General features: G+C 49.1%; 2 protein-coding genes across 2 annotated transcripts; both read left to right on the top strand.

Moving 5' to 3' along the window:
- The first annotated feature begins 6,813 nt into the window (after nucleotides 1-6,813).
- On the top strand, nucleotides 6,814-110,650 carry LOC119956271 (WW domain-binding protein 2-like). Its single transcript, XM_038783339.1, has 8 exons — nucleotides 6,814-6,965; nucleotides 15,796-15,904; nucleotides 17,861-17,996; nucleotides 31,575-31,667; nucleotides 51,056-51,325; nucleotides 67,726-67,824; nucleotides 98,459-98,535; nucleotides 110,116-110,650. Exons 1-8 carry the CDS (start codon nucleotides 6,907-6,909, stop codon nucleotides 110,161-110,163), a joined length of 891 nt encoding a protein of 296 aa, XP_038639267.1. The 5' UTR covers nucleotides 6,814-6,906; the 3' UTR covers nucleotides 110,164-110,650.
- Nucleotides 110,651-126,871: 16,221 nt separating this feature from the next.
- Nucleotides 126,872-127,553, top strand: timm8b (translocase of inner mitochondrial membrane 8 homolog B (yeast)). The gene has a single exon (XM_038783917.1). It carries the CDS (start codon nucleotides 127,068-127,070, stop codon nucleotides 127,332-127,334), a length of 267 nt encoding a protein of 88 aa, XP_038639845.1. The 5' UTR covers nucleotides 126,872-127,067; the 3' UTR covers nucleotides 127,335-127,553.
- The last annotated feature ends 16,626 nt before the right edge of the window (nucleotides 127,554-144,179 follow it).

The raw sequence follows: 144,179 nt of genomic DNA on the forward strand, positions 1-144,179 counted from the left end.
AACATCCCCACTTCTGACCTTATGATTAAAGGGAGGTCATTGATGAAGCAGCTGGAGATGGTTGGGGCCGAGGACACGACCCTGAGGAACTCCTGCAGTGATGTCCTGGAGCTGAGATGATTGACCTCCAACCACCACAACCATCTTCCTTTGTGCCGGGTATGACTCCAGCCAGCGGAGAGTTTTCCCCTGATTCCCATTGACTCCAATTTAGCTCGGGCTCCTTGATGCCACACTCGGTCAAGCGCTGCCTTAATGTCAAAGGGCAGTCACTCTCCCCTCACCTCTGGCATTCAGCTCTTTTCTCTCTGTTTGAGCACAGTAAGAAGTCTTACACCAGGTTAAAGTCCAACGGGTTTGTTTCAAACAGTAGCTTTTGGAGCACTGCTCCTTCCTCAGGTGAATCAGCAGTGCTCCGAAAGCTAGTGATTAAAACAAACCTGTTGGACTTTAACCTGGTGTTGTAAGACTTCTTACTGTCCTCACCCCAGTCCACCGCCAGCATCTCCACATCATGTCCATGTTTGAGCCAAGGCTGTAATGAGGTCAGGAGCCGAGTGACCCTGGCGGAACCCAATCTGAGTGTCAGTGAGCAGGTTATGGCGGAGTAATAATTGCTGACGATGGAGAGTAGACTGATAGGGCGGTAATTGGCTGGGTTGGATTTGTCCTGGGTTGGATTTGTCTTCTGTACAGGACACACCTGGGCAATTTTCCACATTGCCGGGTAGATGCCAGTGTTGTGGCTGCACTGGAACAGCTTGGTTAGGGCTGGGCAAGTTCTGGAGCACAAGTCTTCAGTACTATTGCCGGGATATTATCAGGGCCAATAGCCTTTGCAGTATCCAATGCCTTCAGCGGTTTCTTGATATCACATCGCATCAGCTGAAGACTGACATCTGTGATGCTGGGGACCTCCGGAGGAGACCGAGATGGATCATCCACTCGGCACTTCTGGCTGAAGATTGTTGAAAATGCCTCAGCCTTGTCTTTTGCACAGATGTGCTGGGCTCCATCATTGAGGATTTTATTGAAACATCTGAGATTCTGAAGGTGCTGAACAAGGGTAGGTGCTGAGAGGATATTTCTTCACCGAGGAGAATCGAAAACTCAATTTTATTTAAATTTAAGACAGAGATAGGACGAATATCTGGAGAAAAGCACTGGAAGACAGAGGTTTGAAGATCGGTAGATCAATGACCCAATTGATGGGCTGTTTAGTTTGAGCCGGGGTGGAAAGAGGATCAGAGTGAAGGAGTGAAGATTCTAGCTGAAGACTTGGAGAGACTGAGTACTTTCAAGTACCTGGGGTCAGTGGTGGCAGAAGATAGAAGTACAGAAATCAAAATGAAGCAATGGATTAGCCGTGGTTATAGCAATTGGAGGAAGTGCAATAGAGGGTGCAATCCATCGACCACGCTGCACCCGAAAGGCAGCTTCCCGCAGCACGGTGTGGCTGATAGAAGCTAGGATCCTGGGATCTACCCAGCTCGCAATGCATCGCGAGTCCTACCGCTATCTCACAAGACATGATGTAAATCCTGCCTCTTGTGGGCGGGATCACCTTTTAGCTATTTGTGCCTATTAGAACGAGATAACGAGCCTCACTCTGATGTGCAGGTTCCCGAGGTGTGGGCTCAATCTCCCTCACCTCGGAGGCCTCGGGAGAGTGCTGTTCAGCACTGGTCTGCACAAACCGGGTCCAGACGGAAAGGCACTCGTGGGGGTCTCCCAGGGGGTTGGAGGCTTTCAAGTGCATGTTCTTTGGGCAGGGTGGTACCCTGGCTTTGCTGCTGCCACCTGGCACTGCCCAGGTGACACTGGCAAGAGTACGGCCAGGTTGCCAAACTGGCATTTTACCTGCTGCCAATCTGGGTGGGGGGGTGCCCTGCGCTGGTGTTGTGGGGTCCAGGGGGATTGGTGATCCTTCCATAGTGCGTTGGGGCTTGGGGGTGCGTTGGGGTCATACTGGGGGCCTCGGAGACCTGTCGCTATTCTGAGGTGTTCCAGCGAGAGGATCCCCTCCTTCGGTGTAGAAAATGAGGCTCTGTGCAGCCTCGGCAGCTCGTTGCCCGCTAAGGCCCCTCATCAAACGGTGGCATTGTGCAGCCATGTGTTTCTTGGTGCTACGAGCGGCAAGAAACACGCGGCTAAATGCACCCGCTGTGGAACTTTGTTCCCATTTTGTTGAATCACGCACAGAATGTGATGTGAAAGAAAAGTATTGCTGAAATTGGAAGGGAGAATCTAAAAATCAGCTGTGAGACTGAACTTGTGCAAAAACTTGTGGCAGCATCAGGAAGCGAAACAACGAGAGGATAGTAATGACCCGGGGCTGGGATGGATGCGTGGAGCAATGAGAAAGGATGAAATCAGGAACCAGCACATCAGAGGATCAATGAAAATTGTGGGATCATCAAAGAAATCTACCCAGAAGACATGGTATCATCCCCTGCTGCAGAGAGGGAAAATGTGGTGAGGGGGGTGATGGAGTTGGAAACGCAAGGAAGGCGATGGAAGCCTCAGACCAGGTGGAAAGATTTGTGGCAAGAGACTTAAAGGCAGAGGGACAGTAAGACAATTGGAATTTATGCATGGAACCAGAGGAAATGGGCGAGGTTCTAAATGAGTACTTTGCGTCAGTATTCACTAAAGAGTAGGACTTAGTGGATGATGAGTCTGGGGAAGGATGTGTAGATAGTCTGGGTCACATTGAGATCAAGGAGGAGGAGGTGTTGGGCGGCGTCTTGAAAAACATTAAGGTAGATAAATCCCCAGGGCCAGATGGGATCTACCCCAGAATACTGAGGGAGGCAAGGGAGGATGTCGCTGGGGCCTTGACAGAAATCTTTGTATCCTCACTAGCCACAGGTGATGTCCCGGAGGACTGGAGAACAGCCAACGTTGTTCCTTTGTTTAAGAAGGGTCGCAAGGATAATCCAGGGAACTACAGGCCGGTGAGCCTTACGTCAGTGGTAAGGAAATTATTGTAGAGGATTCTTCGAGACAAGATTTACTCCCATTTGGAAGCAAGTAAACGAATTAGCAAGAGGCAGCATGGTTTTGTGATGGGGAGGTTGTGTCTCACTAACTTGATTCAGTTTTTCGATGAAGTGTTGAAGATGTTTGATGAGGTTAGGGCGGTGGACGTTGTCTATATGGACTTCAGTAAGGCCTTTGACAAGGTCCCTCATGGTAGACTTGTATCAAAGGTGAAATCGCACGGGATCAGAGGTGAGGTGGCAAGATGGAGACAGAACTGGCTAGGTCATAGAAGACAGTGGGTAGCAATGGAAGGGTGCTTGTCTGATTGGAGGGCTGTGACGATTTTGTTAAATTATAAATTTAGAGTACCCAATTCATTTTTTCGAATTAAGGGGCAATTTAGCGTGGCCAGCCTGCTGCACATCTTTGGGTTGTGGGGTCGAAACACACGCAAACACGGGGAGAATGTGCAAACTCCACATGGACAGTGACCCAGAGTCAGGATCAAACCTGGGACCTCGGTGCTGTAACGCAGTAGTGCTAACCACTTTGCCACCGTGCCGCCCCTGGAGGGCTGTGACTAATGGTGTTCCGCAGGGATCAGTGCTGGGACCTTTGCTATTTGTCATATATATAAACAATTTGGAGGAAAATATAACTGGTCTGATGAGTGAGTTTGCAGACGACACAAAGGTTGGTGAAATTGCGGATGGCGATGAGGACTGTCAGAGGATACAGCATGATATGATCAGTTGGAGTCTTGGGCGGAGAGATGACAGATAGAGTTCAATCAGGACCAATGTGAGGTAATGCATTTTGGAAGGTCTAATATAGGTGGGAAATGGCAGAACCCTTAAGACAGGCAGAGGGATCTGGATGTACAGGTCCACAGGTCACTGAAAGTGGTAACGTAGATGGTGAAGTTAGTTAAGAAGGCATACGGTGGGCAGCACGGTGGCACAGTGGTTAGCATTGCTGCCTATGGCGCTGAGGACCCGGGTTGGAATCCCGGCCCTGGGTCACTGTCCGTGTGGAGTTTGCACATTCTCCCCGTGTCTGCGTGAGTTTCACCCCCACAACCCAAAGATGTGCAGGATAGGTAGATTGGCTCCTCTAAATTGCCCCTTAATTCGAAAAAATGAATTGGGTACTCTAAATTTTTTTTTTAAAAGAAGGCAATGAAGGCATGCTTGCCTTCATTGACCGGGGCATTGAGTATAAAAATTGGCAAGTCATGTTGCAGCTGCATAGAACCTTAGTTAGGCCACACTTGGAGTATAGTGTTCAATTCTGGTCGCCACACTACCAGATTGGAGAGGGTACAGAAGAGGTTTACCAGGATGTTGTCTGGTATGGAGGGCATTAGCTATGAGGAGAGGTTGGATAAACTCGTTTTGTTCTCACTGGAACGACGGAGGTTGAGGGGTGACCTGATAGAAGTTTACAAAATTATGAGGGGCATAGACAGAGTGGATAGTCAGAGGCTTTTTCCCAGGGTAGAGGGGTCAATTACTAGGGGGCATAGGTTTAAGGTGCGAGGGGAAGGTGTTGCTCGTTCTGGGTGAGTGTGCTTTACACTCAATTGGCTGTTTTATTCCTTAGCTCTAGAGTCGCCAGGTATCTTTATGATACCGCCACGAGGTTCAAGTTCAAGTTCAGATCAATGACTCAATACACCAGTTAGTAAGTTCAAAACAAGACGCGTTTATTATTAGTTATTTACTACTCATGCATATAATACTAAGACTAAACTATTCCTACCACTACTAGGCCAATACTTATCTTCGATAAGGGAACTGCTGGATCAGGTCCTGGATCTGCCGGCTCTGTCCTGGATCCGCAGGCTTCCAGTTAGTGTGGACTAAAGGGGTCAGGAGTGTCTATTCTCGTAGTGGGCATTGTATGACACTTACTTGTCGGTGTAGCAATTGGCCAGGCCTCTCCTTCTCGCGTTCAAGTTCTTAGAGAGCTGCTGCAAAGGTGTTCTGCTGGGAGGGCCGGCTAAGAGAGAGAGCTGGACTTGGGATCTGTCCTTTATAGGTCACAGGGGCTTCGCGCCCATCTGGGCAGACATTATACCTGCTTGCAATCAATTGGACCTCATACCAATCGATTGGTTTGAATTCCCCAATACTGGGGCTGTTTCCCGATCGCTGGGCGGTTCTTGGGGCTCTTTGTAACTTATTGTTTCAGGCTCCCGTTGGCGCCGGGAAGTCTGACCTTCTATAGAATGTCCCAATTGTAGCTAATTGTTGTATCCATTGTTCCCGGGGATCGCTTCATTAATATGCAAACTTGTTAGTTTCAGTGCTGTCTGGTTTCTTTGCAGACAGAATACGCAGAGTGATTCTGCAGCCTGCTTGTCTTTCTGGCATTGTCCAATTTTCCCTGCATGCATTTCAATTCTCCATTTTATGTCGGGCAGTGGTCAACTTCGGTGGCTACAAAGGTTTAGAGGAGATGTGCGAGGGTAGTTTTTTCCAGAGGGTAGTGGGTGCCTGGAACTCACTGCTGGAGGAGGTGGTGGAAGCAGATACAATAGTGACGTTTAAGGGGCGTCTTGACAAATACATGAATGGGATGGGAATAGAGGGGTACGGAACTAGGAAGTGTGGAGGTTTTTATGTTAGACGGGCAGCATGGTTGGCGCAGGCTAGGAGGGCCGAAGGGCCTGTTCCTATGCTGTACTTTTCTTTGTTCTTTGAATGGGTGACTGACAAGGAGGAGATGTGGAAGGTTCACCAACCGGCAGTGAGGCTACGCCATGTGAAATGGGAGAAGCTAAAAGATGAGAAAGAATTTCTTCTTTAAAAAAACGGGTTAAAGGGATATGGAGAACAGGCAGGGATGTTGAATTGAGACCAGGAAGAGATTGGCCATGATCTGATTGAATGGCGGAGCAGGCTCAAAGGGCTGAATTGCCAACTTCTGTTCCTCATTCCTATATTCCCCAGAGGGTCAGTTGTCGGTACATTCTCTCCACAGTCAAGGCTGGGGTCATTCATCAGATTGATTTTTGATCTCCGAGGGTGTGAGAGTTTCTGGGCAGTAGGTGGGAAAGTGGAGTTAAGGCCACAATCAGATGGGGCAGGAGATGGTGGGTTGTTGGTTTGATGGGCGGTCCAATGGGCTGAATGGCGATTCGATGGGCTGAATGGGCGGTCCGATGGGCTGAATGGCGGCTCGATGGTTGAATGGTGGTCCAATGGGCTGAATGGCGATTCGATGGGCTGAATGGGCGGTCTGATGGGCTGAATGGCGGCTCGATGGTTGAATGGTGGTCCAATGGGCTGAATGGCGATTCGATGGGCTGAATGGGCGGTCCAATGGGCTGGATGGGCTGAATGGGCGGTCCAATGGGCTGAATGGGCGGTCCAATGGGCTGAATGGCGATTCGATGGACTGAATGGGCGGTCCGATGGGCTGAATGACAATGTCCACGTGACAGGCAGCTTGTTCCGACGCACGTGACAGCGAGAGTCATCGGTTACCAGGGAGACGCCCCGCCCCAACCGTTGGCCCCACCCCAACCGCTATCCTCCCCACCCCCACGCGCGCTCTCTAAACGCGGTGAGGTCAGCGTGTCGGCCCCGCCTCCCTTGCCACGCCCCGCGCGCTCTAAACGAGGTGAGGTCAGCGCATTGGCCCCGCCCTGCGCTCTAAACGCGGTGAGGTCAGCGCGCCGGCCCCGCCGCCGCATCCCTAGCCCCGCCCCAAACGCAGTTATGTCAGCGCGCCGGCCCCGCCTCTCTGGCCCCGCTCCGCGCGCTCTAAACGCGGTGAGGTCAGCGCGCCGCCTCCGCTTCCCTGGCCCCGTCCTAAACGCGGTGAGGTCAGCGCGCCGGCCCCGCCCCCGCCCCGCGCGCTCTAAACGCGGTGGTCAGCGCGCTGGCCCCGCCCCGCATCCCTGGAGACGGAAAGATGGCGCTGAACCTGAGCCATTCGCAGAACGGTGGCATCATCATCACGAACGGCGAGAGGTCAGGATCAACTCTCCCCCTCACACCCCGGTCTGCGGCGAGGACCGGGGCTCTGCGGCCTGCTGTTACCACACCCTGGGCGGCGCCTGTTAGAAATCTGCGTTTAACCGGAGAATGTTGTCGCCGCGGTGCGGGGGGGTGGGCCTGAGGCCGGGCGGGTTCAGGCCGCCGCCGCGTTGCCGGGGGGGTGGGTGGGTCAGTTTGCACTGTTTTCCCGGGAGGGGGAAGCTTCTGTTCTTGGCGTCGGGAGGCCGTCAATCAGCCAGCGAACCGCCCCTCTCTGCGGCTGATTGGCCGCTGGCAGACCGGTCCGCGGTGTGATTGGTGGAGGAGCCTGTCACTCAGACACATGCGCCGTCCCCGTTGGGGCTGGATGTAAACATCACGGGACTGTGACGTCAGAGCGGGCTTGTGACATCAGGGCAGGAGGGCGGTGATGTCACCGCGGGTTAGGCAACGTCACCGTGGGCCTGTGACGTCTTGGTGAGAGGGTGGTGACATCACTGTGGGCCTGTGGCTTCACAGCGATAGGGCAGTGATGTCACCAGTCCAGAAGACATAGAAGCAGAATTCAGCCATTCAGCCCATTGAGTCTGCTCTGCCATTTAATCATGGCTGATATTTTTCTCATCACCATTATCCTGCCTTCTCATAACTCCTGATCCCCTCATTGATCAAGAACCTATCCACTATTATTTATCCCGCATTCTGTTCAAATGCTGACATTTTCTGTCTTGGATGTCACATTTTAGAATTCTTTTTGCTGTTGTCCGTCGGTGGGGTTGTGGCTAGACCTCTCAGTTCTCTGCTTTCACTTAGTACTATTCTCATCCATACAGCTTCGGTTATTGTCTAGGTTTCTGAGGCTGGCAGCCATTTCCTTGTTCCAATCCTGAGTTTTCTTGTTGTCTGGCTATCAGCCCTTCTTCTAGTTTAGACATTGTATCTGCCGCCTTCTGTTACCATTTGGCCTAAAGAGACAAACTACCTACTTATTCCAGCGTGTCACCATCTACTTCAATCTTCACCTCCAGTTTCTTCTAATGTGTTCCTCCTGACCAACATTGTCTTGTCTTTTTTAGTGTCTGCACAAAATGCCAGAAATGTGGAAAAAAAGACAATGGTTTTTTTTAGCACTGTCTGGCTTGTGGCTTGGAGATAAACTGTCCTCCTGGATAGAGACTGACTGTAGTTGTAGTAAGTAGGTAGTGCTTGGTGAGCAATAATCCACTAATGTTTGTCTTATTGTTCATGAGCTGATGTTACATGTATTTTCTTAAGTTATAAATGACTGTTTTACTGGAAGGGGAGCGAGGCTGTGGGGCAACAAATGGAATGTGGTGTATTGGAGCTACCTTGTAAAACAAACAGTTTGTGGTTGCTACTGCAGCTGATGTTTTAGTGTTGTATTACTGAATAGTGTGCATATCCCAGTTTTCAGCTGAAACTAAATTAGGAAGGATAGGAAGTTGTTGAGGTAGAAACAGGAAGGTAGAAAGAAATGACGGCAGATGGAATTTAATATGAAGTGGATGGTCATCTATTTTGCACGTGGGGAAAGTCAATCAGAATACTTTCTCATAATTAGAAGCCAGGGCTCCAGGAGGAGTAAATAAATCACTTAAACCCAAGTTCAAAGCTGCAAAAAAGTAATTCATATAGGTTAATGGAATGTTGACCTTTATCTGAAGGGGATTTGAATAGGAAGTGATGCTTTGTTTAATGGAATTTTGTGGTCATGCCCATCTTGGGAGTACTGTGTTCAGTTTTGGGCAGCACACTTCTGGGAATATATTACTGTTCCAATTCACCAGAATGATAACGAGGGCCGAAAGATAAAATTTTCAGGATTGATTCTGTAAACCTGCCTTATGTTCATAAGGAATTTGGAGAAGTAGGCAATTCAGCCTTTCAAGCCTGCTTCACCATTCAATCAGATCATGGTTGATCTCTTCCTGGTCTCAAATCCACCTCCCCACCTGTCCCCCATATGCCTTTAACATGTTTGTAATCAGAAATATATCCATCTCTTTGAAACCACTTAATGACTCCGACCCAACTCACTTTCGGGCAGCGAGTTCCACAAATTCACCACCCTTTGTGCAAAGTAGTTCTTCCTCATCTTAAGTTCTAAATCTGCGGCCTCTCAACTGATATAGAACAGTACAGCACAGTAAAGGCCCATCGGCCCACGATGTTGTACCATTCATCCTAATCTAAGATCAACGTAACTTACACCCCTTCAATTTACTGCTGTCCATGTGCCTGTCCAAGAGTCACTTAAATGTCCCTAATGACTCTGACTCCACCACCTCTGCTGGCAGTGCATTCCACACACCCACCATTCTCTGTGTAAAGAACCTACCTCTGACATCTCTCCAATATCTTCCTCCAGTCACCTTAAAATTATGTCCCCTCATGACAGCCATTTCCGCCCTGGGGAAAAGTCCCTGGCTATCCACTCTATCCATACCTCTCATCACCTTGTACTCCTCTATCAAATCACCTCTCTGCCTTCTTCACTCCAGTGAGAAAAGCCCTAGCTCCCTCAACCTTTTTTCATAAGACATGCCCTCCAGTCCAGGCAGCATCCTGGTAGATCTCTGTACCCTCTCCAAAGCATCCACATCCTTCCTATAATGAGGAATATAATCTAATAATATAATATGTAATCCGTGACCCCTCATTCTAGATTTCTCCACAAGGGGGAATATTTGGTCTATGTTTTCTTTATCAATCCATTTTAGTATTTTATTTACCTCGATCAGATCCCCTCTCATCCTTCTAAACTCCAGTGAGTATAAGCCCCAACTGTTTAATCTCTCCTCATATGTCATCCCCAGAATCAATCTAGTGAACCTCCTTTGAACTGCCTCCATTGCCACCACATCCTTCCTCAAAAGAAGGAGACCAAAATTGGACACAGTACTCCAGATGTGCTCACCCTATATTATTGCAACAACACTTCTCTACTTCTATACTCCAACCCTTTTGCAATAAACGTTGCCGACTTCCTATGATTTATTTGATGTTTGAGGAGTGATCCAATTAAGGTCTTTTAAAATGATAAAGATGGGCGGATGGTGGCACAGTGGTTAGCACTGCTGCCTCAGGACACCAACTACCTGGGTTCAATCCCGGCCCCGGGTCACTGTCCATGTGGAGTTTACACGTTCTCCCCGTGCCTGCGTGGGTCTCACCCCCACAACCCAAAACAGGATAGGTGGATTGGCCACGCTAAATTGCCCCTTAATTAGAAAAAAAAATTGGGTACTCTAAACTTATTTATTAAAAAAATAAAATGATAAAGGAATTTGACAGGTTTGATGTAGTTAAATTGTTTCCTCTGAAGGAATTGGCACCAGGCTATTGAAGAGCGAAGCATTTTTCCCACACAAAGGAAAGTGGAAACCTGCAACGTACTACTTCAGAAAGCTGTGGGTGCTGGAGCTGCCAAGAGTCAGATCCAACAGATATTTGCTGGGGCAAAGATTGGGAATTGGAGCTGAGGTACAGAGACACCGAGATCAATAGGCTTGAGGGGCTGAATGATTTGTGTTCCCATGATGGAGGTAGTCGACCTCCGTGATTTGAGGACCTCTAACCATTCACCTGCTTCCCCAGGGATATTGCTGGAGTTTAATGAGCGAATATACTCTTAGTTTCCCCCTCTTTGCAACAAATCTACCTCACAACTTATTTTATAAATCGTGATAAATGGAGCTCAGTGGATAAGAGGATAGCTTTGGTCAGTTTTCTACTGTTATATGAGTAAAGTACACAATCTTTGTGGAAAGACCAGGTGGACCTTGGTGTATTATGATTGATTACAGCTATCAGAGCAGAATGTCAGTTGGAAGCCTCCTATGTTAAGTACACGTGACTTGCCCTGTAGTGAGTATCAGATTTATCAGAGCAATGCTAAGGAAAACAGACGTGCTGATCATGTTTATAAGAGGTGCACAGCAACATTTATTGTCCATCCCCAGTCACCCTAGAAAAAGTGGTGGTGAGTTGCCAGACTTGAACCATTAGAGTCCTTGAGTTGTTACGAAGGAAGTTCCCGTATTTTGACCCATTGAAGGATCAGTGATATATTTCCAAGTTAGGGTGGTGTGCGATTTGGAGGGGAACTGCTGCCTACGGCGCTGAGGACCTGGGTTTGAATTTTGTGTGCAGTTTGCACATTCTCGGCGTGTCTGCATGGGTCCCCACAACCCAAAGGTGTGCAGGGTTGGTGAATTGGACACGCTAAATTGCCCTTTAATTGGAAAAAAATAATTGTAGAATAATTTTTAAAAATCTTGCAGGTGGTGATATTCCCTTGCATTTGCTGGCTTGCCTTTTAAGTGGTAGAGGTTGTGGGTTTGGACGGTGCTGTTGAAGAAGAATTTGCGAGTTGCTGCATTGCATCTTATAGATGCCACTGCGTGATGTTGGTGGAAGGAGTAGATGTTTAAAGTGGTGGATGGGGTACCAATCAAGCAGGCTGCTTTATGCTGGATAGGGATCTGCACTTTTTCAGCCATTGGGGAGTATTCTATCACTCCAGGCTTGTGCCTTTTAGATGGTTGACGTTGGGCAGTCAGGAGTTTAATTGCTGACCTGTTCTTGTAGTCACAGCATTTCTACAGCTAATCAAGTTAAGTTTCCAGTCAATGGTAACCCTCAGCATCTTAACAGTGAAGGATTGAGCAATGGTAATGCCATTGAATATCATGGGGAGATGGTTAGACTCTTGTGTTGGAGATGGGTGGCACGGTAGCACAGTGGTTAGCACTGTTGCTTCACAGCACCATGGTCCCAAGTTCGATTCCCCTTTGAGTCACTGTCTGTGTGGACTCTGCACGTTCTCCCCGTGTCTGCGTGGGTTTCCTCCGGACGCTCCAGTTTCCTCCCACAAGTCCCGAATGACGTGCTGTTAGGTAATTTGGACATTCTGAATTTTCCCTCTGAATCCGAACAGGCACTGGAATGTGGCGACTAGGGGCTTTTCACAGTGCAATGCTTTTCATTGCAGTGTTAATGTAAGTGACAATAATAAAGATTATTATTATTGTATGGCACTTAAGCAGCAACTGACATTTGTGCCCCTTATCAGTCCAAACCTGAAAGCTGTCCAAGTCTTGCTGGATGTGGACAAGGACTGCTTCAGTATATGAAAAGATTTGAATAGTCATCAGAGAGTCATCATAGAATTTACAGTGCAGAGGAGGCCATTTGGCCCATCGAGTCTACACCGGCTCTTGGAAAGAGCACCCTACCCAAGGTCAACACCTCCCCCTATCCCAATAACCCCACCCAACACTAAGGGCAATTGTGGACACTAAGGGCAATTTATCATGGCCAATCCACCTAACCTGCACATCTTTGGACTGTGGGAGGAAACCCACGCACACACGGGGAGGATGTGCAGACTCCGCACAGACAGTGACCCAAGCCGGAATCGATCCTGGGACCCTGGAGCTGTGAAGCGATTGTGCTATCCACAATGCTACCGTGCTGAGCAACAAACGTCCCCACGTCTGACCTTGTGAAGGAGGGAAGTTTGATGAAGCAGCTGAAATGTTTGGACTTGGGACACTACCTTGATGGACTTTATCCCTCTGTGATCTGGACACTGACCTTACTAGAGATGCATACCCTGAGGATTTACATTGATCCCTGCTTACAGTAATCTGCTTACTGTTTCTAATGTGGTCTGGCGCAATGCTATTCAATCAGTGGATATTAAAGACCAGTGGCCTCCCGACAGGACAATTTATTACAATTAACTAGGATATTAGTTGCAAAAATACAACAAATCTATTTTAAGTATTCCATACAAACATTTCAAACAAAGTCTCTTTACTTTCAAAGATGAGGGTCAGGTTAATGACATGGCACGTTCAGATGAGTTAGTCATTTTGGAAAGCATTCTGTAATGATGTGCTGCGGGGAGGCATTGGCGCAGTGGCATTGTAACTGAACTAGTAATCCAGACACCCGGGGTAATGGTCTGGGGACCCGGACTCTAATCCCACCACGTCAGATGGTGAAATTTGAATTACCATGAAGCCGTTTTTTGTTGCTAAAACTCATTTGGTTCAATAATGCCGTTAAAGGAAGATGATCTGCTGTCGCGTGGCGTGACTCCAGATCTGAAGCAATGTGATTGACTCTTAAATGCCCCCAGAACTGTGGAATAAATGACAAATCAGTCCGTTCAAGAGCTATTAAGGGAGTATAGTGTTCACTTCTGGTCGCCAGACTTACCAGAAGGATGTGGCGGCTTTAGAGAGGGTGCAGAAGAGATTTACCAGGATGTTGCTTGGTATGGAGCTATGAGGAGAGTTTGAATCAACTTGGTTTGTTCTCACTGGAACGAAGGGCGACCTGATGGAAGTCTACAAAATTATGAGGGGCATAGACAGAGTGGATAGTCAGAGACTTTTCCCCCGGGTAGAGGGGTCAATTACTAGGGGGCCATAGGTTGAAGGTGCGAGGAGCAAGGTTTAGAGGAGATGTACGAGGTAAGTTTTTATTGCACAGAGGATAGTGGGTGCCTGGAACTCGCTGCCGGAGGAGGTGGTGGAAGCAGGCACGATAGTGACATTTAAGGGGCATCTTGACAAATACATGAATAGGATGGGAATAGAGGAATACGGACCCAGGAAGTGTAGAAGATTTTAGTTTAGATGGGCAGCACGGTGGGTGCAGGCTTGGAGGGCCGAAGGGCCTTTCCTGTGCTGTATTTTGTTCTTATTAGGGATGGGCAACAAATGCTAGCCCAAACAAAATTCAGGAGGGACAAGGCTGGAGGCAGCGGTTCCCGTTTCCCAATTGTGAAAGAACAGGTTCAAGTACCGGCCTTCCCGAACAGGCGCCGGAATGTGACGACTAGGGACTTTTCACAGTAACTTCATTGAAGCCTCCTTGTGACAATCATTATTATTATTATTATTATTATTATTATTATCATTATTAAATGGTGCCCATGGAACATAGGGATGGGTGTGTCCCCTCAAGCTTGTTCCTCCATTTTATCCATCTGCATATAACTCCTGTGTTTGGCCCACATTTAATACCTTTTGGTTAACAAGTTTTTAGGTGGCAATTTAACAGGAGACAAGCATTGCTTGTTATTGTCAGTGAGAGTTCCAAGGTTCTATCACTCTTTGTATGTAGAAAGGGCTTTCTAATTTCAGTGTCTGGCTATACCCCCTCCCTTCCCCCCAGGTGCTCCACTCTCCAATGGAAATAGTTTTATCTGTCCCCCCCTAGAATATTAACTTGAGGGCAGCACGGTAGCATTGTGGATAGCACAATTGCTTCACAGCTCCAGGGTCCCAAGTTCGATTCCCGGTTTGGGTCATTGTCTGTGCGGAGTCTGCACATTCTCCACGTGTGTGCATGGGTTTCCTCCGGGTGCTCCGGTTTCCTCCCACAGTCCAAAGATGTGAAGGTTAGGTGGATTGGCCATGCTAAATTGCCCCTTAGTGTCCAAAATTGCCCTTAGTGTTGGTTACTGGGTTACGGGGATAGGGTGGGGGGGTATACCTTGGGTAGTGTGCTCTTTCTAAGAGCTGGTGCACACTCGATGGGCCGAATGGCCTCCTTCTGCACTGTAAATTCTATGAAATCACCCCATAACTTATAAATTACCGGGAATTCAGCCTTGGTGTGAGATTGTGTAAGGTTATTATTATTTTAATCACTCCTTATAATTTAACCTTGGAACCCAGATATTATTCTGGGCGATCTACACAGCACTCTCTCCAAGGCCAAATAAATATTTCCTTTTTTAAAAAAAATCAATTTAGAGTACCCATTTCTCTTTTTTCCCCCAATTTAAGGGGCAATTTAGCGTGGCCAATCCAACTTGCCTTGGACATCTTTTTGGGTTGTGGAGGTGAGACCCATTGAGACACTTGGGAGAATGCGCAAACTCCTCATGGACAGTGACCCTGGGTCGGGATCAAACCCGGATCCTTGGCACTGTGGGGCATCAGTGCTCGCCACTACACCACCCTCAATATATCTTTCCTAAGGTGTGGAGCCAAAAACTGTTCACGATAAATCCAGGTGCACTGTGAACAGGGCTTTGCAGAGCTGAAGCACGATCTCTCTACCCGTACTGATTCCAGCCTCCTGCATATAATGGCCAGCAATCAATTTTGATTATTTTGTGTTCATCCCTGTATTTTAATGGAACCCCAAGTCTCTGGGCTTCCGCTGTTTCTAGCTTGCCATCATTGTGTCCTATTCTATACTTTTTAGGTCCCATCTCAGTGACCTTACATTTGCTGACATTAGATATCGATTTGCAAGTTAGCCATTCACTTAATCCAAATGCCTCAGTAAATTTATGCTTTAATCTACACGGTTTACAATCTCGCCTACCTTCGTCATTGGCAAAATTGGATGTGTTGTCTTCTGTCCCATTGTCTAAATCTTCATAAAGACGGTGAATAATAATAATCTTTATTAGTGTCACAAGTAGGCTTATTAACATTCTGGATTTTGGAATATCTGGTACTTTACAGTCACAGAGAGGAGTCCCTCTGGTATTTGCCACAAGGTGCACCTCCCAATGGGCTGTCACCAAAGGGACTATTGGTTGATACCATGTCGGGCTGGAGACAGGCGGCTAGATCAGTTTAGTTTGAGGGGTGAGGTCAGGCAGTAGACGGGTGGATAGATCGGTTAAGTTTGGGGAAGGTGGTGGGAGGTTGGACTGGAGACAGGCGGATAGATCAGTTTTGTTTGGGGGCGGGGGAATAAAGTAAATCTTTCATTTCCCTGTGATATTTATTGGATTCACTGTGTTCATCCTTATCTTGTTTTGCAGCTTTTTAAAGGAGTGCAAAGATGTGGAGCTCTCGTTCAGTGATATGACTGCTAAGTCTGATTTCTTTAAGGGGACCAAGAAGGGGACGTTATATTTGACCCCATACAGGGTAAGGACCTTTTCACAGCGATAGTAAATAGTCCCCATTGCAGTTCTCATCAATAAATTGGTTTTGCTACATAAAAACACATGTTGAACAGTCCTGATCTAGTTCGTGCAGCCTGCATCCGCACCAACTATCACTCCCTTCAGCAATAAGTTCATTTAAATCCAGCGTAAGGAAAACTTAAGATGAGATTCAGTCCAGTGATCAGTAATCTCTGCTGGGCAGCACATGCACACTCTCAAACACGCACGCTCACAAAAGCACATGCGTGCACTAAAACACGCACAAACACACGCGCACACACAAACACATGCATGGGTTTCCTCCGGGTGCTCCGGTTTCCTCCCACAGTCCAAAGATGTGCAGGTTAGGTGGATTGGCCATGCTAAATTGCCCTTGGTGTCCAAAAAAGGTTAGGAAGGGTTATGGGGATAAGGTGGAAGTAAGGGCTTAAGTGGGTCGGTGCAGAATTGATGGGTCGAATGGCCTCCTTTGTAACACACACGCAACTATCTTTGTAACACACACGCACGCACACATACAAACAAGCACAAACACATGCAACGTGCACACATGAGGGGGGGGCAGGGAGGAAACCGGATCCGAATCAGCTGAGATGCTTACCATCCATGCGCTTAAATGTGAACAAATTACATTTTTAGTCCTTTGTATGATTACTCGTATATGGGAAGGGGTGATTACACTTAAAATGTTGATGAATTTTTAGTTTGTTTTTGAAAATAATTAAATTGCATTTGATTATGAAACTCAAAAGATATATCCCCAGTACGCACTGTCTAAGCTAGAGGAACGGGCACTTGGGCAAAGTACTGGAGAGCTGCCAGCATCTTCAAGGGCAGCACAGTTGCTTCACCGCTCCAGGGTCCCAGGTTCGATTCCCGGCTTGGGTCACTGCCTGTGCGTAATCTGCATGTTCTCCCCTTGTCCCGTGTCTGCGTGGGTTTCCTCCGGGAGCTCCGGTTTTATCCCATAGTCCAAAGATATGCAGGTTAGGTGATTGGCCATGATAAATTGCCCCGTGGTGTCCAAAAAGGTTGAGTAGGGTTGCTGGGTTACATGGATAGGGTGGGGGCACGGGCTTAAGTGGGGTTCTCTTTCCAAGGGCTGGTGCAGACTGGATGGGCCGAATGGCCTCCTTCTGCACTGTAAATTCTATGATTTAAAAAAAAATTATGATATCTTAGATACTGTACCCAACTTGGACTTGGGTCTCCAGGAGAGGGGGAGAGAAACTTGGACGTGGAGTTTTTTTTTGAACATTTGAAGCTTAGGGGCTGGTTTAGCTCACTGGGCTAAATCACTGGCTTTTCAAGCAGACCAAGCAGGCCAGCAGCACAGTTCGATTCCCATACCAGCCTCCCCGGACAGGCGCCGGAATGTGGCGACTAGGGGCTTTTCACAGTAACTTAATTGAAGCCTACTCATGACAATAAGCGATTTTTATTTCGGTGTGTGTTCACTATTTGTGTAATGGAGACAATGTAAAGGTGTAGGGGGCTTGACATTGATGCTGGATGCTTACAGGTAACCAGTATATTACTGAAGCCCCCATTCTTGGAGCCTAAACCCAAGGAGCAAATGTTAATACATTATTCAACCACAGCCGAACCTGATCATGTGTCTTTGCAATGGGGAATCTGTGTGGATCCTGACAGAATGAACTCCATTTCTGTTTCCTATATTCGAGTAGATATGTCGGAACAGGAGTCGGCCATTCGGCCTGTTGAGCCTGCTCTGCTTTCATTGCTGTCATGGTTGATCACCTACCTCAATGTCACTTTCTCGCTATACCCATATCCCTCAGTGTCATCAGTCTCCGGAAATCTATCGATTTCTGTCTTCAACGTGCTCAGTGATCTTAGCATAAAGCTGCTGAAAAGCTTAAGAGCAAAGTCATGAGCTCCAGGTCTTTGCTAAATCCTTAGTTTTTTGTTTCAGATGATTTTTCTGTCAAAAGGGAAGGACCCTATGCAGTCATTCATGATGCCCTTCTACCTTGTGAAAGGGTGTTCTATCGAGCAGCCGGTTTTCTCTGCTAATTACATCAAGGGGACCATTCGGGCTGAACCTGGAGGTATGTAAGATGATTCTGAGAAGTTATAGTTCAGATTGTTGGTTTTTCTTTTTGGGAGGAAGGTGGAATTTCAGGACACCACATTGAAGGCAATAAATTAAATTAAAGTCCTAGTTGACTTAGTGTCACAGATGCATCATTACATAGAAGATAGAAGCAGGAGGAGGCCTTTTGGCCCTTCGAGCCTGCTCCGCCATTCATCACGATCATGGCTAATCATTCAACTCAATAGCTTAATCCTGCTTTCTCCCCATAGCTTTTAATCCCTTTCTCCCCACGTGCTATATCCAGCCGCCTCTTGAATATAGAACATAGAACAGTACAGCACAGAACAGGCCCTTCGGCCCTCGATGTTGTGCCGAGCAATGATCACCCTACTTAAACCCACGTAACCTGTATACCCGTAACCCAACAATCCCCCCATTAACCTTACACTACGGGCAATTTAGCATGGCCAATCCACCTAACCCGCACATCTTTGGACTGTGGGAGGAAACCGGAGCACCCGGAGGAAACCCACGCACACACAGGGAGGACGTGCAGACTCCACACAGACAGTGACCCAGCCGGGAATCGAACCTGGGACCCTGGAGCTGTGAAGCATTTATGCTAACTACCGTGCTGCCCAACTGTTTTCTTTTCAGTTGTACAGTCACAGATGTTTACAGCATGGGAAACAGGCCCTTCGGCCCAGCTTGTCCGTGCCGCCCAGTTTCCATCACTAAGCTAGTCCCATTTGCCCGCATTTACCACACAGCGCCGCACACCATGACTGACTAAATATATTCAATGTTTTAGCATCAACTACTTACTGTGGCGATGAATTCCACAGGCTCACCACTCTTTGTGTGAAGAAATGTTTCCTCCTCTCTGTCCGAAATGGTTTACCCTGAATCCATAAGACATAGGAGCAGAATTAGGCCACTCGGCCCATCGAGTCTGCTCCGCCATTCAATCATGGCTGATATTTTCTCATCCCCATTCTCCTGCCTTCTCCCCATAACCCCTGATCCCCTTATTAATCAAGAACCTATCTATCTTTGTCTTAAAGACACTCAGTGAATTGGCATCCACAGCCTTCTACGGCAAAGAGTTCTACACATTCACCACCCTCTGGCTGAAGAAATTCCTCCTCATCTCTGTTTTAAAGGATTGTCCCTTTGATCTGAGATGGTGTCCTCTGGTTCTAGTTTTCCTACAAATGGAAACATCCTCTCCACGGCCACTCTATCCAGGCCTCGCAGTATCTTGTACGTTTCAATAAGATCCCTCCTCATCCTTCTAAACTCCAACGAGTACAGACCCAGAGTCCTCAACCGTTCCTCATGCGACAAGTTCTTCATTCACGGGATCATTCTTGTGAATCTCCTCTGGACCCTTTCCAAGGCCAGCACATCCTTCCTTAGATATGGGGTCCAAAACTGCTCACAATACTCCAAATGGGGTCTGACCAGGGCCTTATACAGCCTCAGAAGTACATCCCTGGTCTTGTATTCTAGCCCTCTTGACATGAATGCTAACATTGCATTTGCCGCCTTAACTGCAGACTGAACCTGCACATTAACCTTCAGAGAATCATGAACAAGGACTCCCAAGTCCCTTTTTGCTTCTTCTTTCCGAAGCATTTCCCCACTTAGAAAATAGTCTATGCCTAGATTCCTCCTTCCAAAGTGCATAACCTCACACTTTTCCACATTGTATTTCATTTGCCACTTCATTGCCCACTCTCCTACCTTGTTCAAGTCCTTCTGCAGCCCCCTTGCTTCCTCAATACTACCCGTCCCTCTACAGATCTTTCTATCATCTGCAAACTTAGCACCAGTGCCTTCAGTACCTTCTTCCAGATCATTAATGTATATTGTAGGGGCAGCACGGTGGCACAGTGGTTAGCATTGCTGCCTACGGCGGTGAGGACCAGGGTTCGAATCCCGGCCATGGGTCACTGTCCGTGTGGAGTTTGCACATTCTCCCCGTGTCTGTGTGGGTTTCACCCCACAACCCAAAGATGTGCAGGGTAGGTAGATTGGCCACTCTAAGTTGCTCCTTAATTGGAAAAAATAATTGGGTACTCTAAATTTATTTTTTTCAAAATAAAATATTAATGTATATTGTAAAAAGTTGTGGTGCCAGTCCCTGAGGCACACCAGTAGTCACCGGCTGCCATCCTGAAAAAGACCCCTCTATCCCCACTCTTTGCCTTCTGCCAGTCAGCCAATCCTCTATCCATGCCAGGATCTTACCCTGAACACCATGAGCTCTTAACTTATTTAACAGTCTCCTATGCGGCACCTTGTCAAAGGCCTTCTGGAAATTTAAATAAATCACGTCTGCTGGTTCTCCTTTGTCTAACTTGCTTGTTACCTCCTCAAAGAACTCTAACAGATTTGTCAGGCACGACCTCCCTTTGACAAAGCCGTGCTGACTCAGTTCTATTTTTCCATGCACTTCCAGGTGCATCGCGATCTCATATTTAATAACAGACTCTCAAATCTTACCAATGACCAAAGTCAGGCTAAGCGGCCTCTAATTTCCTGTCTTCTGCCTCCCTCCCTTCTTAAACAGAGATGATACATTAGTCACTTTCCAGTCCTCTGGGACCCTTCCTGCATCCAGTGATTCCTGAAAGATCATCACTAATGCCTCCACAATTTCCTCAGCTATCTCTTTTAGGACCCTGGGGTGTAGTCCATCCGGTCCAGGTGACTTATCCATCTTCAGACCTTTCAGTTTACCCAGAACCTTCTCCTTAGTAATGGTCATTGCACTCACATCTGCCCCCTGGTTCTCCTGGAGCTCTGGCATCCCACTGGTGTCTTCCACCGTGAAGACTGATGCAAAGTAACTATTCAGTTCGTCTGCCATTTCTTTGTTTCCTATTATTACTTCTCCAGCCACATTTTCTAGTGGTCCAATGTCTATTTTTGCCTCTCTCTTACCTTTTATATATTGAAAAAATCTCTTCCTATCTTCCTTTATATTACTAGCTAGCTTGCACTCTTACTTCATCTTCTCCCCCCTTATTGCTTTTTTAGTTGTCCTCTGCTCTCTTTTAAAGGCTTCCCAATCCTCTGGTTTCCCACTAATCCTCGCCACTTTGTATGCTTTTTCTTTAGCCTTTATGCTGTCCTTGACATCCTCGTCAGCCATGGATGCCTTGTCCTCCCCTTAGCATGTTTCCTCCTCCTTGGGATGAAGTTCTGCTGTGCCTCCCTAATAACCCCCAAAAACTCCTACTATTGCTGTTCCGCTGTCTTCCCTGCTCGGCTCCTTCTCCAATCAACTCTGGCCAACTCCTCCCTCATGTCTTTGTAGTTACCCTTATTTGATTGTAATACCTTTACATCTGGTTGCAGCTTCTCCCTCTCAAACTGCAGGGTAAATTCTATCATATCGTGGTCACTGCTCCCTAAGGGTTCCTTCATCTCAAGTTCCCTAATCAAGTCTGTCTCATTACATATCACCAAATCCAGAATTGCCTGTTCCCTAGTCAGCTCTGTCACAAGCTGCTCCAAAAAACCATCTCTTAGACATTCCACAAATTCCATTTCCAGGGATCCACTAGCAACCTGATTTTCCCAGCCCACCTGCATATTGAAGTCCCCATGATTATTGTAATATTGCCTTTTCTATCTCCTGAATTAATTTTATGCCCCACATCCTGACTACTGCCAGGGGGCCTGTACATAACTCCCATCACGGTCTTTTTACCTTTGTGATTCCTCAACTCTACCCACAGAGATTCTATGCCTTCTGAACCTATATCGCTCCTTGCTATCGATTTAACTTCATTTCTTACTAACAATTCAACCCCTTTGCCCATCTGCCTGCCCTTTCGACAGGACATATATCCTTGGATATTTAGATACCAGCCCTGATCCCCTTGCAGCCATGTCCCTATGATGCCCACAACATCGTACCGGCCAATTTCAATGTGCGCAGCAAGCTCATTTGCCTTGATCCATGTACTGCGCGCAATTAGGTACAACACCCTCAATCCTGCATTGGCCACCTCCCTTTTCACACTCTCCTCAGTCACTGTACCCTGTACTGTGGCCCTTTTTGATTTTTGACTATGGCTTCTCTGCCTTACACTTTGCCCCTCGCTGCTTTTTTTTTCTGGCCCAATTTTACTACCTGCCGACTTCCAGCATTTGTTCGCATCCCCCTGCCACATTGGTTTAAACCCTCCACAACAGCTCTAGCAAACACCCTCCCGAGGACATCGGTTCCAGTCCTGCCCAGGTGCAGACTGTACAGTTTGTACTGGTCCCACCTCCCCTAGAACCGGTCCCAATGCTCCAGGAATTTGAATCCCTCCCTCTTGCACCATCTCTCGAGCCACGCATTCATCCTATCTATCCTGACATTCCTACTCTGACTAGCTCGTGGCACTGGTAGAAATCCTGAGATTACTACCTTTTGAGGTCCTGCTTTTTAGTTGAACTCCTAGCTCCCTGGCCGGGACACCCCCCCCCCCCCCCCCCCTTCCCCAGAACGCCCTGCAGCTGCTCTGAGACATCCTTGACCCTTGCACCAGGGAGAGGCAACAGACCATCCTGGAGTCTTTTTTTAAAAATAATTTTTATTAAGATTTTCACAAAATATAAACAACAAAACAATATTGACAAAACAACCATAGTAAAAACCCAAGAATAACACCCACCCCACTTCAAAAGCAACTGCAAACAAAAACAAAAAAAGAAAAACCCCCAAAAAAACAAAACAAAACCCAAACAACAAAAGGGAAAGAAATAACACCCGCCACACCCACAAACCCATGTACACAGTTCTCCCTCCCACCGAACCAAACCCCCCCCCCTGGGTTGCTGCTGCTGCCGGCCTATTTCCCTATCGTTCCGCCAGGAAGTCCAGGAAAGGCTGCCACCGCCTAAAGAACCCTTGTACTGATCCCCTCAGGGCAAATTTCACCTTCTCCAATTTAATGAATGCCGCCATATCATTGATCCAGGCCTCCATGCTTGGGGGGCCTCGCATTCTTCCATTGAAGCAAGATCCTCCGACGGGCTACTAGGGACGCAGACCCCAAAAATTGCGAGTCCCCAGCCTGGCTTGACCCTGGATCCCACCACTCTCGACACCGTCCTTGCTACCCCCGTCCAAAACTCCCCCTGCGTTGGGCACGCCCAAAACATATGGGCGTGATTCGCTGGGCTCCCCGAGCACTTAGCACACCTGTCTTCGCCCCCGAAAAACCTACTCATCCTCGTCCCAGTCATGTGGGCCCTATACAGCACCTTGAACTGTATAAGGCTAAGCCTCGCACAGGAAGAGGAGGAATTCACTTGTATAAGGTGTTAGTGCGGCCACACCTGGAGTATTGTGTTCAGTTTTGGTCTCCTTACTTGAGAAAGGACGTACTGGCGCTGGAGGGTGTGCAGAGGAGATTCACTAGGTTAATCCCAGAGCTGAAGGGGTTGGATTATGAGGAGAGGTTGAGTAGACTAGGACTGTACTCGTTGGAATTTAGAAGGATGAGGGGGGATCTTATAGAAACATTTAAAATTATGAAGGGAATAGATAGGATAGATGCGGGCAGGTTGTTTCCACTGGTGGGTGACAGCAGAACTAGGGGGCATAGCCTCAAAATAAGGGGAAGTAGATTTAGGACTGCGTTTAGGAGGAACTTCTTCACCCAAAGGGTTGTGAATCTATGGAATTCCTTGCCCAGTGAAGCAGTTGAGGCTCCTTCATTACATGTTTTTAAGGTAAAGATAGATAGTTTTTTGAAGAATAAAGGGATTAAGGGTTATGATGTTCGGGCCGGAAAGTGGAGCTGAGTCCACAAAAGATCAGCCATGATCTAATTGAATGGCGGAGCAGGCTCGAGGGGCCAGATGGCCTACTCCTGCTCCTAGTTCTTATGTTCTTATGTTCTCCAGGGCATCCGCCCACGTCCCCCCCTCAATCTCCTCACCCAGCTCATCTTCCCAATTCCCCTTCAGTTCCTCCACCGAGGCCTCGTCTACCTCCTGCATTACCCGGTATGTGTCCAAAATCCTCCCTCTTACAACCCACACCCCCGAGAGCACCCTGTCCTGTACCCCACGTGGGGGCAGCAAGGGGAACCCCTCCACCTGCCGCCTGGCAAACGCCCTAACCTGCATGTACCTAAACATGTTCCCCGGGGGGAGCCCAAACTTCCCCTCTAACTCCCCGAAGCTCGCGAACCGCCCCTCCACAAACAGGTCCCTCAACCTCCTAACCCCTACCCTGTGCCAGCCCAGAAATCCGCCATCAATGCTCCCTGGGACAAACCGATGGTTCCCCCGTATCGGGGCCTCCATCGAGCACCCCACTTCTCCCCTATGCCGTCTCCATTGCCTCCAAATTTTGAGGGTAGCCGCCACCACCGGGCTCGTGGTATACCTCGTTGGAGGGAGCGGCAACGGCGCCGTTACCAGCGCCTCCAGGCTTGTGCCCACACAGGACGCCACCTCTATCCTCTTCCATGCCTCCCCGTCCCTGTCCATTACCCACATATGCACCATCGCTGCGTTGGCAGCCCAATAGTACCCACCGAGGTTGGTCAACGCCAGCCCCCCCCCCCCCCATCCCTGCCCCGTTCCAGGAACATTCTTCTCACCCTCTGAGTCCCATGCGCCCATACAAATCCCGTAATATTCCTGTTGACCCTCCTTAAAAAAAAAGGCCTTCGGGATAAGGATGGGGAGGCACTGGAACAGGTACAAAAACCTCGGGAGCACCGTCATCTTAACGGACTGCACCCTCCCCGCCAGTGACAGCAGTAACATATCCCACCTTTTGAACTCCTCCTCCATCTGCTCCACCAACCTTGTGAGGTTGAGCTTGTGCAGGGCCCCCCAGCTCCCAGCCACCTGGACTCCTAGGTACCTGAAGCTCTTCCCTGCCTGCTTCAGTGGGAGCCTACCAATCCCCTCCTCCTGATCCCCCGGGTGCACCACGAACAACTCGCTCTGCCCAGGTTCAGCTAATACCCAGAGAAGCCCCTGAATTCACTAAGAATCCTCATCACCTTCGGCGTCCCCCCCACCGGGTCCGCCACATACAGCGACAGGTCGTCCGCATAAAGCGACACTCGATGCTCCTCTCCACCCTGCACCAGGCCCCTCCAGTTCCCTGACTCCCTCAACGCCATGGCCAGGGGCTCAATTGCCAATGCAAAGAGCAAGGAGGACAGGGGATACCCCGTCTCGCCCCCGGTACAGCCGAAAGCACTCCGACCTCCTCCTATTCGTGGCTACACTCGCCATCGGGGCCTCATAGAGCAACCTCACCCAATGGACAAACCCCTCCCCAAACCTCTCCAACACCTCCCACAGATACTCCCACTCAACCCTATCAAAGGCCTTCTCCGCATCTAATGCCACCACTATCTCCGCCTCCCCTTCCACAGCCGGCATCATAATAACGTTGAGGAGCCTTCGTACGTTTGTATTCAACTGCCTTCCCTTCACAAACCCCGTCTGGTCCTCATGAATGACCCCTGGCACACAATCCTCTATTCCTGTGGCTAGGATCTTTGCCAGCAGCTTGGCGTCTGCATTTAGCAGCGAGATCGGCCTATATGACCCACACTGCAGAGGGTCCTTGTCCCGCTTCAGGATCAAGGAAATCAGCGCCCGTGACATAGTTGGGGGCAAAGCCCCCCCCTCCCATGCCTCGTTAAAGGTCCGGACCAACAGGGGGCCCAACAGGTCCGCATACCTGTTATAAAATTCTGCCGGAAACCCATCCGGCCCCGACGCTTTCCCCGACTGCATGCTCCCTATCCCTTTAACCAACCCCTCCAGCTCGATCGGCGCCCCCAGTCCCTCCACCTGCCCCTCCTCCACCCTCGGTAATCGCAGCTTGTCCAAGAAGCGCACCATTCCACCCCCCTCCACCGGGGGTTCAGACCGGTACAGTTTCCCGTAGAAGTCCCTGAAGACCCCATTAACCTACCCCCCTCCGCACCACCTTCCTAGCTCTATCCGTCACTCCCCCAATCTCCCTGGCCGCGTCCCGCTTTCGGAGCTGGTGTGCCAGCATCCTGCTCGCCTTTTCCCCATATTCATACACCGCCCCCTGTGCTTTCCTCCACTGAGCCTTTCTGGTAGTCAATAGGTCGAACCTAGCCTGAAGGCTACGCCTCTCCCCCAGCAATCCCTCCTCCGGAGCCTCCGCATATCTCCTATCCACCCTCACCATCTCCCCTATCGGTCTCTCCCTCTCCCTCTGCTCCCCCCCTCTCCCTATGGGCTCGGATGGAAATCAACTCCCCTCTAATCACCGCCTTCAATGCCTCCCAGACCGTCCCCACTCTGACCTCCCCATTGTCGTTGGCCTCAAGGTACCTCTCAATACACCCCCGAACCCTCTCGGCCACCTCCTCATCTGCCAGCAGCCCCACCTCCAAGCGCCAGAGCGGACGTTGGTCCCTCTCCTCACCCAGCCCGAGGTCCACCCAGTGCGGGGCATGATCTGAAATGGCATTGGCAGAGTATTCAACATCCTCCACCCTCGAAACCAGCCCCCTGCTCAGGACAAAAAAATCAATCCTCGAATAGGCCTTATGCACGTGGGAGAAAAACGAGTACTCCCTGGCCCTTGGCCTCGCAAACCTCCAGCCCCCCATCTGATCCATAAATCCCCTCAACACCTTAGCCGCCGCTGGCCTCCTACCCGTCCGGGACTTGGATCAATCCAATGGGGGATCCAGCACCGTGTTGAAGTGCCCCCTCCCCCATGATCGGGCCCCCCACCCACAGGTCCAGAATGCGGCCCAACATACGCCGCATAAACCCCGCATCGTCCCAATTTGGGGCGTAAACATTCACCAACACCACCCGCTCCCCCTGCAGCTTACCACGCACCATCACATACCTCCCGCTACTGTCAGCCACCACATTTAATTCCTCAAACGGCACCCTCTTCCCCACCAGGATCGCCACCCCCCGACTCTTCTCATCCAGCCCTGAGTGAAATACTTGGCCCACCCATCCCTTCCTCAGCCGAACCTGGTCCACCACTCTCAGGTGTGTCTCTTGAAGCATGGCCACATCCGTCTTCAGCCCCTTCAAGTGCGCAAACACCCAGGCCCGTTTGACCGGCCCATTCAGCCCCCTCACATTCCAGGTTATCAGCCGGATCAGAGGGCTCCCTGCCCCCTCCCCTGCCGATTAGCCGTAACCCATCTACTGGCCAGCGTCCCCCGCCCTGCCAGTTCCCCATGGCGGCAACTCCCCCCAGCACCCCCTGCATCCTCCAGCTCCTTCCTGACTGTTTCAGCAGCAACCCGGTACCCCCCCTCAAGGCTAGGACCCCTCTTAGCCGCGCCCTTCCCTCCATAGCACTCCCGTGAGCCAGCTAACTTCTGCTGACCTCGGCGACTCCCGCCCTACCTCTGACTCCTCCCCGTGTGGGACTACCCCTCCTCCTTCATTCCCATGAGCAGGTCCTTCCCCCCCCCCCCCCGCTCTCGCGCGGAAAGAAAAAAAAACAGCCAGCAACGACCCACGCTTCTCAGCCCCGACTCCGCCCCCACCATCTCAGAGCGTGGGAAACCAGAGAAAAGCCCGCTTTCGCCCTGCCCAGCCCCGCCTCCTCTAGGGCAACTCCCATTGCCAGTCCCCCCCACCAGCACCCCGAACTCCCCATTTACCCCCCTGCCCGAACCCGTCCACCAGACCCATACAAAAAAGACATAACCACATCACCCCACCTACCCTAAGGCCAACCCACATCTTGCATTAAACAGAGCAAACACAAGTACATTATTATACAACATCCCCCATCGTAGACCCTCAGTTTGAGTCCAGTTTTTCGGCCTGCACAAAGGCCCACGCCTCCTCCGGGGACTCAAAATAATGGTGCCGGTCCTTGTTGGTGACCCACAGACGCGCCGGCTGCAACATGCCAAACTTCACGCTCCGTTTGTGGAGCACCGCCTTCGTCTGGTTGAACCCGGCCTTCCGCTTCGCCACCTCTGCACTCCAGTCCTGGAATATCCACACCTCCGTGTTCTCACACTTGCTGCTCCGCTCCTTCTTGGCCCACCGGAGCACGCACTCACGATCCACGAGCCGGTGAAACAGCACCAACACCGCCCGCGGCGGCTCGTTCGGCTGAGGCCTCCTAGCCCCAATTCTATGAGCCTCCTCCAACTCCAGGGGCCCCTGGAAGGACCCAGCTCCCATCAGCGAGTTCAGCATAACGACCACATAGGCCGCCAGGTCTAGCCCCTCCGTGAGGCCCAGGATCCGCAAATTCTTTCGCCTCGACCGGTTGTCCAGCTCCTCGAACCGCTCCTGCCACCTTTTATGGAGCGCCTCGTGCATCTCCACCTTCCCTGCGACGGCCTCATCCTCCCTTTCGTAGGCCTGCTTCTGCATCTCCCGGATCGCGGCCCCCTGGTCTGTCTGAGTCTCCATCAGCTCTCTGGTGGTAGCCTTCAGTGACTCCAGCAGCTCCACCTTAAGCTCCTGGAAGCAGTGCAGCAGAGTCTCCTGCTGCCCACTGCCTCCACTCCTCCGGGCCTCCGCCGGCCGCCATTTTGTTTTTCTTCCCCCGCTTTTCCACGGGTGCTTCCACCGTTTTTCTTCTTACCCCACTCCTGGTCTGGACCATAGGACCGTAGGGATCGACTCCAGTCCCCTTCCCACGTCGGGATTCAACGAAGTTCCGTTGGGGGCCCCAAAGTCCGTTATTCGCAGGAGCTGCCGAACATGCGGCTTAGCTCCGCATTGCCGCCACCGGAAGTCACCATCCTGGAGTCTTGATTGCGTCCGCAGAACCGCTGTCTATTCCCCTTATGATTGAGTCCCCTATCACTATAGCCCTGCCATTCTTCTTCCTGCCCTGCTGCGCAGCAGAGCCAGCCACGGTGCCATGAACCTGGCTACTGCAGCATGGGCAGCACGGTAGCATGGTGGTTAGCATAAATGCTTCACAGCTCCAGGGTCCCAAGTTCGATTCCCGGCTGGGTCACTGTCTGTGCGGAGTCTGCACGTTCTCCCCGTGTGTGCGTGGGTTTCCTCCGGGTGCTCCGGTTTCCTCCCACAGTCCAAAGATGTGCGGGTTAGGTGGATTGGCCATGCTAAATTGCCCGTAGTGTCCTAAAAAGTAAGGTTAAGGGGGGGGTTGTTGGGTTACGGGTATAGGGTGGATACGTGGGTTTGAGTAGGGTGATCATGGCTCGGCACAACATCGAGGGCCGAAGGGCCTGTTCTGTGCTGTACTGTTCTATGTTCTATGTTCCCCTGGTGAGCCATCTCCCTCAAAAGTTTCCAAAGCGGCGTATCTGTTTTGCAGGGAAATGACCGCATGGGACACCTGCACTGCCTTCCTACTCTTGCTCTGTCTTTTGGTCACCTATTTTATATCTTCCCTCAGTAACTTTCACCTGCAGGGTGACCAACGTGCTATCCACGATGTCCTCAGCATCGCGGATGCTCCAAAGTGAGTCCATCCTCAGCTTCAGAGCAGTCAAGCGGTCTAACAGGTGCAACTGGACACACTTCTTGCACGTGAAGGAGCCAGGGTCAGTGGACGTGTCCCTGAGCTCCCACATCGCACACGAGGAGCATGACACGGGTCTGGGATCTCCTGCCATGTCTTAAACCTTAGGTTAACTCGTACAACTACAATTCCAAAAAACGAAAGAAAAATAAATTAATAAATTCGACAAATTAGAATTAGAACAGTACAGCACAGAACAGGCCCTTCGGCTCTCGATGTTGTGCCGAGCAATGATCACCCTACTCAAGTCAACGTATCCACCCTATACCAGTAACCCAACAACCCCCATTAACCTTATTTTTTAGGACACTAAGGGCAATTTAGCCTGGCCAATCCACCTAACCCGCACATCTTTGGACTGTGGGAGGAAACCGATTTGGGCCTGGATGTGGTGCCCTTTTTGGAGGGTCGGTGCAGACCCGATGGGCTGAACGGCCTGTACCTGCACCGGGATATCTATCTATGATTCTATGACCAGAAGGATATGCAGAAAGGTGGGGTAGGGGGGCATGTTTGGGAGAAAACTAATATGGAATATAAACACCAGCATGGACAAGATGGGCCGAATGGCCTGTTTCGGTGCTCAGATTATATATTACCCTGTAATTCCCGTACCAGCCTCCCCGGACAGGCGCCGGAATGTGGCGACTAGGGGCTTTTCACAGTAACTTCATTGGAGCCTACTCGTGACGATAAGCGATTTTCATTTCATTTTTCAATTACCCATGCATCATGCACCTCGCTGAAGGATGAGAGTGGGTGACAGGTGGTGTACCAATGCATTGCTTGGTCTAAGCATGAGAAAGCGCTTGAGTAATTTGATGGTGGAGAAGCCCATGCGCCCAGTTAGAGGGACAGTGTTGTGGAGATGGAAATAAATCATCATGTTGGGTGGATAAGATGTTAAGATGAATGCTCAATTTGAGATCAAGCAAGAGGCCAAGGTTGCAGGCAATCTGATTCAGCTGAGTGTTTGGAAATACAATGAATTTAACAGCAAGGCATGAATTTGGCAGGCCAAGATGTTTGAATTTGAACATTTTCTCTGTTGTAAACTGCAGAGAGTTCTTCCATGATCCTGTGGGTCTGATATTTTTTTTTTTTTAAATTTAGATTACCCAATTATTTTTTCCAATTAAGGGGCAATTTAGCGTGGCCAATCCACCTACTCTGCACATTTTTGGGTTGTGGGGGCGAAACCCACGCAGACACGGGGAGAATGTGCAAACTCCACACGGACAGTGACCCAGAGTCGGGATCGAACCTGGGACCCTCAGCGCCGTGAGGCGGTTGTGCTAACCACTAGGCCACCGTGCTGCCCTCTGTGGGTCTGATATGAAGGCATGCAAAAAAACAACTTGCACTTGTACAACATATAAACAATTCCGAGGTGATTCGCAGGAGCATAGAAAATACAGTGCAGAAAGAGGCCATTCGGCCCATCGAGTATGCACCGACCCACTTAAGCCCTCACTTCCACCCTATCCCCGTAACCCAATAACCCCTCCAAACTTTTTGGTCACTAAGAGCAATTTATCATGGCCAATCCACCTAACCTGCACGTCTTTGGACTGTGAGAGGAAACCGGAGCACCCGGAGGAAACCCACGCAGGCACGGGGAGAACGTGCAGACAGTGACCTGGCAGGGAATCGAACCTGGGACCCTGGCGCTGTGAAGCCACAGTGCTATCCACTTGTGCTGCCCCTAGTAATGCCTCATTTTCATTTTGACATTTTAGAAAGTTCCTGTGTTATTCATTTAGCCTGGAACTCGCTGCCGGAGGAGGTGGTGGAAGCAGGGACGATGGTGACATTTAAGGGGCATCTTGACAAATACATGAATAGGATGGGAATAGAGGGATAAGGACCCATGAAGTGTAGAAGATTTTAGTTCAGGCGGGCAGCATGGTCGGCACGAGCTTGGAGGGCCGAAGGGCCTGTTCCGTGCTGTACTTTTCTTTGTTCTTTGTTCATTGAAGGCAGCAAAAAAACTGTTTTCAAAAGGTAGTGGTATGTGATGTTGACCTAAGATGAATAAAATCCTTGCCCTGGTTACAATTAAATGTCTTTGATTTCCAGGTGGTTGGGAAGGACAAGCCTCATTCAAATTGGTTTTCAACAGTGGTGGAGCCATTGAATTTGGGCAAGTGATGTTCAAAGTAGCTCAACAAGGTAAGTTGGAGATGGTTGAATCCTGCCCATCCTATTTTTGAAAAAGCCATTTTTAATCATGAGGGATGATGTTAACTTGGATGGAAGTTCCTTCTGCACACTTAGTATCAAACAACCCCAGGTCTTCAAATGGAAATGGTCCCACAAACTGGGTTCGGACCGGACAGGCAAATAGGACCTCTGCAAACTAAAACTGTATCTTTGGCGGTAAAAGTAACTAGGAATTTGATTTGATTTTTTAAAATTTAATTTGATTTATTGTCACATGTACTGGAGTACAGTGAAAAGTATTTTTCTGCGGCCGAGGGAACGTACACAGTACGTACAGAAGACAAAAAGAATAATCAACAGAGAATATTGACAAATTGTACATTGACAAACAGTGATTGATTACAGTACGGAACAAGGGGTCAAACAAAGTTAATTCATGAGCAAGAGCAGTATAGGGCGTCGTGAATAGTGCTCTTACAGGGAACAGATCAGTCCAAGGGGGAGTCGTTGAGGAGTCTTGTAGCTGTGGGGAAGAAGCTGTTCCTATGTCTGGATGTGCGGGTCTTCAGCCTTCTGTATCTTCTGCCTGATGGAAGAGTCTAGAAGAAGGCAGTGCCTGGGTGGGAGGGGTCTCTGATAATGCTGTCTGCCTTCCTGAGGCAGCGAGAGGCGTAGGCAATCAATGCGCGGGTGACTAGTCTGTGTGATGCGTTGGGCTGAGTTCAACGCACTCTGCAGTTTTGTGCGATCTTGGGCAGAGCAGTTGCCATACCAAGCTGTGATGCAGCCGGACAGGATGCTCTCTATGGCACATCTGTAGAAGTTTGTGAGAGTCGATGCAGACATGCCAAATCTATTTAGCTTCCGTAGGAAGCAGAGACGTTGTTGAGCTTTGTTAACTGTTACAACAACGTGAGTGGACCAGGACAGATTGTTGCTGATGGTGACCTCCCAGGAACTTAAAGCTATCTCCACTTTTTAACTCTTCAAAATTAATTTAATTTTAGATACGTTTCAATTTACAAAATTTAAATACAGTTTTAAGTTTAACCAATGACCATCTAAGGTTCTAAGTAGAAATTGCTTTATTTTGTCAAGATGTTCGCAAAATGTTAACGCGTGTTTGTTGACGGCTGCATTTTGTGGAAAAGGAGTATACTCATTAGGTCCAGCTTTCAGTATTGGCATTTAAAAAAAAAAAAATCTTTATAGTCACATTGCTTACATTATCACTGCAATGAAGTTACTGTGAAAATCCCCTAGTCGCCACATTCCGGCGTCTGCGGTTACACAGAGGGAGAATTTAGAATGTCCAATTCACCTAACAGCACTTCTTTCGGGACTTGTGGGAGGAAACCGGAGTACCCGGAGGAAACTCACGCAGACACAGGGAGAACGTTCAGACTCCACACAGACAGTGACCCAACGGGGAATCGAACCTGGGACCCTGGAGCTGTGAAGCAACAGTGCTATCCACTGTACTACCGAGAGATCAGTTCAGTCCATGTGGGTCATTCAGGAGTCTGGTAACAGCGGGGAAGAAGCTGTTTTTGAATCTGTTAGTGCGTGTTCTCAGACTTTTGTATCTCCTGCCTGATGAAACGGGTTGAAAGAGAGAATAACCCAGGTGGGAGAGGTCTTTGATTATGCTGCCTGCTTCCCCAAGGCAGCGGGAGGTGTAGACAGAGTCAATGGATGGGTGGCAGGATCAAGTGAAGGATTGGACTGTGTTAATGACTTTCTGTAGTTTCTTGCGGTCTTCGGCCGAGCAGTTGCCAAACCACATTCCTAAATGAATATTTCTCGTCTATTTGGGCAACACGGTAGCACAAGTGGATAGCACTGTGGCTTCACAGCGCCAGGGTCCCAGGTTTGATTGCCCTCTGGGTCACTGTGCGGAGTCTGCACGATCTCCCCGTGTCTGTGTGGGTTTCCTCCCACAGTCCAAAGACGTGCAGGTTAGGTGGATTGGCCATGATAAATTGCCCTTAGTGACCAAAAAGGTTAGGAATGGTTATTGGATTACGGGGATGGGGTGGAACTGAGGGCTTAATGTGGGTCGGTGCAGACTCGATGGGCCGAATGGCCTCCTTCAGCATTCTATATTCTATATATTTACTGTTGGGAAAGACATGGATGTTCGGGAAATTGGGGAAATAAAAAGTGATGCCTTGAGTGTACATATTACAGAGAAGGATATGAAGGAGGTATTAAAGCGCGTCAAGACCGATAAATCCCCGGGACCTTGTGAAATGTATCCCAGGATGTTGGGGGAGGCTAGGGAGGAAATTACTGGCCCCCTAGCTGAGATATTTGAATCATTGACAGCCACAGGAGAGGTGCCTGAAGATTGGAGGGTAGCAAATGTTGTGCCCTTGTTTAAGAAGGGCTGTGGAGATAAGCCTGGGAATTAAAGACTGGTTAGCCTGACTTCTGTAGCGGATAAATTGTTAGGAGGTATTCTGAGGGACAGGATCTACAAGCGTTTAGACAGGCAAGGGCTAATTAGGGAAAGTCAGCATGGCTTTGTAAGGGGAAAGTCATGTCTCATGAATCTGATTGAGTGTTTTGAAAGAGCAGCCAAGAAGGTAGATGAAGGCAGTGCGGTTGTCTGCATGATCTTTAGGAAGATCTTTGATAAGGTACTGCATGGTAGGTTGTTGCAAAAGGTTAAATCTCACGGAATCCTGGGTGAGGTAGCTAATTGGGGAGTTGAGGAGAGTTACAGAGCAAAGAGATCTAGGAATTCAGGTTCATAGCTCCTCGAAGGTGGAGTCGCAGGTGGACAGCGTGGTGAATAAGGTATTCAGCATGCTAGGTTTTATTGGTCAGAATATTGAATACAGGAGTTGGGACGTCTTGTTGAAGTTGTACAAGACCACACATGGAATACTGTGTTCAGTTCTGGTCACCTTATTATCGGAAGGTTATTGTTGAACTGGAAAGAGTGCAGAAGAGATTTCCGAGGATGCTACCAGGACTTGATGGTCTGAGTTATAAGGAGAAGCTGCTTAGGCTGAGACTATTTATCCTGGAGCGTAGGAGGCTTAGGGGTGATCTTGTAGAGGTCTACAAAATACTGAGAAGCATCAATAAGGTAGATAGTCGACATCTTTTCCCAAAGGTAGAGGAGTCTAGAGCTAGAGGGCAGAGGTTTAAGGTGGGAGGGGAGAGATACAAAAGAGACCAGAGGGGAAATTTCTTCACACAGAGGGTGGTGAGCATCTGGAACGAGCTGCCAGAGGCAGTGGTAGAGGCAGGTGTGATTTTGTCCTTTAAAAAGCAGTTAGACAGTTACATGGGCAGGGTGGGCATAGAGGGATGTGGGCAGGCAAGTGAGGCTAGCTTAGTGATAGAAACTGAGCGACATGGACAAGCTGGGCCAAAGAGACTGTTTCCATGCTGTAAACATCTATGACTCTATGACCAGCCTGTGATGCAGCCAGATAGGATGCTTTCTATGGTGCACCTGTAAAAGTCCATGTGGACCTGCAGAATTTCCTTAGTTTCCTGAGGAAGTATAGGTGTAGTATCGATGTGGATGGACCAGGACAGATTGTTGGTGATGTGCACACCTAGGAATTTGAAACTGTCAATCAGCTCCACTTCAACACCATTGATGCAGACTGGGGTGTGTACTACACTTTGCTTCCTGAAGTCAATGACCAGCTCCTTAGTTTTCCTGACATTGAGGGAGAGATTGTTGTCAGATGTTCAGAGATTGTTTCTTGTGACTGGAGAGTCCAGAACCAGGGGTCACAGTCTGAGGATGAGAGGTTGGCAATTTCGGATTGAGACTCTGTCCAAGTGGACTTTAGATTCTCAGTTATTGAGTATGTTCAAGAATGAGATGGTTTGGTATTGAGACACTCTGAGGGAATCAAGTGGTATGGGTTAGGCCAGAAAAGTGGAGTGGAGGTAGACGATCAGGCATAATCCTATTTGCTGGATGAGTGCAGCTGTAACAACATTGAAGAAGCTCCACACCATCCAGGCCCAAGCCTGCTTGATTAATGCCCCTTCCACAAACATTCACCTCTCTCCACCACTGACGCAGAGTGGCAGTCGTGTGTGCTGCAGGAACTCAGCAAGGCTCCTTGGGCAGCACCTTCCAAACTCACGCCCATCACCACAGAACAAGGCCAGCAGATACATGGGAACACTGCCACCTGACAGGTCCCGACCAAGTCACTCACCATCCTGACTTGGAAATATATCGTCGACCCTTCACTGTGGCTGGGTGGAAATCCTGGAACTCTGTCCCAGCAGCACTGTGGGTGTACCTACACCACGTGGACTTCAGCGGTTCAAGAAGGCAGCTCACCACCACCTTCTCCAGGGCAACTCAAGGAATTTGGACAGGCTGAGTGGAGTGAGCATATGCAATAAATGTGAGGTTATCCACTTCGGTCAGGTAGATTATTATTTGAATGGGTGTAAATTGAGAGAGGCAAATACTCAGAGAGACCTTCAAGCCCTCGTGCATCAGTCGCTGAAAGTAAGCACGCAGGTAGAGCAGGCAGTAAAGAAGGCCAATGGTTTGTTGGCCTTCATAGCGAGAGGATTTGAGTATAGAAATAGAGATGTTTTACTGCAATTGTTTTTTACAAATACTTTTATTAAAGGCATTTTTCATATACACTAGAAATACCAGAAATCCACATGAACAAAAAAAGGCCATCTACAAGGCAGAAGTCAGGAGTGTGATGGAATACTCTCCACTTGCCTGGATGAGTGCAGCTCCAATAACACTCAAGAAGCTCAACACCATCCAGGACAAAGCAGCCCCGCTTGATTTCTCCCCCTTCCACAAACATTCAAACCCCCCCACTGACGAACTATGGCAGCTGTGTGTACCATCTACAAGATGCACTGCAGTAACTCACCAAGGTTCCTTAGGCAGCACCTTCCAAACCCACGACCTCTACCATCTAGAAGGTCAAGAGGAGCAGATACCTGGGAACCCCACCACCTGGAGGTTCCCCTCCAAGTCACTCACCATCCCGATTTGAAAATATATTGGCCGTTCCTTCACTGTCACTGGGGCAAAATGCTGGAACTCCCTTCCAACAGTGGGTGTACCTACACCTGAAGGACTGCAGCGGTTCAAGAAGGCAGCTCACCACCACCTTCTGAAGCGCAACTAGTGATAGAACATAGATTTATAGCAGAAGGAGGCCATGTGGCTCATTGAGCCTGCACCAGCCATTGGAATGAGCACCCCACTTCTGCCCCATACTCATAACCCAGCAACCCCACCCAACCCCTTTGGATACAAAGGGCAATTTATCATGGCCAATCTACCTAACCTGCACGTCTTTGGACTGTGGGAGGAAACCGGAGCTCCCAGAGGAAACCCACGTAGACACTGGGAGAACGTGCAGACCCCGCACAGACAGTGACCCAAGCCAGGAATCGAACCTGGGAACCTGGAGCTGTGAAGCAACAATGCTAACCACTGTGCTACCGTACCGCATATTTATTAAATGCTGGCTTAACCGGCGACGCCGAGATGCCGGAAAAATAAAGTCCTGAAGCGCACTATCCCCACCTGCTGCCATCCCCGGAACCTCGCATCCAGCCTGCCGGCCAAACCTGGGATTATCGTCTATCGGCGCCCACAGAGACGTGCCTTCCAACCCATAGTGCTTCCTACACTGCTTCCAAACTCCCAACACTGAGGCCGTCACCAGCTTGTGGAATACTGGCCCAGCGAGAATGGAAGGGGCACCAACAACAGTGCCCTCAAACCCTTTCCCCTACACAATGCAGCCTCCATCCTCTCCCACACCAACCCCCTCCACTGCCCATTTCCTAACCATTGCGATATTCGCCGCCCAGTAATCGTTCATCAAACTCAGCAACGCCAGGCCCTGTCTTCTCTCCAGGAACACCCTCCTCACCCGCGGGATCTTCCCCACCCACACAAACCCAGGAATTATCCCATTCACCTTCCAGAAAAAGGACTTGGGAACAAAGATGGAAAGGTTCTGGAACACTGACCTGGGCAGCACCGTCATTTAACCATCTGCACGCACCCAATCAGTGACAGTGGCAACACATCCCACCAATTAAAATTTGCTTTCATTCCCTCCGCCAGTCTTGGCAAATTAAATTTACGCAGCTGTGCCCCGCTCCACGCCACCTGTGCCCGAGATACAGAAAACTCGCCTCACTACCTAGAAGGCACCCCCCTTGCCGCCTCTCCTGGCCTCTGGTATTAATCGGGCACACCTTGCTTTTCCCCATGTTCAATTTATACTCCGAAAATCGACGAAATTCCCTCAGGTTCTCCATGATCCTTTCAAAGCTGCCCATCGGGTCTGAAATGTATAACAGATAGTCACATACAACGAGACCCTGTGCTCAACCACACCCCGCTCAATCCCTGTCTAGCCCCTCAACCCCCCCTAGTGCCATCGCCAACAGCTCTATCGCCAAGGCAATGGGGAGAGCGGGCACCCCTGCCGAGTACCCCAAACTCCTATTCATCCAGACTCTAGCCATCGGCGTCCTCTTCAGCAGCCGAACCAAATCCACGAAGCCCTGACCAAACCCAAACCAACCGATCACCTCCAATAAATATTCCCCCACCACCCAATCAAAAGCCTACTTCGCATCCATTGCCACCACAACTTCTACCTCCTGCCCCTCCGAGGGCATCATAATGACATTGAGCAACCTGTGCACATTCGTCGACAGCTGCTGCCCCTTCACAAACCCCGTCTGGTCCTCCCCTATCACCCCCAGCACTCAGTCCTCTATCTCTGACGCTAACAGCTTTGCATCCACATTTAGCAGCAAAATCGGACGCTATGACCCATACTACTCTGAGTCCTTATCTTTCTTTAAGATCAGTGAGATGGATGGACGTCTGCGACAATGTGGAGGGGGGGGAGCTCCCTACTTCCCCTCGACTCATTGTAAATCCCCATTAACAGAGGCCCCGGCGCTGCTCCAGACTTCTTGTAAAACTCGGCTGCAAACCCATCCGGCCCCAGGGCCTTCCCCGCCTGCATTGAGCCTACGCAGTCCATCAACTTCCTCAACCCAATCGGGGCCCCAGACCCCTGCACCTTCTCCTCCTCCACCCTTGGGAACTACAACCCATCCAAGAACCGCCTCGTATCTTCCTCGCGGGGCAGGAGACAACCTTCTGTAGATGGCCTCAACTTTCTAAAAAGGCCTGAAACACCCCATTCGCCCTTCTGGGTCAGACACCACCTTGCCTTTCTCATCTCTCGTCCTTCTGATCTCTTTCATCGCTGCCTCCTTCCTCGTACCCATACACTGGCCCTCCGCAATTGCCCCACCGCTTTCGCTGTGGACACCAACCCAAACTCCATCTATCTTAGTGTCATCTACAAACTTGCTAATCAGACCATCTACATTTTCCTCCAGAGCATATATATTACAAACAACAATGGTCCCAACACTGATCTCTGTGGAACGTCACTAGTTACAGATCTCCATTCTGAAAAGCTCCCTTCCACTGTTACTCTGTCTCCTGTTGCCAGGCCAGTTCTTTATCCATCCAGCTAGCATATCTGGAATCCCATGCAACTTTACCTTTTGAACCAGTGTGCCAGAGGGACCTTGTCAAACGCCTTACTAACATCCATGTAGACGGCATCCACAACCCTTCCCTCATCAATTAATTTTGTCACTTCCTCCAATTTGGTAAGACATCACCTTCCCCACACAAAACCATGTTGCCCATCACTAACAAGTCCATTCACTTCCAAATGTGAATAAATCCTGTCCCTCTGTATCTTCTCCAACAGCTTCCTCACCACTGACGTCAGGCTCACTGGCCTACAATTAACTGGATTATCCCTACTTCCCTTCTGAAACAAACAACAACATTGGCTATTCTCCAGTCCTCTGGAACCTCAAAGATGATGCAAAGATATCTGTTCAGGCCCCAGTGTTTTCCTCTCTTGCCTCCCACAACAACCTGGGATATATCCCATCCGGCCCAGGGGACTTGTCTACCTTATTGCATTTTAAGATATCCAATGCTTCCTCCTTCATTATGCTGATGTGTCCTAGAGTATTCACACACCCATCCCTAACCTCGACATCCGTCATGTCCCTCTGCTTAGTGAATGCCAGTGCAAAGTACTCATTAAGGATCTCGCCCACTTCCTTGAGTCCGTGCATAACTTCCCTCCTTTATCCTTGAGGGGCCCACTCTTTCCCTGGCTGCTCTTTATATTAGAATTAGAACAGTACAGCACAGAACAGGCCCTTCGGCCCTCAATGTTGTGCCGAACAATGATCACCCTACTTAAACCCACGTAACCCGTATACCCATAACCCAACAATCCCCCCATTAACCTTGCACTACGGGCAATTTAGCATGGCCAATCCACCTAACCCGCACATCTTTGGACTGTGGGAGGAAACCGGAGCACCCGGAGGAAACCCACGCACACACGGGGAGGACGTGCAGACTCCACACAGACAGTGACCCAGCCGGGAATCGAACCTGGGACCCTGGAGCTGTGAAGCATTGATGCTAACCACCATGCTACCGTGAGGCCCCAATATCGGGCAGCAGGGTAACAGTGGTTAGCACAGTTGCTTCACAGCTCCAAGGTCCCAGGTTCTATTCCTGGCTTGGGTCACTGTCTGTGCGGAGTCTGCATGTTCTCCCCGTGTCTGCGTGGGTTTCCTCCGGGTGCTCCGGTTTACTCCCACAGTTTAAAGATGTGCAGGTTAGGTGGATTGGCCATGCTAAATTGGCCTTGGTATCCAAAAAGGTGAGGTAGGGTTGCGGGGATGGGGTGAGGGTTTCATTGGGGTTCTCTTTCCAAGGACCGGTTATTATTATTATGTATAAAAGGCCATGGGATTTTCCTTGACCCTGATTGCCAATGACATTTCATGGCTTCTGCCCTCCTAACTCCCCGTTTGAGTTTGTTCCCGTTTGAGATTGTTCCTACTTTCCCTATATTCTTTAAAACTCTGTTTTCAGTTGCCCAGACATTATATATGCTTCCTTTTTCTATTTGACTTGTCTCACAATTGCCCTTGTCATCCATGGTTCCCTAATTCTGTCATTTATGTTCATTTTCGCAGGGACATACCTGTCCTGCACTCTGATCAACTGGTGTTTAAAAGACTCCCACATATCAAATGTCCATTTACCCTCAAACAGCCGCTCCAAATCCACATTCTCAATCTATTGCCAAATTCTGTTGTAGTGAGCTTTCTCCCAATTTAGCGCACTCACTCGGACCACTGTTATCCTTCTCCATGAGGATTCAAAGACGTATGGAATTATGATAACTATTCCCAAAATGTTCCCCAACTGAAACTTTGGTCACCTGGCACCATGCCCCAACACGAGGTGCAGTAAAGCCCCCTCCCTGGTTGCACTATCAAAATACTATTTCAAAAAACCCTCTTGGACACACCTAACAAATTGTTCTCCACCTTCCCTAACACCTGCCTCACATCAAAGAACAAAGAAAAGTACAGCACAGGAACAGGCCCTTCAGCCTTCCAAACCTGTGCCGACCTTGCTGCCCGTCTAAACTAAAACCTTCTTCACTTCCGGGGTCCGTATCCCTCTATTCCCATCCTTTTCATGTATTTGTCAAGATGCCCATTAAACATCACTATCGTCCCTGCTTCCACCACCACCTCCGGCAGCGAGTTCCAGGCACCCACTACCCTCTGTGTAAAAAAAGCTTGCCTCGTACATCTCCTCTAAACCTTGCCCCTCGCACCTTAAACCTATGCCCCCTAGTAATTGACCCCTCAACCTGCGAAAAAGCCTCTGACTATCCACTCTGTCTATGCCCCTCAGAATTTTGTAGACCTCTATCAGGTTGCCCCTCAACCTCTGTCGTTGCAGTGAGAACAAACCAAGTTTATTCAACCACTCCTCAGGAAGTGAACAAATGAATATGATGGACAGTAGGACCCTGAGGGTAATGTGTTCACAGACAGAGAACAAAGGGATGAGCACAGCATGGCTAGGAAGGGGGAGGGGAGCTTTGCCTCGTGGGGAGAATAGTGAAAAGGATGCTGGGTAACAAGAGGCCAGGATTGGAAAAATGCGAAGTGAGCCAATCCGGATATATGGCCGGGTCAGAAGGTGTATACATTGGCCTATGGGAAGCTTGTATGCGAATCTTGATGTGATTCAATCAATATGTGCTGTGATTTATTTGTCTTAGCTCTCACTAACTTTTGGGAACTTTAGAAGACAGCTGTGTGTGTTCTAATGTCCCACGAGTGAGTCAGCCTTGCAAGCTGGTGGAAATAAAACAATAATTGATACCTGCTAATCCATCTCAGATTTTATTGAGTCCAGACCGGCCACAAAGAATCAGGAATGAACACTCATAGCTAATGCCCTCCATACCAGGCAACATCCTGGTAAATCTCTTCTGCACCCTCTCTAAAGCCTCCACATCCTTCTGGTGGTGTGGTGACCAGAATTGAACACTATACTCCAAGTGTGGCCTAACTAAGGTTCTATACAGCTGCAACATGACTTGCCAATTCTTATACTCAATGCCCCGGCCAATGAAGGCAAGAGTGCGGTACGCCTTCTTGACTACCTTCTCCACTTGTGTTGCCCCTTTCAGTGGCCTGTGAACCTGTACACCTAGATCTCTCTGACGTCGCCCCAATTTGGAACATAGATGTTCACCAGGACCACAGGCGACCCTCCAGCCTCCCACTAACTGTTACATACCTGTCCCCAGGGTCAGCTACGATACCCCCGACCTCAAAGGCCACTTTCTTGTTGACCAGCGTCGCCAGCCCACTCGTCTTGATGTCCAACCCTGAGTGGAACACTTGCCCCACCCATCCCTTCCTCCGCTTCATCTGATCTCCCAGTTTCAGGCACATCTCCTGAAGGAGCACAAAATCCGCTTTCAAACTCCTCAAGTGTGTGAAGATGTGACGTTTAACTCCCATCCCCAAACACCACCACCACACTCCCTCCTGGCTACCACCCCATTTTACTCCTGTTAACTGACCCAACCAGCTGACATGGTGGCCCCCGCCCAGAGCCTCTGACTACCCCTCATTCTCCCCATTCCACCTCCCCACCCCAATCCCTCCAAACATACAAGGACAAACAAAAGGCACGCTCTCTCGTTGTAATCTTCGCCAATCCACCCCCTGTGTGTCCACATTTCATACAAAACACCACTCCAAAGTTCCACATCCTCACACACCTCCCAGTCCATAGTCTTTCATGAAGTCTTTCTCCTCCTCCGGCGAGTCAAAGTAAAACTCTTGATTCTGGTGCGGAACCCATAGACGAGCGGGGTACAGACCGCAAACTTTGCTCCCTTCTTGTAGAGGGCAGCCTTGATCGGGTTCTACCTGGCCCTCCACTTGGCCAACTCTGCTCCCAGGTCCTGGAAGATATGCAGCTCGTTCTCCTCCCAAGTGCATTTCTTAGTCTGCCTCATGTTCTTATGGGCAACAAGGTCGCTCTCTCTAGTGAATACTGAAGCAAAGTATTCATTTAGGGCCTCCCCCATCTCTTCAGACTCTAGGCATAAGTTCCCTCCACTATCCCTGATCGGCCCTACTCTCACTCTGGCCATCCTCTTATTTCTCACCCCAACTCCTTGGGGTTTTCCCTAATCCTTCCCGCCAGGGCTTTTTCATGCCCCCTTCTAGCTCTCCTCCGTCCATTTTTGAGTTCCTTCCTGGCTACCTTGTAATCCTCGTAGCCGAGTCAGATCCTTGCTTCCTCAACCTTACTTAAGCTTCCTTCATTGCTCCCCTCACAGTGTACTTGACATTCACGAGGTTCCTAGAACTCCTTCATATTTCCCAGCCACACTGAGGCACTGGATAGAGAAGCTGACCTCCACCCCAACAGTACTCTCCTCCGGGCAATCAGTGAAGCAAAGGCCAAGACACCAGCCCCCTGGCAAATCTGAAACCCCAAATATGGCCACTGAGGGACAGGGCTCCAGCTCAATTTTCAGAATCTCCAACATGTTGCTGAAGAAGACCTAGAAACTCGAGCTTGAGATACGACCAAAACATATGTACTTGTTTGGCCTGATCCCCTGCACAGCGCTTGCACCTGTCCTCCAGCCCGGCAAAGAACCAACTCATCCTGGACCTAGTCAGGTTACGATAACTACCTTAAATTGTATCAGACCAAGCCTCTCACACGAGGATGTGGCATTCATCCTCCGCAGGGCCTCACTGTCCAAAACAGGGCCCAACTCTTTCTTCCACTTGGCCATAACCCCCTCCAGAAATACTGGGTCCTCCAACATAATCCATCCATAGATGCCCTAAAACTCCCTTCCTCCGATCCTGCAAGCCAAAGAACTCTCTCCATTAACGAGGTTGGCGGCGCCATGGGGAAATGTCGGGAAGATCCGTTTCACGTAATTGTGAACTTGTAAATATTTAAATGAGTCAGATCGCCCAAACTTCTGCGATAGTTTGCCTGAATTGGCAAACCGCCCCTCCAGGAACAGATCCCCCATTCTTCCCAACCCCTTCCTTTCCCACCCCCGAATGTGACATCCAACCTCCCAAGCACAAACATATGATTCGCACAAATCGGAGTCAGCTTCGATACAGCCCCAATTTAAAATGCTGTCGAAATTGTCTCCATATCTTCAAGATGGAGCCGACCACCGGATTTGCTGACTATTTCACCGGTGAGAACGGGGGTGAGGCCATCACTAATACCCGCAGCCCAAGCCCTCCACTCGACTTGGGTTCCATTTGCACCCAAGTGGCTCCTGGATCCCAACACCAACCCAACACCTTCTCCGCATTCGTGCCCGGGAATAATATATCCGGCTGGGCAATGGCAAGCATCCTGACTGCCCGTCTCTCTGAAGGATTGTCCTTCGAATCCTCGTGGTCTTACCTTGCCATGGAAAGGATGTGATCCACATTTTGATTCTCCTAGAAAAGGATTTGGAGAGAGAGACGGGAAAACACTGGAACAAGAACAAAACTCTTGCCAAAATGAGGGAAGATTGTCCACCTCAGCAGATCATTCCTGACCCGACCCACCAAGCTCGTTTAGTTGAGCTTGCAGAGCCGGGCCCAATACCGAGCCACCTGGACCCCCAGATACCTTGGAACCAACCAACCAGAATGGCAGAATCCGAGATTGACTCCCCTCCCCGGGGGATTAACTGGGAAGAACTCACTTTTTTCCAAGTTTAACTTGTAGCCTGAGAAAGAACCAAAGCGCCTCAGCAGCCCCATTATATAGTCCATGATGGGTAACGAGTCCATCACATACAGTCAGAGATCATTGGCGTACAAGGACACTCCACCCCTCCCCCTTATTATCCCCTCCACCATGTGAGCAGCATGGTAGCACAGTGGGTAGCACTGTTGCTTCACAGCGTCAGGGCCCTGGGTTCAATTCCCGGCTTGGGTCACTGTCTGTGTGGAGTCTGCACGTTCTCCCCGATCTGTGTGGGTTTCCTCCGGGTCCTCCGGTTTCCTCCCACTAGTCCCGAAAGGCGTGTTGTTAGGTAATTTGGACATTCTGAATTCTCCCTCTGTGTACCGGACAGGCGCCGGAATGTGGCGACTCTAAGCTTTTCACAGTAACTTTGTTGCAGTGTTGTGACAATAAAGATTATTATTATTGTTACCTACCTGAAGCCCTCGGGGCGATGGCCAATTGCTCAATCGTCAGTTCAAACAAGAGGGAGACAGTGGGCCCCACCTTTGCCTCGTTCCCCTGTTTAATTGGAAATACCCTGAGCTCACGACATTTGTGTGGATACTGGCTTTCGGGGCTTTGTACAACAATCGTATCCAAGACACCAACTTGGGTCCTAACCCAAACTTTTCCAATATCGCAAACAAAAACCCCCATTCTACTCTTATCAAATGCCTTCTCTGCGTCCAATGCCGCGATTACCTCTGGTTCCGCCTCCTCCAACAAGGACAGCACCACATTTAACAATTGCCACACATTACACAACAATTGCCGGCCTTTAACAAAACCCGACTGATCCTCCCTGATAGGCTGGAGCAGTGTCCCTCCCAAGCTGAGTGCCAACACCTTGGCCAATGTACCTTCAGGGAAAAAATAGGGCGATAACGACCCACATTCCACCGAGTCCTTATCCTTTTTTAAAAAGAAGTGGTGGATGCCTGCATCAGTATCGGGTAGGGATTCCCGAATCCTCGGACATCTCCACCAATAATGGTACCAACTGTCATGCAAACCTCTTAAAATTCCACAGGGAAACCGTCCGGCCCTCAGACCCTGCCCGTCTGCATTTGCCCTGTAGCAGTCATGACTCCACACACAATGGCTCTTCCAACCCTTCAGGCTCTTCCTCTTCCACGTTGGGACATTCAAACCCCTCCAAGAACTCCAACATACCTGACCCCTCTTTGGGCGCCTCCGATCTCTAAAGGTTCTTATAAAACAGTTCAAACGTCCCATTGACTTTGACCGACGCAGACACCAACCCGCTGCCCAGGTTTCAGATCTGAATAATCTCTTGGGTGGCCGTCTGCCACCTCAACTGGCCAGCCAAGAGACGCCGAGCCTTCTTCCCATACTCCATATCCTCCCTGATCCTCAAACTATTATCAAACTATTCGGAAGGACAGAGTGGATGGTAAGGGAGGTGGTGTTGCTCTGTTATTTAAGGATGACATCCGGGCAATAGTAAGGGATGACATCGGTGCTATGGAGGATAAGGTTGAATCCATTTGGGTGGAAATCAGGAATAGTAAGGCGAAAAAGTCACTGATAGGAGTAGTCTATCGGCCACCAAATAGTAACGAGATGGTGGGGCAGGCAATAAACAAAGAAATAACTGATGCATGTAGAAATGGTACAGCAGTTATCATGGGGGATTTTAATCTACATGTCGATTGGTTTAACCAGGTCAGTCAAGGCAACCGTGAGGAGGAGTTTATAGAATGTATCCGCGATAGTTTCCTAGAACAGTATGTAATGGAACCTACGAGGGAACAAGCGGTCCTAGATCTTGTCCTGTGTAATGAGACAGGATTGATTCATGATCTCATAGTTAGGGATCCTCTCGGAAGGAGCGATCACAATATGGTGGAATTTAAAATACAGATGGAGGGTGAGAAAGTAAAATCAAATACTAGTGTTTTGTGTTTAAACAAAGGAGATTACAAGGGGATGAGAGAAGAACTAGCTAAGGTAGACTGGGAGCTAAGACTTTATGGTGGAACAGTTGAGGAACAGTGGAGAACCTTCCAAGCGATTTTTCACAGTGCTCAGCAAAGGTTTATACCAACAAAAAGGAAGGACGGAAGAAAGAGGGAAAATCGACCGTGGATATCTAAGGAAATAAGGGAGAGTATCAAATTGAAGGAAAAAGCATATAAAGTGGCAAAGATTGCTGGGAGATTAGAGGACTGGGAAATCTTTAGGGGGCAACAGAAAGCTACTAAAAAAGCTATAAAGAAGAGTAAGATAGAGTATGAGAGTAAACTTGCTCAGAATATAAAAACAGACAGTAAAAGTTTTTACAAATATATAAGACAAAAAAGAGTGGCTAAGGTAAATATTGGTCCTTTAGAGGATGAGAAGGGAGTTTTAATAATGGGAAATGAGGAAATGGCTGAGGAACTGAACAGGTTTTTTGGGTCGGTCTTCACAGTGGAAGACACAAATAACATGCCAGTGACTGATAGAAATGAGGCTATGACAGGTGAGGACCTTGAGACGATTGTTATCACTAAGGAGGGAGTGATGGGCAAGCTAATGGGGCTAAAGGTAGACAAGTCTCCTGGCCCTGATGGAATGCATCCCAGAGTGCTAAAAGAGATGGCTAGGGAAATTGCAGATGCACTAGTGATAATTTACCGAAATTCACTAGACTCTGGGGTGGTCCCGGTGGATTGGAAATTAGCAAACGTGACGCCACTGTTTAAAAAGGAGGTAGGCAGAAAGCAGGAAATTATAGGCCAGTGAGTTTAACTTCGGTAATAGGGAAGATGCTGGAATCTATCATCAAGGAAGAAATTGCGAGGCATCTGGATAGAAATTGTCCCATTGGGCAGACGCAGCATGGGTTCGTAAAAGGCAGGTCGTGCCTAACTAATTTAGTGGAATTTTTTGAGGACATTACCAGTGCAGTAGATAACGGGGAGCCGATGGATGTGGTATATCTGGATTTCCAGAAAGCCTTTGACAAGGTGCCACACAAAAGGTTGCTGCATAAGATAAAGATGCATGGCATTACGGGTAAAGTAGTAGCATGGATAGAGGATTGGTTAATTAATAGAAAGCAAAGAGTTGGGATAAATGGGTGTTTCTCTGGTTGGCAATCAGTAGCTAGTGGTGTCCCTCAGGGATCCGTGTTGGGCCCACAATTGTTCACAATTTACATTGATGATTTGGAGTTGGGGACCAAGGGCAATGTGTCCAAGTTTGCAGATGACACTAAGATGAGTGGTAAAGCGAAAAGTGCAGAGGATACTGGAAGTCTGCAGAGGGATTTGGATAGGTTAAGTGAATGGGCTCGGGTCTGGCAGATGGAATACAATGTTGACAAATGTGAGGTTATCCATTTTGGTAGGAATAACAGCAAACGGGATTATTATTTAAACGATAAAATATTAAAGCATGCCGCTGTTCAGAGAGACTTGGGTGTGCTAGTGCATGAGTCACAGAAGGTTGGTTTACAAGTGCAACAGGTGATTAAGAAGGCAAATGGAATTTTGTCCTTCATTGCTAGAGGGATGGAGTTTAAGACAAGGGAGGTTATGTTGCAATTGTATAGAGTGTTGGTGCGGCCACACCTGGAGTATTGTGTTCAGTTTTGGTCTCCTTACTTGAGAAAGGACGTACTGGCGCTGGAGGGTGTGCAGAGGAGATTCACTAGGTTAATCCCAGAGCTGAAGGGGTTGGATTATGAGGAGAGGTTGAGTAGACTGGGACTGTACTCGTTGGAATTTAGAAGGATGAGGGGGGATCTTATAGAAACATTTAAAATTATGAAGGGAATAGATAGGATAGATGCGGGCAGGTTGTTTCCACTGGCGGGTGACAGCAGAACTAGGGGACATAGCCTCAAAATAAGGGGAAGTAGATTTAGGACTGAGTTTAGGAGGAACTTCTTCACCCAAAGGGTTGTGAATCTATGGAATTCCTTGCCCAGTGAAGCAGTTGAGGCTCCTTCATTACATGTTTTTAAGGTAAAGATAGATAGTTTTTTGAAGAATAAAGGGATTAAGGGTTATGGTGTTCGGGCCGGAAAGTGGAGCTGAGTCCACAAAAGATCAGCCATGATCTAATTGAATGGCGGAGCAGGCTCGAGGGGCCAGATGGCCTACTCCTGCTCCTAGTTCTTATGTTCTTATGTTCTTATATGCACTTTATGTGAGATTGTGTCCTCTCTAACCACTGCTTCCAGGGCTTACCACCCAGGGCAAGACCGACCCATTCTTGTTAAACCCCACATACTCATCTGTCGCCCTTGATATCCGTCCGCACAACCCCAGGTCTGCAAATAATCCCACATCCAACATCCCTGCTGGATGCTGAACTGGACCAGATCTATGAGATGTTGAGCATGATCCGTAGAGTATTCCGCTTTCCTCACCTCAGGCAAAAGAGACGTTTTCATTATAGAAAAGTCAATTCCTGAATACAATTCATGTACTGGAGAGATAAAAGAAAATACCCTACCCCCCAGGGTGCCATTGCTCTTTTCCCCATCCCCCAAATCTCCTCCATCAGTACCTCTGCTACCCCTGAAGGGGCCAACGATTTAGATTTAGAACAGTACAGCACAGAAGAGGCACTTCGGCCCTCGATGTTGTGCCGAGCAATGATCACCCTACTCAAACTCACGTATCCACCCTATACCCGTAACCCAACAACCCCCCCCGCCCCTTAACCTTACTTTTAGGACACTACGGGCAATTTAGCATGGCCAATCCACCTAACACGCATATCTTTGGACTGTGGGAGGAAACCGGAGCACCCGGAGGAAACCCACGCACACACGGGGAGGACGTGCAGACTCCGCACAGACAGTGACCCAGCTGGGAACCGAACCTGGGACCCTGGAGCTGTGAAGCATTGATGCTAACCACCATGCTACCGTGCTGCCCTTTAGACTTAGACCTATTCAGAACATAGTTCACGCCCCCCCCCCCCCCCCCCCCCCCCCCAAGATCAACTGATGCGTGACTAAGTATTGCGGCCAACAATCTCTTCATAAAAGCTACACCATCCCAATTTGGGGCAAACACATTTACCAACTCTTACCTTCCAGCATCCCAGTGCCCATGACGTACCTATTGCCATGATCTGCCAGGAACCTTCCTGCCTGAAACTAGACCCTTTTATTAGCTAAGATTGCCACCGCCCCGGGCCCTGCTATCAAAGGCCGAGTTGCCTTCGAAACCTAGTCTGATTCCCCCAGCCCGCAGGTGGGCCTTCTGCAGAAACAGCACACCGGCCTTTAAATTATTCAAATAACAGAAAACGTACTCATTTCACTGGGTCCCCAGGCCCATAACGTTTTTCATAACTCGTCTGATCAGGAGGTGTCTTCCCCCCCCCCAACCTCCTCCAAGTCAGCCAGTTCCACCGTGAGGGATCCCTCCCATCTTCCAAATCCATAAGATCAGAGCCCACCCAAGATGGCCACCAGTCCATCCGTAAGGTGAGAGACGGTAAAACCCCTGGTGACCATCAGCAGTCTAACCCCCCCCCACCCACTCCCCGATCCATGAAATCCCCCAGCTACCTCCCATCAAATCTCTCCTCACCATCCCCTTCCCCACCAACACCATTCGCACCTAGGCTCATCGAAACCTGTCTAAACAGGCCACAGCCCCTGCCGTCCGCCCTCACTCCGTTCACTAGCTGGACTCCGCCTACTAATGAGGTAGTCCCACAGCTGATGAACAAAGAAAATAATAGAAACTCTTCTCTTCCCCCCCCCCCCCCCCCCCCCCCCCCCCCCCCCCCCCCCCCGCCCCCCAGGACCCACTCAATTCAGTCCAAGTCCTTGTGTTTTAATGAAAGTCTCCACTTCGTCCATCTGCCGCCGTGTCAAAAAGGTGATCTTTGGAGTTGTGCGCTACCCTCAGCCTTGCTGGGTGCCCCACACCAAAATGAACACCGCTCTTGCATAGTGCTAACTTCGCCTTATTAAAGGCTGCCCGTCTCTTTGCCAGCTCTGCGCCGACGTCCTGGTAGATTCGAATCCTGCTGCCGTCCAACCGCACCTCACGATTTGCCTTGGGCCTTTTCAGGACCTGCTCCTTCGTTCTGCAACTGAAAACACACAACACCACCCGTGGTGGCTCATTTACCCATGACCACCCGCTGGGCGTTTGGTGAGCCACAACCAGCTCGGGGGAAGGACATTGTGTTTGCAAATCTAATTGTCTCTTCTTTCTCCTCCTAGCTTCCAGAGGTACTCCTGTGCATAACACCGCTTACGGATATGAACCAGTGGCTGATATGGCCTTTGGATTTGCCCCAGCAAACGGGCCGTACCCATCAAACGGGCCGTACCCATCAAACGGGCCGTACCCATCAAACGGCCCATACCCAGCAAACGGCCCATACCCAGCAAACGGCCCATACCCATATCAACCACCTTCCATGAATGGAGGTTATGGGCCTCCACCTGTGCCAATGGGATACCATTACGGAGCACCTGCACCTCAGCCAGGTAAGGAGAAAGAACTTCCTAACTTACTGGGAAAAGTGGTAAATTACTGGGAAAAGTCAATGTCATTTGGCATTGGACCAGTCTGAGACTTGATGACCATTAACCCTCCAAGAGGTGGTTACTACTCTGTTTTTCTCATTTAAAAATGTAGACAAAAGGATGTTATGATTGATGAATCTATTAACAACACAAAGGGGCATTACTTCCGCCCAGCAGTGTAAAGTCATGGCCCACTGGAATTACAAGAGTTTAAAGCATAATAACCAGCTCTGGGAAACTTTGTTGAAAGCTCCGCTGGCCGGAGCTTCTTGGAGCCTGCAACCAAAGAGTTTCCCCAGAGACACAGCACAACGTAACTCCAGTCAGCTCAGGAAAGCCACCTGAAATGAAAATCGCTTATTGTCACGAGTAGGCTTCAAATGAAGTTACTGTGAAAAGCCCCTAGCACTTGTCTGGGTTAATTTCCATTTTCTGCCCATCTGACCAGTCCATCTATATCATCCTGTAATCTAAGGCCTTGCTCCTCACTATTTACCACACCACCACCAATTTTTGTGTCATGTGCGAACTTCCTGATCAGGGCTTAAGTAGGGTGCTGTTTCCAAGGGCCTGTGCAGACCCGATGGGCCGAATGGCCTCCTGCACTGTAAATTCTATAATTCTATACCCCATACATTCACGTCTAGATCATTCATGTACACTGCAAACAGCAAGGGAAACAGCCCTGATCCTCACTGGACAGAGGCTTCTAGTGGCAAAAACAACCTTCCACCATCACCCTCTGCATCCTGCTACCAAGCCAATTTTGGATCCAATCTGTCAAATTACCCTGGATCGCATAGGCTCTTACCTTCTTGATTAGTCTCCCATACGGGACCTTGTGAAGTCTTCCTGAAGTCCGTGTAGACTAAATCAACTGCCCATCTCGACATCTCCGTCTTTTTAAAAACTATTTAATTCTGTTTTTAACATTTTTTACATAAACCTAAGCAGACTAAAGCAAAAAGAAAACAAAAAGAATAACAGAACATCCCCTCCCCCCAAAAACCAACCAGCCCACGCAGAACAAAACTTTTCACTGTAAATTGGTACTTATGACAATAAACAAATCCAATCCAACTCGCCTATAACTCGGCGAATAATCCTCCCCGAATCTTTCCCCCCACACTTCTTAGCAGCTGCAGGTAACCGATTCTCTAAAGTGAAGATACCCCATTCCTCATGGAATCCTTCAATTACCTCCCTCCAGGTGAACTTCACCTTTTCAAGATACAGGAACTCCATCGGGGCCTCACGGTAGCATGGTGGTTAGCATCAATGCTTCACAGCTCCAGGATCCCAGGTTCGATTCCCGGCTGGGTCACTGTCTGTGTGGAGTCTGCACGTCCTCCCCGTGTGTGCATGGGTTTCCTCCGGGTGCTCCGGTTTCCTCCCACAGTCCAAAGATGTGCAGGTTAGGTGGATTGGCCATGCTAAATTGCCCGTAGTGTAAGGTTAATGGGGGGATTGTTGGGTTACGGGTATACGGGTTACGTGGGTTTAAGTAGGGTGATCATTGCTCGGCACAACATCGAGGGCCGAAGGGCCTGTTCTGTGCTGTACTGTTCTATGTTCTAGGTCCCAGCCACTATGTGGCACAGGGCAGAGAAGCTGACCTCCGCACACGCGCGCACACACACACACACACACACACACACACACACACACACACAGATAATCCCCCCCCCCCCCCCCCCCCCCCCCCAAAACAGGACCCGCCTATAGCAAGGCAGAGGCGGAACTATCCGCTCCTGTCTGCACCTCTGGTAGGATCGACACCCCGAATATGGCCCCTAAGAGACTGGGCTCCAAATCCAAGTGCAGGTTCACCGACATGGTGCTGAAAAAAGACCCCAAAAATTTCTCCAACTTCGGGCAGGGCCAGAACATGTACAGGGTTGCTTGAACCTCTCCCACACCGCGTGCAAGTGTCCTCCATCCATCGGACCCATCCTTAACCACATTAGGTGCGCCCAGTACTCCACCTTTAACTGTATTAATCCCAGTTTCGCACACTAAGTCGAGGCAGTCACCCTCACACCACAACCCTTCCTCCAGCTCCACCCCTATCTCCTCCCACTTGGCAATAACCCCCTTCAACGACGCCGTATCCTCCAGAATGTTCCCATAAATCGCCGATATGACCCCAGCCACATCACCGACAGCACCCCTTCCAACAACAAGGAGGGGTGTCATCGGGGAGGATTATTCGCCGAGTTATAGGTGGGTTGGATTGGATTTGTTTATTGTCATAAGGAAAGATCTTCCTTGCAAAATCCCACACCTGCATCTACCTAAAGGTCTCCCCCCGTGGAAGCCCAAACATCTCCGTCAACTCCTCAAACTTGCAAGCCGCCCTTCCAAGAATAAGTCCGACATTTTCACCACCTCCCACTCTTCGTACGAGGAACCTACGAGGGAACAAGCAGTCCTGGATCTGGTCCTGTGTAATGAGACAGGATTGATTAATGATCTCATAGTTAGGGATCCTCTCGGAAGGAGCGATCACAATATGGTGGAATTTAAAATACAGATGGAGGGTGAGAAGGTAAAATCAAACACTAGTGTTTTGTGCTTAAACAAAGGAGATTACAATGGGATGAGAGAATAGCTAGCTAAGGTAGACTGGGCGCAAAGACTTTATGGTGGAACAGTTGAAGAACAGTGGAGAACCTTCCAAGTGATTTTTCACAGTGCTCAGCAAAGGTTTATACCAACAAAAAGGAAGGACGGTAGAAAGAGAGAAAATCGACCGTGGATATTGTTTTTGTAAATTCACCACTCTGTTTTAGAATTCCCCCTATACCAAAAAGGGCTGATATTCCAAATGGTGAACAGGGATTCTCACTCCCTGACTCCGATGCAGGCTTTGGTGGGTTCTATTCAGGTCAAACTATCTTTTCAAGTTATCCCCCGGTATAACCCATACCTTCACCGAAGAATTTTACCTACTTACCCCTTAATAGCATCGATGTCCTGGGTCCTGCGTTATTAAGGAAGTGAAGTAAGCTAATAACCACTTTTTCAGGTTAAGTTATTTTATTATTATACTTTTTTTTCCTTTAAGTTGCAAACACTTTCTTTACAGAAAGGAAAAACGATTAGTGATTCTGGATGCTGCTGGTTTGTTGTAGGGACCTTCAGACTCTCTCTCTCTCTCTTGTAGTTCTCCTCCCCTTCTCTCCTGTTGCTGTTTCTCTGTTTTCTCTGTTCTCTGTGTTCTGTCCTCTGTCCTCCCCATTGCTGCTGGTTTGTTGTAGGGACCTTCAGACTCTCTCTCTCTCTCTCTCTCTCTTTTAGTTCTCCTCCCCTTCTCTCCTGTTGCTGTTTCTCTCTCTCTCTCTCTTTTAATTCTCCTCCCCTTCTCTCCTGTTGCTGTTTCTCTCTTTTAATTCTCCTCCCCTTCTCTCCTGTTGCTGTTTCTCTCTCTCTCTTTTAATTCTCCTCCCCTTCTCTCCTGTTGCTGTTTCTCTCTCTCTCTCTTTTAATTCTCCTCCCCTTCTCTCCTGTTGCTGTTTCTCTCTCTCTCTCTTTTAGTTCTCCTCCCCTTCTCTCCTGTTGCTGTCTCTCTCTCTCTCGCTTTTAATTCTCCTCCCCTTCTCTCCTGTTGCTGTTTCTCTCTCTCTCTTTTAGTTCTCCTCCCCTTCTCTCCTGTTGCTGTTTCTCTCTCTCTCTTTTAATTCTCCTCCCCTTCTCTCCTGTTGCTGTTTCTCTCGCTCTCTCTTTTAGTTCTCCTCCCCTTCTCTCCTGTTGCTGTTTCTCTCTCACTCTCTTTTAATTCTCCTCCCCCTTCTCTCCTGTTGCTGTTTCTCTCTCTCTCTCTTTTAATTCTCCTCCTCATTCTTGCTGGCGTTGATCTTCGAGCCTTCCACCTCCTTGAGGGGAGCGGAGCTCCCCCGGGCCATGCCCCGGCCGTCAGCTGTTGCTGCTCTCGCGTTCTGCTGCTCTCTGCTCCTGACTCGCACGTGGGGGGAGGGGCGAGGGGAGCCCGCGCTTAGTGCTTTTTGGCGGGAGAGATCGGGACCTCCGATATGGGATGGGCTTACGGGGCTTAAAGGGGCATGGTGGGACACAACCAGGCAAATGGGTCCCCCTCTATTCAGTACATCACAGTGCTTCAACACAGCACAAAGAAATCTATGCAAACACTCTTTTTCTTTTTCCCTTTCTCCTGCTGCAGGTTGTAATAACAATTCTGACAGACTGAAATTGACTGCATTTTTGACAGAAGAGCTGGCCAGTTTCTGCTCTTTTCAGCTGCCACCAACCTCTTGTGGGATCTCTCCCTGCACTCTCCCAGACCAGATATTGGCAGACTTCGGGGCCTCACGGTAGCATGGTGGTTAGCATCAATGCTTCACAGCTCCAGGGTCCCAGGTTCGATTCCCGGCTGGGTCACTGTCTGTGTGGAGTCTGCACGTCCTCCCCGTGTGTGCGTGGGTTTCCTCCGGGTGCTCCGGTTTCCTCCCACAGTCCGAAGATGTGCGGGTTAGGTGGATTGGCCATGCTAAATTGCCCGTAGTGTAAGGTTAATGGGGGGATTGTTGGGTTACGGGTTACGTGGGTTTAAGTAGGGTGATCATTGCTCGGCACAACATCGAGGGCTGAAGGGCCTGTTCTGTGCTGTACTGTTCTATGTTCTATGTTTCAAATGACGCATTCTGTATTTTCCAGAACACCCCGTCTTGACATTTGAAACATTACTATAATTTGGTTTATTTTCCCCCCCATCCAATTGTACTAACATACATCCCCGATCTTTGTCATTTGTATGCATATCACAGACCAGTGTCAATAAGAGTCTTGTTTTCCGTTCCAGTCCAATTACCGTGAACCATAGCCATAGCCGCTCAGGAAGGTAACACAATAGCTTTCCGTGTGTTCCACTACCTCCAAAGCATTTTACTTCCTTGGGATAGCAGCACCGTAGAAGCTTCCTCATGTCCCTTAGAACCAGCACACAACTCAGTTCATCAGTAACCAAAAGATCTTTTGTCCATCACTGGCTGTTACGTGTCCCATTTTTCCATCGTCCAAATTGTTTTCCATTTCTGATTGGAATGGGGTAATTATAATATCATGTACCACCCACTGATCCCCTTGTTTTATTAATTTAAAATGTTCAATTGATCCTGCTTGTATTCCTAACTTCCCCATTAATGTCTAACATTGTCGTGAATCATGTAAGTCTGCCAACCTCTGGTTTACATGAGAGAATATCTTTCTGACAAAGTGTATATTTTCCATTACAGCATTTGCAAAACCACATTGAACCGTCTTTTTTTTTCAAACAAATTCTCCCTATTGTTAAATACATAGTAAAAATTTTAAGTCTTATCTTAACACATTACTCATTACCTAACCACACAAATAGACTGTGTGTTACAACTTTACATATTTTCAACTGTTAACAAAATTTAATATCAATATCGAAACATTCCTTCTTGGCTTTGGGAACAATAATTATTACATACTAAATATGGCATATAAACAACATCAATATTATTTGTAATGTACTATATAGTTAAATCAAGAAAACACACTAAACTACCCCTCTATTAAAGCATTCACACAGTTTAGAAATGCGGATCAAGTTCTTTAACGACACACATACCCCCCTTATATATATATATATATATATTATATATATATATATAAAACAGTCCCTATCAATTTACATGAATTTTTTTTTTTAATAACGATTACAGCTCTTCAATGCAATATTGTTTTGCTGCATTGGTAACAATTTTCCCGCCATGGAATCAAGCTACAAAAATTCTTAAACTATTGTCATTTATCATATTGGGGTTCCTCGTCAGTCGCTGCTATCTGCCGAGACCCTTAATAATTCCACCGTGTAGTACATACTCCATGGAGACCGCAGATCACCCATCATCTAATGTCCAGTTAGAGATGTCTGACTGGAGGTTTCACTGTCCAGTTATAATTTGATATTTTGATTTGTTTCTAACCCGTAAAGTTTTCCTCCGGGTTCTGTCATTTAATTCCCTCAAATATGTAGCCAATTGTATCATTAGTTTCCCCCCCAATCCTGTCTAAAAGATTCCTCTCTGGAGTGTAGTTCTCTTCCTTCTTGTGAACTGGTTCGTTATTTATTTTTTCCATCTGAAAATCAAATGAACAGATCAAGGGTGGAGAGGGCCCTATTCTTTAATTTGTACTTTCTATTTTCATTTGGATTATCCCAGAAGTGCCCTCTCCAGGACTTCCGGATTTCTTTTGCCACTATTTCTTTTTGAACTGGTTTATTTTCCTTATCATTGATGTACATCATACAATTAAGGCCTGTTAAGCCTCCTCCTTCTGTCATTGCACCCCTGAGTGAGAAATTGTGATACAATTTCTTTTGCTCCAGATACCATGCTTCTCTAATTCAACTGTATGTGTACCCAGAATCTGAACAATCTTGTCTTTACATTTTACAGCTTCACAGATTATTTTCCCTGCAGTCTCAGTGGGTAGCTTCACCCAAATTTCCTCTGTATTATCAATTGGTTTTAATATCTTTATTTTCTAAAGCTCCTTCTTCAAGGTATTTAGCATTCTAAACATCATTATTTCTGCATATGACTTTGTGTGATCGCCAGGCACTAGGACCCTGCGGAGCCATGCAGTTTCAATTTCTTTTTTTTTAATAAACAATTTTATTGAGGTAGTTTTTGGCTTTATAAACAGTTACAGACATCATCAGAAAGGAAGCAAAAAAGGCAAAAATGTGCAAACATCCACGTACTTTCAATACTTCCATCGTACCGTATTGCACAAGCCCGCTCCCCTCCCACCTGTACTACCCGCCATATTTTCCCTCCTACTCTACTCTACCCCCCCTCCCCCCACCCCCCTGCTGACGCTCACTCTCCCACAAAGAAGTCAATAAATGGTTGTCACCTCCGGGTGAACCCCTGCACAGATCCCCTCAAGGCGAACTTAATTTTTTCCATCCCCAGGAAACTTGACATGTCCGCAAGCCACCACTCAGTCTTCGGGGGCTTTGAGTCCCTCCACGCCAATAATATTCGTCGCCGGGCTATCAGGGAAGCAAAGGCCAGCACATCGGCCGCTTTCTCCCCCTGGTCGCCCGGGTCTTCCGAAACCCCAAAAATTGCCACCCCTGGACTCATCACCACCCTTGTTTTTAGCACCTGGGACATGACCCCCGCAAATCCCTCCCAGTACCCCCTCAGCTCAGGGCATGCCCAAAACATGTGCACATGGTTCGCTGGTCCTCCCGCGCACCTAGCGCATTTGTCCTCTATCCCGAAAAATTTGCTCATCCGAGCCACCGTCATATGGGCCCGGTGAACGACCTTAAATTGGATCAGCCTGAGCCTTGCACATGTCGCGGTCGAGTTTACCCTACTCAGGGCCTCTGCCCACAGCCCTTCCTCCATTTCCCCGCCTAGCTCCTCCTCCCATTTAAGTTTCAGTTCCTCTGTCTGGGACCCTTCCTCCCTCATGAGCACCTTATAAATACCCGAGACTCTACCCTCCCCTTCGTCCCTCCCAGAGACTATTCTGTCTAGGATCCCCATTGGCGGGAGGCGCGGGAAAGATGGGACCTGTCTACGAACAAAGTCCCGCAGCTGTAGGTATCTAAAATCATTTCCCCTTACCAACCCAAATTTCTCCTCCAAGCTCCTCAAACTCGCGAAGCTCCCTTCCAGGAACATATCACCCACCCTTCCCGCCCCTGCTCGCCGCCATACTCGGAACCCCCCATCCATACTGCCGGGGGCAAACCGATGGTTGTCGCAGATTGGCGCCCAGACAGACGCCCCCATCTCCCCCACATGCCTCCTCCACTGGCCCCATATCCGCAGGGTCGCCACCACTACCGGGCTGGTGGTGTACTTGGCCGGCGGCAGCGGTAGAGGAGCCGTGACCAGGGCTTCCAAACTGGAGCCCCTGCACGAAGCCGCCTCCACCCGCTCCCAAATAGACCCCGTACCCACCATCCACTTCCTTATCATAGCGATGTTGGCCGCCCAGTAATAATTGACCAGACTCGCCAACGCCAGCCCCCCCTCGCTACGGTTCCTCTCCAACATTGCCTTCTTCACCCGTGGAGACTTTCCCGCCCAGACAAAGCTCATGATCAGCCCATTAACTCTTTTGAAGAAGGACTGTGGGATAAAGATCGGGAGGCACTGAAAAATAAACAAAAATCGAGGGAGGATTGTCATCTTTACAGTCTGCACCCTCCCTGCCAGCGACAGCGGGAGTGCATCCCATCTCCGAAACTCTCCCTTCATTTGCTCCACCACCCTGGCCAAATTTAACTTATGCAGCCTGCCCCAGTCTCGTGCCACCTGGATTCCCAAATACCGGAAATTTTCCTCAACTAACCTAAACGGTAGCCCTCTCAATCTGTTCTCCTGACCCTTGCCTGTACCACAAACATTTCACTCTTGACCGTATTTAATTTGTATCCTGAGAACTGGCCGAACTCCCTCAGCATTCCCAGTATAGTTCCCATCCCGGCCACTGGGTCCGACACGTACAGGAGCAGGTCGTCTGCATAAAGAGAAACCCTATGTTCAACCCCGCCCCTCACCATCCCCTTCCAACCCTCTGCGGCTCTCAGCGCAATCGCCAGCGGCTCTATGGCCAGCGCAAACAGCAGCGGGGAGAGCGGGCAGCCCTGCCTGGTCCCTCGGTACAAGCTAAAGTACTCCGACACTTCTCTGTTGGTCCTGACGCTGGCCCTCGGGGCCTGATATAATAATTTGATCCAATCCACCAATCCCTCCCCGAACCCAAACCGTCCGAGCACCTCCCATAGATATTCCCACTCCACCCAGTCAAAGGCCTTCTCGGCGTCCATAGCCACCACTACCTCCACCTCTCTACCCGCCGGGGGCATCATTATCACATTGAGCAATCTCCTCAGATTGGCCGCCAGCTGCCTACCTTTCACGAACCCCGTTTGATCCTCCCCAATCACCTCCGGTACACAGTCCTCCATTCTACCCGCCAGTACCTTTGCCAGGAGCTTGGCATCTACATTAATCAGGGAGATTGGCCTGTAGGACCCGCACACCTCCGGGTCTTTACCCCGCTTTAATATCAGAGATATGGTGGCTTGTGACATCGTCGGCGGCAGGGTCCCTCTGTCCCTTGCCTCATTGAAAACCCTCGCCAAGACCGGGCCCACCAGCTCCGAGAACTTCGTATAAAACTCTACTGGGTATCCATCCGGCCCCGGGGACTTCCCCGACTGCATGGCCTTTAGGCCCCCCAATACCTCCTCTACTCTAATCGGGGCCCCCAGCTCTTCCACTCGCCCCCCCCCAACTGTTGGGAATGTTAACCCATCCAGAAACCTTTTCATCCCCTCCGGTTCTTCTGGCGGCTCCGAAGTATACAGCTTACGATAGAAGTCCCGGAATACCCTATTCAATTCTGCCGGATCCTCCACTTTGTGCCCCCCCTCGTCCCTCACTCTACCTATTTCCCTGGCCGCCTCCCTCCTCCTAAGTTGCTGCGCTAACAGTCTGCTAGCCTTTTCCCCATACTCGTACACCACTCCCCTCGCCTTCCTAAGCTGTTCCACGGCCCTGCTCGTGGATAGTGCCCCCAGTTCCGCCTGTAGCCTCTGCCTCTCCCTGAGTAAAACCTCCCCCGGGGACTCCGCGTGCTCTTCATCTATCCGACCCATTTCCCTGACCAATCTATCCATCTCTGCCCGGTCTGCCTTGGCTCTATGGGCCCCAATTGAAATCAGCTCCCCCCGCACTACTGCCTTTAGCGCCTCCCACACGGTCGCCGCTGAGACCTCCCCAGTGTCATTCACCTGCAGGTAATTTTTTATACATTTCCGAAGCCTCTCGCAGATCCCCTCCTCCGACAGCAATCCCACATCTAGCCTCCATTGCGGGCGTTGATAACTCGCTCCCCCGAACTGCAGGTCCACCCAATGCGGGGCATGGTCTGAAATGGTAATTGCTGAGTATTCCGTGTTCTTTACCTCCCCCCTACAGTCCCTGCTTAGCACAAAGAAATCTATCCTGGAATATACTTTGTGGACGTGCGAGTAAAACGAGTAGCCCCTTCCTGTTGGCTGTCCCTCCCTCCAGGGGTCCACTGCCCCCATTTGCTCCATAAACCCTTTCAGCTCCCTTGCCATTGCTGAGAGTCTACCCGTTCTGGGACACGGCCGATCCAAAGTCGGGTCAAGGACCATGTTAAAGTCCCCTCCCATTATTAGCCTGCGAGAATCCAAGTCCGGGATCTTCCCCAGCACTCTTTTAATGAAGTCCACGTCATCCCAGTTCGGGGCAAATATATTCACCAGCACCACTCTTCTCCCCTCCAGCCTGCCCCGTACCATCAGGTATCTGCCCCCCCTGTCTGCGGATATGCCCTCTGCCTCAAATTGCACACGCTTGTTGATCATGATTGCCACCCCTCTGGACTTTGAGTCCAAGTCCGAGTGGAAGACCTGGCTAATCCAGCCCTTCCTTAGCCTGGTCTGGTCTGACACTTTCAGATGTGTCTCCTGCAACATGATTACGTCCGCCCTCAGGGCCCGCAAGTGCGCGAACACCCGCGCCCTCTTAACCGGCCCATTCAGTCCCTTGACGTTCCAGGTGATCAGCCTGGTCGGGGGGCACATCCCACCCCCCCCCCCCCCCCCCCACCCCGCTGGTCAGCCATAGCCTTTCTCGGGCCGGCCCCTGACCCGTGCGTCGCGCCCTTCCTGGCCCGCCCTATAGCTGCCTCCACCCTCGACCTCCTTTCCAGTGCCTATTTCAAGTCCCTCTCCCGTCAGCAGAACAACCCCCCCCTCCCCTAACCCCATCTCCCGATACCCCCACCCCTGCCATCTACTGGCTATAGCTTTCCCCCCCATCTGACTTCCTTGACTAGCCAATCTGCTAGCCCGGTGACTCAACACTCCGGCGCCTTCCTGTCCCATTCCCCTTGTTTCCCCGCCCTCCTCCCCACCCACTGGGGCAAGCCGGCTCCAGTGTCTTCCACGAGCTGCACAAAAAGCCCAAACAGAAAAAAAAAAGGGAAAAAACATAGAAAAAAGAGAAAAAGCACATAAATGTCCATGAACAAAGGAAAGAGTCTCAAATGTTCCACTTGGCCCCATTGGCCCAGCAAACCGTTGAGCAGCAGTCCAGGCACATTCGGCGTTCCTCCCCACAGAAATCCTCGGGCCCTAACTCGCGTCCTTGGGGCCTCCTTTCGGGACCAGCCCCAGGTCCCTCACAAAATCCATCGCTTCTTCGGGCTCGGAAAAGTAGTGGTGTTGACCCTGGTGCGTGACCCATAGCCGAGCTGGGAACAGCAGACCAAACTTCACGTGCTTCTTGAACAGCACCTCCTTGACATTCTTAAAGGCTGCTCGCCGCCGAGCCACCTCCTGGCTTAGGTCCTGATAGATGCGGAGCACACTGTTATTCCACGTTCTGCTCCTGGCGCTCTTTTCCCACTGCAGCACCCGCTCCTTGTCCACGAACCTGTGGAACCTAATCACCATCGGGCGGGGGGGTCCGCCCAGCCGCCCCTGCCTTGCCTGCACCCTGTGTGCCCCCTCCAGCTCCAGCGGTCGCGGAAAGGCTTCGGCCCCCATCAGCTGCTTCAGCAGGTCTGCTACAAACGCTGCAGCATCAGCTCCCTCCGCCCCCTCCGGGAGGCCGACCATCCTCAGATTGTTCCTGCGGACTCTATTCTCCAGCTCCTCCACTCTGTCCAGCAGTCTTCTCTGCCGCTCTTTCAGGCCGTCCACTTCTAGCGCTGCAACCGTTTGCGCATCCGCCTGCTCCTCCACCGCTTCTCCCAGCTCCTTAACTTTAACATCCTGGGCGTCCAGCCTCTGGTTCAGCTGATCCACCGCTTTCTGGATTGGGTCCAAGCTGTCCCGCTTCAGCGCTTCAAAACTGGACTTCATTACCTGGAGCATGTTATCCAGCGCCAGCTGGATTGCTGAGTCCGGGTTCCGTGTGTCCGCCATCTTAGGTCCCAGGTAATTTTCTTCCGGTCCTTGTCTCTGTCCCTTTTTCTCCTTCTTCTTCTGCCTTCTGGAATCCCGCTGTTCCATATGCCGCAGCCCGCTCCTCAGCGCCTCCGCTGCCGCTTTCCTTCGCCCAGCTCCTTCAATTTTACCTCCTGGGCATCTGAAGTGGGTCCAAGCTGTCCCTCCTCAGCAACTCCAAACTTTTTCTTTTTCCCTTTGTCCTGGAGGAAGGAAGGTCCGTGGGTCCGCCATCTTACCCTGCAGGTCAGCTTCCTCCTTCTCTCTCTCTCTCCTTCTTCCTCACCTGCTGGCCTCCCACACTTACATCATCTGCAGCCCGCTCTCCTCCTCTGTTCCAGGCAGCCTTTCTGCCGCCTCCGTAGTCCCGCTATCGCGGGGAAACAGCTGTTCCAGCCGGCCGGAGTGAGAGCCCACCGAATGTGCGGCTCACTCGGACATCGCCGCCACCGGAAGTCCGCAGTTTCAATTTCAACGCAGCAATTTCAAAGTCTGCAAAGCTGCTGCCTGCTGCCCAGCACAAACTCTTTATCTGTTTATTCTGAGACCAATTTAGTTCTGAACATACCGATTCGCTATCCCATAATACTGATCACATTTCTACCTGCTATTTATAACTTCCAATTTATGTGAAAATCGGCTTTACAAAATACAACATTTTTTTTTAAATACAAACATTAAAGGAAATTCACAATTCCTTATTAGACATACACACACACATTCATCCACTCATATCTTGGATATCTACTCTGTAGGATTTCACAAATCCTTATTAAACACACACATACACATTTATCCACTGATATCTTGGACCTCTATTCTGTAGGGTTTTAGTTATTCTTAACAAAATTTTGAGACCCCTCCATGCGGTTAAGTTTCACTTCTGCAGGAGTTTTTTTGCCTCTGTTAAACTTTTCTACTCTTGTTTCATTGTTTCAACTCTCTTGACCATGTTTCAGAGCAAGAGGATTATTCTCATTGCCATTTTTCGGAATTCAAGTTCTGTTCCTGGTTGTCCCTTTCAGTTGCAATCTGAAATTAAGGATAAGTACTCTTTCTGGGCCCTATCCAAGGCTGACTAAGGCACTATCTTCCTGTTTTAGTTAAGGGTCGATTGGTTATTGGTCTCTGAATTCTAGGCGTCCCCATTTTCCAGAAAATTTTCCGCACAATCTGCCTTACTCCTAAGGATGATTTATTTTTTGGCCTCCTTTTACCAGTAATGGATGCAAGATTTTTAGTGCTGTCACCAAGATGTCTTGCAGACTTTCACTCAGGGTCAGCATCTTCTAATCTGCTGATTCACACCCAACCTGAGTTTCAGTCCCCTCGATCCACAGAATATCCTTTCCAGACTAAACTCGGCAGGTAAAGTCTGACTCACACATAGACCAGAAACTTCTAATATTCTAGCCTTTGTGCCGGTTAGAAACTTCTAATATTCCAACCGTTTCTTGGGAACTAGAAACTTCTAATATTCTAGCCCCTACTCAAGCCCCCATTCTGCTCAGCTAGAAACTTCTAATATTCCAGCCTCGCTTTACCTAGAAACTTCTAATATTCTAGGCCTCCACGCTGGATGCCATGGAGAAAGCAAAAAAAAACAGGCTGGGTGTAATTATGGGCTTCTGCCCCACGTTGGGCGCCATGTTTTTGTAAATTCACCACTCTGTCTTAGAATTCCCCCTATACCAAAAAGGGCCGATATTCCAAATGGTGAACAGGGATTCTCACTCCCTGACTCCGATGCAGGCTTTGGTGGGTTCTATTCAGGTCAAACTATCTTTTCAAGTTATCCCCCGGTATTACCCATACCTTCACCGAAGAATTTTACCTACTTACCCCTTAATAGCATCGATGTCCTGGGTCCTGCGTTATTAAGGAAGTGAAGTAAGCTAATAACCACTTTTTCAGGTTAAGTCATTTTATTATTATACTTTTTTTTTTCTTTAAGTTGCAAACACTTTCTTTACAGAAAGGAAAAACGATTAGTGATTCTGGATGCTGCTGGTTTGTTGTAGGGACCTTCAGACTTTCTCTCTCTTGTAGTTCTCCTCCCCTTCTCTCCTGTTGCTGTTTCTCTGTTTTCTCTGTTCTGTGTTCTGTCCTCTGTCCTCCCCATTGCTGCTGGTTTGTTGTAGGGACCTTCAGACTCTCTGTCTCTCTCTCTCTCTCTTTTAGTTCTCCTCCCCTTCTCTCCTGTTGCTGTTTCTCTCTCTCTCTCTTTTAATTCTCCTCCCCTTCTCTCCTGTTGCTGTTTCTCTCTCTCTCTCTTTTAGTTCTCCTCCCCTTCTCTCCTGTTGCTGTTTCTCTCTCTCTCTCTCTCTTTTAATTCACCTCCCCTTCTCTCCTGTTGCTGTTTCTCTCTCTCTCTTTTAGTTCTCCTCCCCTTCTCTCCTGTTGCTGTTTCTCTCTCTCTCTTTTAGTTCTCATCCCCTTCTCTCCTGTTGCTGTTTCTCTCTCTCTCTCTTTTAATTCTCCTCCCCTTCTCTCCTGTTGCTGTTTCTCTCTCACTCTCTTTTAATTCTCCTCCCCTTCTCTCCTGTTGCTGTTTCTCTCTCTCTCTTTTAGTTCTCCTCCCCTTCTCTCCTGTTGCTGTTTCTCTCTCTCTCTCTTTTAATTCTCCTCATTCTTGCTGGCGTTGATCTTCGAGCCTTCCACCTCCTTGAGGGGAGCGGAGCTCCCCCGGGCCGTGCCCCGGCCGTCAGCTGTTGCTGCTCTCGCGTTCTGCTGCTCTCTGCTCCTGACTCGCACGTGGGGGGAGGGGGAGGGGGAGGGGCGAGGGGAGCCCGCGCTTAGTGCTTTTTGGCGGGAGAGATCGGTACCTCCGATAGGGGATGGGCTTACGGGGCTTAAAGGGGCATGGTGGGACACAACCAGGCCAATGGGTCCCCCTCTATTCAGTACATCACAGTGCTTCAACACAGCACAAAGAAATCTATGCAAACTCTCTTTTTCTTTTTCCCTTTCTCCTGCTGCAGGTTGTAATAACAATTCTGACAGACTGAAATTGACTGCATTTTTGACAGAAGAGCTGGCCAGTTTCTGCTCTTTTCAGCTGCCACCAACCTCTTGTGGGATCTCTCCCTGCACTCTCCCAGACCAGATATTGGCAGACTTCTATGTTTCAAATGACACATTCTGTATTTTCCAGAACAATATCTAAGGAAATAAGAGAGGGTATCAAATTGAAGGAAAAAGCATACAAAGTGGCAAATATTAGTGGGAGGCTAGAGGACTGGGAAATCTTTAGGGGGCAACAGAAAGCTACTAAAAAAGCTATAAAGAAGAGTAAGATGGATTATGAGAGTAAACTTGCTCAGAATATAAAAACAGATAGTAAAAGTTTCTATAAATATATCAAACAAAAAAGAGTGGCTAAGGTAAATATTGGTCCTTTAGAGGACGAGAAGGGAGATTTAATAATGGGAGATGAGGAATGGCTGAGGAACTGAATAGGTTTTTTGGGTCGGTCTTCACAGTGGAAGACACAAATAACATGCCAATGACTGATAGAAATGAGGCTATTACAGGTGAGGACCTTGAGATGATTGCTATCACTAAGGAGGTAGTAATGGGCAAGCTAATGGGGCTAAAGGTAGATAAGTCTCCTGGCCCTGATGAAGGAGGCCACTCGGCCCATCGAGCCTGCACCGGCTCTTGGAAAGAGCACCCTACCCAAGGTTTATACCTCCACCCTATCCCCATTACCCAGTAACCCCACCCAACACTGACGGCAATTTTGGACACTAAGGGCAATTTATCATGGCCAATCCACCTAACCCGCACATCTTTGGACTGTGGGAGGAAACCGGAGCACCCGGAGGAAACCCACACAGACACGGGGAGGATGTGCAGACTCCGCACAGACAGTGACCCAAGGCGGAATCGAACCTGGTACCCTGGAGCTGTGAAGCATTTATGCTATCCACAATGCTACCGTGCTGCCCTTTGGCTTTGGGGGTCAAATATAGACCAGACCCAACTGGGTAAGGACGGCAGATTTCCTTCTGCAAAATACATTGGTGAACCAGATGGGTTTTTATGACAACGGTTTTATGGTCAACGTTAGATTTTAATTCCAGATTTTTTAAAAATTCAGATTTCTGATCTGCCCTGGTGGGATTCAAACCCTGGACCCCAGAGCATTACTCTGGGTCTCCGTATTTCTCGTTCAATCACAATGCCACAATGCCACCGCCTCTCCTGTCCCCAGACAGATCCCCATGGATGCCAGCATAATCAGTTGGAATGAAATTATTTTACTCCTCTTGTTTTTGTAATCATTGCTGCAATTGAGACCCGTCAAGTGTCAGAAGAATTGATTATAATCTGTATACCTTGTGTGTAATTTCAGGAGCCTATCCGTCTGCTCCTGCAATGAACATGTATATGCCACCTCCACCTCCCTATCCTGGACCTTCTCCAGTCAGTGTGGTGGAACCCGGATTGCCTGGTAGGTACACTGCGAAAACATCTTCAGAATGTGATCTATCGTTCGTTTAGTTGGTGATGTGTATCATTGACTGTTAATAAAGCCAAGGGAAATTTTCATTAAGAACGCCAGAGTCCAAAACCAGGGTTCAGAAATGTAAGGTGGCCACCAATAAATTTTCACAGGAAATTTCGAAACTTGTTACACAGAGAATGATTAGGATGTGGAAGTGATAACTCGGGGAGCGGTTGAAGTAAATAGCATAGTTTAATTTGAATGTAAGCTAAATATATACATGGGGGAGGAAAGGAAGAGATGGTTAAGATGAAGAGGGATGAGAGCGATTATGCATGGAGAGTAAACAGCAGCATGGATCTATTGGGCCAAATTATTTTTGTATTCATTCTTGGATGTGGGATCACCAAAATGTATTGCTCATCCATAATTGTCCTCGAGTAATACCTTCTTGAAGTCTATTTGTGGTGTGGGTACTGTAATAGAATATAGAACATACAGTGCAGAAGGAGGCCATTCAGCCCATCGAGTCTGCACCGACCCACTAAAGCCCTCACTTCCACCCTGTAACCCAATAACTCCTAACCTTTTTAGTCACTAAGGGCAATTTACCATGGCCAATTCACCTAACCTGCACGTCTTTGGACTGTGGGAGGAAACCGGAGCACCCGGAATAAACCCACACACACACTGGGAGAATGTGCAGACTCCCCACAGACAGTGACCCAGCCGGGAATCGAACCTGGGACCATGTCGGGAATTCGTGTCTGCACCAGCTCCGAATGAGCATCAGCATGGTGGTTAGCATAAATGCTTCACAGCTCCAGGGTCCCAGGTTCAATTCCCGGCTGGGTCACTGTCTGTGTGGAGTCTGCACGTCCTCCCCCTGTGTGCGTGGGTTTCCTCCGGGTGCTCCGGTTTCCTCCCACAGTCCAAAGATTGGAACCAGCAGAGGGCAGCAGAGCAGAGCTACTGATCAGCTGTTCTGGGGGAATTTGCATACGTGCAGTGCGGTCAGCCTAAGTTGAAGGTGAACCTGCGAAGAAGACCCAAGGAGTTTGAGTAAAGGCAAGCAACCAGCAGAGGGCAGCAGAGCAGAGCTACTGATCAGCTGTTCTGGGGGAATTTGCATCCGTGCAGTGCGGTCAGCCTAAGTTGAAGGTGAACCTGCGAAGAAGACCCAAGGCGTTCGAGTAAAGGCAAGCAACCAGCAGAGGGCAGCAGAGCAGAGCTACTGATCAGCTGTTCTGGGGGAATTTGCATCCGTGCAGTGCGGTCAGCCTAAGTTGAAGGTGAACCTGCGAAGAAGACCCAAGGAGTTTGAGTAAAGGCAAGCAACCAGCAGAGGGCAGCAGAGCAGAGCTACTGATCAGCTGTTCTGGGGGAATTTGCATCCGTGCAGTGCGGTCAGCCTAAGTTGAAGGTGAACCTGCGAAGAAGACCCAAGGAGTTTGAGTAAAGGCAAGCAACCAGCAGAGGGCAGCAGAGCAGAGCTACTGATCAGCTGTTCTGGGGGAATTTGCATACGTGCAGTGCGGTCAGCCTACGTTGAAGGTGAACCTGCGAAGAAGACCCAAGGAGTTTGAGTAAAGGCAAGCAACCAGCAGAGGGCAGCAGAGCAGAGCTACTGATCAGCTGTTCTGGGGGAATTTGCATACGTGCAGTGCGGTCAGCCTAAGTTGAAGGTGAACCTGCGAAGAAGACCCAAGGAGTTTGAGTAAAGGCAAGCAACCAGCAGAGGGCAGCAGAGCAGAGCTACTGATCAGCTGTTCTGGGGGAATTTGCATACGTGCAGTGCGGTCAGCCTAAGTTGAAGGTGAACCTGCGAAGAAGACCCAAGGAGTTTGAGTAAAGGCAAGCAACCAGCAGAGGGCAGCAGAGCAGAGCTACTGATCAGCTGTTCTGGGGGAATTTGCATACGTGCAGTGCGGTCAGCCTAAGTTGAAGGTGAACCTGCGAAGAAGACCCAAGGAGTTTGAGTAAAGGCAAGCAACCAGCAGAGGGCAGCAGAGCAGAGCTACTGATCAGCTGTTCTGGGGGAATTTGCATACGTGCAGTGCGGTCAGCCTAAGTTGAAGGTGAACCTGCGAAGAAGACCCAAGGAGTTTGAGTAAAGGCAAGCAACCAGCAGAGGGCAGCAGAGCAGAGCTACTGATCAGCTGTTCTGGGGGAATTTGCATACGTGCAGTGCGGTCAGCCTAAGTTGAAGGTGAACCTGCGAAGAAGACCCAAGGAGTTTGAGTAAAGGCAAGCAACCAGCAGAGGGCAGCAGAGCAGAGCTACTGATCAGCTGTTCTGGGGGAATTTGCATACGTGCAGTGCGGTCAGCCTAAGTTGAAGGTGAACCTGCGAAGAAGACCCAAGGAGTTTGAGTAAAGGCAAGCAACCAGCAGAGGGCAGCAGAGCAGAGCTACTGATCAGCTGTTCTGGGGGAATTTGCATACGTGCAGTGCGGTCAGCCTAAGTTGAAGGTGAACCTGCGAAGAAGACCCAAGGAGTTTGAGTAAAGGCAAGCAACCAGCAGAGGGCAGCAGAGCAGAGCTACTGATCAGCTGTTCTGGGGGAATTTGCATCCGTGCAGTGCGGTCAGCCTAAGTTGAAGGTGAACCTGCGAAGAAGACCCAAGGAGTTTGAGTAAAGGCAAGCAACCAGCAGAGGGCAGCAGAGCAGAGCTACTGATCAGCTGTTCTGGGGGAATTTGCATCCGTGCAGTGCGGTCAGCCTACGTTGAAGGTGAACCTGCGAAGAAGACCCAAGGAGTTTGAGTAAAGGCAAGCAACCAGCAGAGGGCAGCAGAGCAGAGCTACTGATCAGCTGTTCTGGGGGAATTTGCATACGTGCAGTGCGGTCAGCCTACGTTGAAGGTGAACCTGCGAAGAAGACCCAAGGAGTTTGAGTAAAGGCAAGCAACCAGCAGAGGGCAGCAGAGCAGAGCTACTGATCAGCTGTTCTGGGGAAATTTGCATACGTGCAGTGCGGTCAGCCTAAGTTGAAGGTGAACCTGCGAAGAAGACCCAAGGAGTTTGAGTAAAGGCAAGCAACCAGCAGAGGGCAGCAGAGCAGAGCTACTGATCAGCTGTTGTGGGGGAATTTGCATACGTGCAGTGCGGTCAGCCTAAGTTGAAGGTGAACCTGCGAAGAAGACCCAAGGAGTTTGAGTAAAGGCAAGCAACCAGCAGAGGGCAGCAGAGCAGACCTACTGATCAGCTGTTCTGGGGGAATTTGCATACGTGCAGTGCGGTCAGCCTAAGTTGAAGGTGAACCTGCGAAGAAGACCCAAGGAGTTTGAGTAAAGGCAAGCAACCAGCAGAGGGCAGCAGAGCAGAGCTACTGATCAGCTGTTCTGGGGGAATTTGCATACGTGCAGTGCGGTCAGCCTAAGTTGAAGGTGAACCTGCGAAGAAGACCCAAGGAGTTTGAGTAAAGGCAAGCAACCAGCAGAGGGCAGCAGAGCAGAGCTACTGATCAGCTGTTCTGGGGGAATTTGCATACGTGCAGTGCGGTCAGCCTAAGTTGAAGGTGAACCTGCGAAGAAGACCCAAGGAGTTTGAGTAAAGGCAAGCAACCAGCAGAGGGCAGCAGAGCAGAGCTACTGATCAGCTGTTCTGGGGGAATTTGCATACGTGCAGTGCGGTCAGCCTAAGTTGAAGGTGAACCTGCGAAGAAGACCCAAGGAGTTTGAGTAAAGGCAAGCAACCAGCAGAGGGCAGCAGAGCAGAGCTACTGATCAGCTGTTCTGGGGGAATTTGCATACGTGCAGTGCGGTCAGCCTAAGTTGAAGGTGAACCTGCGAAGAAGACCCAAGGAGTTTGAGTAAAGGCAAGCAACCAGCAGAGGGCAGCAGAGCAGAGCTACTGATCAGCTGTTCTGGGGGAATTTGCATACGTGCAGTGCGGTCAGCCTAAGTTGAAGGTGAACCTGCGAAGAAGACCCAAGGAGTTTGAGTAAAGGCAAGCAACCAGCAGAGGGCAGCAGAGCAGAGCTACTGATCAGCTGTTCTGGGGGAATTTGCATACGTGCAGTGCGGTCAGCCTAAGTTGAAGGTGAACCTGCGAAGAAGACCCAAGGAGTTTGAGTAAAGGCAAGCAACCAGCAGAGGGCAGCAGAGCAGAGCTACTGATCAGCTGTTCTGGGGGAATTTGCATACGTGCAGTGCGGTCAGCCTAAGTTGAAGGTGAACCTGCGAAGAAGACCCAAGGAGTTTGAGTAAAGGCAAGCAACCAGCAGAGGGCAGCAGAGCAGAGCTACTGATCAGCTGTTCTGGGGGAATTTGCATACGTGCAGTGCGGTCAGCCTAAGTTGAAGGTGAACCTGCGAAGAAGACCCAAGGAGTTTGAGTAAAGGCAAGCAACCAGCAGAGGGCAGCAGAGCAGAGCTACTGATCAGCTGTTCTGGGGGAATTTGCATACGTGCAGTGCGGTCAGCCTAAGTTGAAGGTGAACCTGCGAAGAAGACCCAAGGAGTTTGAGTAAAGGCAAGCAACCAGCAGAGGGCAGCAGAGCAGAGCTACTGATCAGCTGTTCTGGGGGAATTTGCATACGTGCAGTGCGGTCAGCCTAAGTTGAAGGTGAACCTGCGAAGAAGACCCAAGGAGTTTGAGTAAAGGCAAGCAACCAGCAGAGGGCAGCAGAGCAGAGCTACTGATCAGCTGTTCTGGGGGAATTTGCATACGTGCAGTGCGGTCAGCCTAAGTTGAAGGTGAACCTGCGAAGAAGACCCAAGGAGTTTGAGTAAAGGCAAGCAACCAGCAGAGGGCAGCAGAGCAGAGCTACTGATCAGCTGTTCTGGGGGAATTTGCATACGTGCAGTGCGGTCAGCCTAAGTTGAAGGTGAACCTGCGAAGAAGACCCAAGGAGTTTGAGTAAAGGCAAGCAACCAGCAGAGGGCAGCAGAGCAGAGCTACTGATCAGCTGTTCTGGGGGAATTTGCATACGTGCAGTGCGGTCAGCCTAAGTTGAAGGTGAACCTGCGAAGAAGACCCAAGGAGTTTGAGTAAAGGCAAGCAACCAGCAGAGGGCAGCAGAGCAGAGCTACTGATCAGCTGTTCTGGGGGAATTTGCATCCGTGCAGTGCGGTCAGCCTAAGTTGAAGGTGAACCTGCGAAGAAGACCCAAGGAGTTTGAGTAAAGGCAAGCAACCAGCAGAGGGCAGCAGAGCAGAGCTACTGATCAGCTGTTCTGGGGGAATTTGCATCCGTGCAGTGCGGTCAGCCTACGTTGAAGGTGAACCTGCGAAGAAGACCCAAGGAGTTTGAGTAAAGGCAAGCAACCAGCAGAGGGCAGCAGAGCAGAGCTACTGATCAGCTGTTCTGGGGGAATTTGCATACGTGCAGTGCGGTCAGCCTACGTTGAAGGTGAACCTGCGAAGAAGACCCAAGGAGTTTGAGTAAAGGCAAGCAACCAGCAGAGGGCAGCAGAGCAGAGCTACTGATCAGCTGTTCTGGGGGAATTTGCATACGTGCAGTGCGGTCAGCCTAAGTTGAAGGTGAACCTGCGAAGAAGACCCAAGGAGTTTGAGTAAAGGCAAGCAACCAGCAGAGGGCAGCAGAGCAGAGCTACTGATCAGCTGTTCTGGGGGAATTTGCATACGTGCAGTGCGGTCAGCCTAAGTTGAAGGTGAACCTGCGAAGAAGACCCAAGGAGTTTGAGTAAAGGCAAGCAACCAGCAGAGGGCAGCAGAGCAGACCTACTGATCAGCTGTTCTGGGGGAATTTGCATACGTGCAGTGCGGTCAGCCTAAGTTGAAGGTGAACCTGCGAAGAAGACCCAAGGAGTTTGAGTAAAGGCAAGCAACCAGCAGAGGGCAGCAGAGCAGAGCTACTGATCAGCTGTTCTGGGGGAATTTGCATACGTGCAGTGCGGTCAGCCTAAGTTGAAGGTGAACCTGCGAAGAAGACCCAAGGAGTTTGAGTAAAGGCAAGCAACCAGCAGAGGGCAGCAGAGCAGAGCTACTGATCAGCTGTTCTGGGGGAATTTGCATACGTGCAGTGCGGTCAGCCTAAGTTGAAGGTGAACCTGCGAAGAAGACCCAAGGAGTTTGAGTAAAGGCAAGCAACCAGCAGAGGGCAGCAGAGCAGAGCTACTGATCAGCTGTTCTGGGGGAATTTGCATACGTGCAGTGCGGTCAGCCTAAGTTGAAGGTGAACCTGCGAAGAAGACCCAAGGAGTTTGAGTAAAGGCAAGCAACCAGCAGAGGGCAGCAGAGCAGAGCTACTGATCAGCTGTTCTGGGGGAATTTGCATACGTGCAGTGCGGTCAGCCTAAGTTGAAGGTGAACCTGCGAAGAAGACCCAAGGAGTTTGAGTAAAGGCAAGCAACCAGCAGAGGGCAGCAGAGCAGAGCTACTGATCAGCTGTTCTGGGGGAATTTGCATACGTGCAGTGCGGTCAGCCTAAGTTGAAGGTGAACCTGCGAAGAAGACCCAAGGAGTTTGAGTAAAGGCAAGCAACCAGCAGAGGGCAGCAGAGCAGAGCTACTGATCAGCTGTTCTGGGGGAATTTGCATACGTGCAGTGCGGTCAGCCTAAGTTGAAGGTGAACCTGCGAAGAAGACCCAAGGAGTTTGAGTAAAGGCAAGCAACCAGCAGAGGGCAGCAGAGCAGAGCTACTGATCAGCTGTTCTGGGGGAATTTGCATACGTGCAGTGCGGTCAGCCTAAGTTGAAGGTGAACCTGCGAAGAAGACCCAAGGAGTTTGAGTAAAGGCAAGCAACCAGCAGAGGGCAGCAGAGCAGAGCTACTGATCAGCTGTTCTGGGGGAATTTGCATACGTGCAGTGCGGTCAGCCTAAGTTGAAGGTGAACCTGCGAAGAAGACCCAAGGAGTTTGAGTAAAGGCAAGCAACCAGCAGAGGGCAGCAGAGCAGAGCTACTGATCAGCTGTTCTGGGGGAATTTGCATACGTGCAGTGCGGTCAGCCTAAGTTGAAGGTGAACCTGCGAAGAAGACCCAAGGAGTTTGAGTAAAGGCAAGCAACCAGCAGAGGGCAGCAGAGCAGAGCTACTGATCAGCTGTTCTGGGGGAATTTGCATACGTGCAGTGCGGTCAGCCTAAGTTGAAGGTGAACCTGCGAAGAAGACCCAAGGAGTTTGAGTAAAGGCAAGCAACCAGCAGAGGGCAGCAGAGCAGAGCTACTGATCAGCTGTTCTGGGGGAATTTGCATACGTGCAGTGCGGTCAGCCTAAGTTGAAGGTGAACCTGCGAAGAAGACCCAAGGAGTTTGAGTAAAGGCAAGCAACCAGCAGAGGGCAGCAGAGCAGAGCTACTGATCAGCTGTTCTGGGGGAATTTGCATACGTGCAGTGCGGTCAGCCTAAGTTGAAGGTGAACCTGCGAAGAAGACCCAAGGAGTTTGAGTAAAGGCAAGCAACCAGCAGAGGGCAGCAGAGCAGAGCTACTGATCAGCTGTTCTGGGGGAATTTGCATACGTGCAGTGAGGTCAGCCTAAGTTGAAGGTGGTTTGTGGAGGGGCTGTTGGCAAGTGACAGTTAAACCCGAAACACTTTGTGAGTGTTTCCCACCCTACCTCCTCCTCTAACCAACCCCCCCACCCCACGGTGGTTGGGAAGCGGGAGCAGGGGCCTGTCGTGAAGGTGAGTGAGTGCCTTTAAATTTGCTTACCTTTCAGCGGGATCAGGGTTTGAGATAATATCAGGTAAGCTCTTCCTTTCTTTTTCTTTTTCTTGTTTTTTTTTTAATCTAGAGGGGATGTCAGGGAAGGCAGTACAATGCTCCTCCTGCAGAATGTTTGAGGTGAGGGACGCCGTCAGTGTCCCTGCTGATTTCATCTGTGGGAAGTGCACCCAACTCCAGCTCCTCAAAAACCGTGTTAGGGACCTGGAGCTTGAGCTGGATGAACTTCGGATCATTCGGGAGGCAGAGGGGGTCATAGATAGGAGCTTCAGGGAAGTAGTTACACCAAAGACTGGAGATAGATGGGTAACTGTAAGAGGGACTGGGAAGAAGCAGTCAGTGCAGGGACCCCCTGCGGTCGTTCCCCTGAGTAACAAGTATACCGTTTTGGATACTTGTGGGGGGGACGACTTACCAGGGGTAAGCCATGGGGTACGGGCCTCTGGCACGGAGTCTGTCCCTGTTGCTCAGAAGGGAAGGGGGGAAAGGAGTAGAACATTAGTAATTGGGGACTCAATAGTCAGGGGCACAGATAGGAGATTTTGTGGGAGCGAGAGAGACTCACGTTTGGTATGTTGCCTCCCAGGTGCAAGGGTACGTGATGTCTCGGATCGTGTTTTCCGGGTCCTTAAGGGGGAGGGGGAGCAGCCCCAAGTCGTAGTCCACATTGGCACTAACGACATAGGTAGGAAAGGGGACAAGGATGTCAGGCAGGCATTTAGGGAGCTAGGATGGAAGCTCAGAGCGAGAACAAACAGAGTTGTTATCTCTGGGTTGTTGCCCGTGCCACGTGATAGTGAGATGAGGAATAGGGAGAGAGAGCAATTAAACACGTGGCTACAGGGATGGTGCAGGCGGGAGGGATTCAGATTTCTGGATAACTGGGGCTCTTTCTGGGGAAGGTGGGACCTCTATAGACAGGATGGTCTACATCTGAACCTGAGGGGCACCAATATCCTGGGGGGGAGATTTGTTAGTACTCTTTGGGGGGGTTTAAACTAATTCAGCAGGGGCATGGGAACCTGGATTGTAGTTTTGGGGTGCGAGAGATTGAGAGTAGAGAGGTCAGGAGCACAGTTTTGACTTCGCAGGAGGGCGGCAGTGTTCAGGTCTGTGGTTTGAAGTGTGTCTATTTCAATGCCAGGAGTATACGAAATAAGGTAGGGGAACTGGCAGCATGGGTTGGTACCTGGGACTTCGATGTTGTGGCCATTTCAGAGACATGGATAGAGCAGGGACAGGAATGGTTGTTGCAGGTTCCGGGGTTTAGGTGCTTTAGTAAGGTCAGAGAAGGGGGCAAAAGAGGGGGAGGTGTGGCGCTGCTAGTCAAGGACAGTATTACGGTGGTAGAAAGGATACAAGATGGGGACTCTTCTTCCGAGGTAGTATGGGCTGAGGTTAGAAACAGGAAAGGAGAGGTCACCCTGTTGGGAGTTTTCTATAGGCCACCTAATAGTTCTAGAGATGTAGAGGAAAGGATGGCGAAGATGATTCTGGAAAAGAGCGAAAGTAACAGGGTAGTTGTTATGGGAGACTTTAACTTTCCTAATATTGACTGGAAAAGATATAGTTCGAGTACATTGGATGGGTCGTTCTTTGTACAATGTGTGCAGGAGGGTTTTCTGACACAATATGTTGACAGGCCAACAAGAGGTGAGGCCACTTTGGATTTGGTTTTGGGTAATGAACCAGGACAGGTATTAGATCTGGAGGTAGGTGAACACTTTGGAGACAGTGACCACAATTCGGTGACCTTTACGTTAGTGATGGAAAGGGATAAGTATACCCCGCAGAGCAAGAGTTATAGCTGGGGGAAGGGCAATTATGATGCCATTAGACATGACTTAGGATGTGTTGGTTGGAGAAGTAGGCTGCAAGGGTTGGGCACACTGGATATGTGGAGCTTGTTCAAGGAACAGCTATTGCATGTTCTTGATAAGTACGTACCAGTCAGGCAGGGAGGAAGGGGTCGAGCGAGGGAACCGTGGTTTACCAAAGAAGTGGAATCTCTTGTTAAGAGGAAGAAGGAGGCCTATGTGAAGATGAGGCGTGAAGTTTCTGTTGGGGCGCTTGATAGTTACAAGGAAGCGAGGAAGGATCTAAAGAGAGAGCTGAGACGAGCAAGGAGGGGACATGAGAAGTCTTTGGCAGGTAGGATCAAGGAAAACCCAAAAGCTTTCTATAGGTATGTCAGGAATAAAAGAATGACTAGGGTAAGAGTAGGGCCAGTCAAGGACAGTGGTGGGAAGTTGTGTGTGGAGGCTGAGGAGATAAGCGAGATACTAAATGAATACTTTTCGTCAGTATTCACTCAAGAAAAAGATAATATTGTGGAGGAGAATGCTGAGACCCAGGCTATTAGAATAGATGGCATTGAGGTGCATAGGGAAGAAGTGTTGGCAATTCTGGACAAGGTGAAAATAGATAAGTCCCCGGGGCCGGATGGGATTTATCCTAGGATTCTCTGGGAAGCCAGGGAAGAGATTGCTGAGCCTTTGGCTTTGATTTTTACGTCATCATTGGCTACAGGAATAGTGCCAGAGGACTGGAGGATAGCAAATGTGGTCCCTTTGTTCAAGAAGGGGAGTAGAGATAACCCCGGTAACTATAGGCCGGTGAGCCTAACGTCTGTGGTGGGTAAAGTCTTGGAGAGGATTATAAAAGATACGATTTATAATCATCTAGATAGGAATAATATGATTAGGGATAGTCAGCATGGTTTTGTGAAGGGTAGGTCATGCCTCACAAACCTTATCGAGTTCTTTGAGAAGGTGACTGAACAGGTAGACGAGGGTAGAGCAGTTGATGTGGTGTATATGGATTTCAGTAAAGCGTTTGATAAGGTTCCCCACGGTCGGCTATTGCAGAAAATACGGAGGCTGGGGATTGAGGGTGATTTAGAGATGTGGATCAGAATTTGGCTAGTTGAAAGAAGACAGAGAGTGGTAGTTGATGGGAAATGTTCAGAATGGAGTTCAGTTACGAGTGGCGTACCACAAGGATCTGTTCTGGGGCCGTTGCTGTTTGTCATTTTTATAAATGACCTAGAGGAGGGCACAGAAGGATGGGTGAGTAAATTTGCAGACGACACTAAAGTCGGTGGAGTTGTAGACAGTGCGGAAGGATGTTGCAGGTTACAGAGGGACATAGATAAGCTGCAGAGCTGGGCTGAGAGGTGGCAAATGGAGTTTAATGTGGAGAAGTGTGAGGTGATTCACTTTGGAAAGAATAACAGGAATGCGGAATATTTGGCTAATGGTAAAATTCTTGGTAGTGTGGATGAGCAGAGGGATCTCGGTGTCCATGTACATAGATCCCTGAAAGTTGCCACCCAGGTTGATAGGGTTGTGAAGAAGGCCTATGGTGTGTTGGCCTTTATTGGTAGAGGGATTGAGTTCCGGAGCCATGAGGTCATGATGCAGCTGTACCAAACTCTGGTACGGCCGCATTTGGAGTATTGCGTACAGTTCTGGTCGCCTCATTATAGGAAGGACGTGGAAGCTTTGGAACGGGTGCAGAGGAGATTTACCAGGATGTTGCCTGGTATGGAGGGAAAATCTTATGAGGAAAGGCTGATGGACTTGAGGTTGTTTTCGTTAGAGAGAAGAAGGTTGAGAGGTGACTTAATAGAGGCATACAAAATGATCAGAGGGTTAGATAGGGTGGACAGCGAGAGCCTTCTCCCGCGGATGGAGGTGGCTAGCACGAGGGGACATAGCCTTAAATTGAGGGGTAATAGATATAGGACAGAGGTCAGAGGTGGGTTTTTTACGCAAAGAGTGGTGAGGCCGTGGAATGCCCTACCTGCAACAGTAGTGAACTCGCCAACATTGAGGGCATTTAAAAATTTATTGGATAAGCATATGGATGATAAGGGCATAGTGTAGGTTAGATGGCCTTTAGTTTTTTTTTTCCATGTCGGTGCAACATCGAGGGCCGAAGGGCCTGTACTGCGCTGTATCGTTCTATGTTCTATGTTCTATGTGCGGGTTAGGTGGATTGGCCGTGCTAAATTGCCCGTAGTGTCCTAATAAAAGTAAGGTTAAGGGGGGGGTTGTTGGGTTACGGGTATAGGGTGGATACGTGGGTTTGAGTAAGGTGATCATGGCTCGGCACAACATCGAGGGCCGAAGGGCCTGTTCTGTGCTGTACTGTTCTATGTTCTATGACCTGGTGCCTTTCCCCTGAAGCCCTGTACACTATTTCTGTTCAGATAATCATCTAATGCGCTCTTGAATGGCTCAATTGGACCTGCCTCCACCACACTCGCAGGCAGTGCATTCCAGACCCAAACCACTCACTGTGTAAAAGTTTTTTCTCACATCAGATTTGCTTTTGCAAATCACTTTAAATCTGTGCCTCTCGTTCTAAATCATTTTACGAGCAGAAACAGTTTCTCCCCCCGCATAATTTTGACCATCTCTATCAAATCTCCTCTTAGCCGCCTTCTCTCCAATGAGAACTGTCCCAACCTCTCCAATCTATCCTCATAATTGAAGATTCTCCTTCCTGGAACCACTCTTATAAACCTGCTCTCGCTCCAATGCGTTCACATCCTTCCTATAGTGTGGTGCCCAGAACTGTGCACAATATTCCAGCTTCCAGCTGAGGTATAGCTAGTGTCTTGTATACGTTCAACATAACCTGCTTGCTCTATGCCCCAATTAATAAAGCCATAATACGTAGGAGCGGATGTCGGCCATTTGGCCCATCGAGTCTGCTTCACCATTCGATGAGATAGAACAGTGTCCTTCAAACTTTTTTCCCGGGGACCCAGTTTTACCAACCGGCCGACCTTCGCGACCCACGCCGGCCGACCTTCAGGACCCACGCCGGCCGACCTGCGCGACCCACTATTTTCTCTTTCTTGTTTGCTGCTGACAAAAATGGAGGAAATGGTTTTTGGTCCCTTTGGCCCTCGTACTCGCTCCTCCAATGGAACCTGTTGGATGAAGGTAAAGCCTTCCGGTGTCGGAAAGTATGATGTCTCCATCTGTCTTTCCTGTAAAGTTTTATTAAATAACTCCCCCTCCCCACCCCGAACTTGAAAAAAAATAAAATGAGCAAAATAAACGAAAAACAATGAATAAAATCCCCGCTGAACTTGTAAAAAAAATAAAATGAATAAAATAAACGAAAAAAATAAAAATTAAATGAATAAAAACCACTACAGAACTTGTAAAACAAAAAGCTATAACCGTTTTAAAAAAAAAATAGCGGTCGCACTGCGCATGCATGCTCGATTTGCGCATGCGCACTGATCATCGTGTGCGCGCATGTGCAATGCGGCCAAATTTTTCTTTTACATGTTCCTGGCCGCTTGCTTTTATGAAAAGCCGGCAACTGCGCAGGGATTTGTGCGATCGGGAGCGGCGCGGACAACGGCTCTGCGACCCAGCCGACCCCCGCCCCCGACTTTGAAGAACACTGAGATAGAACATAGAACAGCACAGAACAGGCCCTTCGGCCCTCGATGTTGTGCCGAGCCTTGTTCAAAACCAAGATCACGCTGTCCCACTCCCTGTCATTCTGGTGTGCTCCATGTGCCTATCAATAGCCGCTTGAAAGTTCCTAAAGTGTCCGACTCCACTATCACAGCAGGCAGTCCATTCCACACCCTAACCACTCTCCGAGTAAAGAATCTACCTCGGACATCCTTCCTATATCTCCCACCCTGAATCTTATAGTTATGCCCCCTTGTAACAACTACATCCACCCGAGGAAATAGTCTCTGAACGTCCACTCTATCTATCCCCCTCATCATCTTATAAACCTCTATTAAGTCGCCTCTCATCCTCCTCCGCTCCAAAGAGAAAAGCCCTGACTCCCTCAACCTTTCCTCACAAGACCTATCCTGCAAACCAGGCAGCATCCTGGTAAATCTCCTTTGCACCCTTTCCAATGCTTCCACATCCTTCCTATAATGAGGTGACCAGAACTGCACGCAATACTCCAAATGTGGTCTCACCAGGGTCATGCACAGCTGCAGCATAACCCCACAGCTCTTAAACACGCTGTTAATAAATGCTAACACACTATAGGCCTTCTTCACGGCTCTATCCATTTGAGTGGCACCCTTCAGAGATCTATGGACATAAACCCCAAGATCTCTCTGTTCCTCCACATTCCTCAGAACCCTGCCGTTCACCCTGTAATCTGCATTCACATTTTTCCTACCAAAATAAATCACCTCGCCCACTTATCAGGGTTAAACTCCATCGGCCATTTTTCGGCCCAGCTATGCATCCTATCAATGTCTCTTTGCAGCCTACAACAGCCCTCACCTAATCCACTGCTCCACCAATCTTGGTGTCATCAGCAAATTTACTGACCCACCCTTCAGCCCTCTCCAAGTCATTGATAAAAATCACAAATAGCAGAGGACCCAGCACTGATCCCTGTGGTACACCGCTGGTAACTGGTCCCCAGTCTGAAAATTTTCCATCCACCACCACTCTGTCTTCTATGTGATAGCCAGTTACTTATCCAATTGGCCAAATTTACCTCTATCTCACACCTCCTTACTTTCTTCATGAGCCGACCATGGGGAACCTTGTCAAACGCCTAACTAAAATCAATGTATACGACATCAACTGCTCTACCTTCATCTACACACTTAGTTACCTTCTCAAAGAATTCAATCAAATTTGTGAGGCAAGACTTGCCCTTCACGAATCCGTGTTGACTGTCCCGGATTAAGCTGCATCTTTCCAAATGGTCATAAATCCTATCCTTCAGGACCTTTTCCATTAACTTACCGACCACCGAAGTAACATTAACCGGCCTATAATTACCACGGTCATTCCTATTCCCTTTCTTGAACAGAGGAACAACATTCATCACTCTCCAGTCCTCTGGCACTATCCCTGTGGACAGTGAGGACCCAAAGATCAAAGCCAAAGGCTCTGCAATCTCATTCCTTGCCTCTCAAAGAATCCTAGGATATATCGCATCTGGCCCAGGGGACTTGTCGACCCGAAGGTTTTTCAAAATTGCTAATACATCCTTCCTCAGAACATCTACCTCCTCCAGCCTACCCGCCTGTATCTCACTCTCATCCTCAAAAACATGGCCCCTCTCCTTGGTGAACCCTGAAGAAAAGTATTAATTCATCGCCTCTCCTATCTCTTCTGACTCCATGCACGAGTTCCCACTACTGTCCTTAAACCCCCCCACCCTGGTCATTCTTTTATTTCTCACATAAGAGTAAAAAGCCTTGGGATTTTCCTTGATCTGACCCGCCAAGGACTTCTCATGCCCCCTCCTAGCTCTCCTGAGCCCTTTTTTTTTAAGCTCATTCCTTGCTACCTTGTAACCCTCAAGCAACCCAACTGAACCTTGTTTTCTTATCCTTACATACACTTAATTTTTCCTCTTGACAAGACATTCAACCTCTTTTGTGAACCATGGTTCCCTCACACGGCCATTTCCTCCCTGCCTGACAGGGACATACCTGTCAAGGACATGCAGTATTTGTTCTTTGAACAAGTTCCACTTTTCATTTGTGCCTTTCCCTAACAGTTTCTGTTCCCATCTTATGCTCCCTAATTCTTGCCTAATCGCATCATAATTACCCCTCCCCCAATTATAAACCTTGCCCTGCCGTATGGCCCTATCCCCCTCCATTGCAATAGTGAAAGACACCAAATTGTGATCACTATCTCCAAAGTGCTCTCCCACAAACAAATCTAACACTTGGCCCGGTTCATTACCCAGTACCAAATCCAATGTGGCCCCACCTCTTGTCGGCCTATCCACATATTGTGTCAGGAAACCCTCCTGCACACACTGTACAAAAACTGCCCCATCCGAACTGTTCGACCTATAGAGGTTCCAATCAATATTTGGAAAGTTAAAGTCACCATGACAACTACCCTGTGACCTCCACACCTATCCATAATCTGTTTTGCAATTTCTTCCTCCACGTCTCTATTACTATTTGGGGGCCTATAGAAAACTCCTAACAACGTGACCGCTCCTTTCCTATTTCTAACTTCGGCCCATATTACCTCAGTAGGTAGATACCCCTCAAACTGTCTTTCTTCAGCCGTTAAACTATCCTTGGTTAATAATGATACTCCTCCACCTCTTTTACCACCTACCCTGCTCTTACTGAATCATCTATATCCCGGATCTTCCAACAACCATTCCTGTCCCTGTTCTAACCATGTCTCCGTAATGGCCACAACATCGTAGTCCCAGGTACCAATCCATGCTCCATGTTCACCTACCTTATTCCGGATGCTCCTTGCATTAAAGTAGACACACTTCAACCCACCTTTCTGTCTGCCGGTACACTCCTGCGACCTCGATACCCTCCTCAGTACCTCATTACTCTCAACACTGGCTTCTGGACTACAGTTTGTTTTCCCATTCCACCTGCCAAATTAGTTTAAGCCCCCCCCCCCCCCGAAGAGCCCTAGCAAATTTCCCTCCCTGGACATTGGCGCCCCTCTGGTTCAGGTGCAAACCGTCCTGTCTGTACAGGTCCCACCTTCCCCAGAATGTGCTCCAATTATCCACTTAACTGAAACCCTCCCTCCTACACCATCCCTGCAGCCACGTGTTTATCTGCACTCTCTCCCTGTTCCTCACCTCCCTAGCACGTGACCGGCAACAAACCAGAGATGACAACATGGTTTGTCCTCGCTCTCAGCTTCCACCCTAGCTCCCTAAATTCCTGTTTTAAATCCTCGTCCCCTCTCTTACCTATGTCGTTGGTACCGATGTGTACCATGACTTGTGACTGTTCCCCCTCCCGCTTAAGGATTCTGAAAACACGGTCCGAGACGTCATGGACCCTGGCACCCGGGAGGTAACATACCAACTGTGAGTCTCTTTTGTTATCACTGAAGCGTCTATCTGTCCCTCTAACTATCGCGTCCCCAGTAACTATTGCTCTCCTGCTCTCCCTCCTTCCCTTCTGAGCCACAGGGATGGACTCAGTGCTGGAGATTCGTTCACCGTGGCTTACCCTGATAGGTCGTCCCCCTCAACAGTATCCAAAACGGTATACTTGTTACTGAGGGGAACGACCACAGAGGATCCCTGCACTGACTGCTTCCTCCCAGCCCCTCTCACCGTCACCCATCTATCTTGATTCTTCGGAGTAACTACATCCCTGAAGCTACTATCTATGACCACCTCTGCCTCCCGACTGATCCGAAGTTCATCCAGCTCCAGCTCCATTTCCCTAACGCGGCTTATGTGGAGCTGGAGATGGGTGCACTTCCCACAGGTGAAATCAGCAGGGACACTGACGGCGTTCCTCACCTCAAACATACTGCAGGAGGAACATTGCACTGGCTTCCCTGCCATCTCCTCTAGATAACTTGCGGATAAAAACAAGAAAAAGAAAGAAAGAGCTTACCTGTTATTCACTCTACCCCCTCAGGTTAGAGGAGGTGGAAGGGTGGGGGACACGACAAGTGTAGTGTCTCGGGTTTAGGAACCGCCCAACTTAAATACAGGTAAAAATAAAACACTTAACCAGCAACCACTGCGCCCCGCACAAGAACATCAATCAGCTGTTATCGGCCCGCGTAAACAATGTAAATCTTTGCTACTTACCCAGCAGTCACTCTGTCCTCACTCCGACCGGATTCAACTGAAAACCGCCAACAGTAAGTTTTTAAAAATTTTACCCCCCTTAGCAAGCTCTCACCCAGCAACCACTGTGCCCCGCACTATATCAGCAATCAGAGATTATGACTGATAAGATGTGATGGCCCTCGACTCCAATTTCTGTCTTAAATGGGCGACCAGGGCAGCACGGTGGCCTAGTGATTAGCACAACCGCCTCACGGCGCTGAGGTCCCAAGTTCGATCCCGGCTCTGGGTCACTGTCCGTGTGGAGTTTGCACGTTCTCCCCGTGTCTGCGTGGGTTTCGCCCCCACAATCCAAAAATGTGCAGTGTAGGTGGATTGGCCACGCTAAATTGCCCCTTAATTGGAAAAAAAAAAATTGGCTAATCTAAATTTATAAAAAAAAAAGATTTAAATGGGCGACCCCTTACTCTGAGGTTATGCCCCTTGGTCCTAGACTCTCCACAAGGGAAAGCAATCTCTCAGCATCTACCCCGTCAATACTGTTTGGGGCAGCAGGGTAGCATGGTGGTTAGCATAAATGCTTCACAGCTCCAGGGTACCAGGTTCGATTCCCGGCTGGGTCACTGTCTGTGTGGAGTCTGCACGTCCTCCCCTGTGTGCGTGGGTTTCCTCCGGGTGCTCCGGTTTCCTCCCACAGTCCAAAGATGTGCGGGTTAGGTGGATTGGCCATGCTAAATTGCCCGTAGTGTCCTAATAAAAGTAAGGTTAAGGGGGGGTTGTTGGGTTACGGGTATAGGGTGGATACGTGGGTTTGAGTAGGGTGATCATGGCTCGGCACAACATTGAGGGCCGAAGGGCCTGTTCTGTGCTGTACTGTTCTATGTTCTAATACCCCGAACAATTCCATATGTCTCAATAAGTTAACGTCTCATTTTTCTCGACTCCAATGAGAACAGGCCCGACTTACTCAACCTCTCCTCATGAGAAAATTCCTCCATACCCAGGATCAATGCTATGAACCTTCTCTGAATTGCATCCAATGCTAATATATCTTTCCTTAGATATGGGGACAAAACCTGTTCACTGTATTCCAGGTGTGGTCTATCGATTGTCTTGTTTAGTTTTAGCAAGACCCTCATTTTTATACTCCATTGCCTTTGAAATAAAGGCAAACATTCCATTTGCCTTCCCTATTACCTGCTGCATCTGCATGCCAGCTTCTTGTGCTTTATGCAGGAGGATTCCCAAATCCCTCTGAGCCATTCTCCATTTAAAAAATATTCAGCTCTATTCTTCCCACCAAAGTGCATAATTCACATTTTCCTACATTATATTCCATCTGCCAATGTTTTGCCCACTCATTTAACCTGTCTCTATCCCTTTGTAGACTTTGCACAACCTCATCGTTTGCCTTTCCATCTATTTTAATATCAACTGCAAACCTAGCAGTGGTACATTCACTTCCTTCATCCAAGTCATTAATATAATAAATAATCGGCACAGTGGTTAGCACTGCTGCCTCATGGCGCCAAGGTTCCAGGTTCGATCCCAGCCCTGGATCACTGTCCACGTGGAGTTTGCACATTCTCCCCATGTTTGCATGGGTTTCGCCCCCACAACCCAAAAATGTGCAGGTTAGGTGGATTGGCCAAGTTAAATTGTCCCTTAATTGGAAAAAATGAATTGGGTACTCAAAAATATAATACATAATCGGGGCAGCACGGTAGCATGGTGGTTAGCATAAATGCTTCACAGCTCCAGGGTTCCAGGTTCGATTCCCGGCTGGGTCACTGTCTGTGTGGAGTCTGCACGTCCTCCCCGTGTGTGCGTGGGTTTCCTCAGGGTGCTCCGGTTTCCTCCCACAGTCCAAAGATGTGCGGGTTAGATGGATTGGCCATGCTAAATTGCCCGTAGTGTCCTAAAAAGTAAGGCTAAGGGCAGGGGTTGTTGGGTTACGGGTATAGGGTGGATACGTGGGTTTGAGTAGGGTGATCATTGTTCGGCACATCATCGAGGGCTGAAGGGCCTGTTCTGTGCTGTACTGTTCTATGTTCTATAATTGTGGCCCCAGCACTGATACCTGTGGCAGTCCACTAGTTACATGTTGCCATCCTGAAATTGCCCTTCTTATCCCAGTGGTTAACTCTGCTGCCTCACAGAGCCAGGTTCAGTTCCGGTCTTGGGTCACTGTCTGTGCGGGGTTTGCACGTTCTCCCCGTGTCTGTGTGGGTTTCCTCCGGGTGCTCCGGTTTCCTCCCACAGTCCAAAGATGTGCAGGTTAGGTGGGGTTATGGGTATAGGGCAGGGTGGTCTTAGGTAGGGTGCATTTTCAGAGGGTTGGTGGAGACTTGATGGGCTGAATGGCCTCCTTCTGCACAGTCAGAATTCTATGGAATCTGTCTTTTAATTAGCCTATCCTCCATTCATGATAATATACTACTCCCAACACCATGTGCTCTTATCTTAACGGATAGACTTTTGTGCGGGACCTTATCAAATGCTTTTTGGAAATCCAAGTATATTGCATCTACTGGTTTCACTTTATCTATCCTGCTCATTACCACCTGAAAGAGCTCTAATAAATTGGTCGTTTGCTACGGCACGGAGTCGGGCCCTTCAGCCCAGACTGGTCCGTGCCAACCAAAAAGCCCATCTCAGCTAACCCCATTTGGCCCATATCCCTCTAAACCTTTCCTATCCATGTATCCGTCCAAATGCCTTTTAAATGTTGTCAATGTCCCTGCCTCAACCACTATGGGACTGGTTTAGCACAGTAGGCTAAACAGCTGGCTTGTAATGCAGAACCGGGCCAACAGCGTGGGGCTGTTTAGCACCGGGCTAAATCGCTGGCTTTGAAAGCAGACCAAGGCAGGCCAGCAGCACGGTTCAATTCCCGTACCAGCCTCCCCGAACAGGCGCCAGAATGTGGCAACTAGGGGCTTTTCACAGTAACTTCATTGAAGCCTACTCGGGACAATAAAAATAATAATTATTATTATTATTCCTCCGGCAGCTCATTCCACGTTAGTATCATCCTCTTTGTTAAAATGTTGCTCCTCAGGTTCCTGTTGATCCTTTCCCCTCTTAACTTAAACCTATACCCTCTAGTTCTCAGTTCCCCGGTTGTGGAGAAAAAGACTGCGTGCATTTCCCCTATCCATGCCTCTCATGACCTTATTCACCTCCATGATCACCCCTCAGTCTCCTACGCTCCAAGGAAAGATGTCCCAGCCTGTCCAATCATTCTCAGAATAACATCTTTCCTATAGGAAGGCGACCAAAACTGAAAACATCCAGGTGTGGCCCCACCAACGTCCTGTACAATTGCAACATAATTTCCCAACTTCTATCCTCAGTGCCCTGACTGATGAAGGCCAGCATGCCAAAAGCTTTCTTCACTGCTCTATCTACCTGTGACTCCATCTTTAGAGAACCGTGTACCTGAACTCCAAGGTCCCTCTGTTCCACCACACTCCCTAAGGTCCTACCATTCGCCGTGGAAGTCTGACTTTGATTTGACTTTCCAAAATGCAACACATCACACACATCTATATTGAACTCCATTTGCCATTTCTAGGCCCACTTCCCCAGCTGATTAAGGTCCTGCTGCAAGCATCCTTCCACCATTACCCTCTGCTTCCCACCATCAAGGCAATTGTATAACCAATTTGCCAGCTCTCCCTGGATTCCATGTGCTCTAACCTTCCAGCGCAGCCTACCATGTGGAACTTTATCAAAGACCTTACTGAAGTCCATATAGACTGCATCTGCCACCCTGCCCTCATCAACCTTCCTGGTCACTTGATCAAAGAACTCTAAAAAAATCTGTAAGACATGATCACCCATGCACAAAGCCGTGCTGATAACTCCTAATCAAGATGTGGAGATGGTGGCGTTGGACTGGGGTGAGCACAGTAAACAGGGTTTGATTAGGAGTACAGTAAGAAGTCTTACAACACCAGGTTAAAGTCCAACATGTTTGTTTCAAACACTAGCTTTTGGAGCACTGCTCCTGAGCAGTTCGGAGCACTGCACCTGAGGAAGGAGCAGAGCTCCGAAAGCTAGTGTTTGAAACAAACATGTTGGACTTTAACCTGGTGTTGTAAGACTTCTTACTGTACTCCTAATCAAACCCTGTCTTTCCAAATGCCTGTATATCTTGTCCCTCATAATCCTCTCTCATAACTTACCCACCACAGATATTAGGTTTACCGGTCTATAATTCCCAGGTTTTTCTTTACAGCCCTTCTGAAATAAAGGCACAACGTTTGCTACCCTCCAGTCTTCTGGAACCTCACCCATGGCTAACGATGATGCAAATACCTCAGCCAGGGCATAGCCTCGCATAGAATTCTTGGATATATCTTCAATAAGCTTGAATATATTAAGTATTTCTAATTCCGCTATTACATCCTTTATAGTGGTCTGTAAGCTCCCCGTTTTTGCATTGGTTTCGCCCCCACAACCCAAAGACGTGCAGGGTAGGTGGATTGGCCACGCTAAAATTGCCTTTTAATTGGAAAAAATGAATAAAAATAATGGACTGTAACATTTTCCCAATGGCAGATATTAAGCTAACTGGCCTCTAGTTACCTATCTTTTTGCCTCCCTCCCTTTTTGAATAAGGTATTCCACTGACAGTTTTCCAATCATTTGGCTCTTTTCAGAATTTAAGGTTCTTGGAAGATTACTGCTAGTGCATCCACTATCTATGTAGCTACTTTTATGGGCGACACGGTAGCAGTGGTTAGCACTGTTGCTTCACAGCGCCAGGATCCCAGGTTCGATTCCCGGAGTGTGGCGACTAAAGAATTTTCATAGTCACTTCATTGCATGTTCTTTTTTTTTTTTTTTTTTTTTTGCTATAACAGAATTTTATTAGGAAATCGATTTGCATATTTTATAAAATAATTTTCAGTATGTTACAACTGTTGGGTTGTCACCGATTTTAAAAGTCTTACAACACCAGGCCAAAGTCCACCAGGTCCGCTCTAAACCACGAGCCCTCAGAGCGCAGCTCCCCCATCAGGTGAAGAAGGAGCAGCGCTCCGAAAGCCAGCGATTCGAAACAAACCCGCTGGACTTCAACCTGGTGTTGAAAGACGTCTCACTGTGTCCACCCCTGTCCAACGCCGGCATCTCCACATAACCGATTTCAAATGTTTTTTCTGAAAAAAAACATTTTCAGCTGTAATAAAAATGGAAAATGCTGGTACTTTTCAGCCAGTGTGGCAGCATCATATTTAGGATGCATTTTGAATGACAGTTGTTGTTGGTCATTTCGGTTTCTCACTCTCGCTTTGAGACTCAGGAAGAAATGTCCTAAAGCTTTATCTTCTTGGAGCTTTCACCTGTCTCCCTTAGGAGACCCGGTGAACTGACTGACATCTGCAGGGGAAATTGTGCACAGAAGAAATGGTCGAAATGTTGGTGTTGCTTTCAAACCCGCTTTCCACTCCTCAGACTGCAACGTGCCAGGCTGGCAGTACCAAGTCGTGGAGCACTTGAGGAGGGAGTTGAAGGAGGGGTTGAAAGGGGCTGATGGAGGGGGGGAACTGGGAGGGGAGCTTGCCTGCTTCCTGGGGGAAGGCTGCAACAGTATTCTGTCACTTCATTGCATGTTCATGTATGCCTACTTGTGACACTAATAAAGATTTTAATTATTATAATATTCTCCTTAACCAGTAATGCAACTTCCCCACCCATTTTACATCCCCCTCTATCGTGCCTGAAACATCTAAATCCTGGAACATTTAGCTGCTAATCCTGTCCTTCTCTCAACCAATTCTCGAATAGCACCAACATCATAGTTCCAAGTGCTATAGGAGGAATGTGAGTGCACTGGAGGGGATAAAAGGAGATTCACCAGGATGTTGCCTGAAGAGAGGTTGGATAGGCTTGGGTTGTTTTCTCTGGAGCAGAGAAGACTGAGGGGCGACCTGATCGAGGTGGACAAGATTATGAGGGATATGGACAGGGTGGATGGGGAGCAGCCGTTCCCCTTAGTTGAAGGGTCAGTTACGAGGGGGATATAAAGGGGCAGGAGGTTTAGGGGGGATTTAAGGAAAAACCTTTATACCCAGAGGGTGGTGACGGTCTGGAATGCGCTGCCTGGGAGGGTGGTAGAGGCGGGTTGTCTCAATCCTTTAAAAAGTACTTGGATGAGTAGTTGGTACGTCACAACATTGAAGGCTGTGGGCCAAGTGCTGGCAAATGGGATTAGGGTAGACAGGTCAGGTGTTTTACTTTTTTTATGTTGGTGCAGTCTGATAGGCTGCTGCAGTTTTTCCTACAAGTGGAAACATCCTCTCCACATCGCAGTATCCAAGTTTCAATAGCACCTCCCTCGTCCTTCTCAACTCCAACGAGTACAGACCCAGAGTCCTCAACTGTTACTCATACGACAAGCTCTTCGTTCCAGTGATCATTGTTGTGAACCTCCTCTGGACCCTTTCCAAGGCCAGCACATCCTTTCTTAGATACAGGGCCCAAAACTGCTCACAATTCTCCAAATGGTGTCTGACCAGAGCCTTCTACAGCCTCACAAGTACATCCCTGGTCTTGTATTCTAGCCCTCTCGACATGAATGCTAACATTGCATTTGCCGCTTTAACTGCCGACTGAACCTGCACGTTAACCTTCAGAGAATCGTGAACAGGACTCCCAAGTCCCTTTGTGCTTCAGCTTTCCGAAGCATTTCCCCATTTAGAAAATAGTCTATGCTAAACTCCTCCTTCCAAAGTGCATAACCTCACACTTTCCAACATTGTATTTCATCTGCCACTTCATTGCCCTCTCTCAGTCTGCACAAATCCTGACTACTGCCAGGGGACCTGTACATAACTCCCATCAGGGTCTTTTGACCTTTGCGATTCCACAACTCTACCTAAAGAGATTTTATGCCTTCTGATTCTATATCGCTCCTTGCTATCAATTTAACTTCATTCTTTACTGACAATGCAACCCCGCCCCCTTTGCCCATCTGCCTGTCCTTTTGTTAGGATACATAGCCTTGTATATTTAGATCCCAGCTCTGATCCCCTTGCAGCCACGTTCTGACACCTTCTAAGCTAATGCTCTGGTTCCCACCTCCCTGCCATACTAGTTTAAATCCTCCAGAGTGACACGAGCAAACCTCCCAGCCAGGATCTTGGTGCCCTTCAAGTTTAGATGCAACCCGTCCTTTTTGTACTGATCCCATCTGCACCGGAAGAGATCCCAATGGTCCTGAAATATGAAACCCTCCCTTCTACACCACTGGTTTAGCCACTTGTTTTGCTGCACTATCCTCCTACTTCTAGCCTCACTGGCACGTGGCACAGGGAGTAATCCTGAGATTACAACCCTAGAGGTCCTACTTCTTAGCTTACTGAACTCCTGCTGCAGGACCTCATCACTCTTCCTGCCTATGTCGTTAGTACCTATGTGTACTACGACCTCTGCCTGTTCACCCTCCCCCTTCAGGATCTCCTGTGTTTGTTGAGAGACATCCTTGACCCTGGCACCAGGGAGGCAACACACCATCCTTGAGTCTCTTTCCCGTCCACAGACGTGCCTATCTGTGCCCCTTACTATGGAGTTCGCTATAACTAACGCTCTCTTGCACTTTGCCCTCCCCTGCTGAGCAACAGAACCAGTTGTGGTCCCACTGTTTTTTACATAGAATTTACAGTGCAGAAGGAGGCCATTCGGCCCATCGAGTCTGCACCAGCTCCTGGAAAGAGCACACTACCCAAGGTTAACACCTCCACCCTATCCCCATAACCCAGCAACTCCACCCAACACTAAGGGCAATTTTGGACACTAAGGGGAATTTATCATGGCCAATCCACCTAACCCGCACATCTTTGGACTGTGGGAGGAAACCGGAGCACCCGAAGGAAACCCACGCACACACGGAGAAGATGTGCAGACTCCACACAGACAGTGACCCAAGCCAGGAATCGAACCTGGGACCCTGGAGCTGTGAAGCGATTGTGCTAACCACAATGCTACCGTGCTGCTGTTGTTTTCCCCTGATAGGCTATCCCCCCCAACAGTATCCAAAACAATATAATAATAATCTTTTATTGTCACAAGTATGAAGTTACTGCAAAAAGCCCTTAGTCGCCACATTCCGTGGCCTGTTTGGGTAAGTGGTACAGGAATTGAACACATACTGCTGGCCTGGTTCTGCATTACAAACCAGCTGTCTAGCCCACTGAGCTAAACCATCCCTTAGAGAGCCTGTTCGAGAGGGGGACAGCCACAGGGGATTCCTTCACTGACTGCCTGCCCCTTCTAGTGGTCACCCATCTCTCTGCCTGCACCTTGGGCGTGACCACATCTCTCTAACACATATCTATGAAGCTTTCCGCCATTGCGTGCTCATAAGTGCATCCAATTGCTGCTCCAACCAAACCACGCGGTCTATGAGGAGCTGCCATTGGTTACCCTTGCTACAGATGTAGTTGAGCAGAACACTGGAAGCGTCACGGATCTGCCACATCTCACAGTTAGTATAGTGTAGCTACTGTTAGGGATCCTATAGCTGACTCCAGCCAGTGTCGCCTTCCCCCTGTTATTTCTTTCCTCCACCAAATGGATTTGATATCTTCCGATTCAAGATCATTTCTTGCTATCGTACTTATTTAATCTTGTAACAAAGCTACCCCACCCCCCTCACGCTGTCCTTACAAAAAGCCACAAATCCCTGAATATTTTCCCAGCATTGATCTTCTTGTCACTGCATCTCTGTAGTGGCGATATGATCAGACATACCCATTAACCTCAATTTGTGCAGTGAATTCATTTATTTTGTGCCAACTACTGCGCGGATTTAAGTGAAGAGTCGTTCATTTTGTCTTATTACAATTTTTTCCCCCTGTGACCCTATTTGCTGCTTCTGTTTTTTTTAATAAACAATTTTATAGTAGTGTTTGGCTTTGTAAACAGTTACAGACATCAACAGAAAGAAAACATTCAATACTTCAATCATAGTGGGGCAGCATGGTAGCATTGTGGATAGCACAATCACTTCATGGCTCCATGGTCCCAGGTTCGATTCCCTGCTGGGTCACTGTCTGTGCGGAGTCTGCACATCCTCCCCGTGTCTGCGTGGGTTTCCTCCGGGTGCTTCGGTTTCCTCCCACAGTCCAAAGATGCGCAGGTTAGGTGGATTGGCCGTGATAAATTGCCCTTGGTGTCCAAAATTGCCCTTAGTGTTGGGTGGGGTTACTGGGTTATGCGGATAGGGTGGAGGTGTTAACCTTGGGTAGGGTGCTCTTTCCAGGAGCCGGTGCAGACTTGATGGGCCAAATGGCTGCCTCCTGCACTGTAAATTCTAATTCTATGTAATAACATACTGCACAAGCCCGTCCTCTCCCGTACTACCCGCCAATTTTCCCTCCTACTCTACTCGACTCAAACCCCCTCCCCCACCCCCTGCTGACGCTCACTCTCCCGCAAGAAGTCAATGAATGGTGCCACCTTCGGGCGAACCCCTGTACAGATTCCCTCAAGGCGAACTTAAACTTTTCCATACCCAGAAAACTCGACATGTCCGCAAGCCACAACTCAGTCTTCGGGGGCTTTGAGTCCCTCCACGCCAATAGTATTTGTCGCCGGGCTATCAGGGAAGCAAAGGCCAAAACATTGGCCTCTTTCTCCCCCTGGACTCCCGGGTCTTCCGAAACCCCAAAAATTGCCACCCCTGGACTCATCACCACCCTTGTTTTTAGCACCCGGGACATGACGCCCGCAAATCCCTCCCAGTACCCCATAAGCTTAGGGCATGCCCAAAACATGTGAACGTGGTTCGCTGGTCCTCCTGCGCACCTAGCGCATTTGTCCTCTATCCCAAAGAATTTTCTCATCCGAGACACTGTCATGTGGGCCCGGTGAACGACTTTAAATTGAATCAGACTGAGCCTGGCACATGTTGCGGTCGAATTTACCCTACTCAGGGCTTCTGCCCACAGCCCGTCCTCCATTTCCCCACCTAGCTCCTCCTCTCATTTAAGTTTCAGTTCCTCCGTCTGGGACCCTTCCTCCCTCATGAGCACCCTATAAATCTCAGAGACTCTACCCTCTACTTCCCCCCTAGAGTCTATTCTGTCTTGGATCCCCATTGGCGGGAGGCGTGGGAAGGGTGGGACCTGTCTACGGGCAAAGTCCCGCAACTGTAGGTACCTAAAATCATTTCCCCTTACTAGACCAAAGCTCTCCTCCAAGCTCCTCAAACTCGCAAAGCTTCCTTCCAGGAACATATCGCCCGCCCTTCCCACCCCCGCCCGCCGCCATCCTCGAAACCCCCCATGCATACTCCCGGGGGAATACCGATGGTTGTCACAGATTGGCGCCCAAACCGACGCCCCCATCTCCCCTACATGCCTCCCCCACTGGCCCCATATACGCAGGGTCGCCACCACTACCGGGCTGGTGGAGTAGCTGGCCGGCGGCAGCGGTAGAGGAGCCGTGACCAGGGCTGCCAAACTAGAGCCCCTGCACGAAGCCGCCTCCACCCGCTCCCAGATAGACCCCGTACCCACCATCCACTTCCTTATCATAGCGATGTTGGCCGCCCGGTAATAATTAATCAGACTCGGCAAAGCCAGCCCTCCCTTGCTGCAGTTCCTCTCCAGCATTGCCTTCTTCACCCGTGGAGATTTTCCCGCCCAGACAAAGCTCATCATCATCCTGTTAACTCTTTTGAAGAAGGACTGTGGGACAAAGATCGGGAGGCACTGAAAAATAAACAAAAATCGAGGGAGGATTGTCATCTTTACAGTCTGCACCCTCCCTGCCAGCGACAGCGGGAGTGCATCCCATCTCCGAAACTATCCCTTCATTTGCTCCACCACCCTGGCCAAATTTAACTTGTGCAGCCTGCCCCAGTCTCGTGCCACATGGATTCCCAAATACCGGAAATTTTCCTCAACCAGCCTAAACGGTAGCCCTCTCAATCTGTTCTCCAGGCCCCTTGCCTGTACCACAAACATTTCACTCTTGGCCGTATTTAATTTGTATCCTGAAAACTGGCCGAACTTCCTTAACATTCCCAGTATACTTCCCATCCCGGCCACTGGGTCCGACACGTACAGGAGCAGGTTGTCTGCATAAAGAGAGACCCTATGTTCTACCCCGCCCCTCACTATACCCTTCCATCCCTTTGCGGCTCTCAGCGCAATCGCCAGCAGCTCTATGGCCAGCGCAAACAGCAGCGGGGAGAGCGGGCAGCCCTGTCTGGTCCCTCGGTACAACCTAAAGTACTCCAACACTTCTCTGTTAGTCCTGACGCTGGCCTTTGGGGCCTGATATAATAATTTGATCCAATTCACCAGTCCCTCCCCGAGCCCAAACCGTCCGAGCATCTCCCATAGATAGTCTCACTCCACCCGGTCAAAGGCCTTCTCGGCGTCCATCGCCACCACTACCTCCACCTCCCTACCCGCCGGGGGCATCATTATCACATTAAGTAATCTTCTCAGGTTGGCCGCCAGCTGCCTATCTTTCACGAACCCAGTTTGGTCCTCCCCAATCACCTCCAGTACGCAGTCCTCCATTCTAACCGCCAGTACCTTTGCCAGGAGCTTGGCGCCTCCAGGTCTTTACCCCGCTTCAATATCAGTGATATATAGTGGCTTGCGACATTGTCGCCGGCAGGGTCCCTCTGTCCCTTGCCTCATTGAAAACCCTCGCCAAGACCGGGCCCACCAGCTCAGAGAACTTCCTATAGAACTCTACTGGGTATCAATCCAGCCCTGGGGCTTTCCCCGACTGCATGGCCTTTAGACCCCCCCCAATACCTCCTCAACTCTAATCGGGGCCCCCAGCTCATCCACTCGCCCCCCCCCCCCCCCCCCCCCACCTACTGTTGGGAATGTTAACCCGTCCAGAAACCTTTTCATCTCCTCCGGTTCTTCCGGCGGCTCCGAATTATACTGCTTGCGATCGAAGTCCCGGAATACCTTATTCAATCCTGCCGGGTCCTCCACTTTGTGCCCCTCCCCATCCATCACTCTACTTATTTCCCTGGCCGCCTCCCTCTTCCTGAGTTGCTGCGCTAGCAGTCTGCTAGCTGTGCCCCAACCTGTCCGTCTGACACCAGCCTGCCCAGTCCCCCAACCTGTCCATCTGACACCAGCCTGCCCAGTCCCCCAACCTGTCTGACACCAGCCTGCCCAGTCCCCCAACCTGTCTGATACCAGCCTGCCCAGTCCCCCAACCTGTCTGTCTGACACCAGCCTGCCGAGTCCCCCAACCTGTCTGTCTGACACCAGCCTGCCCAGTCCCCCAACCTGTCCGTCTGACACCAGCCTGCCCAGTCCCCCAACCTGTCTGTCTGACACCAGCCTGCCCAGTCCCCCAACCTGTCTGACACCAGCCTGCCCAGTCCCCCAACCTGCCCAGTCCCCCAACCTGCCCAGTCCCCCAACCTGTCTGACACCAGCCTGCCCAGTCCCCCAACCTGTCCGTCTGATACCAGCCTGCCCAGTCCCCCAACCTGTCCGTCTGACACCAGCCTGCCCAGTCCCCCAACCTGTCCGTCTGACACCAGCCTGCCCAGTCCCCCAACCTGTCCATCTGACACCAGCCTGCCCAGTCCCCCAACCTGCCCGTCTGATACCAGCCTGCCCAGTCCCCCAGCCTGCCCAGTCCCCCAACCTGTCTGTCTGACACCAGCCTGCCCAGTCCCCCAACCTGTCCGTCTGACACCAGCCTGCCCAGTCCCCCAACCTGTCCGTCTGATACCCGCCTGCCCAGTCCCCCAACCTGTCCGTCTGACACCAGTCTGCCCAGTCCCCCAACCTGCCCAGTCCCCCAACCTGTCTGACACCAGTCTGCCCAGTCCCCCAACCTGTCCATCTGATACCCGCCTGCCCAGTCCCCCAACCTGTCCGTCTGACACCAACCTGCCCAGACCCCCAACCTGCCCAGTCCCCCAACCTGCCCAGTCCCCCAACCTGTCCATCTGATACCCGCCTGCCCAGTGCCCCAACCTGTCCGTCCTTTTGATGTTCTGCACGGTCCTCCTTACAGTTTCCAATACTTGCAAGTTTTGTGCCATTTGCAAACTTTGAAATTGACCCCAGCAAACCAAGATCTAAGTCATTAATATGTACCAGGAAAAGCAAGGATTCCAATACCGAGCCCTGGAGAATACCACGACAAACCTTCCTCCAGCCCCCAAATACCCACTGACCATTACTCATTGCTTCCTATTATTCTGCCAATTTTCAATCCATGTTGAGCTGTAACTTTTCCCACAAGTCTTACAGCTGCCTGCTGTGTTCAGTGGCCAGAATCCAGTCACAGCAGGCTCTGATGGATTATAGCATCTGCAGAAAAAGGTCAGTCATTGTATTTTGAGAGGGAAGAGGGGAGAAATTGGCAGCTTGGAAAGGGGAGCAAGAAGAGGTTTCAATAGAGGGAAGGATTTAAAGAAAAGCGCCACTTTAAATTGTTGTATCTTTTCTCTTTCAGGTGGAGCTAAAGCAGCAGAAGCAGCTTCTAGTGCTTACTACAATCCATCCAATCCTTACAGTGTCTACATGCCCATGGTAAGAGTTCCTCGCTGCTGCCTTAAAGGTTGAGCTTCACCTATGACATTGGTTTTGTTCATTATGGTCCCTTTTCCCAAGGTGCTTAATGAAAAATATCTTCTCCCAGATCATTTTTTTTTTCTTTTTTAAAAAATTTAAAATACCAAATTCATTTTCTCCAATTAAGGGGCAATTTAATGTGGCCAATTGACCTACTCTGCACATCTTTGGGTTGTGGGGGCGATACCCACGCAGACACGGGGAGAATGTGCAAACTCCACACGGACAGTGACCCAGAGCCGGGATCGAAACTGGGACCTCGCCGCTGTGAGGCAGCAGGGCTAACCCACTGCGCCACCGTGCTGCCCTTTCCCCAGATCATAAATGTTTACCCCAGAACTGGGTCTGCATCCTGTACAGTCACGATACCAATCTTTGCCAAAATTCTCAGCACTTCCTTGTGCCGTATCCCTCTATTCCCATCCTATCCATGTGTTTGTCCAGTCATTTAGAACATAGAACAGCACAGAACAGGCCCTTCGGCCCTCGATGTTGTGCCGAGCAATGATCACCCTACTCAAACCCACATATCCACCCTATACCCGTAACCCAACAACGCCACCCCCCCCCCCCCCCTTAACCTTACTTTTAAGGACACTACGGGCAATTTAGCATGGCCAATCCACCTAACCCGCACATCTTTGGACTGTGGGAGGAAACCGGAGCACCCGGAGGAAACCCACGCACACACGGGGAGGACGTGCAGACTCCACACAGACAGTGACCCAGCCGGGAATCGAACCTGGGACCCTGGAGCTGTGAAGCATTTATGCTAACCACCATGCTACTGTGCTGCCCGTTAAAAGTTACTTTAATCATTTAAATTGGTGCTGAATGACATCTTCACGTCATCGAGGTTTACAGCATGGAAACTTGTGGCCCAACTTGTCCCGGTTTTTACAACTAAGCTGGTCCCACCTCCCCGCATTTGACCCATATCCCTCTGTACCCAGCTTTCGCCTATAACTGTCTAAATGCTTTTTAAAAGACAAAAGTGTACCCACCTTGACCACTGCCTCTGGCCACTCGTCCCAGACACTCCCCACCCTCTGTGTGAAAAGATTGCCTCTCTGGGCCCTTTTGTATCTCTCACCTTAAACCTATGCCCTCTAGTTTTAGACTCTCCTACCTTTAGGAAAAGATGTTGACTATCTACCTTATCTTTGCTCCTCATTATTTTATAGACCTCTATAAGATCACCCCTAAGCCTCCTACACTCCAGGGAAAAAAGTCTTATCTTGATAATCTTCAGTGTGTGGAATATAAGAAGCAGGAGTTTGGCCATTCCTGTTCTCCATTCAGTTAGATCATGCTGATCTGATTGTGGCCTTAACCTCACTTTCCATGGCAACCCCACCCCCACCTCACCCAAAAGCCTGGACTGCCTGATAGAACAAAAATCTGTATCCCCCGGCCTGGGTCTCCCCCGGCCTGGGTCTCCCCCGGCCTGGGTCTCCCCCGGCCTGGGTCTCCCCCGGCCTGGGTCTCCCCCGGCCTGGGTCTCCCCCGGCCTGGGTCTCCCCCGGCCTGGGTCTCCCCCGGCCTGGGCCTCGGTTATAACGCGGCCTCACACTCCTAACGCAGCCCCGGTCTAACCCATGAGCCAGCCAGCTCCCCCTGCTGTCCTGGGTAGTGAATTCCAATTGTCCTCAAAGAAATTCTTCCTCGTCTGTTTTGAATTCTAGATTCACCTGTGATAGGAAATGTCTCAATAAGGTGATACGTTTTAATCTTCTATGGTCCAGAATCACAGAATAATACAGCACGGAAGACCCTTCGGCCCATCGAGTCTTCACCGCCACATGGAAAGCCCCTGGCCTGCCGACCTAATCCCATTTGCCAGCACTTGGCCCACAGCCTTCAATGTTGTGAAGTGCCAAGTGCTTTATAAAGGATGGGAGGGGACATAGCTTTAAATTGAGGGGAGATAGATATAGGACGGATGTCAGAGGTAGGTTCTTTACTCCGAGAGTAGTACGGGCGTGAAATGCCCTGCCTGCAACAGTAGTGGACTCGCCAACACTAAACGCATTCACATGGTCATTGGATAGTCATATGGACGATAAGGGAATAATGTAGATGGGCTTTAGAGGGGTTTCACAGGTCGGCGCAACATCGAGGGCCGAAGGGCCTGTACTGCGCTGTAATCTATGTTCTGCCCCCTCCCAGGCTGTGCATTTCAGACCGTCAACACCCTCTGGGTAAAAATGGTTTTCCTCAAATCTCCCCTAAACCCCCTGCCCCTCACCTTCAACTTGTGTCCCCCTGGTAACTGAGGCATTGAATCAAAGTGCAGTGAGGTTTTGATAGAGCTGTATAAAACACTGGTTAGGCCTGTTATGGGCCAGGGTTTAGAAGACTCCAATGTATATTCTGGAGTTCACCTGACCTACAACTATTTAATGATTTTGGTTACGATGAGCCCAAGAGCCTAGCTTTCAGGTGTTATTCAACAGAGTTCTTAGAATCTATTAATCAAAAAGCAAGCTTTAATCTACAAATTTAGTTAAAATTTGCATAAACACACGCAAAAACTTTTATTGACTACAAACACAAAGACCCCACACAGCTACAGTAATCTATGTATAACCCTGAATGAATTCCCCCTGAACTGTTCCAATTCAGTAACAATATCCCATAAACCAAAAACCCCTTTTCAAAGGTGTGGTGCAGCACACAGCACGCTTACTGCCTTTCAGACTGTTCCCTTTGACACAGCACGCTTACTGCGTTTCAGACTGTTCCCCTTGTCAAACAGCTGGTTTGAATTCCTTCCAGAAACAGCTTTTAAAATGAAGATAGAGAAACACTTATTTCAACCTGCGCAGTTCAAAACCCAGTCCAAAACTCAAAGCCAAAGTACAACCCCCAGAGTCACAAATGAGCTCTAAACTCAAAATTAAAGTTAAACTAACTCTCAGAGCCACAGCCCAGCTCCACCCACACAATGACATCACTGAAGCCATGTGATAAGACAAAAACATTTCTTAAAGGGACACTCCCATGAGAAGGCCCCAGCTGGTGCACTGTATAGTTCTGATCACACTATAGGAAGGAAATGATTGCACTGGAGAGTGTGCAGGGGAGGTTCACCAGGAGGGTGCCTGGGCTGGAGCGTTTCAGCGATCAAACAAGACTGATCCGCTGGGGTTGTCTTCCCTGGAGTAGAACAGGCTGAGTGGGCAGCTGATTGTGGTGTCTAACACTGAGGGACATCCATAAGGTGGATAGGAAGGTAATTTTCTCCTTAGTTGAGGAGTCAATAACCAGGGGGCACAGATTGAAGGTAAGGGGTAGGAGATTTAGAGAAGATGTGAGGGGAAACGTTTTCACCCAGACAGTGATGGGAGACTGGAACTCGCTGCCTGAAAGGGTGGTCGAGGTGGGAACCCTCGCAACATTTAAGCAGCATTTAGATGAGCTCTTGAAAAGCAAGACGTACGGACGGAGTGCTGAAAAATGGGATTAGAATAGAACATAGAACATAGAACATAGAACGATACAGTGCAGTACAGGCCCTTCGGCCCTCGATGTTGCACCGACATGGAAAAAAAAACTAAAGGCCATCTAACCTACACTATGCCCTTATCATCCATATGCTTATCCAATAAACTTTTAAATGCCCTCAATGTTGGCGAGTTCACTACTGTTGCAGGTAGGGCATTCCACGGCCTCACCACTCTTTGCGTAAAAAACCCACCTCTGACCTCTGTCCTATATCTATTACCCCTCAATTTAAGGCTATGTCCCCTCGTGCTAGCCACCTCCATCCGCGGGCGAAGGCTCTCGCTGTCCACCCTATCTAACCCTCTGATCATTTTGTATGCCTCTATTAAGTCACCTCTTAACCTTCTTCTCTCTAACGAAAACAACCTCAAGTCCATCAGCCTTTCCTCATAAGATTTTCCCTCCATACCAGGCAACATCCTGGTAAATCTCCTCTGCACCCGTTCCAAAGCTTCCACGTCCTTCCTATAATGAGGCGACCAGAACTGTACGCAATACTCCAAATGCGGCCGTACCAGAGTTTGGTACAGCTGCATCATGACCTCATGGCTCCGGAACTCAATCCCTCTACCAATAAAGGCCAACACACCATAGGCCTTCTTCACAACCCTATCAACCTGGGTGGCAACTTTCAGGGATCTATGTACATGGACACCGAGATCCCTCTGCTCATCCACACTACCAAGAATTTTACCATTAGCCAAATATTCCGCATTCCTGTTATTCTTTCCAAAGTGAATCACCTCACACTTCTCCACATTAAACTCCATTTGCCACCTCTCGGCCCAGCTCTGCAGCTTATCTATGTCCCTCTGTAACCTGCAACATCCTTCCGCACTGTCTACAACTCCACCGACTTTAGTGTCGTCTGCAAATTTACTCACCCATCCTTCTGCGCCCTCCTCTAGGTCATTTATAAAAATGACAAACAGCAACGGCCCCAGAACAGATCCTTGTGGTACGCCACTCGTAACTGAACTCCATTCTGAACATTTCCCATCAACTACCACTCTCTGTCTTCTTTCAACTAGCCAATTTCTGATCCACATCTCTAAATCACCCTCAATCCCCAGCCTCCGTATTTTCTGCAATAGCCGACCGTGGGGAACCTTATCAAACGCTTTACTGAAATCCATATACACCACATCAACTGCTCTACCCTCGTCTACCTGTTCAGTCACCTTCTCAAAGAACTCGATAAGGTTTGTGAGGCATGACCTACCCTTCACAAAACCATGCTGACTATCCCTAATCATATTATTCCTATCTAGATGATTATAAATCGTATCTTTTATAATCCTCTCCAAGACTTTACCCACCACAGACGTTAGGCTCACCGGCCTATAGTTACCGGGGTTATCTCTACTCCCCTTCTTGAACAAAGGGACCACATTTGCTATCCTCCAGTCCTCTGGCACTATTCCTGTAGCCAATGATGACCTAAAAATCAAAGCCAAAGGCTCAGCAATCTCTTCCCTGGCTTCCCAGAGAATCCTAGGATAAATCCCATCCGGCCCCGGGGACTTATCTATTTTCACCTTGTCCAGAATTGCCAACACTTCTTCCCTACGCACCTCAATGCCATCTATTCTAATAGCCTGGGTCTCAGCATTCTCCTCCACAATATTATCTTTTTCTTGAGTGAATACTGACGAAAAGTATTCATTTAGTATCTCGCTTATATCCTCAGCCTCCACACACAACTTCCCACCACTGTCCTTGACTGGCCCTACTCTTACCCTAGTCATTCTTTTATTCCTGACATACCTATAGAAAGCTTTTGGGTTTTCCTTGATCCTACCTGCCAAAGACTTCTCATGTCCCCTCCTTGCTCGTCTCAGCTCTCTCTTTAGATCCTTCCTCGCTTCCTTGTAACTATCAAGCGCCCCAACTGAAACTTCACTCCTCATCTTCACATAGGCCTCCTTCTTCCTCTTAACAAGAGATTCCACTTCTTTGGTAAACCACGGTTCCCTCGCTCGACCCCTTCCTCCCTGCCTGACTGGTACGTACTTATCAAGAAAATGCAATAGCTGTTCCTTGAACAAGCTCCACATATCCAGTGTGCCCAACCCTTGCAGCCTACTTCTCCAACCAACACATCCTAAGTCATGTCTAATGGCATCATAATTGCCCTTCCCCCAGCTATAACTCTTGCTCTGCGGGGTATACTTATCCCTTTCCATCACTAACGTAAAGGTCACCGAATTGTGGTCACTGTCTCCAAAGTGTTCACCTACCTCCAGATCTAACACCTGGCCTGGTTCATTACCCAAAACCAAATCCAAAGTGGCCTCACCTCTTGTTGGCCTGTCAACATATTGTGTCAGAAAACCCTCCTGCACACATTGTACAAAGAACGACCCATCCAATGTACTCGAACTATATCTTTTCCAGTCAATATTAGGAAAGTTAAAGTCTCCCATAACAACTACCCTGTTACTTTCGCTCTTTTCCAGAATCATCTTCGCCATCCTTTCCTCTACATCTCTAGAACTATTAGGTGGCCTATAGAAAACTCCCAACAGGGTGACCTCTCCTTTCCTGTTTCTAACCTCAGCCCATACTACCTCGGAAGAAGAGTCCCCATCTTGCATCCTTTCTACCTCCGTAATACTGTCCTTGACTAGCAGCGCCACACCTCCCCCTCTTTTGCCCCCTTCTCTGACCTTACTAAAGCACCTAAACCCCGGAACCTGCAACAACCATTCCTGTCCCTGCTCTATCCATGTCTCTGAAATGGCCACAACATCGAAGTCCCAGGTACCAACCCATGCTGCCAGTTCCCCTACCTTATTTCGTATACTCCTGGCATTGAAATAGACACACTTCAAACCACAGACCTGAACACTGCCGCCCTCCTGCGAAGTCAAAACTGTGCTCCTGACCCCTCTACTCTCAATCTCTCGCACCCCAAAACTACAATCCAGGTTCCCATGCCCCTGCTGAATTAGTTTAAACCCCCCCAAAGAGTACTAACAAATCTCCCCCCCAGGATATTGGTGCCCCTCAGGTTCAGATGTAGACCATCCTGTCTATAGAGGTCCCACCTTCCCCAGAAAGAGCCCCAGTTATCCAGAAATCTGAATCCCTCCCGCCTGCACCATCCCTGTAGCCACGTGTTTAATTGCTCTCTCTCCCTATTCCTCATCTCACTATCACGTGGCACGGGCAACAACCCAGAGATAACAACTCTGTTTGTTCTCGCTCTGAGCTTCCATCCTAGCTCCCTAAAGACCTGCCTGACATCCTTGTCCCCTTTCCTACCTATGTCGTTAGTGCCAATGTGGACTACGACTTGGGGCTGCTCCCCCTCCCCCTTAAGGACCTGGAAAACACGATCCGAGACATCACGTACCCTTGCACCTGGGAGGCAACATACCAAACGTGAGTCTCTCTCGCTCCCACAAAATCTCCTATCTGTGCCCCTGACTATTGAGTCCCCAATTACTAATGTTCTACTCCTTTCCCCCCTTCCCTTCTGAGCAACAGGGACAGACTCCGTGCCAGAGGCCCGTACCCCATGGCTTACCCCTGGTAAGTCGTCCCCCCCACAAGTATCCAAAACGGTATACTTGTTACTCAGGGGAACGACCGCAGGGGGTCCCTGCACTGACTGCTTCTTCCCAGTCCCTCTTACAGTTACCCATCTATCTCCAGTCTTTGGTGTAACTACTTCCCTGAAGCTCCTATCTATGACCCCCTCTGCCTCCCGAATGATCCGAAGTTCATCCAGCTCAAGCTCCAGGTCCCTAACACGGTTTTTGAGGAGCTGGAGTTGGGTGCACTTCCCACAGATGAAATCAGCAGGGACACTGACGGCGTCCCTCACCTCAAACATTCTGCAGGAGGAGCATTGTACTGCCTTCCCTGACATCCCCTCTAGATTAAAAAAAAAACAAGAAAAAGAAAAAGAAAGGAAGAGCTTACCTGATATTACCTCAAACCCTGATCCCGCTGAAAGGTAAGCAAATTTAAAGGCACTCACTCACCTTCACGACAGGCCCCTGCTCCCGCTTCCCAACCACCGTGGGGTGGGGGGGTTGGTTAGAGGAGGAGGTAGGGTGGGAAACACTCACAAAGTGTTTCGGGTTTAACTGTCACTTGCCAACAGCCCCTCCACAAACCACCTTCAACTTAGGCTGACCGCACTGCACGTATGCAAATTTCCCCAGAACAGCTGATCAGTAGCTCTGCTCTGCTGCCCTCTGCTGGTTGCTTGCCTTTACTCAAACTCCTTGGGTCTTCTTCGCAGGTTCACCTTCAACTTAGGCTGACCGCACTGCACGTATGCAAATTTCCCCAGAACAGCTGATCAGTAGCTCTGCTCTGCTGCCCTCTGCTGGTTGCTTGCCTTTACTCAAACTCCTTGGGTCTTCTTCGCAGGTTCACCTTCAACTTAGGCTGACCGCACTGCACGTATGCAAATTTCCCCAGAACAGCTGATCAGTAGCTCTGCTCTGCTGCCCTCTGCTGGTTGCTTGCCTTTACTCAAACTCCTTGGGTCTTCTTCGCAGGTTCACCTTCAACTTAGGCTGACCGCACTGCACGTATGCAAATTTCCCCAGAACAGCTGATCAGTAGCTCTGCTCTGCTGCCCTCTGCTGGTTGCTTGCCTTTACTCAAACTCCTTGGGTCTTCTTCGCAGGTTCACCTTCAACTTAGGCTGACCGCACTGCACGTATGCAAATTTCCCCAGAACAGCTGATCAGTAGCTCTGCTCTGCTGCCCTCTGCTGGTTGCTTGCCTTTACTCAAACTCCTTGGGTCTTCTTCGCAGGTTCACCTTCAACTTAGGCTGACCGCACTGCACGTATGCAAATTTCCCCAGAACAGCTGATCAGTAGCTCTGCTCTGCTGCCCTCTGCTGGTTGCTTGCCTTTACTCAAACTCCTTGGGTCTTCTTCGCAGGTTCACCTTCAACTTAGGCTGACCGCACTGCACGTATGCAAATTTCCCCAGAACAGCTGATCAGTAGCTCTGCTCTGCTGCCCTCTGCTGGTTGCTTGCCTTTACTCAAACTCCTTGGGTCTTCTTCGCAGGTTCACCTTCAACTTAGGCTGACCGCACTGCACGTATGCAAATTTCCCCAGAACAGCTGATCAGTAGCTCTGCTCTGCTGCCCTCTGCTGGTTGCTTGCCTTTACTCAAACTCCTTGGGTCTTCTTCGCAGGTTCACCTTCAACTTAGGCTGACCGCACTGCACGTATGCAAATTTCCCCAGAACAGCTGATCAGTAGCTCTGCTCTGCTGCCCTCTGCTGGTTGATAGTTAGGTGCTTGTTGGTCAGCGTGAATGCAATGGGCTGAAGGGCCTCTTTTTGTGCTGTAAACTCTGACTCTATGCACAAGGACACCCAGATCCCTCTGCAGCATTCTGCAGTCTGTCCCCATTTAAATCATAATCTGCCTTTCTCCTCTTCTGCTAAAATGGACAAACTTACATTTTCCCACATTATACGCATCTGCCAAATATTTGCCCACTCACATAGCTATTTATAGTCCTTTGCAAATTGTTTGCATCTTCTGTGCAACTTGCTTCCGTATATTTTATTGTTAGCAAATCAATTGTTAATGGCTAAATCTGTTTCGGGGCTAAATCGGTGCCTAAGCCTCTAAAATGGGAGGCCCATACAAAAAAGGGACTTGATGCTTGTTTGAAGCTACATCTGCAAAGAACAAGACTAAAGACCATTACAGCACAGGAACAGGCCTTCCGGCCCTCCAAGCCTGTACTGGTCATGATACCACCCTTGGCCAAACCCCTCAGCACTTCCTTGTGCCGTATCCCTCTATATACCCATCCTATCCATGTGTTTGTGGAGATGCCTTTTGAACATCTTTAATGTATGTATCTTCCACAGCCTCCCCTGGCAATGCATTCCTCTAACTGCTCCTCTAAACTTTGCCCCATGGACCTTAAACCTATGCCCCCTGGTGACTGACCCCTCCACCCTGGGAAAGAGTGCCTGCCCATCCACTCCAACCATGCCCCTCATAATCTTGTAGCCCTCTATCAGGTCACCCCTCCACCTCCGTTGTTCTAATGGAAACAGTCCAAGTCTATTCAGCCTCTCCACAGAGCAAACACCCTCCAGACCAGGCAACATCCTGGTAAACCTCCTTTTGATGGTGTGGCGACCAGAATTGTGCGCAATATTCCAGGTGCGGCCTTTCCAAAGTTCTATACAACTATAGCAAGACTTGCCAGTTTTTATACTCTATGTCCAGTTCAATGAAGGCAAGCATTCCGAATGCTTTCTTGACTGTATTGCCACCCTCAAAGACCTGTGGACATGCACGCATAGATCTCTCTGACTTCCTATATTCCTCAGAGATTTGCCATTTACGATGTATTTCCCCTCTATGTTAGACCTACCAAAATGCATAACCTCTCATTTGTCTGGATTAAATGCCATTTGCCATTTCTCTGCCCAAGTCTCCAACCTATCACTGTCCTGCTGTATCTTCTGGCCAGTCCTCAACACTATCTGCCACTCCACCAATCTTGGTGTCATCCGCGAACTTACTAATCAGACCAGCTACACTTTCCTCCAGATCGTTTGTTTCTTGCAAACAACAGGGGCCCCAGCACCGATCCCTGTGGAACACCACTAGTCACAGCCTTCCATTCAGAACAATACCCTTCTACTGCTACCCTTTGCCCTCTGTGACAGAGCCAGTTCTGTATACACCTTACCACCTCCCCTCTGATCCTGTGTGACTTCACCTTTTGCGCCAGTCTGCCATGAGTCACCTTGTCAAAGGCATTACTGAAGTCCATGTAAACAACATCCACCACCCTCCCCATATCAATCATCTTTAATTGATCGAGTTTTTTGAGGCAGTAACAGTGAGACACGACTTCCCCTTCACAAACCAATACTGGTTTTCCCAACAGCAGCCACTGTTAGCTGTATCCAGGAAAACCGGGCCTACGTGTGGGCTAACTGGGATCTTTAAAAGGATCACTCCTGGTCATCTCAAAAAGGAATATTTGTTAAAAATGCTCATGTGAACCATGAGGAACATTTTTCCCACACCAAATCCACATAAAGTATTTGTCCACTGCACAAATTCTCCTGTTTTCAAGCTCAATGTCTGGAACGCCATTCCCTCTTCATGTGAGGACACTTGACTTTTTGCTTTAACATTTCCTCCTCCTGCCTCTGCGACCACCCAGCCCAAAATAAAGAGTAGCTGATGTGATCACATCAACTGTTGTTGTGCAATATGTTAATATAACAAGCGGGCAGCAGATGAATGTGAGCGGTGTGGGCGGGGGCTAGCGAATCACGTGCACATGTTTTGGGATTGCGAAAAATTGGGAAGGTTCTGGGCTGGAGTGTTCGCAGTCTCCGCCAGGATAGTGGAGGAGGAGGTGGACCCTTTGGAGGCGATATTTGGGGTTTCCGAGAAGCCGGAGCTCATGGAGAGGAGGAAGGCCTGCAACAGTAGTAGACTCGCCAAATTTAAGGGCATTTAAGTGGTCACTGGATAGACATATGGATGAAAATGGAATAGTGTAGGTCAGATGGGCTTCAGATGGTTTCACGGGTCGGCCAACATCGAGGGCCAAAGGGCCCGTACTGCGCTGTAATGTTCTATGTTCTATGTCTTGACCTTCACCTCTCTGATTGCAAGGCGGCGAATTTTGCTGGAGTGGCGGTCGGCATCGCCACCGGGGGTAGCGGCTTGGTTGGGTGACCCTGACGACTTCCTGCGATTAGAGATGATAAAGTATGAGTTAAGGGGCTCTTCAGGGGAGTTTGAGGAAAGGTGGGGGATGTTTGTGACCGTGTTTGAGAGGCTGTTTGTCGCGGGGGAGGTGGGGATGTGAAAAAGACGGAAAATCTGTACAGACTGTATAGTTGATTGTAGGGAAGCATGTTTCCCCACGGTGTTTGTTCGCTATTTTGATACATATTTGTAATAAAATACATTTAAAAATATATATATAACCAGAGGGCGGTCCATGCAGCCATCTTGACACTGTTCAAATTCAACAATAAAACAAGTATTTTCTGTTGTAGGACCAACCCCCACCATACACACCAGCCGAAAACAAGAAGAACAACTGAGCCCGTTTGGAGTGCTGTGCTGATTATTCCAATCGTTTGTGAATTGTTTACTTCCTAAAAAAAAATTCTGTTGTTAGAAGCTGCATTTTTATTAAATAATCAGTCACTTGCCAGTCTCTCTCCAACATCTGGCAAAGGCATACATCTCGAACCGCAAGCTCCAAGATATTCTGGATGTCCTTGACACAGGAAATGGGAATGCTTGACGTGCACTGAAATCCTTCAGGATCTTTTCACTGGAGATCTGGAACTTTCCATCACCTTTTTAAAAGCAAACCTATGGCCCGATTTTGGAATATTGTGGAGCCCTGCAGCCACTAAATGCTAATGGATTGCTTCATTTAAATAAGATTTTAAAAATGCAACTTGTAATGACGTCGTCTTCAGAATATACTAAGAGTTTAATTATAAGAATTACTTTGGGTGATGCAAGCAGATAAACAGATTCCTACTAAATCACTTATTTTAAATAATGCCTCCGAAAAAATAGAGTAACTTTGCCAGGATGCTCAATGGTCAGTAATGACACAGCATCATTTCTGGGCTTTAGAATTTTTTGGTATCGAAAGATTGGAATGATTTAAATCTTTTGAAATGTTCTATATATGAAATGAAATATTTCTTCTAGCAGAAAATAACTGAGACTAACCTTGTTAGAAATATTGCTGTGAGATACTTTAATAGTTTTTGTTAGGAGAGGAAGGAAGGAATCATCCCTGGAATGTTTGTGTGAACTGCTTTGCTGAAATGTCATTTTGTAATTTATTTCTTTGGGGGGGGGGGGGGGGGGGGGGGGGTGGTGGTGTGGATGGGAAAGAATAAGATTCACTTTGTTTCTATAATCTCAAATCCAGTTTGGGGTTGGTCCACGGCGTTGAGTGCAGGTATTTGAAACCTGTGTATCAGAGCTACAGTATTGTGTTGGGCTATTTAGTTAGAGAATGATACTTGTAACAAATTTAAATCTATAGACTTCACTTGAATTGCCTGCACCACAACCATTATCCATTAATATTTTAACCCAGTGTTTAAAAAAACAGCTCTAAATTCTCCCTTTACACTCAAAAGCAGAGAGGTCGAATCCATCATTTATTGCTGATGTTTTGCCACATTTCGCATGATTATAGTTTGAAGATTTGTACATCACTGAGCTCCGCGTTGGCAGTATTAGGCGAGCGGCACCTTTGGTTCCCATTGATGCCAAGTGTGCTAATCCCTAATTGTAGTTTTCCATGTTTCTTGCAGGAGAATTGAACTAACTTCTCCACAATCTAACATGTAAAGGAGGTAACTGTGCACATCCACACATCCTAGTCTCGAAGTTTCAGAGGTATTGGCCAAAACAGCCATGGCTCTGACATGATGTGTAATTTTATAAAATACATTGAATAAATTAACTCACCAACTGAATGTGATCCAGGGATAATGGAGTCTGCCTCCTTTTATTTCATTCTGTCGTCTGTGCTGTGCTGAGTAACCTAATCTTTCATCTGCTTAAACCTTGTGATTCTCCTTTTCAATAGAGAGGGCTTTGGTGAAAGGTACTTTGTTTTCAGATGCTTGACTCTTTGACAAAACAACCTGGAGTCACTGAGATTCTTCCCTCACTCAGATTGTAGGACTGCTCGAATATCTTAACTCCTTACCTATGTTGAACGGAAGGACTTTGTTCTCACTTGGCAGCGAACGCAATGCTTCACAGTGAGGACTGCAAGTGAAAGGAGGAATCTCCATTGTCCTGCTGGCCAATTACAAGATCACGCTGAGTAGTGTTGTACAGACATTAGCCCCAAATCAACTAGTTATTCCAGTCATTAACTAACTGATTCTGCCCTCATTTTCCAACTTGTCAGTTTAATCCCATTCCGATGCAGAATCCCATTCCGATGCAGAATCATTAGGAGCCAGATGGATTGCTGTAATGTTTGCGAGGCAGTGCAACATGGGAGAGACAGCCAGTCAAATTAATAGAGGATTGATTGAAATCAACTAGCTAATGTAATGATACTAATTATCCCCAGATAAATTGGTTAAAGAAGATAAATGTTAATCCTTCATTGCCATGTACCATAAACCAACCATTTGTGGTAATAAAGCAAACTTGGGCTTGGTTTTATCCTTCAGTTGCTCCTGAGCAGCATTTCTCCACAGCATTTTACATAAAAACCAGATTAAGAACTGGAGAGAAATTATCCAAAATAATTCCAAAGTCATAAAATTATTTTGTATTTATACAGTCCACTGTTAAAGGTGAAACGGAGCCTTGAGTAAGCGAACAAAGTCTTTCTGATGCATCGTACTCGCCCTGAGGGCTCCTGTGCTTTTGGCCACTATGTCCACAATGTGGACTTTCTGATTTTAATGTTCGTCTGAATAAAGAAAACCGAACTGAACAAAGAATTAATTGGACCTGTTTCAGAGCATTGATTAAACCTCTGTAATGTTAAGAGAAAATGCTCAGGTGTACAAGCGAAACCGAGGTCAGCTGTACGGATTGTCCATGATGGGCTATGGAGCATGAGACAAAATTGATTTAATATTGATGGGGTTTTTTAAAGTCACATTACCTAAATTTAAAATTAAAGGAGGATCATTTTGAATAGTATTAGAAAGTTATTTGTTAAAATACAGTCCGCCAGATAAAACCAGTTCAGTAGCTCTTCTATTGCACCAAGGCACAAACACTAACGTAACAACATCACTAGCCCCTATTAACTAGCTTGAATCTGTAAAGCACCTCCATGGATAGAAGTTGATGGATTTCAGATACACACGGGTCTCGGGCAGGATTCTGCTATATTCCTCCTTCAATTGTAACAATTAATTTGGGTTGAGGAGCGGAGAGTGAAAGGATAGGCATTGCCTAAAATGTGTGAATTTGTCAGGAACCTAACTAATGAATTCATAAGTTTGTCGACGTCAGTGGATCACTTGACGAGGATGCTGATTTTAAAAGTATCAGTCTTTTATATCGCTTACAAAAAGATGACTATTTCTCTGATCTTTCTTGCATGTGTTGCAAGTAACCATTTGGCAGAAGGTTTGCATGATGCACGTTGAAGCCTCTCTGCTTTGCATCCTATTTACACTGGTTTTAAAGTAGGCCTGGCTGTCACTAACTTGATGTTGGGGCATGTTCTCAAACCCAAGGCCTCAAAATGGAACAGGGACGTTGATGGAAATAATGCCCCTTTGCCTCAGAAGCCATTGCTGCAAACTAAGAACAGACCCTCTGTACCAACACCACGGATGTGTCTCTTGAACGAGGGCAGCCACAATTATTTGTTGCCAGAGCTCACTTTGACATAAGCGATTGTGTAAATGGGGCTTTTTGGGGAAATTGTCAGCAGTTCAGTTGCATATAAACAAAATAACCTGGCTTTGAAAGATTGGAGTGGGGGTGGGATTCCAGTAACTCTTTGCTTCCAATAATATGTTCTCCAGTTTTCAGTTGGGTCCCTCCAGGCTTTTTGAGGGGAATGGGGTCGTACGGTGCTGGGGTTATGAAAAAGACATTTTTTTAAAAGATATGGTTGAATATGGCCCTTAATGTAAAAGAAACATTCTTTGAGAATGTTAAAATGAAGTTGTGTAAAATATCATGTAAAATAGGAGATGGGCATTAATATTGTTGGAAAAATATTCTGAGATTGGTAAGATAGGAAATAAATTAGTCGAACACTTGACTCCACTCTGTCCGTGCATCTTGAAGTACAGAATTTCCGTGCGTTCCAGCTGGTTTGGTGGGAAGCTGATGGTTTATGTTTTTCATCCTGCTGATATTATACATGAGCTGTTTACTTTGAACTGATCTTTACAATGTCCGTGTAAAAATGCATAAATGTTAGCTCCACTTATTTAGAATGGCACGGCCATGGAGTTTCTATATCCCTTGTATCAAGTGCAAGTTGCGTTGGGACAAATCGGTGAGATAATAGCTTTAACAGGTTTGAACTGGAGAAAGATGGGCCAACGAAATGAGATTCTGGGAGGATAATGCATTGCTTTTTTTAACTTCAACATGTACTTTTGTATTAACTGGAGAATCGATTGATAACTGCTGGATTTACAAAAAGAATGTGAATGTGTTCATTAATTGTGTAAAAGTCTGTATGTATGCTTCAGTAAAACTTTACAACTTGTTAATAAATGCTTTCATGGGCACCTAAATAAAGACGTTTATGCAATGTCTGCGTGAAGTATTTTTGTCGGCGAGTTGATTTTATAAAAGAACAAAGAAAAGTACAGCACAGGATTTTAAAAGTGGTTGATCCGTGGATGTGTGAAACACCTTGTGTTGTTATTGAGGGTGTTTTTCTATATTTTGGATTATGGGGACACATTGGGCTTTGTGAAATTTAACCTGCATAAACATAGACTGATGACATGTTCCTCACATGGACCAACATCTCTGGGCATTTTAGAAATGAAAGAAAGTACGCAGGAAGGCTGGTGGGAGGGAAGAAAATGAAGTGCCGTTTCTTTGAAAGTAGGAGAGCTTTTTGAGGCAAGTTGGGTTTGGAATAAAATTCCAGAAGGGAGGTATAGTGGCTGAAAGATTGACTTGTCACAGTTCAGGCATGAAAGGGGCAATCATAGAAACCCTGCAGAAGAAGGCCATTCGGCCTATTGAGTCTGCACTGACCTTCTGAAAGAGCACCTGACCTCACCCCACTTCCCTGCAACTCTACCTAATCGTTTGTCACAAAAGGGCCATTTATCACTGCCAATCCATCTAATCTGCACATCTTTGAACTGTGGGAGGAAACCGGAGCACCAAAAGGAAACCCACGCAGACACGGGGAGAATGCGCAAACTCAACACAGTCGCCCAAGGTTAGAATCGAACTGGAATGCCTGGTGCTGTGAGGCAGCAGTGCTAACCACTGTGCCACCATGCCTTCAAAAGGAGCAATTTAACAAGGAGGTATATTATGAAAGGTCCGACACTGGGAAGTTCCGAAGTTTAAAGGGACCTTGGCATGTTTGTCCATAGATCTCTGAAAGCGAGAGGGCAGGTTAATCGGGCGGTGAAAAAGAAATTGGGACACTTGCCTTTATCAGTTGAGGCAAAGATTACAAAAGCAGGGAGGTCATGTTGGAGTTGTACAGAACTTTGGTGAGGTCACAGCTGGAGCACTGTGTGCAGTTCTGGCCCCACATTATAGGAAGGATGTGATTGTACTGGAGAGGGTGCAGAGGAGATTCACCAGGATGTTTCCTGGGATGGAACATTTAAGTTATGAAGAGAGGTTGGATTGGCTTGGGTTGTTTTCGCTGGAGCAAAGACTGAGGGGTGACCTGACCGAGGTGCACAAGATTATCAGGGTCAGTTACGAGGGGACACAAGTTCAAGTTGAGGGGCAGGAGGTTATGGGGGGGGAATTTGAGGAAAAACTTTTTACCCAGAGGATGGTGGTGGTCTTGAACGCACTGCCTGGGAGGGTGGTAGAGGTGAATTGCCTCACATCCTTGAAAAAGTACCTGGATGGGCACTCGGCATGTGGGCCAAGTGCTGGTGAATAGGATTAGGTAGACAGGTTGGTTGTTTTTCAAACGTTAGTGCAAACTCGATGGGCTGAAGGGTCTCTTTTGCATCGTATTATTCTGCTGAGTTATTTTCATCATCTGACCTGGTGGTTTGGTTGAAAGTTTTGATCAGGAATTGTAAAGTTCCCTGGGGAACTCCACTACAATACTTCCTCCCGTCTGAAAAACATCTATTGAGTATTGTGCAACACTTCACCTTTTGGTCATGTGTGTACACCACACCAACAGCATTACCCTCTCTATTACTGAAACAAAAGCTACAGCAAGTTATTGAAACATGTTTTATCTGCCGGAGGTGGTGGTGGAAACTTGACAAACACATGAATAGGATAAGCACAGTAAGAAGTCATACAACACCAGGTTACAGTCCAACAGGTTTGTTTCAAACACGAGCTTTTGGAGCACGGCTCCTTCTTCAGGTGAATGGAGAGGCATGTTCCAGAAACATATACATAGAGACAAAGTCAGAGATGCCGGACAATGCTTGTAATGCGAGCATTTGCAGGTAATCAAATTATTACAGATCCAGAGATAGGGGGTAACCCCAGGTTAAAGAGGTGTGAATTGTCTCAAACCAGGACAGTTGGTAGGATTTTGCAAATCCAGGTCAGATGGTGAATGTAATGCGACATGAATCCCAGGTCCCGGTTGAGGCCGCACTCATGCGTGCGGAACTTGGCTATAAGTTTTTGCTCGGCGATTCTGCTTTGTCGCGTGTCCTGAAGGCCGCCTTGAAGAACGCTTACCCGGAGATCAGAGGCTGAATGCCCTTGACTGCTGAAGTGTTCCATGACTGGAAAGGAACATTCCTGCCTGGTGATTGTCACACGATGCCCGTTCATTCATTGTCGCAGTGTCTGCATGGTCTCGCCAATGTACCACGCTTCGGGACATCCTTTCCTGCAGCGTATGAGGTAGACTACATTGGTCGAGTCGCACGAGTATGTGCCACGTACCTGGTGGGTGGTGTTTCCACGTGTAATGGTGGTATCCAAGTCGATGATCTGGCATGTCTTGCAGAGATTGCCCTGGCAGGGTTGTGTGGTGTCGTGGTCGCTGTTCTGAAGGCTGGGTAATTTGCTGCAAACAATGGTTTGTTTGAGGTTCCCTTCCAGTCGGGGAACACTTCGTCAGTCAAGGGAATTCAGCCTCTGATCTCCGGGTAAGCATTCTCCAAGGCGGCCTTCAGGACGCGCGACAACGCAGAATTGCCGAGCACAAACTTATAGCCAAGTTCCGCACACATGAGTGCGGCCTTAACTGGGATCTTGGATTCATGTCGCATTACATTCACCCCCCACCATCTGGCCTGGACTTGCAGAATCCTACCAAAATTGAAGTTAAATTGAGTGGCCTGTAGCTGCTGAGATTCTCTTAATACCTTTCGTCCAGGTGTGAGGTAAAGGTGTTACAAATTTGAGTTCTGATACCAAACGGCCCACTTCTGGATTAAATGTGGATGGCCAGGATTGGCACACGGGTAAAGATGGTTGTTGGGCTGGCAATCGAGGCCATTACATGGCGGTAAATGTCAACCCCTGGTTAGTTTTTTAAAATATGTACACTTCAATAAAAATAAAATCACAGACAAACAACAAATAACATCTCAAAATAAACAATTACGCGCACTCTATAAGTTTTGCCCCGTTTTTCATCCCAAAAAACTCCCTCATCCCACTGGTGACAAACAAGTCCTCAAACATGGACAGAAATGCCCTTCACCCGGCGTAAACCCCACTTCCGATGCCCGAAGAGCAAACGTAAGTTTTTCCAAAGTCAAAATTTCGTACAAATCCCCCAACCACGCCGCCCGACCCCCGGTGGCACTGCCCACCTCCAGCTCAATAAAACCCGTCGCTGGGCAATCAGAGAGGCGAAGGTCCAGGACATAAGAACATAAGAACTAGGAGCAGGAGTAGGCCATCTGGCCCCTCGAGCCTGCTCCGCCATTCAATTAGATCATGGCTGATCTTTTGTGGACTCAGCTCCACTTTCCGGCCCGAACACCATAACCCTTAATCCCTTTATTCTTCAAAAAACTATCTATCTTTACCTTAAAAACATGTAATGAAGGAGCCTCAACTGCTTCACTGGGCAAGGAATTCCATAGGACATCGGCCCTCTGCCTCTCCATCAGCTTCGGCAAATCCGACACCCCAAAAATCTCCACCAAAGGGCAAAGCATCATCCTGACCCCCACTATCCCCGACAGAGTCTCAAACACTGCCTCCCAGAGCTCCTCCCACCCCCCCCCCCCCCCCACAACATATGAACATGATTCGCCCCCTCCACCCTGCACATCTTTGTGTTGTGGGGGTGAAAGCCATGCGGACACGGGGAGAATGTGCAAACTCCGTTTGGGCAGTCGCCCTAGGTCAGAATTGAACCTTGGACTCTGGAGCTGTGAGGCAGCAGTGCTAACCACTGTGCTACCGTGCCGCACCGTGTTTAGTTTGAAGTCCAGGTCATTAAGGAGCAGTGATCCGATTAACATCCTCTGTGAAATCTATGTTGCATTGTCTGAAAAGCAACCATTGAGCAGTCCTCTGCGTCCTCCAGGCAATTTCATATTCACAATGAGTTTTAACTTTGCTCACAATCCTATGGAATGGTACCTTGCCATATACCTCTTGAAAGTTTACATACAGATTATTAATCGCACCACCTACCACCAAGTTAGTCAAACACTAACAAAGTTTGTCATTTTTATTTAAATGACCTGGAGGAGAGCATAGAAGGATGGGTGAGTAAATTTGCAGATGACACTAAAGTCGGTGGAGTTGTGGACAGTGCGGAAGGATGTTACAGAGGGACATAGATAAGCTGCAGAACTGGGCTGACAGGTGGCAAATGGAGTTTAATGCAGAAAAGTGTGAGGTGATTCATTTTGGAAGGAGTAACAGAAAGGCAGAGTACTGGGCTAATGGTAAGATTCTTGGTAGTGTGGACGAGCAGAGAGATCTTGGTGTCCATGTCCATAGATCCCTGAAAGTTGCCAACCAGGTTGAGAGGGTTGTTAAGAAGGCGTACGGTGTGTTAGCTTTTATTGGTAGAGGAATTGAGTTTCGGAGCCATGAGGTCATGTTGCAGTTGTACAAAACTCTGGTGCGGCCGCATTTGGAGTATTGTGTGCAGTTCTGGTCACCACATTATAGGAAGGATATCATAGAATTTACAGTGCAGAAGGAGGCCATTCGGCCCATCGAGTCTGCACCGGCTCCTGGAAAGAGCACTCTACCCAAGGTTAACACCTCCACCCTAACCCCATAACCCAGTAACCCCACCCAACAGTAAGGGCAATTTTGGACACTAAGGGCAATTTATCATGGCCAATCCACCTAACCTGCACATCTTTGGACTATGGGAGGAAACCGGAGCACCCGGAGGAAACCCACGCACACACAGGGAGGATGTGCAGACTCCGCACAGACAGTGACCAAAGCTGGAATCGAACCTGGGACCCTGGAGCTGTGAAGCAATTGTGCTATCCACAATGCTACCGTGCTGCCCCTAATGTGGTGGATGTGGAAGCATTGGAAAGGGTACAGAGGAGATTTACAAGAATGTTGCCTGGTATGGAGGGAAGATCATATGAGGAAAGGCTGAAGGACTTGAGGCTGTTTTGTTAGAGAGAAGAAGGTTAAGAGGGGACTTAATTGAGGCATACAAAATGATCAGAGGGTTAGATAGGGTGGACATCGAGAGCCTTTTTCCTCGGATGGTGATGTCCAACACGAGGGCACATAGCTTTAAATTGAGGGGAGATAGATATAGGACAGATGTCAGAGGTAGGTTCTTTACTCAGAGAGTAGTAAGGGCGTGGAATGCCCTGCCTGCAACAGTAGTGGACTCGCCAACACTAAACGCATTCAAATGGTCATTGGATAGGCATATGAATGATAAGGGAATAGTGTAGAGGGACTTTAGAGTGGTTTCACAGGTCGGCGCAACATCGAGGGCCGAAGGGCCTGTACTGCGCTGTAATGTTCTATGTTCTATGTTCTAACACAGTCTGCCATTAACAAATCATGATGTGGAGATGCCGGCGTTGGACTGGGGTAAGCACAGTAAGAAGTCTTACAACACCAGATTACAGTCCAACAGGTTTGTTTCAAAACAAACCTGTTGGACTTTAACCTGGTGTTGTAAGACTTCTTACTGCGATTAACAAATCAGTTCTGGCTTTTATTTAACAAACGCTTGAAGTTTGCACATTCTTTACATGAACTCTTATGATGTGGGGAAAGGCTGACTTTGCAAAAATATTTCTTCAGAAAATTTATAAAAGTGCATTGCATGACCTTTCCAAATGGACATTATATAAAATGTAAATCAAATGAGTTTCTTCGATAGTCTTTTGTCTCACCAGGTTAACAATTCTAGTTAATATTTACCATGCTCATGGCGTAAACCCCTGGGATTTTTCATAGTTTCCAGCCCCTCTGTGCACTCTGGGTAAGGCATGAACAGTGACCTTCCTCCATTGCTAATTTTACTGATAAAGTTCCCACCTCTGATGTTGGGTGTGTCAACACAGGGAAGTAATCAAATCTATATTTTTTTTAAAAACAGGAAATCCCTCAGCACCAGGGTCCCAGGTTCAATTCCCGGCTTGGGTCGCTGTCTGTGTGGAGTCTGCACGTTCTCCCCGTGTCTGCGTGGGTTTCCTCCGGGCGCTCCGGTTTCCTCTAACAGTCCAAAGATGTGCAGATTAGGTGGGGTTATGGGGCTAGTGCGGGGAGTGGACCTAGACAGGGTGCTCTTTCTGATAGTGTGTTGGTGCAGACTCAATATGCTGAATAGAGTCTATCATAACCCGTATCCATATTATACTTACGGTATCGGGGATCTCATATTCCCAGAATCCTTGGAGGAGAGCGCACTTCCCCACAAAGGGAAAGTAATTCCGGTGTAAAGCCGGAAGTCTCTCACTTGGTCGCACCAAGTGCCGTATTTCCAGGGCTTTGGAATAAATTGTTATTGCCTCACTGTAGCCATCTAAGATGGACACTGGGCTACAAAATGGAGAACTGCTAAGACTGCAGGGAAAAACAGTCATAGTGAGGACAAACAGCTAGCAGAAGACTGTTTTGCATTCTGCACGTACAGAAACCAGTTTCTAGCCAGGTGCAGAGTTTCAGCCAAAGGTGCAAATGGGAAACAGATCTGCATAGTAATGATGTGATCCAGATCCAGACACCGGACAATAGAAACATTTAAGTATCGATGGATACTTTTCCATAGACGCCCAGACAGAATGGCGCCAAAGCAACCAACACAAAGAGCCATAGGGACCGCCCCACCCATCGAGGAACGACCCTAGGATTGGGGAGTTTGAAAGATATCGATTGGGAAAGACCCAATCGATGAGGGAGCCGCCCCAAGGGGGCCTGAACTTCCTGAGACCTATAAGAGTAGGTCCCGCACATGGTTCGGTCTGTTTTGCTCCGGCCCAGATCTGCTGTTGCTTCCAGACTCCGGCCCAGATCTGTTACATCGCATCCTGACCAGTTTCATCACCGGCCATTGAGCATCAGCCATCGAACTGTAAGTGCCAACACAACGATCGCTACGTGATCCAGACCTTGCTAGCCCTTGAAACTTTGCCAATCAGAAAGTTACAGACCAAGAACGGGACGAAGGCCTTGCTCCCTGACCTTGCCTGTTCCTGTCTAGATAAGTATTTCGTTGTTTAGTATTAGAAGTAAGTTAGTCTCTTTAGCGTATGCATGTGTATTTATTATATTTGTTATAATAAACACCAATCGTTTGGACTTACTAATCGGTGTATGGATTTATTACTTTGAACCTGACCTTGATATACTTGTGACGGTGTCTCAATACGGCACCTGGCGACTCCGAGCATAATTACACATACAGAGCCATAGTAGTGTTAAGCACACGGCCTTTAAACGGAGGCGTGTTAATCACACTCCAGTAACACGAGCAACATCACTCAACTCGGAGTCAATTGCACCTTCTTGGAGCTACAAAACTGAGGAGGAGTAAATGTGGCCCACTGTCAATGCTGAGGCCTCGCAGCTCCTGATGTCCATGGTTTTTTTTTAGCAGCATTTCTTCGCTGTGCCACTGTACGGAAGTCTGGGCGCCGTTGACACAGGGGTTGGGGATCGGGCCGGTATGCCGAGCGTTTGAGCTATTAGTTTTGTGCCAACAATATCGCGGAAGATGAGCGCCAAACGGTGATCTTGTTCACCACATGTAGGGCCCATACTTATGGGATTATCCGGTGCCTCAGATACCAGGCAGTACCAGACACCAGTACCCTTGACCAGCTTGTGGAGCTCGTCGGTCAGTATTTTAGCCCAACACCGTCCATGATCATCCAGGGTATTGATTTAACACAGCAGAGTGACCCCCGGGAGAGTCACTCAGCGAGTCTGTGACCTGCTTAAGGAAACTTGGCGAATTTTGCGACTACAGGACTTTGTTATCCGACGTGTTGCGTGATTGCCTCGTCGGGGGCTTGGGAGACACAAAGGCTGAACCTTCCCTGAACCTTCGCTGAACCTACAGCAAGCTCTACACTTGTCTCGGGAGAGCATGGAGTTCAGGAACTAGAAGTGATGGAGGCAAACGCCCAGCGCCAAGGTCCTTCCAATGGTAACCCCCCCACCCACCCCCAACAGCTGGTCTGATTGCAAGGTTGTTGCTCGTTCTTGGTGAGTGTGCTTAACACTCAATTTGGCTCTGTTTCGTTACTTAGCTCTGGAGTCGTCAGGTATCGTTAAGATACCGCCACAAGTTTCAAGGTCAAGTTCAAAGCAATAAACCATACACCAATTAGTAAGTTCAAACAAATGAGTTTATTATAATACAATTATAATACTACCCATGCACACGCTAAGATGATTAAACTATTCCTACCACTAAATAAACCAATACTTATCTTAAAGGGAACTGCCGGATCAGGGGACAAGGCCTCTTGCTCTGCACTGGTCCGCAGACTTCAGGTTGGTACGGGTTAAAAGGGGTCAGGAGTGTCTATCTCTGGTAGCGATCGTTGTGAGACACTTACTTGCTGGCGGCTGCTGTCCCAAACCTCTCCCCCCTCTCGGTTAAGGTCTTAGAACATAGAACATAGAACAGTACAGCACAGAACAGGCCCTTCGGCCCTCAATGTTGTGCCGAGCAATGATCACCCTACTCAAACCCACGTATCCACCCTATACCCGTAACCCAACAACCCCCCCCCCCCCCCAAACCTGACTTTTTAGGACACTACGGGCAATTTAGCATGGCCAATCCACCTAACCCGCACATCTTTGGACTGTGGGAGGAAACCGGAGCACCCGGAGGAAACCCACGCACACACGGGGAGGACATGCAGACTCCGCACAGACAGTGACCCAGCTGGGAACCGAACCTGGGACCGTGGAGCTGTGAAGCATTTATGTTAACCACCATGCTACCGTGCTTTACCGTCTTCGGTAAAAGCTGGTCGAGAGGTCTGGTCAAGAGAGGACCGCCCCACCCATCGAGGAACGACCCTAGGATTGGGGAGTTTGAAAGATATCGATTGGGAAAGACCCAATCGATGAGGGAGCCGCCCCAAGGGGGCCTGAACCTCCTGAGACCTATAAGAGTAGGTCCCGCACATGGTTCGGTCTGTTTTGCTCCGGCCCAGATCTGCTGTTGCTTCCAGACTCCGGCCCAGATCTGTTACATCGCATCCTGACCAGTTTCATCACCGGCCATTGAGCATCAGCCATCGAACTGTAAGTGCCAACACAACGATCGCTACGTGATCCAGACCTTGCTAGCCCTTGAAACTTTGCCAATCAGAAAGTTACAGACCAAGAACGGGACGAAGGCCTTGCTCCCTGACCTTGCCTGTTCCTGTCCAGATAAGTATTTAGTTGTTTAGTATTAGAAGTAAGTTAGTCTCTTTAGCGTATGCATGTGTATTTATTATATTTGTTATAATAAACACCAATCGTTTGGACTTACTAATCGGTGTATGGATTTATTACTTTGAACCTGACCTTGATATACTTGTGACGGTGTCTCAATACGGCACCTGGCGACTCCGAGCATAATTACACATACAGAGCCATAGTAGTGTTAAGCACACGGCCTTTAAACGGAGGCGTGTTAATCACACTCCAGTAACACGAGCAACATCACTCAACTCGGAGTCAATTGCACCTTCTTGGAGCTACAAAACTGAGGAGGAGTAAATGTGGCCCACTGTCAATGCTGAGGCCTCGCAGCTCCTGATGTCCATGGTTTTTTTTTAGCAGCATTTCTTCGCTGTGCCACTGTACGGAAGTCTGGGCGCCGTTGACACAGGGGTTGGGGATCGGGCCGGTATGCCGAGCGTTTGAGCTATTAGTTTTGTGCCAACAATATCGCGGAAGATGAGCGCCAAACGGTGATCTTGTTCACCACATGTAGGGCCCATACTTATGGGATTATCCGGTGCCTCAGATACCAGGCAGTACCAGACACCAGTACCCTTGACCAGCTTGTGGAGCTCGTCGGTCAGTATTTTAGCCCAACACCGTCCATGATCATCCAGGGTATTGATTTAACACAGCAGAGTGACCCCCGGGAGAGTCACTCAGCGAGTCTGTGACCTGATTAAGGAAACTTGGCGAATTTTGCGACTACAGGACTTTGTTATCCGACGTGTTGCGTGATTGCCTCGTCGGGGGCTTGGGAGACACAAAGGCTGAACCTTCCCTGAACCTTCACTGAACCTACAGCAAGCTCTACACTTGTCTCGGGAGAGCATGGAGTTCAGGAACTAGAAGTGATGGAGGCAAACGCCCAGCGCCAAGGTCCTTCCAATGGTAACCCCCCCACCCACCCCCAACAGCTGGTCTGATTGCAAGGTTGTTGCTCGTTCTTGGTGAGTGTGCTTAACACTCAATTTGGCTCTGTTTCGTTACTTAGCTCTGGAGTCGTCAGGTATCGTTAAGATACCGCCACAAGTTTCAAGGTCAAGTTCAAAGCAATAAACCATACACCAATTAGTAAGTTCAAACAAATGAGTTTATTATAATACAATTATAATACTACCCATGCACACGCTAAGATGATTAAACTATTCCTACCACTAAATAAACCAATACTTATCTTAAAGGGAACTGCCGGATCAGGGGACAAGGCCTCTTGCTCTGCACTGGTCCGCAGACTTCAGGTTGGTACGGGTTAAAAGGGGTCAGGAGTGTCTATCTCTGGTAGCGATCGTTGTGAGACACTTACTTGCTGGCGGCTGCTGTCCCAAACCTCTCCCCCCTCTCGGTTAAGGTCTTAGAACATAGAACATAGAACAGTACAGCACAGAACAGGCCCTTCGGCCCTCAATGTTGTGCCGAGCAATGATCACCCTACTCAAACCCACGTATCCACCCTATACCCGTAACCCAACAACCCCCCCCCCCCCCCCCCCCAAACCTGACTTTTTAGGACACTACGGGCAATTTAGCATGGCCAATCCACCTAACCCGCACATCTTTGGACTGTGGGAGGAAACCGGAGCACCCGGAGGAAACCCACGCACACACGGGGAGGACATGCAGACTCCGCACAGACAGTGACCCAGCTGGGAACCGAACCTGGGACCGTGGAGCTGTGAAGCATTTATGTTAACCACCATGCTACCGTGCTTTACCGTCTTCGGTAAAAGCTGGTCGAGAGGTCTGGCCAAGAGAGGAGGACTGGTCAAGAAGAACAAACTAAGTTTGGGATCTGTCTTTTATAGGTCCCAGGGCTTCGCGCCCTTTTGGGCGGACCCTCTATCTGCTGGGGATCGATTGGGTCTCTTCCCAATCGATTTGTTTAAATCCCCCCAATACTGAGGCTGTCCCTTGGTTGCTGGGCGGGCCTTCAGGTGCTTTGTTTTCGAACTCCGCTGGTGCCGGGGTGTCTGGTTTCCCATACACTATTGCAATCACTTCCCTATTTGTGTCCATTGTCCCTGGGATCGTTCCATTACTATGTTAACTATCCCGGAGGTTGCTTCATTAGTATGCGGAATGTTCGTTTCGGTGCTGTCTGCTCTCTTAGCAGACAGAATACACATTGGCTTGGTGCAGCCTGCTTCTGCTGCAAACTTTGTCCATTTTAACCTGCAAGCTTTGCGTTCCTCCATTTTGTATTGAGGGAATGGCCAACTTCGGCGGCTACACGGTCCGGCTTTGGCAACGTGACAGCTCATTTAGCTACGTATTCGAGAGATCGACCGCAGATCGTGAGGACGGTATCGACGCCGTTGTTTATGAACGTCAGTCAGCCCACGTACCCCTCATTGTGGTTCACGTGGACGGCGATTGGCAAGACATTCTTCCATTGTATTTTCATGTACTTAATGATCTGTTTGATCTGCTTGCAGAAAAAAACTTTTCACTGTACCTCGATATACGTGACAATAAACAAATCCAAATCCAATCCTTTCCCAGTGAGGAATTCTCGGCGTTCATTAAGGCCAATGGAATTGGGCCTGTGAGGTCAGCTCCTTACCACCTGGTGTCTAACCGTTTGCCGGAGGTGTTCAAGCAGGAGCTCCGCAAGCAGGCGTTGAACTCAATGGACACAAGATTGCCATAGTTTTTGTTCATAGAACATAGAACAGAACAGGCCCTTCATGTTGTGCCGAGCCATGATCACCCTACTCAAACCCACGTATCCACCCTATTCCTGTAACCCAACAACCCCCCTCCCCCCTTAACCTTACTTTTTAGGACACTACGGGCAATTTAGCATGGCCAATCCACCTAACCCGCACATCTTTGGACTGTGGGTGGAAACCGGAGCACCCGGAGGAAACCCACGCACACACGGGGAGGACGTGCAGACTCCACACAGACAGTGACCCAGCCGGGAATCGAACCTGGGACCCTGGAGCTGTGAAGCATTTATGCTAACCACCATGCTACCGTGCTATTCACTTGTCGAATCATGCCATGCACAGTGACGGAGTGACTCCGGCAGAGATGCTCATGGGCTGGGATAGGGTGGGAAGTGAGGTCTTAAGTGGGTGGGTGCAGACTCTATGGGCCGAATGGCCTCCTTCTGCACTGTGTGTTCCATGAAGACTCAGAGGGGAGTAGCCAATCAGCAGGGTCCAAACAGAGGCGGCAGGATACGATCCTGCAGCTAATTGGCTAACGGCTGGAAATATGCAAATAAGATGTAAACAGAGCCAAACCGGGAAGGAGCCAGTTTCTGGATTTAATTCCCACTCCCGAAGCTAAATCCCGGTAATGTTAGTCCGACAATTAAAGAGGAATCATCAGTCAAGTAACCGAGACTCGGCCAGCCTGACGTGAAGGTGGGAAGGCGGCGGCCGGGAGGCAGGAGGCGGCGGTCGGGCGGTAACAGGTGGCGATGGCCGAGTTCAGCAGCTCGCTGGCGGCCGCAGCCGGGGACGCGGAGCTCTCGCGCATGTTGGCGGCCGAGCAGCAGAAAGCTCAGCTCCAGCTGAAGGTTCACAGCTTCACCGACGTTTGTTGGGACAAGTGTGTGGATAAGCCGGGCTCTCGCCTTGACTCACGGACCGAGGCCTGTCTGCAGAGCTGCGTGGAAAGGTTCGTGGACACCACCCTGGCCGTCACCGGCCGCTTCGCCCAGATGGTGCAGAAAGGCGGGCACTGAGCGTGGCACTGGAGGATGCAGGGAAGAGGACATTGAGGGTGATACCAGCTGGTACACAGAGGAAGACACTGTGGGTGATGCCAGCCCCTCTCAGTTTACACCTATCAACAAGCGGCTCTCAAGGTCATTTCAGCAATTTTCTGTTTGTGGGCTGCCGCGTATCTGCTGTAAATTCTCACAAATCCATTAAATAAACATTATTTACAACAACCTTTGTGTCAACAATTCAGCACAGGAACGAGGCCCTTCCACCTCCAAGCCTGCGCCCATCACAAATTCTATCTACACTGGCCACCTGTATCCTCTGGTTACCCAATGCGACTGGACCAATGTATTTTTCTTTAAAAAAATAATTTTTATTGGAATTTTTTGAAAAATATATATCAACAATAATAATAATAAACGCCCCCGGCACCCGTAACAACGCATATAACAAACCCCCCCACCCCAATAAACAACAAAATAAATTAACAATAAGCAAATTAACTTAAACACTATCCCCCTTCCCCCCCCCCCCCCCCCCCCGGTTGCTGCTGCTGACCCAGTACCTTATCGTTGAGCCAGAAAGTCGAGGAAAGGCTGCCACCTCCTAAAGAACCCTTGTACCGACCCCCTCAGGGCGAACTTGACCCTCTCCAACTTAATGAATCCCGCCATGTCATTAACCCTGGTCTGCACACACGGAGGTCCCGCATCTTTCCACTGCAGCAAGATCCTCCGCCGGGCTACTAGGGACGCAAAGGCCAAGACATTGGCCTCTTTCGCCTCCTGCACTCCCGGCTCCACCCCAACCCCAAATATCGCGAGTCCCCAGCCTGGCTTGACCCTGGATCCCACCACCCTCGACACCGTCCTCGCCACCCCCTTCTAGAACTCCTCCAGTGCCGGGCATGCACAGAATATATGGGCATGGTTCGCTGGACTCCCCGAACAACTGACGCATCTGTCTTCGCCCCCAAAGAACCTACTGTGGTGAATGTGATTCACACCGGATTGTAATCTGTACATATATGTGTCTGTATTGTAAGTGCAGTTGCACTACCTCTCCTCCAGGGGGAGTAGCTCTGGGAATGCTTGAGTTGTATGGGGCTCCTCCCTTGGCTCTGCCCAGGACTCCTCCCCCAGAAGCTCCTGTATAAAAGCTCAGTGCCACATGGTCAGCCGGCCAGTTCACCGAAAGTTCAATGGCTAGCCGGCTGGCTCTGTTGTGAGTATATTAAAACCGCGATTCTAATCCTACAAGCACGTGTCCATAGAATTGTTGGTTCCAACAATTTAATATACTCAGGAAACAGTCGAAGAAATCATGGAAACAGCCCTCAAGCCCGGACGCCTAGAACTCGACCCAGAGGATGCAGAGGCTAAGGAAATTTTTTCCCACTGGCTGAGATGTTTTAAAGCCTACCTGGCAGAAGCCAGCACCGCCGGAACAACGGAGGAACAAAAACTCAGCCTACTGCACGCGAGGGTAAGCCACCGCAACGCTGGCAATATTGGACAAAATGTACGTTAGGCCCATTAACGAGGTTTATGCACGCCACGTGTTTACGACCCGCCGTCAGCGGCCTACAGAAACGCTAACCAAGTTTGTAAGGGAATTGAACAATCTTTCCAATGACTGTAATTATCAAGCCGTTACCGCGGCTGAACATAGGGAGCTTGCTGTGCGGGACGTTTTCGTGGCGGGCCTTAGGTCTAACTATGTGCGCCAAAGACTGCTAGAAAAGGGGGCCCAGGACTTAGACACTACTGTGGAGGCTGCTACCACTATGGAAGTTTCCTTCCGCAGCCTCACCTCATTTCCCGCGGACCCCGCGACCTCATCGTGGACCCCCGACCAATAGTCCCCCCAAGCCTGTGTTACTAGTTACTCTACTGCCCCAGCCAGCTACTCGGCTGCTGCAGCCTGCCATTTCTGTGGCCAAAGCCAGCACCCACAACAGCACTGCCCGGCCCGTAACGCGACCTGCAGCAGCTGCGGGCGAAAAGGACACTATGCCAGAGTGTGTCTGGCGAAGAAAGCCCCAGCCTCTAACCCTCCCATGGCTCAAAGCACTTGTTCCCTGAATTCACAGGCCTGCAGGCCCCGAAATGCTGCTCCGCCCCCACCCGACATGTGCGACTCATGGGGGCGGCCATCTTGGCAATCCTCCTCCATGCGGCCGGCAATGTGCGACTCATGGGGGCAGCCATCTTGGCAATCCTCCTCCATGCGGCCGGCCATGTGCGACTCATGGGGGTGGCCATCTTGGGATCCATCCCCTTCAAACTCTGAAACTCACCTCAACGGCTATGAACTCAGGGCACTCCAGCTCAGCTGATCGAGCCGCCGACTACCCGCACTTAGCGCAGTCACCCTGGATCAATCCCGCCCCAAGCACATACGAAGTTCGATGGCGGAGGTCCAGATCAACGGGTACAGCACGCCATGCCTCTTTGACACCGGGAGCACCGAGAGCTTTATACATCCAGAGCTGGTAAGACGCTGTTCACTTTCTATTTTTCCAGTGAGCCAAACTATCGCCCTCGCTTCGGGCTCCCACTCAGTCCAAATCCAAGGATGCACCATCGCTACGCTCACAATTCGAGGCGCTAGTTATTCTAAATTTAAACTTTATGTCCTGCCCGACCTCTGCGTGCCACTCTTATTAGGCCTGGATTTCCAGTGCAACCTCAAGAGCCTCACCCTCAGCTTCGGCGGGCCCCTGCCCCCACTCACTATCTGCAGCCTAGCCATGCTGCGCATCTCCCCCCCCTCCTCTCTTCGCCAATCTCCAGATTGCAAACCAGTAGCTACTCGCAGCAGGCGGTACAGCCTACAGGATAGGGTCTTTATCCGATCGGAGGTCCGATGGCTGCTCAGTGAGGGGATCATAGAGGCCAGTAATAGTCCCTGGAGAGCTCAGGTGGTGGTCGTCAAGACCGGGGAACAATTTTGCATGGTCGTCGACTATAGCCAGACCATAAATCGCTTTACGCTCCTAGACGCGTATCCCCTCCCCAGAATTGCAGACATGGTTAATCAGATCGCCCAATATCGGCTATTTTCCACGGTGGATCTGAAGTCTGCATACCACCAGCTCCCAATCCGCCCAGAGGACCGCCACTACACGGCATTCGAGGCCGATGGCCGCCTCTTCCATTTCCTCCGGGTCCCTTTCGTCGTCACTAACGGGGTTTCGGTGTCCCAACGAGCAATGGACCGAATGGTGGACCAGTACGGGCTGCGGGCCACGTTTCCGGATCTGGACAATGTTACCATCTGCGGCTATGACCAGCAGGACCATGACGCCAACCTCCACCATTTTCTCCAAACGGCACAGAAATTAAATCTCACTTATAACAAGGAAAAATGCGTTTTGCGCACAAACAGACTGGCCATCCTCGGCTACGTCGTGGAAAACGGAGTCCTGGGCCCAGACCCAGACCGCATGCGCCCCCTCTTAGAACTCCCGCTCCCTCATTGCCCCAAGGCCCTCAAACGGTGCTTGGGGTTCTTCTCATACTACACCCAGTGGGTCCCTCAATATGCGGACAAAGCCCGCCCACTCTTTAGGGCCACACGTTTTCCCCTGTCTGCTGAGGCGCGCCAGGCCTTCAGCTGCATCAAGGAGGACATCACCAAAGCAGCCATGCAGGCGGTGGATGAATCCACTCCATTTCAGGTGGAGAGCAATGCCTCAGAGGTAGCTCTAGCAGCCATTTTAAATCAGGCAGGGAGGCCCGTTGCATTTTTCTCCCGTACCCTATCCGCTCCAGAACTCCGACACTCCTCAGTCGAGAAGGAAGCACAAGCCATCGTGGAGGCTGTTCGTCACTGGAGGCACTACCTCGCAGATAGGAGGTTCACCCTCATCACCGACCAACGATCGGTTGCCTTTATGTTTGACAACTCGCAAAGGGGCAAAATAAAAAATGATAAAATCCTTCGGTGGAGGATCGAGCTCTCCATCTATAGTTACGATATTAAATATCGACCGGGGAAGCTCAACGAGCCCTCGGATGCCCTATTCCACGGGACATACGCCAGCGCGCAGATCAGCCATCTGAAAGCCATCCACAATGACCTCTGACATCCAGGAGTCACCCGGCTCGTCCACTACATCAGGGCCCGAAACCTGCCTTTCTCCAACGAGGAGGTAAAAGCGGTCACCAGGGACTGCCCGATCTGTGCGGAGTGCAAACCGCACTTCTATAGACCAGACAGGGCCCACCTGGTCAAGGCTTCTAGGCCATTTGAACGCCTCGCGATTGATTTCAAAGGGCCACTCCCCTCAACTAACAAGAACATTTATTTCCTCAACATCATCGACGAGTTCTCCCGATTCCCCTTCGCCATCCCATGCCCTGATATGACCTCCCACACAGTCATTAGGGCCCTGCATAGTGTCTTCACCCTGTTCTGTTTCCCCAGCTACGTGCACAGCGACCGGGGTTCGTCCTTCATGAGCGACGAGCTGCGTCAGTACCTGCTCGACAAGGGCATTGCCTCGAGCAGGACTACTAGCTACAACCCCAGGGGGAACGGGCAGGTGGAGAGGGAGAACGCGACGGTCTGGAAGACCGTCCTACTGACCCTCCGGTCTAGAAAGCTCCAAGTCTCCCAGTGGCAGGAAGTCCTCCCAGACGCGCTCCACGCAATTAGATCCCTCCTCTGTACAGCTACAAATCAAACCCCTCACAAGCGACTCTTCATTTTTTCTAGGGGCACTACCACGGGGGTCTCACTTCTGGCGTGGCTGAGGACACTAGGCCCGGTCCTCCTGAGGAAGCACGTCAGGGGGCATAAAACTGACACCCTTGTTGAAAAGGTGCACCTCCTCCATTCCAACCCCCAGTACGCATTCGTGGAGTTCCCGGACGGTCGCCAGGACACAGTCTCCCTTCGGGACCTGGCACCCGCTGGATCCAGCCCCCCCCCCCACCCCCGCTGAGGAACCCCTTACCCCGTTCCCTATGCTGCCGCCCCCTCGCGCCCCCGATTCCGCAAGCTCACCTCACCGGTTCCACGAGCAAGAACCAGCCCACCCCCAGCGCCCCCAGTCTCCAGTCAGGACCCGCCCCGGAGTCTGCCATCGTACCCCAGCTCTCAACACCCACCCAGCCACCGTAAGAGGCTGCAACCCCGGTGCTCCGCAGATCGAAAAGAACAATTCATCCACCGGTCAGACTAACTCTGTGAGCCACCACCCCCGCAGGCCTCGATTTTTCACAGGGGGTGAATGTGGTGAATGTGATTCACACCGGATTGTAATCTGTACATACATGTGTCTGATTTGTAAGTGCAGTTGCACTACCTGTCCTCCAGGGGGAGTAGCTCTGGGAGTGCTCGAGTTGTATGGGGCTTCTCCCTTGTCTCTGCCCAGGACTCCTCCCCCTGGAGCTACTGTATAAAGATCAGTGCCACATGGTCAGCCGGTGTGGGCCCGGTGCAGCACCTTGAACTGGATGAGTCTAAGCCTCGCACATGAAGAGGAGGAGTTCACCCTCTCCAGGGCGTCCGCCCATGTCCCCTCCTCAATCTGCTCCTCTAGCTCCACCTCCCACTTAGCCTTCAGCTCCTCTACCGACGCCTCTCCCACCTCCTGCATCACCTGGTAAATGTCAGACACCTTCCCATCCCCGACCCACACCCCCGAAAGCACCCTATCCCTTACCCCCCGCGGGTGCAGCAAAGGGAACCCCTCCACCTGTCGTCTAGCAAATGCCTTGACCTGAAGGTACCTGAACATATTCCCCGGGGGGAGCTCAAACTTCTCCAGTTCACCCAGGCTCGCAAACCTCCCGTCAATGAACAGGTCTCCCAACTTCCTAATGCCCACCCTGTGCCACCCCAGGAATCCGCCATCCATGTTCCCTGGGACAAACCGCAGCGGGGCCTCCACCGAGCCCCCCACTTCCCCCCTGTGTCACTGCCCTCAAATTTTGAGGGTAGCCGCCACCACCGGGCTCGTAGTGTACCTCGTTGGAGGGAGCGGCAGCGGCGCCGTTACCAGTGCCTTCAGGCTCGTGCCTCCACAGGACGCCCTCTCCATCCGTTTCCATGCTGCCCCCTCCCCATCCATTACCCACTTACGTACCATCGAGTCGTTAGCCGCCCAATTGTACCCAGAGAGGTTGGGCAGTGCCAGCCCCCCTCTATCCCTGCCCCGCTCCAAAAAAACCCTCGGAGTCCCGTGCGCCCAAACAGAATGCTGCTGTTCAGCCTCCTAAAAAAGGCCCTCGGAATGAAAATGGGGAGGCACTGAAACAAAAACAAAAACCTCGGGAGCACCGTCATTTTAACGGACTGTACTCTACCCGCCAACGACAACGGCAGCATGTCCCACCTTTTAAATTCCTCCTCCATCTGCTCCACCAACCTAGTAAAATTGAGCTTGTGCAGAGTCCCCCAGCTCCTAGCCACCTGAACCCCCAGGTACCTAAAACTCCTCACTGTCCTCTTTAGCGGGAGCCTACCAATCCCCTCCTCCTGATCTCCTGGGTGTACGACAAACAGCTCACTCTTGCCCAGGTTCAATTTATATCCCGAGAAACTCCCGAACTCAGCAAGAATCTCCATCACCTCCGGCATTCCCCCCACCGGGTCTGCTACATACAGCAGCAAGTCGTCCGTATACAGTGACACTCGGTGCTCCTCCCCACCCCGCACCAAACCCCTCCACCTCCCCAACTCCCTGAGAGCCATGGCCAGAGGCTCAAATGCCAATGCAAAAAGCAAGGGGGACAGGGGGCCCCCCTGCCTCGTCCCACGGTGGAGCCTGAAGTACTCGGACCTCCTCCCATTTGTCGCTACACTCGCCATCGGGGCCTCGTACAGCAACCTCACCCATTTAATAAACCCCACCCCAAACCCGAACCTCTCCAACACCTCCCACAAGTACCCCCACTCAACCCTATCAAAGGCCTTCTCCGCATCCAATGCCACCACAATCTCCGCCTCTCCTTCTGCTGCCGGCATCATTATCACATTTAGCAGCCTTCGCACGTTAGTGTTCAGCTGCCTCCCCTTCGCAAAACCCGTCTGATCTTCATGTACTACCCCCCGGCACCCAGTCCTCTATTCTCGTGGCCAAGATCTTCGCCAGCAACTTGGCGTCTACATTCAGCAGTAAAATAGGCCTGTATGATCCGCACTGCAAGGGGTCCTTATCTCGCTTCAGGATCAGGGAAATTAGCGCCCGAGACATCGTCGTGGGCAAAACACCCCCCCCCCATGCCTCGTTGAAGGTCCTAACCAACAGGGGGCCCAACAGGTCCGCGTATTTCTTATAAAATTCAACCGGGAACCCATCCGGTCCCGGCGCCTTCCCCGACTGCATGTGGCCAATCCCACTGACCAGCTCCTCCAACTCGATCGGCGCCCCCAGTCCCTCCACCTGCTCCTCCTGCACCCTTGGAAATCGGAGCCTGTCCAAAAAACTCTCCATTCCCCCTCCCACAGCCGGCGGCTCCGACCGGTACAGTTCCCTATAGAAGTCCCTGAAGACCCCATTGACCTCTGCCCCCTGCCGCACCACATTCCCATCTCTATCCTTCACTCCACCAATCTCTCTAGCCGTGTCCCGCTTACGAAGCTGATGCGCCAGCATCCTGCTCGCCTTCTCTCCATACTCATAGACCGCTCCCTGCGCCTTCCTCCACTGTGTCTCCGCCTTTCTGGTGGTCAATAAATCAAACTTGGCCTGCAAGCTACGCCGCTCCCCCAACAATCCCTCCTCCGGGGCCTCCGCGTACCTCCTATCCCACACTCAACAGCTCCTCCACCAGTCTCTCCCTCTCCCTCCTCTCCCCCCTCTCCCTATGGGCTCGGATGGAGATCAGCTCCCCCCTAATCACTGCCTTCAGAGCCTCCCACACCATCCCCACCTGGACCTCCCCAGTATCATTGACCTCGAGGTACCTCTCGATACATCCCCGGACCCTCCTACACACCTCCTCATCAGCCAACAACCCCACGTCCAGACGCCAAAGCGGGCGCTGGTCCCGCACCTCCCCCATCTCCAGATCCACCCAGTGCGGAGCATGGTCCGAAATCGCAATAGCCGAATACTCGGCTTCCTCCACCCTCGGGACCAGTCCCCTACTCAGGACAAAGAAATCAATACGGGAATAAACCCTGTGCACATGGGAGAAAAAAGAGTACTCCCGAGCCCTCGGCCTCCCGAACCTCCAGGGATCCACTCCTCCCATCTGGTCCATAAACCCCCTCAACACCTTGGTCGCCGCCGGCCTCCTGCCTGTCCTTGAACTAGAACGATCCAGTAGGGGATCCAGCACCGTATTGAAGTCCCCCCCCCCCCACCCCCCATGATCAAGCCCCCCCACCTCCAGGCCAGGAATGCGGCCCAACATACGCCTCATGAAACCAGCATCATCCCATTTTGGGGCGTACACATTTACCAACACCACCCTCTCCCCCTGCAGCTTACCCCTCACCATCACATATCTGCCGCCACTATCAGCCACAACCTCAGACGCCTCAAACGCCACCCTCTTCCCCACCAGGATCGCCACCCCCCCGGTTCTTCGAGTCGGGCCCTGAATGGAAAACCTGCCCCACCCACCCCTTCCTCAGACGGACCTGGTCCGCCACCTTCAGGTGGGTCTCCTGGAGCATGGCCACATCCGCCTTCAGCCCCTTCAGATGCGAAAACACCCGGGCCCGCTTAACCGGCCCATTCAACCCCCTCACGTTGCACATAATCAGCCGGATCAGGGACACCCCGCCCCCCTCCCCCATCGACTAGCCATAACCCATCGACTGCTCGCCCCTGGCCATCACCCATTCGGCCCGTTTCCCACAGCGATAGAACCTCACCCCGACCCTCCCCCCCCCCCCCCCCTCCCCCCATCCCCCACCAGGCTAGGATCCCTCCTAGCCGCGACTCTCCCTCCACTGTACTCCCGTGAGCCAGCTGACGTCTGCTGACCCCGGCAGCTCCCGCTCTAACTCCGACCCCTCCCGATATGAGGTCCCCCCTCCTCCCCTGCATCAGCTCCTGGGCACCGCTTCAGCGCGGGAAACCCGGTCTAATAACCACGCCCCTCGCCACCAGCTCCACCCCCTCGTCCCGCAGCGCGGGAAACCAGAGAAAAGTCCGCGCTTTCACACTGCCCCACCCCACCCCACCAACGCAGCTCCCAAACCGCAGTCCCAACCCAACCACCAACTCTGTACAAACAGAGACACAGATCAACCACAAACCCCAGTACCCCCCCTTAGAACACAAAACCATAACCCACATCGTCCAAAAGCGAGAGAAAAAACAAAAACAAACAGAATAACCCAGGATCCGCAGGTTCTTCCTCCGTGACCGAAGCTCCATCTCCTCAAACCGATCTTGCCACTTTTTATGAAGCGCCTCGTGTATCTCCACCTTCCCCACGAGGGCCGAGACCTCCTCCTCGCGCTCAGAGGCCTGCTGCTGCAACTCGAGTATCGCTGCACCCTGGGTTGTCTGGATCTCCAGCAGCTTACTCGTCGTCACCTTCAGGGATTCCAACAACTCCCCTTTCAGCTCCGTGAAATAGCGCAGAAGGGCCACCTGCTGCTCCTCAGCCCACTGCCTCCACTCCTCAGGGCCTCCACCGGCCGCCATTTTGTCCACCTTCCCCCGCTTTTCCAGGGGAGCTGCTGCCGTTTTTCTCCTCGCCCCACTCCGAGTCCGCACCATAAATCCCGGGGGGTTTTGCTCCAGACCCCTTTATCCACCGGGAATCGTCGAATCAGCGCCGCTTGGGGCCCTTAAAAGAGCCAACAAGTCCTATTAAAGCGGGAGCTGCCGAACGTGCGGCTTAGCTCCGCATAGCCGCAACCGGAAGTCCAGGTTTCCCTATCACTTGACATGTGTGACATGATTGACAAAATTTAACTACATCTTTATGTAGTCCAGACCAATAATAATGTTTTTGTATTTTAGTTTCAGTTTTCCTTATTCCCAAATGACCTCCCACTGATACCTCATGTGCAACTCGCAACATCTCCTTTCTATCCCCTACCAGCAATACTACTTGATGAACTTCTGCCCACTTTTCATTTGCCTGCATATGTAAAGATCTCCATTTTCTCATCAAGACATCACTTTTACGGTAATAACACTCTGGTATACTCTCAGATTCCTCTTCCATATATGCTTTCTGATACATCCAGATTATTTCTATATCTTTCTGTTGTAACTCCACCAATTTTCCTAAACTAAAAATATCCACCTCATCCTCCACCTGTTCTTGTTCTTTTCAACCATCTGATCAAAAAGCGTTTCTGATAATTGCACTTCAACTTTATCTTCACTCTTTGATTTCTCCTCTTGTCTTAACCTGTAACTTTGTGACATGTTACTATACAACCCGGAAAATCCCAGAATATTCATCCTTCAACACTTTCGTTGTCTGATTTTCCACTGGCTATCACCATCTCATCTCATTGTCCACCCTATCTAATCCTCTGATCATCTTGTATGCCTCAATTAAGTCACCTCTTAGCCTTCTTCTCTCTAACAAAAACAGCCTTAAGTCCCTCAACCTTTCCTCATAAGATCTTCCCTCCATACCAGGCAACATCCTGGTAAATCTCCTCTGAACCCTTTCCAATGCTTCCATATCCTTCCTATAATGCGGCGACCAGAACTGCACACAATACTCCAAATGCGGCCACACCAGAGTTTTGTACAGCTGCAACATGACCTCATGGCTCCGAAACTCAATCCCTCTACCAATAAAAGCTAACACACCATGCGCCTTCTTAACAACCCTCTCAACCTGGGTGGCAACTTTCAGGGATCTATGTACATGGACACCAAGATCTCTCTGCTCATCTACACTACCAAGAATCTTACCATTAGCCCAGTACTCTGTCTTCCAGTTACTCCTTCCAAAATGAATCACCTCACACTTTTCGGCATTATACTCCATTTGCCACCTCTCAGCCCAGCTCTGCAACTTATCTATGTCCCTCTGTAACCTGCAACATCCATCCGCACTGTCTACAACTCCACCGACTTTAGTGTCATCTGCAAATTTACTCACCCATCATTCTACGCCCTCCTCCAGGTCATTTAGAAAAATGACAAACAGCAGTGGCCCCAAAACAGATCCTTGTGGTACACCACTAGTAACTGAACTCCAGGTTGAACATTTCCCATCAACCCACCCTTTGTCTTCTTCCAGCTAGCCAATTTCAGATCCAAACTGCTAAATCACCCTCAATCCCCAGCCTCTGTATTTTCTGCAATAGCCTACCGTGGGGAACCTTATCAAACGTGTTACTGAAATCCATATACACCACATCAACTGCTTTACCCTCGTCCACTTGTTTGGTCACCTTCTCAAAGAACTCAATAAGATTTGTGAGGCACGACCTACCCTTCACAAAACCGTGTTGACTATCCGTAATCAAATTATTCCTTTCCAGATGATTATACATCCCATCTCTTATAAACCTTTCCAAAACTTTGCCCACAACAGAAGTAAGGCTCACTGGTCTATAGTTACCGGGGTTGTCTCTACTCCCCTCCTCGAACAAGGGGACAACATTTGCTATCATCCAGTCTTCTGACACTATTCCTGTTGACAATGATGACATAAAGATCAAAGCCAAAGGCTCTGCAATCTCCTCCCCAGCTTCCCAGAGAATCCTAGGATAAATCCCATCCAGCCCAGGGGACTTATGTATTTTCACACTTTCCAGAATTGCTAACACCTCCTCCTTATGAACCTCAAGCCCTTCTAGTCTAGTAGCCTGTATCTCAGTATTCTCCTCGACAACATTGTCTTTTTTCTGTGTGAATACTGACGAAAAATATTCATTTAGCACCTCTCCTATCTCCTCGGACTCCACGCAACTTCCCATTACTGTCCTTGCATGGCCCTACTCTTACCCTAGTCATTCTTTTATTCCTGACATACCTATAGAAAGCTTTAGGGTTTTCCTTGATCCTATCTGCCAAAGACTTCTCATGTCCCCTCCTGGCTCTTCTTAGCTCTCTCTTTAGGTCCTTCCGAGCTAATTTGTAACTTGGGCAGCACTGTAGCACAAGTGGCTAGCACTGTGGCTTCACAGCGTCAGGGTCCCAGGTTCGATTCCCCGCTAGGTCACTGTCTGTGCGGAGTCTGCACGTTCTCCCCGTGTCTGCGTGGGTTTCCTCCGGGTGCTCTGGTTTCCTCCCTGGATGTGCATGATAAATTGCACTTAAAGGCCAAAAAAGTTAGGACGAGTTAGAACATAGAACATAGAACAGTACAGCACAGAACAGGCCCTTCGGCCCTCGATGTTGTGCCGAGCAATGATCACTCTACTTAAACCCACGTAACCCGTATACCCGTAACCCAACAATCCCCCCATTAACCTTACACGACGGGCAATTTAGCATGGCCAATCCACCTAACCCACACATCTTTGGACTGTGGGAGGAAACCGGAGCACCCGGAGGAAACCCACGCACACACGGGGAGGACGTGGAGACTCCACACAGACAGTGCCCCAGCCGGGAATCGAACCTGGGACCCTGGAGCTGTGAAGCATTGATGCTAACCACCATGCTACCATTATTGGGGTTATTCGGTTAAGGGGATAGGGTGGAATGAGGGCTTAAGTGGGTCGGTGCAGACTTGATGGACCGAATGGCCTCCTTCTGCACTGTATGTTCTATGTTCTCGAGCGCCCCAACTGAACCTTCACATCGCATCTTTACATAAGCCTCCTTCTTCCTCTTGACATGATTCAACTACTTTAGTAAACCACGGTTCCCTCGCTCGACCACTTCCTCCCTGCCTGACAGGTACATACTTATCAAGGACATGCAGTAGCTGTTCCTTGAACGAGCTCCACATTTCAATTGTGCCCATCCCCTGCAGTTTCCTTCCCCACCCTATGCATCCTAAGTCTTGCCTCATCACATCATAATTGCCTTTGCCCCAGCTATAAGACTGCGGTATATTCCTATCCCTTTCCATCGTTAAAGTAAACGTAACAAGGGTCCTAATTGATTGCGCAGGACCGCTTCTGAAAACAAAAAATGGGAATCAATATCTTTTGACTATAATGGATGTGTCTGCCCGGTTTCCAGAGGCCATTACAGTATGTAATATTACAGCTAAAAGGATTGTGGAGGAGTTACTTAAATTCTTTACTAGATATGGATTACCCACAGAAATACAATCGGATCAAGGATCAAATTTTACCTTGAGGTTATTCAAAGAAGTTATGGATAGCTTAGGGATAAAACAATTTAAATCAACTCCGTACCATCCAGAATCACAGGGAGCGTTAGAAAGGTGGCATCAGACATTAAAAACAATGTTTATTGTCTGATTGTCACGATTATCCAGAGGATTGGGATAAAGGAATTCCATTCGTACTGTTTGCAATTAGGGATGCACCTAATGAGTCAACCAAATTCAGTCCTTTTCAACTAATTTTTGGTCATGAGGTAAGAGGACCACTTAAATTGATTCAGGAAAAATTGGTGCGTGAGAAATCGGAAATTACATTATTGGATTACGTGTCAAATTTTAGGGAATGATTAAATAGAGCAGGTGAATTGGCTAGACAACATTTGAAAGTTGCACGAAATGTGATGAAACGGGTAGCGGACAAGAAATCTAAAGTTCGTAGTTTTGCCATTGGCGATAAAGTTTTAGTGCTGTTACCAGTGGTAGGTGAGCCTTTAAAAGCTAGGTTTTGTGGACCGTATCAGATTGAGAGGAAATTAAGTGAGGTGAATTATGTGGTAAAAACAGCAGATAGAAGGAAGACTCACCGAGTGTGTCATGTGAATATGCTTAAAGGGTACTTCGAAAGGGAAGGAGAGAAAAAGGTTTGAATGATTCTAACTCAAAGTGACGAATCAAATCCAGATGACTGTGAATTTGACATACCTCAAATTAAATTGGAAAACGAGGATGGTCTTAAAAATTGGGAGAAATTATTGAGTTACCTTCCAGAGGAAAAACAAACAGACCTGAAAGAGTTATTGATATCACATGGGCAAGTTTGTAGCGATAAATTGGGAAGTACTAAAATGGCTATACATGATGTAGGTGTGGGAAATGCTGTTACATAGAACAGTACAGCACAGAACAGGCCCTTCGGCCCTCAATGTTGTGCCGAGCCATGATCACCCTACTCAAACCCATGTATCCACCCTATACCCGTAACCCAACAACCCCCCCTTAACCTTACTTTTATTAGGACACTACGGGCAATTTAGCATGGCCAATCCACCTAACCCGCACATCTTTGGACTGTGGGAGGAAACCGGAGCACCCGGAGGAAACCCACGCACACAGGGGGAGGACGTGCAGACTCCACACAGACAGTGACCCAGCCGGGAATCGAACCTGGGACCCTGGAGCTGTGAAGCATTTATGCTAACCACCATGCTACCCTGCTGCCCCTAATCAAACAACATCCCTACAGACTTAACCCTTTAAAATTGGTACAGGTTAACAGAGAGATTGAGAGTATGCTTAAAATAGGCATAATTGAAGTGGGTTTCAGCCAATGGAGCTCACCCATAGTGATGGTACCTAAACCAGACGGTAGTTGTGTGTGGACTATAGAAAGGTTAATGCAGTTACAAGAAAGGACTCTTACCCTATCCCACGTTTGGAGGATTGCATTGAGAAAGTGAGACAATCAGTTTTAATTTCCAAATTGGATTTACTTAAAGGTTACTGGCAGGTACTTTTATCGGAAAGGGCGAAGGAGATTTCAGCTTTTGTGACTCCAGATGATCTGGTAATTTTCAGCCAGACAGGGACAGAACATTTAAAACGTCTGATGGAGTAATTCAATTGACTTCAGGTGGCGGGTTTGGTGATAAACATGGCCAAAAGTGAATTTGGAAACGCCCAAGTCACTTTCCTTGGCCGTACAATCGGACAGGGTCGATTGGTCACACATGATGTGAAACCAACAGTTGTTGAGGAGTTTCCAATACCCTCAACACAAAGGGAAACAATGCGATATCTCGGCATGAGTGGATTTGATCGAACAGTTTTGCAGCGTGATTGCTCCGCTGATGGACTTGCTGAAGAAACGTCGAAAATTTCAGTGGACAGCGGAGTTTCAACAGGCATTTGACTGCATGAAAGTTGTGGTAACCAATGCTCCTGTGTTGGAGAATTACAAGGGACTCTGTGATCAGATTAAACTAAAGTATCTGACTTTAAAGAGACATGCCAAGGCGTAGAGAAATGGATGCATCGTGCAAAGACCTTCTTGTTCAAAGAGACTGTCAGTCGAGACAGATTTCAGTTGGAGGAAGAAGAACAAAAAATGGACTGCATTATTATACCTGTTTGCCCGTGTTGTTTTTTAAAACGAAAAAGTATATTTACTGTGTGCATTTCTTAAAGAATAGTGAAAAGGTGAAAAATGAAACCATCTTGAAGTTGATGATTTTGTTTCTTGGGGGGAAGTGTCATGTGAGAGTACCTGTAAGAAATGCGTCTTTAAGAAATGTCCCTTTAAGAAATGGATGTTTATTAGTGATGTCAGAGAGTGGGTGGAGCAGGGCTGTCTGTCAGCTTTTTACTTTCGTTTAAGGCTGTTTGCTGCAGGGTGTGTTTTAGTTTGTTTTCAGTGTTGGAGCTGAAGCCAGACCAAGCAGGTGTACTGCTGTTCTCGCTGCCATCAAAAGACTATCTCTTGATTATTTGGTGAATTCAGAATTATAAATGTTCTCAGTAGTGACTGTAAACCGAATGCGCTTCTGTTAAAAGGTGTTTCTTTTGTCTTCTGGATGTTGTTTGGGAAGTTAATAAGCATTACTTAGTGTTGTATTCTTTGAGGGTTGTATGTGAGTTAATGGTTGCTCAGATGTTAACTTTATGTTTTAAAAAGGTTAACTTGAGTTCATAGAATAAACATTGTTTTGCTTTAAAAAATACTTTTCCATTTCTGCTGCAGAGTGGGCCGTGTGCTCCCCATAACCACAATCTAGTAAAAGTTGTGGGTCAGGTGAACTCCATGATACACTTTGGGGTTCTCTAAACCCTGGCCCATAACAAAGTATTGTAATATCGCAAATGCACCAGCCAATTTACACATAGAACCCCCCCCCCCCCCCCCCCCCCCGCCATAGGCAACAATGTAGCAATGAACAGTTAATGTTTTTGTGATGTGGATTGAGGAGCAAATATTGACTAGGATGCTAATTCCCCTCTTCTTCTTCGAGAATAACGTCACAGGATTTTTCTTTCATATTCACCGGAGACGACCAGCAAGTCCTGCTGAAAGATCACGTCCCAAAGGTAACACTGTGTGCGGTGGGGTATTTCGGTTCAGACCGCTCGACTGGAACCTTCAGACCTCGAGGTGAGAGCCCTACCCACTGAACCACACTGGCACAATCAAAGTGCACCCTGACAAACCTCAGGAGCACCCAAATCATTGGTTATGACTGAGAATTCCTCAGCGTCCTGAAAACGAGGATTGAGGGAAAAGTTATTCTGTCCTGGGATGTGGGCGTCGCTGTGCTTGGCCGACATCTGTTGCCCATTCCTAATTGCCCTCGAACTAAGTGGTTTGCTCGGCCATTTCAGAGATGCAGTTAGGAACCAACCACGTGGCCGTGGGTCTGGAGTCACATTTAGGCCAGTCCTCAAAGAACATTAGTGAACAAGATGGGTTTTTAAACAATCGACGTGGCCACCATTACTGAGGCTTGTGTACTAAGTCCATGGAGGCAGAGGTCCCGTCACCAGAATTCCTTTTATTTACAAAACCAACAGCTGAACATCCAGGGGCATTCAGCTTGCTGTCTACACTGGGAGTGCAGAGGGTCGGCCACTCCCTGTTATAGGCAGAGAGAGGGGTTCCCTGATTGGGCCACTAATCAG

The sequence above is a fragment of the Scyliorhinus canicula genome, chromosome 23 (genome assembly GCF_902713615.1).
Source record: "Scyliorhinus canicula chromosome 23, sScyCan1.1, whole genome shotgun sequence".
NCBI classification, from domain to species: domain Eukaryota; kingdom Metazoa; phylum Chordata; class Chondrichthyes; order Carcharhiniformes; family Scyliorhinidae; genus Scyliorhinus; species Scyliorhinus canicula.

Excerpts from the sequence above, each read along its gene's own strand:
- LOC119956271 (XM_038783339.1), top strand. The coding sequence starts at position 6,907 with ATGGCGCTGAACCTGAGCCATTCGCAGAACGGTGGCATCATCATCACG. Across the intron at positions 6,966-15,795 it reads ATCATCACGAACGGCGAGAG|CTTTTTAAAGGAGTGCAAAG; the intron begins GTCAGGATCAAC and ends CTTGTTTTGCAG. Across the intron at positions 67,825-98,458 it reads GGTGGAACCCGGATTGCCTG|GTGGAGCTAAAGCAGCAGAA; the intron begins GTAGGTACACTG and ends TTTCTCTTTCAG.
- timm8b (XM_038783917.1), top strand. The coding sequence starts at position 127,068 with ATGGCCGAGTTCAGCAGCTCGCTGGCGGCCGCAGCCGGGGACGCGGAG.